Raw genomic sequence first — 104,416 nt, 5'->3', positions numbered from 1 at the left:
GGGTTGAACAAGATAAGGCCATACATTCATGTAGGCTAGACTTTAATTCTCACTGAGACTAACCAGAAAACATGCAAAGATAAGAAACTAAATGACTGAATTGGTGAACGAAACAGTCAAGTTAACCATGCAAAGCAAATTAGCCTATCAGATGGCACTCTTTAACGTTTGTCCTAATAATTCAAAGAGAAGATTAAATGAGCCAAATAATAATATCGATAAATAAGAATTAAATATCACAAATGGAAATTTATAGGAGATCACTCAGTGGCCTTCCTTCCTCGAATGACATCATGTTTCATGAATGAAAACACTTGTTGTGATATCCATGTTTGGTCGATGAAGTGCTTATCAATACGCAGCGGCACGAAGAATTTCACTGATCATTGATTAATCAACAATCACTGATTAATACAAAATCATAAATTCAGTCACTTTGGTTCAAAGGTGACTATCACAGCATAGATACATAATTTGATTTCCTTTATTATAATGACAAAGAAGCAGCTCTCTCAGTTATTTTTAATTCATATTTCAGAGACAGACTCTGCCTGTCAATCAACAAATATGAGTGCTTTGTCTTTGTTATTTTTTGTGTTAGAATTAGTGATGTATATATATTTTTTCTTGTTTTCACCAGAAAGCAAAACTTTTGTTGTTGCCCAGGGAACACTTGTCTGATTATGTTATTGCTTGAAATGACCATATAATGAAATCCAGCAAAACACTTTCCTGATGAGGCTTTTTATAAACACATATTTTAGTGCAGGCGGTCTGTGTGTGAAAGAACAGAAAGTCAGAACTTTATTTCTGTGTAGCAAAAATACAGTTTGGCAGTGCTCATCATGCTGATAGTATTAATCAGACTTTAGATGTACCATCACACATAGAGACCACATAGTCTTAAATATATGTAGCATCAAAGACAACTACTGCATTAAAATTTTTATGAAGACAGTCATGGCTCCCAGAAGACATATCAAAAAGCATTTGGTTCGATTTATTGCCACTCCTAACAGTCCTGTAGACCTGTGTACTGTGCACAGTTTCAGACTAATAGCTCAGGGTATGATTTCACCTATTGATTGTACCAATACAACACTTACTGGATGTAGGTTCTTCTTACTTACTGTTTTTATATGTAGCAAAGTCATTCACAGTAAGGGGGCTGCAATGAAAGCTTGCAATGTGGACTTCTTTACTGTATTACTGAAAAAAGAAATCTATTACTGTGGCTTTTTTAAACATAGTCTGTGTGTTGTCCTTTTTACACCCAAGGCTTCAAATATAGGTTATATTGCATAGGTTGTAATGCCTTAATGTGCACCATAAATCTAGTGTTTGCTGAGTGCCTGGTGCAACACAAAACAGGCCAGCACGTCTGCTTTTGAAAGAATGAGGTCGTTAGAATAACCCTAGTATATTACTGACATCCTAAATACTGACATGTTTTCTATGCTTTAATTTAAAGTCTAAATATTAACTCTTTAAAATGTTCATGTCAAAATCTAATTTTGTGTAGCTTAGTTAAAAGTTGACATGCTACAACTCGAACAACCTCATCTATGGAAAGCCTGTTTACACCAAAATTCTTAATGATGTGGAGATAATGGAGCTAAATCACTCAAATAAATGTTTACTTCTGCTTCGAATCAAAAAGCCGTACTTTTATTTCAGTACCGGTACTGCAGTAAATATAGTGCTAGGACATTTATTGAATAGTATACGTTTGTAGTTCTGAGACATGATTAGTTAAACATACGTTATGATGACAAAGGTATTGGATCACACACCTCTGAATCTGTGAATTGAAGTATTTTTGTCCCAAAATCAAGGACCAAGCCAAGCAGTCTGCTCTGCTATTAACACCAGCACTAAAACTGTGTGCTGGGAGCTTCATGACATGGGGATCCACAGTCGAGAGGGTCCTGTAGGTTTAATATGTAGGTTCACCCAGTACTTTCCCCTGTTTAACCCATCTCAGAACTACAACAGTGAAAACCTGGATAACATATATCAGTGGCAACCATTTCCAGATTTTAGTATTTTTTTTTAGCAGTGTAGTATGTCATAATTATGATAGATGTAAAGAAAACCCTTCCAAGACCAACCATAATGTGGTAGTTCAACTGTTGCCAGGGTGCTGCTGTTCTTAGCTTGATATTTAAAATCGTGCATGCCATAAAGTGGCTTTGGTATGTGATGCCACACATACTAGCCTACTTATTAAGATAATCCACTGTAACTCTACACCTGTCAAGAAAATTAAATAAAAATAAAATCAGCTGCCTATTCTTCTGATCTCTTCCATCAAAACTACAGTGGCAATTGTATATCTTTTTGTCGGTGAGCATTACATCTTTGGACTACACCTCCATAGGGCCCCAGTAGTTTTGCACTTGTAAGTGCCCACTATGAAAGAGGAAGCTGTGAGAGTAGGAGTTCTCCCTATTTAGAAAATATTTTGCTCAGACCTGAACCGCAGCCTACACAAAACGTGCATGTGTCTATCTGATGTGGCTGATGAGTTTAGACTTCTGTTTACACTCTGTTTACATGAGAAACCATATTGATTTTAGGTAATGACAAAACATTTCCCTTTGACACCCTTTGTGTTGGATTTTTTACTGCTTCTAGATAAGGACCTAGAAATAGTAAAACTAAACCGTTTTTCTCACTTCTTGTACATTTTCTTCCCTTTTCGGTGGTTTTTCTTTGCTCAGTGCTGCTTATTATTTGTCAGCTTCTTCAGCATAATACAAGCTACAATCTTTAGTGTAATCAACCTCAAAGAACACCAGCTGTGCACCTGAGGTTAAGCACGAGGATAAAATACACAAGACGTTTTTAATGCTGCGTATTGAAGACAGTCTCAAGGTTTAAAAGGTCACATGTTTGTTTCCTGTCCCTGCGGTTTGTCATGTAAACAATTCTGCTAATAGTGCACCAAGCTCCAACTTGCCTCACCTTGAATATCAGCTGTTTTAATACATGTAAAAAAGTACACTAACCTATGATATTTTAGAACCTAACAACCTTAGGTAAAGTAAGTTAATGAACTGCGTCGTGTTGTGTGAAATGATTGTGTGTTTAGAATCTATGTGTTTTTCAAGAAAGCAGGTCATAAATATTTGAACAAGACATTGCGAGTGTTGTATTGTTTCTACTTGTGGATGCTTTGAGCACCACAGGACAAGTGCATTTTAATTCCATTATATTCAAGAGACAGCAGATAATACTACAGAGGACAAAGGAAAAATAGATACATTTGTCTGCAGGCAAAAAGTACCAAAACCTTGAATTTAAAGACCAACTTAAATCCATGACTTAATCAAAATCAAATTTTGGCTAGGCTACAATATACTTGTTTTTTGGGGTCTTTTTCAGGATTTACCCAATAATCAACTTAAAGCACCAGGTATGACTCACACACATACACACCATCTGTATATATGGAGGTAAAATATAAGGTACAGCAAAGACAAATGTTATGTGAAGCTTTACTGTGCACTTAAATATTAGCATGATATATACATGCCTCATAAAACATGACCTTTTTCACATTGTCGTGTTTGACTATTAAATATCTGCCATTCCTTCTGTTGATGGGCATTGACTCCCACGACTCATCATCAAGTGACGCCACTGACTCGCCATGCAGTTTTTGGACGTCACATTTTAGGATCAATTCAGATCACTTGGAACTCCGGCTGAGTAGGTACTAAACAAGTATCTGGTACCAGGTACTACCACCTAATAGCAGTGTTGGGAAGGTTACTTTTAAAATGTATTCCATTACAGAATACAGAATACATGCCCCAAAATGTATTCTGTAACGTATTCCGTTATGTTACTCAATGAGAGTAACGTATTCTGAATACTTTGGATACCTTAATATATTATCATGCTGTTTACAACTACATGAATGTACTATTGCTGTGATTTATTACTGTTACTGAAGGTCCGCGGCTCCGAACCGTAGTAAAGGGACCTCTGGCTAATACGGTGGGTTCTGTGTCGGGCTCGTAGCCGAAAACTAGCTTTACTTTGTTGTCTGGGTCAGCTTTGCTAGCGAGAGACAGAAAGAGGCATTGAAAGGCTGCTCCAACGGAACTTATTATTTTTGGAGGAAAACACGAACACGGTGTACAGTCGAGTCTTAATAGCTTACTTACAACTGGGCTCGTCAGGCACTCTTCTTGGCTGCAGTGGTTATTATTATATTTACATGCTTCCAGCTCCCGTTTTTGCTCGATGACAGCTCGTACTTTTCCTTTTTCTCCCTCCCTCGCTCACAGACACATAACGGGTATGGCAGTCCATTCTCCCTGCAGCACGGACTACACTGCCTATGATGCTACATTCTTTAGAGCTATACCGGTAGCATTCTGCCTATTAGCTTAGCACAACAACAACAAAAAGGCCTCTCTCACCCAGGAAACACGCAGAGAGAGAGAGCGTCACCCTGTAACCATGGCAACCGTAACGCTGCCACCTGGAACAACAGAACGTAGCTGTCAAACAAAACCCAAACAGGCCTGACCCACCACAATATGAAACAGGGAAGTACCGCTGTGTAATCCATTTATTTCAACAAAGTAACTGTATTCTAAATACCACCTTTTTAAACGGTAACTGTAACGGAATACAGTTACTCATATTTTGTATTTTAAATACGTAACGGCGGTACATGTATTCCGTTACTCCCCAACACTGCCTAATAGAGAACCTAAAAAATGAGTGAAATGGAGCTGAGCCATGTAGGCATGCAGGGAAAAGTGATATTAGTCATCTGACATCTGAAACAGAATGAGCAACTTTATAAAAGTGAAAAACAAGTTAATCCTTGTGTTGCACCAGTTATTTTTTTCATGATGGTGTGACACTGGGCTCTGCCACTGAGCTCTACAGCCAGTATAAAGTGGGTAAAATAAGCTGTAAACAAACATCAATGCACAAGCAAATTCACATCCAATGAGCAATTTGGGCACTTTCTTTTCAACTAACCTGCATTCAGTCCAAGTGGGGGAATCAGTGTTTCAATAACAGAAGAAATTAAAGCGTGTTTACCTACTTGTCTCACTGGCTCCTCATTAAATTAAACAGACCTCTACTTGAACAAGCTGATCACTTTAGCAATTTAGTAATGTGTTTATGTAATTATATAGCCTTTAATACATTTGAATTTAACAAGAAATGCTAATTTTTAGAAATATCAGTTTAATTAGTATCAAATTTAATTTTCTGTATTCAAAGTCTACATTTCTTACAACAATTTTTAATTATGTTGCCTATTTCTTGTCAAGCTCTTTATTACATTTTCTTACACTTTTGTAATAATGTTTGCTTGAATCTTAAATATACATTTAAAGTATGAATGTAATGTTAAGGTTAAGGTAATGCTTAGATTTGTATGCTGGGATTATCATCACATGTACTATAAAGAAAAGGATTATCAACAACAAACAAAATGCTACAAAACATTATTATTTCCACAACTGAGACTGTTATTTTGTTTGTTTGCTTTGCTTTAAATAAACCGTTTCTGTTATAGTTGGTCTTTTTAGTGTGATAAGAAAAAAATAAGTAAGGGGAAAATCAGTATTTAAAAAACTGCAACAAACTGAAAATGTGCCAGAGATGAAAGGGGGAAAAAGTTGAGTCAGGCTGTGTTGTGATGTAAAATCCCTCAGAGGGGTGTATTTCAATAACATTTCAACTGCTTCCTCTACTATTTATCTCTGTTCTTCCAATGGAACAGACAGTACATGTGAGCTTGCTTGGCTGTAGCAAACAATTCATTTTATGAGGCAAAATTATATTAAAAGCTGCTCTGTGGATGATGTGATGATGTCTAATTTAGTAGCAGATACCAGCGATGCAGAAAAACGTCTCCATTCATTTTAATGATGTAAACACTGCTCTCCACTGTGAGATTTTTCTTCCAGGAGGGTCTCCAAGGAGTGTACCTGCAACAGTATTAACCTCACTTACTGTACAGAGGTTGTAAAGTATGTAACAGAGAAAATACTTTAAGCTGTTATCTCAGTAACATCAGGCATTTAACTCAGACAAAACAGGACTTTGTTTTTGGCATGTCAAAGGTGCTGCAGACAAGATGATTTTGCATCTCAGCACCTTCACATTTAAAGAAGAAAAAAGCGTTTGAAATTTTTAAATCTCAGCACTCAGAAATTCTGTGATACTCATGAAGCACTATCATTATCATTATAGGCTGTCTGCTACACTTTAATTAAAAAAAAAAACATTAATTGCATTCAAAAACTTGTAATTTTAACTCAAGCAGATTTGTCTTGCAAAGGCAGAATAACACAAGTCTGGTTTCTCACTGAAAATATCAACAATGGTGAATTAGTGTTTGTTAATAAAAGTAAGAATATTTGACTTTTTAACCAAACTATATTTAACTTTTGGCAAAGTAGGGTCCAGCTCAGGGTATTTCAGAAGCTTTTACCCATGTCCTCATCATCAAATTCAAGTTTTTAGACTTGTCTCCTCACATGCAATGTTAAGATCTTGTCAGTGAAGTTAAAGGTTTTGAACTCAATACATCTGCATGTTCATTCATAGCAACCTGGACTAACATTAAGTGTGAAGTTTTAAAAAGCACATTTATATAAATCATAATTCACAGAATGTCTGACTGCACTGCAAAGTATTCAGTGTATGATTACAGCATTACTGAACCATTGTTTTGTCATATATAGACACAGTGGTGTGGTATAATGAAGGTTTTTCAACGCAGAATGTATGCACTTACATTTAACCAATACTCAAATCTTCTATTGCCCAACTGTGAATGTGTGTACTTTATACACCCACCATCCACCCCACCCATCTCCAGCTCCATTTCATCAAAAAAAGATAAAAAGAAAAGATAAAATAACGGGTGCTCTTGAATATAAACTATTAATCAATTATGTGTGCACCTAAAAATAAATGGTAAAGCAATTGATTTTTTAATTCATTTTAATAAGTCATGTTTGAACAACAGAGTTCAGAGGAAAGTTCAGGATTATAGCACAACTATAGATGGCAGTAATTTGACAAGAAATATGTTGATATTTGTAAATGTAACTTTGATACAATATGTGATTTTAAATGTTCAAAATTTGGTTTGATACATACGGTTTCATTATTAAAAGGAAGGGAAAAACAAACACATTTGTCTAGATAATTGTTTTATTGTTTGTTTAAAAGTAAGTTTAAAAATGTGTTTGCGGTAAACTGTTAATACATAGAAATAGTTTATTCCCCAACACCTCTGCTTGAAATAATAATAAAAATGTAGATGCTATAGTGCACCTGTAACAATAATGGACTCAAACATACTTACACACAGTAACTATAACAGAATCAGCACAGGGAATCTTTCTTTCTTTTTTCTTTTTTTTTTAGCTTTTAAGCCACCTAGGATGAGTAAGTAAAGGGTCAGTGATAATCAGTTATGAAGATTGCGTAGTATGGTTGAAAGTTAAAGAAAAAAAGAGTTTAAGATGGGGTCATAATATTTTGAACAAAGTCAAACTTTAAGTCCCAAATGTCAACATGTGACTATAAATTTGTGATGCGTTTCTTTGAAGTCAGAAGTTCCTGACACACACATACAAAATTAGCGTTTTCACAGCTACAGGGAATGAATGAAAAATAATAAGTTATAAAAGTTTATTGTGTATCATAAAAAGCGTGTTTAGTTGGAGAATAATGGAAGAAGGTAACGGGCTGGTGATGCTAAAAGTCAGCGCACTCTAGGTGAAGCCGGAAACAAAGAGAGGTTCCAAGTCTTCTCAAAAGACACACTCGGATCAGCCTTCTAGCGAAACAGATCCCTAAAAAGGCAAAAGTTAACATCTGATACATCCTGCATCTCACAAACAGCAATTTAAGTCCAGCAACGAAGCTCAACATCCGGGAAACGCAACCCGATCTGCAAAAGACGTGGAATGTCTTATTTCTTTTCTTCCGCCCTTCAAACCCGGTAATGATGGAGGAGTAAAAAGCGACATGATTGGTGGATGCAGCCAGCAGAGGAGAAATGTAAACCCCTTCGTTTTGTTGCATCGGGGGGGTTGAAAACTGAACGCTCCCCTCTTGTTTTTTTCATTCCTTCAATGACAGCAGCAGGAGGCAGCCGGTCGGTGCGGTGGGAAGCTTCTCCCGGTACGAGAAGGATTTCCCGGCAAATCTGCGGTAAGGACAACAACACAACACCACCACCACCTACAAAAAGCAAGAGGCAGTGGGCATGAGGCTCACATCTATGCGAATCAGCAGGAAGGGAGGAAAATACACACAATACACAATGGTGTTGCCTGGGGCTGCCGCGATAGCTCTCAGACAAACCCGGGAGAGAGTGGCTCGTTTTTGCTTGCTTGACAGCTGCGGGGCCAATGGAAATATGCATGGAGCCAGCTGCGCTAGGCTGCAGCCAATGGAAAAATGTGAAACGCTGAGCTGCTACTGGATCAAAGTGGTAAGGTTAGGCTGGCTGCAGCAGCCACACCGCCGCCGCTGCTGCTAAACTTCCACCAAATAAAATGCTGTTTGTGTTTTGGCTGCTGCAGTGGCCATTTTAGGTAAGAAGCGCCCTTTGACTTAGGATGCGGCTTGTCTTTGTGAACGTGCGTGCGCGTGCGCGTGGCTGTGTCTAGACTGGCAGTGCAGAACTCCAGCATCCAGACTGAATGAACTCCGCGGAGCTGGTAGCTTTATGTGGATTAAATAGATATTGCGTGGAGTTCCTCTATTCTCCCTCCCTCCTCCTCCCTCTTCCCTTCTCTCCTCCCTCCTCTCCTCCTCTCTTCCTTACCCTCCCCTCCTCTCCTCCCCCCTCCCCTCCTCATCTCTCTCTCCCTCTCTCTCTCTTCCCTCCCTCCTCTGCCTGCTAATTTTTTATGCATTTTTCTAAACTGTCATGGCGATTTTGTGTCCTTGGAAATAAAAAGCGCCAGTGTTTTTCGGGCTAACCGGGGGGATGTCTCGCCGGTGAGAGCGTGTGTCCGGTGTCCGGAGCAGGTGAGCAGCCCGCTGGGGAGGTTTTTTCGGTGGAGAGATGTCCCCGAGAAGGAGTTTTAGAGGCTCTCCACACGTGTAAGGAGAGGGCTGTTATAATGTATTTACAACAGCGATGCAGTGACATTACAGAGCTAGCGGAGAAAGCTAGCGCGGTAGCTACGGGGGCTAACATGAAATGGGACACAGTGTATCCTTTTCTCTGTCGGTGTGTCCGGTGTGTGTTTTGTGCTTTTCGCCCCAAGTCGGCTTTTTACTCGCCGGGAACTTATTTTTTTCCCCTCCTAGCTAGCCCTCCCAACTTGTGGCAATCCAGTGCCTTGCAACATTCATGCTAGCTGTGCGCTAGCCTATGCGTCTGCTAGCATTCATTATAGCCAAAACCTCAAAGAGCTTTGATAAAAGCTAGTTTGTTAGCCTCATAGCCCCTTATGAAACATTTGTAGCTATAACAGCCAGGTGTGTATTCGGGGACATAATGAGTCATGCAAGCACACTGAGTCATTAAGTGAAAGTGTTGTCCCTAAATCCCTACATTTTCACCTGGCCAGGTGCACAGACAAAGGGTACTAAAAGATAATCCCTATTAATAGTGTTACAAAGAATGTTTATGTGTAGGATAAGTGGAAACTCTTAAATTGTTTTTACCCAATCTGTTCTGACTCTACTGTCCAGTCTGGAAGACTAAGGTTGTGAATGTGGCTTGTGGTGTAGAGTGCTTTGAGTGGTCAGTAAGACTAGAAAAGACTTCTATAAATGCAAGTCCAGCATATGTACAGGATGTTTTCCCTTACCAGTTAGTATGGTGTAAGGCTGGAAGTAGTCCTTTGTATTTGACATAAATAACTGCTCCTATCTGTTGCTAGGAATGCATTTGGTTTAATTCAGTCTGTTTGTAAAAGCTGAAAAGTTGCTTTTTCAATTCTTAGGATTTTCTTTGGTGGTTTGCAGTATGACTCACTTTGGTCACCAGGAGGCATGGTGACCCAGTATTTGCATGTTGGCCTTGTTTTGGTGTGCTACAGCCAAAAGATAAAGGATGCATGTCTTTTGACTGTGGGAGGAAAAAGACATGTAGGCTATTTGAAAACTCTGGCCTGAATGCGCCTGTCTGCGCCTGTCTGCCTACTTGTACACCTATCGTGGACAAGTAGACAGGCTTTTTAATTTTGACTTGCAGAATTGCCGTGTTTCTTTAACTCCATTATTGAGAAAGCAGAGGGAATAAAAAAAAAAACTTTTCTTTTCTCAGTTGTTGAGACAGCTGACAGTTCAAGCAGTGTACATTTGTGTACACTGTAGTACACAAAGCTCAACTTAATTACATAAATTTATATAAATAGTTAAGAATCTTCTGTGCTATTATTCTCATACCGATGCCGGATGTTGACTCCATGGGAATTTTTACAGCTGCTGACATCAGTTGGCACCGAGGTCAGAATAACTGAAAGTTGAATAGTAGTATTGAACATCTTTCCTTCCTGTTAGATCACACTATTACCTTGCTTATGGTTACTTTTAGATTTATTTATTTGTGACAAAAAATTGACAGTCTTTAAACAGATATTGCTTTGTCATAGAAAAAAAATTAACTTAAAAAAATGTTAGTTGAGGCAACAGGCAGACAGTTCTCACAAGGAAAGCTCTAAAAGAGCCACCTGTTGTAGAGAACTGCATGCTCAGTGTTTGAACATATTCTGCAAGAGCTTTTTCTCCATCTAAACCAAATAAAAGTGCGTTCATCTACTTCAGTGATCAGAAAAACCTGAACCATTGTATTATTTAATAATAAATCCAGATACGTACTGATAATCTGTGACCTTTCCATTCCCTCTCCACTTTATTAGGCACACCTACACAGTTTAATGTAATACTGTGCCACACATTCTGTATTCTGAAGATTTCAATGTTCATTTTTTTTGTTCACATTCAGAGTGGTGTCAGTTTAACTATAAATCAACTGTTTAGTAGTGATTTTACATTGGATTGCGTTCCAACATATTGTTTTTAATCTGTTTGACAAATGACACAAACAGCTCAGTGTAACAAGACTAAGAGGTCTCAGAGTTTCCTGCCAAATAAAGCTCCAGAAATTGACATTTTCTTGAAATAATATCTCTGTGACAGTATCAGTTAAAACCTTTGTCTTTATAACATGTAAATAAAAGAGAGATTGCAATGATTTGTAAATTATTTAATATGTGTTTGTGTGAAAATAAACCAAAAGCAGATGATCAAATACTGAAACTGTAAATTCTTATTCGTAATAAATTTGATGCAAATAAGACATTTAATAAAATGTTGGAACAGGGAAAACTATATATTTTTTGGGGGGGGCATTTAAAAAAATAATCTATTTTACATATTATCAGAAAATTCTGAGAAATTTCTGTACACAGGGTCTAATACAGAAAACCAGTATTGAATGCTTGTGATCTACTGGCCTTTGGGCAGCGCAGCATTAAAAACGGAAACTAGTGCATGTGCTCAGGAACATCTCCGAGAACCACAGGATTTTTGCTCAACGTACAAATGCAAGTTTCAACTGTAACATGCAGGAAAACGTATACATAAACAAGATCCAGGACCCCTGTCGCCATGTTTGGGCTCAGTTGGGATGGACTTAAGTAAAGTGGAAACTGGCCTGCTCTCTTACCAGTAAAAATTGCTAATCCTTTTTTGGAAATCATGGAAACGGAATCATTCATTAGCTTGGACCTGTAGTTAAAGGGAAGAAGAAAAAAAGCAAACGGGCGTGCCACAGCAGACTGTCAGCAGCCCAGAGGTGTATGTTTTTTTTTTTTGTTTTTTTTTTTTTTCATTTTTGCATTAACTGGCTTGACAAAAACTAAGACTCCAGGCAGAGATAACCGGTATCGCAACAATGGTTATCGCTCTTCTCTGTTAAGCCAGGCTTTCTGCTTCAGGATCTCGGCACGTTCACATTAAAAAGGGGCATTTCACGCTCTTCCGCACACAAATGATCCCTATGAGTGTCGCCTACTCCAATCAGATGTGATCAGTTCATGATGATAAAATGGTGAATCTAAAAAGTCTAAATCTGTAAACGATAAAGAACACAGTGAACATAACAATAGAATGCAAAACGGTTACAGTTAACAGTACAATTACATTAAGGCTGCTGAAAATCATTAACCTTGGAACATAACATTCAGTACGCTCTTTGTTTATTTCTAACATAAAAGCTGTACTTAAGATATCTGAAACTGTAAACTGGATTCATTTAAAGTTTAATAATTATTATTATTAATATGCTGACTATTAGCTGATTAAAGTAAAATTAATTTTATTGATACAATATGCATTCTTACCATGTTTTCTTTGTTTTGTAGCTCCAATTCTAGCAATATAAAAGTGGCTTGGCAGCAGGTTAGAATCAAATATAAAAATATGTATACATTTTCCATATCAACAAATACATGCACATTCCAAATGACAATATGATAAACAGTTTGAGCTGCTCTAACTTTACAGCTTGGCTATTTTTGTGATTTTAGTAAGTTACAGCTTAAAAAGCTTAGAAAGAAAAGCATCTGGATTTCTTTAGACTACGTAGACTACGATGACCTGGATGACTGAGAATCTTCACAGACATGCAGCTTAAGAACTTCCACATATAAAATGTATTTGCCCTGCAAACAAGCTGAATTGCACTTAAAACATGCTATAAATAAAAGAATCAGTAAAAATGTGGTGCATCTAGTCAATTATTAAACCGAAACTCTGGATATAACCTGCGCCGGTTATTTGTTCAGCATAAGTTACCCTAATCATATAGCAAAGTTAAACTCCTTTGTGACACACAAAACTCAAACTTTAAGTTTGTCATTGCTATCCATTAATCTCGCTTCATAGTACGCTCCTCAGATCTGGCTCACAATAAAAACAGTTAGATTTTTATGAAATGAAAAATATGACAGTGATGGCACAAACTGTTTATCTGCTGAAATCCTGTATCAATCAAGAATGAAATACTCGCTTTTAAAACTATATCATTTTTCAAAGGGAATATGGTTAACAGAGGTGATGTAACACAGTAGCAAAAAACATTTGCTTCTTCTAACTTTTCTGAAGTGTTGCTGACCTCAAATTAGGATGCATTTTCAAAAATGTTTCTCAGTTAGAACATTTGATATGATGTCTTTGAGCTGTTATCTATTAAATATCGGGTTTAAATAATTTATAAATCATTGTATTATGTTTTTTATTTATATTTATTTAAACTTTAAATTTATTTATTTTAAAAGTAAACATTTATTTAAACAGTACTGTTTAACCTGTTTAACTTTTATTTACACAGTATCAAGTTCTGTGAAATAGTTATTATAAGAATAAACTTAGAGTTGGTGCAGATACAGTCATTGGTTACTTCATTAGGCACAAACTCCACCTTGGAACTAATATTGATCTCACCAACACAACTCTCTGTCTAACATATAATTTAATACAATTTATGCAGTTTCTTAATAATTATATTTTGGTAGGAGGTTTTGTGTTCAAGGTCAGCCTGAACAGTAAACAACTAATTATAATATTTTTTTAAAGGTGGTTTGACTTGTAAAGGAAAAAAAACCATACAATTTCAAATGCCCTTCCGTCATACTGTATAGATGTCTGTTGATGTTAGTCAAACTCAAGCTGTAGAAAGCAACTTTCTTCCCTTTCTTTGTATGAAGAGTTACGTTAATGCCAACCCTGGCCTTGGGTATTCATCCTGTGTGCTGTTAAACCATAGATGGTATAAAAGATGGAAATTGCTTTTTAAACCCAGAAGCAAAGACGCGTCTAAAACTTCATTCCTCGAGGGCCAGTGTCTTGGAACTTTTACATGTGTCCCTACTGCAACACATCTGAATAAAATTCAGCCGTTTGATTCATGTTAAAGCAGCTCATAAGTGAATGACCATTGGTGCAATACAAGTACTTTTAGAAGTATATTTTTCCCAACACATTTACTTACATTTATTTAAATTTACTTGAGTAGGTAGGGTAAGGGGTTGCCACCTCAGCATGCAGTCAAGTTCTATAGAGGTCTACTTATGACCTACTAATTTTATTCAGGCGTGTTGCAGTAGGGACATAACGTTACAAGCTAACGTCACGCCAGCTAACATTAGAAACGAGGGTCCTAAAACTTAAACTTAAACTACTTTCCCTCTGATCAACAGTTTGATTACATTCTCATATCACAAGAGTTTATTTGCTAAGTTCGAGTCTCCCCACTTTAGATCTACTTCAAAAAATTTTTTCTGTAACAGAAAAATCAATCAATAGCAGCGAACTGGAGCTTACAGCAGCGCTTAGTGATGAAAATACGGATATCCCCAACCAACATTCAACATGTCAGTGTGTCAACATCAAAATGTAATAAAAATCAGGAAAATACCTGAGCAGTGACTGTGGCCCACTTGATCCAGTGATTACAGTTCCAGGCAAAGTCCAGTGACTTGGGTTTGTTACCCATCTTGCCACAAAATACTGATAAGCATTAAAACTTTTGTAGGCCTTCATATCTCGTCCAATATAATGTGTGTTATTGTTGATAACATAATGATATAAATCTTGTGGTGTGAAGTCAGGAATAATGCCAGGATTACATTCCACAATAGGGCTGTGCGATATGACCAAAATCTCATATCCCGATATAAAACATCTATCGTCCTGATAACGATATAAATCACAAAATTTTAACATTTTCTGTAAATTCTGTGAATCTCGGGCAGCTCGACTTGCGTGAAGCGTTTCCAGCTCGGCGTCGTGTACCTGGAATCGAGTGTTTTAACAGATGCATGAAACAATACATTTTTAGACATAAGTTGTAATGGCCGCCGTTTCCTTTGTGAGTATTTATTACACGGCATGCTGTGGGGAAAAGCCTGTTCTAACGTTTGAGTCTAAGGTTTATTTTTTAGCACCTGACAGCTCTTTTTTGCTTCTCATCCGTAAACTCTCTGCTTACTCTTTCACGTGATTCAGTTTATTTTGAGAAGTCTCAACAGCATCTTGAGCTTTATTGTGAAAGGTTTATGTGGAAAATAAACAAGCGGACACCCGATGGTTTTACCGTCGTTGTTGCTAACGACAACGCATAAAAACAGGCGCTTGTCCGTCCGTAGTGTGGTTATATTAAATATAACAGAATGAGAGAACTTTAAGAAATTAATATAGCCACTACAGTGACCATCAAAACGATGAAAAAATATTGCCATGAACAGTTTATTTTGCGACACCATGAAACAAATGATAGTGTAAAATGAAACGATAGATGTTTTTATATCGTCATCCGATATATATCGTTATATCGAACAGCCCTATTCCACAACATCAGTAAACTCAGTCGGGGGGTATAAGTTAACATCTTCGTCCCTCCCTCATCAAGTTTCTCCACATAACGATTTAGAAGCTTGTGATGAAACATTGATAGAGATCTATTGGAAATCGGCTTTCTGTTCTGAACACTGTGAGCAAAACATGGTCTCAGTCACTCACTTTGGATCCTGTTGAATTTTAAAAAGTCAGCATTATAAATCTGTGTTTCAGAAAGGAGGATTATCTGGGGTATGTTCATTGGCTAAAAACTTGTGATTGTGGTTTGACATTCGGAAGCGCCGCCGTCTTCTCACATCTAGTTTTATAAACCGCTGACATGGACATGGTAAAAATGTTCATCGCTCATTGTTTTCTTTAGTCAAAATGGGTGGCGTCAAAGTAACAAAGTCCATCTTTCTACTGTTTTTGCTTTAAAATATACATACAATGTAATTACTTTTGTACTTAAACATCAAGTGTAACAAACAATTTCTTCCTTACAACTGAAATTGTAGTTCATAGAAAGAAAATTTGGAAGGTCACCTTAATGTCCGGATATGTAAACCTTATACAATGATTCATGTGAAACCTACAATCTCTCTTACTATAAATGATCTTGTTTAATAAACATATACTTTTAAATGCTGGTTTAACAAAAATGTAACCAATGTTGAGTATTTTAATGTACAAGCTCTGTTTAGGAGATTCATTGTCAATTCTCTATACTTAAAAATAACTTTAATGTTGACTAATCTGAGAAAATAATCTTTCAAACAGTACATTTTGCGATATTGTCATGAACACATTTGTCATTAAACTTAAAAAAACAAACAAAAAAACAAAACATACACTGACCTCTTTCTTGACAGGAACATCGTGGCTGCCACACATATAGTTTTCATTATTTTTCTACAGTTCACAATGTGCAGCTGAATTTCAAGCAACTTGTAACATTTTTTACTTCTTTTGCTGAAGATGATCACATGAAAGTAATCCAGTTGTGCTGGAACAAAGGCATTGGACACTTTTATTGTGACATTTGGTCTTTGGCCTTTGGCCTTTGGTTGATCATTTGCATGATCAACCAAAGGTTGCATGTACTATGTTGGCACCTAAAAGGAAAAATGCAAGGATGTCAAGTAATTTAAAACATTTCAATTGTAATACACATTACATGGTTCTATGTTTTGTATCTAATCTCCTTGAAGAAGTGTTTCACACCATTGAGGCATATGGTGCCGTCAGATATCTTTGTTGCACTCTGAGATGTTTACAGTAAACCTGTATTGATGGTTTAGTAAACCATCAATCACTCAGTTGAACCATTTAAATTAAACCAACCATAAAATTGATCAGCTGTCCACAGTTTGTAGTCACTGTTTTAGTCATAACATGTTCCTTATTAAACTCTTATTATTGTTTTAAAGCTTGTGATTATAAATATTATGTTATTATAGTTATGAAGAAATGACAGGCTAAGTTAGATTTCTTCATTATGTTCAGCTTTCTCCTGGTGTGCTTATTTATTGTTGTTTAAGGGGCAGTTTATGTGCTAGTGTTTCAGTTTATCACTTCTGTGGATGGAGACAGAAGAAATTAGATTTAAACTGATCAACTGATTGTACGATATGCATCTCAGTTAGTGTGAGTCAGCACCTCAGAGGAAATGCAACACTGTCTTCTCTCGATTATCCCACTTTGCATTTTGTATTTGGGTGAGAAGGCAGCTATGCATTCACATGAGAGTTTGGTGTAGCATTAAAGGTAGGCGGGATTCACTTGTGACCTTAAATATAGCACACAATGGTGCGCTCTGATGTGTGGCTCATGTCAATGCCACAACACTATATCAGATTAGGTAGGCTGGATACTTGGCACAAGGAAAGATGAAAACTGTGTCATCAGCATCAGCAGCAGGGTTTGAGATTTAGAGGTGATAAGTAATTAACCGAGAAAGATGAATCTAAACAGGGCTCCCTCTGACACCATTGTCCGCTGCTTTGTTTGTTCCCTCATGGAAGCGTCGGAACAGCTGAAGCAGGGATGGAGTGAGGAGGAGCTGTGTTCCATTTTTAAGGCGCGCTCCGCTCTTTGTGCAAGCTAGCACACACACACACACACATTTGGGAAAACGGGGCTGAAATTTGGTTCTGATTTAGCACAGCCGGCTGCTCCTCTTCATCCCTCTAGCGAGTTGTCTCCTGATGATTCTCAGACTCAGCAACAGTATGGCTCTTCTGCTCTTTTGTGCAAGGGCAAGTGACTGAGTGACGGGAATAAGGTCACTGAAGAAAGAACGGGTCTCTCCACTGAGATGGCCTGGTAGGATTTCTGTCTGTTGCTTCAGAATAAGTCTGCCCTAACACCCACTTTTTAAGGTTGTAAAATGAAAATCCTAGAGCCGTTTCTTTATAGAGATAATTTCACAGGTAAAACCGTTACTGGAAAAAGAGTAGTTACTGAGTGGGAGGAGGAAAAAAATCTATTGTCTTTTATTGATTAATTTCTCAGTTAATGTTTGGCTACAATTTCTAAAAGCTAAAGGAGACGTTTTTACAGTGGCCTAAAATGTAAACTTTTTTTTTTTGTCATATTTGTTATATTTGGTTAAAAATGACTTCAAATAAAGTCATTACATTAGAGTTTGGACAAAAATGTTTATATATAATTTTTAATATATAATTTATGTATTTTAATATTTGCATTTTCATAGAGAACACAGGCGCACACACATACAGACAGCCATTGGACTTATACACCCATACACACACACTCACATTCAGCCTGCATCAATACTAAATAGAAACACATTGAGACAATCGCTCATGTCCACGCTACACTCACATGGAACCTAGATTTCCAATTTATTTTAAATTATTTTATGTTTCCTATAAATGAACAGTCTTCACTCTTTGCCTTAACAGTGTAAGTTAGTCTCCCCAGAAGAGTAACAATGGGACTATTATTAGGGACTACTATTCAAACATAGTCCTGTGATCCAGATATTCGAGGAACAGAGTTTGGCAAAGTTTAAATGTCTAGTTGACTTGTTGAGCACATTCCTAATTATTAAGTCTAGTGTTAAGTTGACTATATCAGTGAAAGTCTGGTTGAAATGGGTGAAACCAATATCTGAATATTAATAAGAGATGTCTCAAGCCAGTTCAAAGGATTGGTGTCAGGTATATTGATTCAGGTGTCCTGTAATTGGCTGATAATAGAATCAAAATCAGATCCTCAAATGTGTGTGGCTGATGTCAGTCTATGAATCTTCCTGCACCTACTTTTGAAACAGCTAGGTTGTGCACTGAATTAATTTTACTGTGTAAAAAAAGTGCAAATGTATTTTCATATTGTCAGATATTGGATATCCTGTGCATCTGTTGACCGATAGCATTCTGGCTTTGGTTAACTTGGTGTAACTTCATGACAGGCCAAAATAAAACTTGCTTGTTGTTGAGTTGTTGCATGCTGTCTTATGCTAAAGACCATGGAATCGGCTCACAGATGTTCTTAGTCTGCGCTGCATCAAACTCAAAGGAAATCAAAATGACTTGTGAGAAAATAGACATAAATCAACATCATACTAAGTAATATCGAGGCAAAATGCTGTAGTAAGTCCGTACCAGGTCTTTCTCTTGTCTTTTATTTAGTCGACCCCTCAGTAGGTCTAAGGACAGAAATTTCTTGTAATATAAAAGTTGCGTCACCTAATTTATCTCATTAGCCTACTGTTGACTTTAGCCATTTTACATATATAAAAAAGAAAAATTATAAAGAATAAAAATAAACGCCAGGTCAATGTTATAACTTTTTTTTCTTTTCAGCATTCATCTTGTAAGGCCATTGGATAAAATTTTCATTGAAACCCTTTTAAACATGCTTTGATTTAGTGTCCAGTGTGTGACCCTTTACTTTCTTTATCTGAATCAGTATGACTCAGATAAACATGAAAGAAATGTTGGCAGTCTGGTTTCTGGTGTTTATTCATCATTATTTAGTAATGCTCCTGCACAATCGTTAATTGAACGTGTCTGTGATCCCTACAAACCTTATGTCTTCTATTAAATGTGAGTCTATTGTCTTACTGGTCTTCCAACTTGACTTTCAATGTTTTGATCAAAAATACAGTGTGACAGATTTAAAGGCTGTAACGATTATGCCATTGTGTCTATTACGTGGATAATTAACGTATAAATAAATTATGCCTCTACATAATACACACTTGATACAGATCATACCATTTGAAAGTTTAAAAGCAAAGCCCTACCAGTATGCACAAACTATAACATACTTCCTAAGTTGTTACTGCCAGCTGTAAAAAGGAAAAAACTGTTGATACACAAGCCTGGACTATTAAATTCCTAGGGTGTTTCAACTTGTTCTGATTTTATATTTTTAGTCAACAGACCCTATATAGTAAGTGGCATATTATGACAATATTGTAACAATACAGCTCTGTCTGGGTCAAGACATTTTTGCATGCAAGTGTTTTCTGTGTTTTTTACATTTCAAATGCAGTCTTTGTTGTTCACATACCCCGTGGTGTGCTTGTGAGTGTGTGCACGCATGTGCACTTGTTTGTGTTTGCATATGAGTTCTGTCACATAAGGCTGCAAAATGAGTGAGCAGTAGAGGGTTGTTTGATATTTGGAAACGGCATGCTCTTGCATCAATATTCATGGGTGACAGGTGTGCAGGGATAAAGGAATGTAACACAGAAGTTTTAAAAAAGGAAAAGCCTCCACAAGATGTCTTTTTGACTTCCATTTAGACTTGTTTCATTTTTATTTCTTTTTTGGGCAGCCTTTCAACTATAACAAGAAATTTACACCTCCTTTACATTGCTGTTTCCCATTTTCATGCACTTTTCTGTCATCTATGATTATCTAAGTATGCACATACATTCTTTTCTTAGTTATTTGTAATGTTGAGGAAGTTGTTTCTGTTCTGTCACATGCACTAAGATCTGGATATGTACAATGGCTGCGTAGCTTAACTTTAAATGTATTGAATCTGTCAGAAGGTAAAACGCTTTCACTAAATTGGATGTCGTGCCAGTGCATCTATCATGACATCATCTTTGTCTTTTTACTGAAGTTGTGATTTTTACTCCTTGGCGTGACAGTGTTATAAAACTGACTCTCATCCAAATGAAGTGTTACTGGAGCTGTTTAACTCACTAAAGGATTTGCTTTCTTGAAATGGTTGAAACGTCATCAATGATTCAGTATTTGCATTTTCTCCACATATAAGCACACTGACAATTCTGAGATCAAATATGATTCACAGGTCTCATTTCCAAGTGGTTAACTTGTTCATAATCCTTATTTTCAAATGCTTTGGAAAAAGCAATGACATTAAACTACATGTGGTTTTTAAAATAATACTTTAGTTAATAAAAAAATAGTTTGCTTTATGCTATTTGACTTAAATATGATTATAGCAGGCCCAATGCCGCAACCTTCTAGAGTCTAATTTCCCTTCATAAAATCGGGGACTACAATGCCCAGCAGTAGGGCTGCTCAATTAATCGAATTTTAATCTCGATTACGATCTGGGCTTTCAACGATCATTAAAAATGACTGAGCCGATTATTAGCACCTCCCTCGTGCTTTACTCTCGCGCAGCTCCGTGGAGAAAATTGAGCGCACCTCTCTGCATTTCGAACACGCGTCACAACAATTAAGAGGACCCGAGGAAGCTCGGAAAGCTAAGCAGAAGTTATTTGGAGAGGATAGTGACTGCCGTTGGCTGAAAAGAGAGGTAAAAAAAAAACTTCAGTGGTGTGGAAACATTATGGGTTCGCGGAGTCAGACGTGGATCAAGTAGACATAGTGTGTAAACTTTGCTACGGTGTCGTAGCTGCACCACAGAGCAACACTGCAAAGTTCATTAAACATAGATGTTTACATTTTTCATTTATTTCTTATATTGCAAACATTTGCACTGTTATCAGTATTTGCACACTATTTTATATTATTTTTTAAAGTCATTATTCAATACATTGTTATTATTAACCCTTAAGCTGGTTAGAGCGGCATGCTCCGTTTTGCTAACTATTTTTAAATCCCAGTAGAACCGGAACCGCGTAAGCTAGCTCAATATTTTTTTTTGCATATGAAGCTTGTCCTAGGTCACGGTTTCCTTCCATATAAAGCTTTGGAAAAATTGCATAAAAAGCGCTTGCAGGAACAAAAACATAATATTCCAAAAACACGCTTTGCTGATCTGATCAGCTGTTCCTAACACTTCCCATATTGAAAAAGACATCAACGTGAACTATCGCATGTCCGCCATTTCCTGGCCGAAACCGGAAGTGACGCCATTTTCGCGGAAAATGTAGTTTTTTACTTGTAGGCCTTAAAAGCCTATATTGGTGTTTTTATAAGTCATGTTTGACTTTTCTGAATAGTTTCTGGGATGCTTAGAACTCGAATTGCACTGCTGGAAATAGTTTATTTTGATGCACATGCTGTTTTCTTTGCAAATTTGCATCATAGGATTGTTTTTTGTTTTTCCTGCAATATATAAAAATTGCTGTATCTCCAAAATAAAACTATGAAGACACTTAAAATAAATTTCCTGTTGTTGTAAACTATTTTTTACAACTTTTTTGTATTTAAAGTTTTGAGGGATAAGCCTCTTAAATTTCTACAAGTAGAAATATATATGTAAAAAAAACAAAAACGATTTTTAATTTTTTTGTAGTTTATTGCACTTTTTTGCAATTAATGTAGTTACTATGGACTTAATGCATACACATTATTAAAATATGGGCTATAACAGTTGTATTGATGTATAGCAACTTGAAATGCTCCCACAAATGGCACTACAACGTGTAAAAAAAAATAATATAAGCTCTGGCGGACTTGGTTCTATGGTAGGTCTTAAAGGGTTAAATAAATATCGTCAAATAATCAAGATCTCAATTTCAGTGAAAATAATCGTGATTATCATTTTTGCCATAATCGAGCAGCCCTACCCAGCAGACACATTTGCATATGGTTCATATCAGCACTTAAAGGTGTTAGATGCATATTAATTTACCATTTTGATAGTTGAAGGTATTTGTCCATTGGTGAGACAAATGGGTATACATTCTACATCCCCCCCCCCCCCCCCCTTTTTTTTTTTTTAAGTCATAATCATTAGCACTAATATCATGGAACTAGGATGACCTGGGGACCTCTGGTAAGTTGTAATAATTGCAGAGGTCATTTGTGGTCATTTGTCTTTTGCAACTCTGCCATGTCTGCAGTTTACAAAGTAAAAATTCTACAGCAAATTACCCACCACACTCCACAAGAAACAGATCTCAGGATAAGTCCTGTGTAAATCAGTATTTCAATGGCCTATTTTGCCTTTTAAATAGTTTTTCTTTTTAACCTTTTTTCTTTCTTTTCTCCTAAAGAGTTGTGGAGACTGTGTAGGCAATTATAAAATTAGGAGCGTTACACAGCACTGGGCACAGAAGGAGCACGTTGAAATCTATCAGGAATAACATGAATTACAACATTTGTTAGGGAACAATTTGAAATGTTTCAACAGGATCCACAGTTATTATGTGTCAGCCTAAATATGTCAGTAAATTTGAGGAAAAAATGAAAGCAAAAAGAAAACTAGTCAGTGATAAATCTAAAAAACACAACAGCTTACACACTGAGTGGCTTCAGCTTTTGTGTATTAAATTTAAGAAAAACCCTGACTTTGCATCAAGTCGAGATTAAACTAGATTTAGGCCAACACACTTGCAGTTTTATCAGTATAATGCAGTACTTGTATTTACAGAAAGGATTTTTCGCACCAAAAATAACTGAGTCCCATGTGGCAGAGACGTGTGCTGTCGACACACTTAAGTCATATCTATACTATGGACTGTGTGCAGGAGATAATGTAATCTCACCTGGATCATCAAGCTGCTAAAGTGGAGGAAAATTAAACTCTTGACATTGGTCTTTTAAGTTAACTGCAAATATACAATGCATTTGAGTGCTAGTTTATATTTTTATTATTTTACCGAAACTGCTTATATATGCAAATATTGTCATTTATAGCAATGAGAGAGGAAGTCATGAGGTATGCTGTATTTTCCTGTTTTCATACTGCTTCACTTTCCCTGTGTTCACTCAGTCCATGCCCCCTTGTGACCTGTCTTCCCACGTGACAGACATAACGCATCACACAAGCCCTACATTTCAGGTTTCACTGTCTGCTTACTCCAGTGTTAGTGTCTCAGGCAAGTGCTTTGGGGAACTCTAAGGATTATTGGGATGTTTGAGTCACGTTTATTGATGTGTTTCTTCTGTATTTCAGTCCATCAGCATTGGTGGTAATGTGACAGCTGTAGACTTGCTGTATTTTTTTTATTTTTGTTATCAGCTGACAAAAAAGTAATTGGTTGTCATTTTTCAAGCAAAAATGCTTATAATAAATTAGAAACCTTGAGGTTTCAGGCCTATTTGTCAAACATATCCAGATATTTGGATCCTTGGATGTCCAGTCTTCCAATGTGTGAAGGGCATTTTAAAACACCATAGATATCTTTATTAATAGCTACATGTAGCATATCTGTAAGGGGCATCCAAAACTAACATTTCTTTTACTTTGCATTATATGCTGTACTGATCTTTATGACAGGTGCACTGCAAAAATTAAGTGCCTCAATAATCACAGACTGTCTTCTTCACTTGCAATCTAACCATCTAATTAGCAGAAAATATGATGTGTTGTTTTAAGGATTATGAAAGTGGGAAGTTCAGACTCCCCACTTTTAAAACAGTGGGGAGTCTGAACTTCTTCTGCAGATACTGCAGTTATCCTTAATGGTACAGTGAGGCAGGTGGTGGGAGTACCTGACTGTTTCTGCTGCTGCAGAGTAGTGCACCACAGATGCCATTTTATCATCAGAGTGTTAAGCAGCAAAAGGTGGATTTTGCTGAATGTCATGTACACTGTGTTCAAAATATGAGGAGCACCTGCTCTTTCTGAAAAGCACAGTGGAGCTGGTTCCAGGCAATTGATATCACCTGTACTAAATCTGCTTTTTTCTTTCCAGCAAAAGGCAATAGGATGTTAAAAGAATGAAATCATAATTGAGTAGCTGAGAAAAAGGCATTCACTGCACTGATGATCTTTTAAGTTAGTCCAAACGTCTATTGGCACCTTCAGTCTTTAACTGACCTTTTTTTTCCTTTCTCCTGTTAATCTGGTCCGTCGCCAGAAAAGAAATCTAGGAACAAACATCTTACCTGGATTAAAATGCTATTAATTTAAAATCAGCAATATTCCTCATAACTCAGCTGTTGTAAATCACTACATCAGTTGTTTGTTTTCTGTCCTTCTTGGCCATCATTCTTTCTTTTCTTTAAAAAACAAAACAAACTGATTCAGGTATGTGGAAAAAATGTGTTTAGGAGATATCGTAGAGAAATCAGCATACTCTGCTCTTCCACTGAAAGACTTGAATGGAAGGAACTGTATACTGTAACATGAGGCACAAGGTAATCGTTTTCTTTTCTTTGAGTCATTTCTATTGCACTGGTGCTGTGTACACCTTTTTTGAGTTGGACACCCAAGTGTACTGTGCTCCTGTTTAGTTTTATGGTTATGTTGATGTAGAGGACTGGCAGTTTCCATTTAAACCAGGTTTTACTACTGTGTTTGCATATCGCAAAAATGCATTTATCATTGTTGTGCTCAGAGGTGAATGAACTGAGGAGAATTCTGATGTTATCTATAAATGAAATGAAGTTGCATTAAGGCCATGCTTCACTTTTTTTCACAACGAGCAACTGGGGATCCAGTGCAGATTTCTGTTGTTCCCTAATTTGAAAGCATCAGATCTGTCTTTTGTAGCAGCTGACCAAAACAGAATTAAGATTTGTCCACATGAAATGTGGATTTTCATCTGTCAAAATTCTTCCTCCTCCTCCTCCTCCTCCTCCTTTTCCTATTATTATTATTATTATTATTATTACTATTACTATTAGGGGTATGACTGCTTTGATTGATAGGTGTCCAGACACAGGTACCTGGGGCCTGTGTCTGTTAGGCCTCATTTCACTACTTTGAATCATTAAACTGGATCCCTTTACAGTTTGTGCTGTTGAAAATTATCTATTTAAAACTATGGCTTTCAGCAGGGTGCAGACCATCCAGGTTGTATTAGTCTATGAGTGCTTGGAAAAATATCAATGTAACTTGGAGAATGTAAATCTCAACAGAGTGTGGAAAAAAACAAAACAAAACATGTATCCCACAATAATTTGAGTCCAATTCTGCCTAGTCAGCTGGCTCATTTTTTTTTTTTCATATTTATTTCCTTTTTTTGTGCTATATTAGCATAGTGGTGAAGCCTTAAGTCATATTCAATCTCTAGTATAACTGTAACACTAAACCTTTTAGTTTATTGGGTAATTCTGTTCACTAATTTTTATAATAACTTAAAATTTTTGGCTTTAAGCTAGTAAGGTAAGAGCTTGTCTGACCGATTTGTCATACAACCGGGGACATCCAATTGACTAATTATAATTTAGTGATTTCACTGTGGGCTGTATAATGTAGTTGTGGATTTGTATTGGAAGACTGACAGATTCATAGTTGCCCCACAACTGTTTGCAGTTGTTTGCAGAGTTTGCACCTGTTAAAATGAGGTATATAATCAGTAGATGTTCAGTCTGATTTCCTGAACCCTGAGGGATTTAAAAAGGAAAAAATTGAACTTCTTTTATTTTACGTATGCGTTTAGTTGATCAGTTTTTATTGCCTCTTGCTTTTATTGCCTCTTGCTTTTGACATCTAATGGTTCTGCGTAGAATACAAATTTTAAGCCACTGTGTCCTGGTTGGCTTTAAGGTGTACAGCTCGTTCAGGCTTGCAGATAAACATTTGTGTCTTTAAATGTTAAATAAATCTAAATTGTCATTACTGTTAAGTTGATTGTAGTTATTCTTCCTATCTGTTGCATGCAGCAAGTTTTTTTCCCTCCCCCACATTGGTGGTTATGATGCTGCAGTTGGTTTGATGTTCTAGCATAAGCAATAGAAACTTAGATGATTTAAAATTCTGCCTCGTGATATACATATATTATTATGTATGTGTAATCTGTCCTTTTAAAATGAGGACAGCTTTAAAGTGGACTACAGTACTGATGAGTTATGCTTTCTCTGATGATGAAAAGGGTCTTACGTTCCTGCAATTGCAAAGAGCACATTGGCTCAGGCAGACCTAAGAGTGAGTCACTCAGAATTGGTTTGCCGCAAACAAGCTTGTACTTATGAGGAAAATAGATGTTGAAAGGATGACGATATAGAAACATCCAGATAGAGAATTGGATACCAAAATTATCTGGTAATGTTGACATTGTCCATTCATGTAATGCTAGAACAGCTGGATATTAAAGCTTTTAGGTAGCCTGTTTGCTGTGTCACACATCATGACTGGTGATCATGGATATCCTTGTGTTTGTTGTGACTTAATGTGCAAAGTCAATATCTCAGTTGTATCCGGTTACAAACCTTTACTGCCTATGATGTTATTTGAACTTTAATTATTTTGGTGCCCTCATAATGAAGATACCAGTCAGCATGTTAACCATTTGTTAATAAAATGTTGCAGTCCCAGCACAGTATTTCCTTAGAATCAAGTGTGTTTAATGAAGTGGACAGAGGCTTCTGTTTAACATGCTACACGGACAAACTGCAGATTTTCAACAAAATAAAACTACTCAAAAGATATGCAGGTGTACTCGTGGGGATTTTGAATGAGTTGCAGTGATGCTTTTTCAAAGGCAAGGTGTTGAATAAGTTGTATTATCTTTGGTCCTGTCCACCTCCACTTCTTTGCTATACACAAACCCCCGAGGCAATGCTGCTGCACAGGTTTGTAGAAACGGAGACAGAAGTAGTGCACAGTGGCCTGAAAATGATCTGTTCAAGTTATTCTGAAATGACTTCATACTATCATTTCTGCACTTTGTGAGTGCAGGCTCTGAGTCTCAGTGAAAGCTGGGAGCACACAATGTTACTCTCCAACTTCTGTTCTGCAGCGTTTCTATCATCTTTTGTTCCCTGTGTTGTTGAAAATGTGATTCACAGTCATATAATATTACAGCAGACATATAATGCATCATATAGCCATATATGCTATCTTGACACTCCTGATTATGGGAGTGCAGTCAATAAAGGTCATTCAAAATGTGCCATTTCAAATGTGAATCACAAACGAAACTCTATTCTGGCTAAATATAATAATATTGTATTGTACCATACAATTAATGAACATAAGGCAGATTTAAAACACTTGCCTCTGTGCTCTGCCATGTATGTTAAAAGAATAAAAATACACGAGACAATCATGAGAAAATAATCAAGATTTTATACTTTGTGGTAGGGCGGGGCCATATCATACCGTTCACGGTAATACCGGTATAATGTTGGGCAATGACAAGAAAATGAAATATCGCAATAGAATATGGGTAAAACGCGCATGCGCAGTGCCTTTGTTTTCATACGCACATGGCGAAAAAGGCACGGCAGCGACGGAGAATGACAAGGGCGAAAGCGGATTGTTGAGTGAAATGGATGAACCAGAATTGGTTTGTAAAAATGCTGCAACTTCAGTGGTGTGGAACTGGTTTAGTTTTCGTCCGTCAGATACACAAAAAAGCACTATCTTTGGTAGAGCATGCTAGCGGACCGTCGTTATTACCGTGTTTTTTGGAAAATACACCACACTTAAAATCAATAATTTGATTTTTCTGAAAATCGACAGTGCCCCTTATAATCCCGTGTGCCTTATGTTTGAATTCTGGTTGTGTTTACTGACTTCAAAACGATTTTATGTCGTACACGGCGCTCGAAAATCTGTCAAATGTTTTAATACGACTTTGCTAAGCTACGAACCCGCACCGCTTGATGGATTGTCGGAGCATTACGGCATTAGGCAGGCGCCTCGCGGAGTGATACGTACGGTGCTTCAACATAATATTACCGTATTGCGTGTGTATAACCTCTTTTTAAGTTTTGTGGATATTATACTTGGTTATGCTGAGGATATGTCGGCCAATTTCCACTGGAAATGCCTTTTGGTTAAACTGTCAGCAAGGAATTTGCATTTGTACAGTTACATTTTTATATAACTTTAATGCAAAAACAGCTGCTTGTTTAAGTGAAAATACATTGATGGTTTTTTTTGCACTAATAAAATTGTGGAGTTGTAAAGTATTTTGTCTAGTGTCAATTATTCGCAGTTATATTGTTATCGCAAATTTTCAAATCTATATCGTGATAAATATTTTTGGTCATATCGCCTTGCTCTAATTTGTGGGTGATCTATTGAATTATTAAACACTTCTGTCTTTAACATCTTGTAAGTACAACACGGTACAGAAATGTTGTCAACCTTACTTGACCTTTTAGTAAAATAATTAGGTTTTGTCATCACTAAGACAGGTACAGTGAAACATTTTCATCCCCTGCTTTGCACACTGTTTTAATGTACAGAACAAACCTTTGTCTTGTTGGGGCTTCTCTTACTGTGTGTGTGTGTGAGAGTGTGGGTGGAGTATAACATGAAGTTTATGGAGCTTCTCTGTAAAAATTTCTGCTTAAACTGAGACAATATTAACTTAGTCTCAGATAAAACTGCACTTTATCAAGCAATACCAAAGCAGTCGATACATAAAATTCATACAGTCCATATAGTTTTTAGGTGTAACATTTTTTTTCTTTTCTTTCAACTTAAACTGTAAGGGAAGAGTCAGTTAAAGAACTTATTCTATTTACTGTTGTACTGAAGCAAGTGTCCTTTAGTAAGGCAGTAGTTCAGTGACTGACTCAAGTGTAATTAACTTGGAAGGATGCTGCAAGAAAACATTTGTCTCAGATTTTCTTCTTATAAAGGTGTGCTCACTACTTACTGTGCCTTTTTATATACAGTTGTATAAGAGTTAAATACACATACATGTGTAGTTCTTTGGGAGATTTTAGTGCTTTCTACTTTGATTACAATTATGTAAGATTAAAGCCAATATGCAGTGTTTTCTTTGTGTGTGCTTTTTTGGAAGTAATTTGATTTATGATCTTTTCTGTTAACAGATGCTGTGAAGGGATAGAAGATGAAAATACTCAAGAAGGACAAGCAGCAGGTTTGTGTTATTACCATCCATGTACACAAGAAAAGTAGGCCATTCATAAAAGCCTTTATACACAGCTGCTTTGATACTGGATGAAACATGATTATAAATGTCATTTTGGAAACACTCTTGAGTAGATTCATCATGTAAATCTTTGACATTTATTCACTTAACTCGCTTAACATCTCCCAGGGTAAGTTTGTTACTGTTGACATGCATTGTTGGAGGCTGCCGGTTTACAGAATGCTGACAGGATAAATGCTGTCGTCTCTGAACAATATAAGTACTGAACTCACCCCAACACTTCTCTCTTGCTACAGTTCATCATTGTAGTGAGCAAGATCATTATTTCCAGTGTAAAGAGTGCATTGACGTGTAGCAACAATTTTACACTGCAGGAAAACAAAACAGTTAATTTGTGCATTTCTGATTCACAATTCTCCAATAGATAGATTATTAATTACCAGAGCCTTTGTTAGCTCTGGTTGAGCAGGTAGAGCAGATTGCCCTCAAATCGGAAGATCAATGGCCAGAGGGCTGTGTTTTGAACTTTTCTTTGGCAACCTTAGTCACTGTTCCTCTTCATCCTTTTGACAACTTTTTTTATTTGATTACACTTAAAGGTTCACACCATGGCAAAAAGTACAGTGTATATAGCAGTTAAAATGAAAAGAATCCTACATTGCAACAACTTGTCTTTAATGTCCTGGAAATTATGTGTCAGTAGATCTGATTCACAATGACTGTGTTATTGCTCGCTCTGGAGTCACTTGCAATATGAGGTTATATGATGAGTCTGTTTAATGTGAAACTGATTGATTGTATCGATAAAAAAAGTCTCTGATAGCGCAGGTTTTGAGGTTGAATCCGTATTCTTCAGTACTCTGTGCTCCATCTTCTACATTAAGTCATCTGAAAAACTTGTTTTGCCATTTTGTGTCAAACCCTCTTGTTCATGCGGTTGTAGAAATGTCCTGTATTTTAGTATTACTCTGGTGCTTTTAGATGTTGGCCTGCGCTTTGTAATATTCACGAGTCAAGCTGAGCAGAGTGATGAGTCAGAGTTTTTGTTAGTGAGAGGCGACACAGCAGTCTCTCAGCTGGGCATATGAGGCTACCATACTGCAGTAACAGGGTGCCAGCACTGTCATAACAGCAGAACGTGATCCTTCAGTCATTATGATCATTATTTGCTGCTTTTATCTTCCTCAGTTTTAAGGATTAGGTAAAGTTGGTAATAGGTAAAAACTGGTGGAAAATGATGAGAGTAAAAACTCTGAACAACCTCTGAAGTCTCATATATTGAACTTTCTGTTCAACAAAGGGCACATTTGTACAAATATAGCTGACCTGACAAACTTTGCACTTGTACTGTCAAATTTCCAGCTCTGAGGGTGGCAGTGTGTGAGCATGAAGAGACTTTCCCTAAGTTCAGTGTGGCTGTAATGCATAGAGACTTGGTGACACTGACATCTATGGAGATTCTTCCATATAAGTTTTGGCTTTTTTTTTTTTTTGCAAGAAATTCATTTAATGGAAAATGTTTATTTTTACAGGCATACAGAATGTTAAACATAATGATTACTGAGGAAAAAAATACAAATATTTTTTTTTTCAAAATCATTTTTGTGAAGTAAGGAAAATTCCTCAAGCAGTTTATGCCGAAACTTCAAGGTGACTTTTTTCATTGTTTTTGACTGTGTAAACAATCTTTCATTTTGAATGCACCAGCGTTTCTTGTTTTCTCCTGCCAAAATGAGCTTGCTATTGATGGTAAACTTCGGCCAGCAGCAGTCTTCTTTCACTGGTTGGTGAGTCACTACTGGCTTGGATGTGAAAGTAACACAGTTTTATGATAATGACTCTTAAAAAAACAAACAAAAAAACCAACCTTACTTTTTTCATTAATGTTTATTCATATAATGCTGCACAAATTAGAATATGTGCATATATCTATACATTAATACATAAACACAAAAATTCCACAGTTCTAACATTTCTGTCTTACAAATAACAAAAAATTTCAGATACAATTTTTTTCCAGTTTAGTCCTGCGTGAAAAGAAACAAAAACAACAATAAGAAGAAATCAAAGAGGAAAAAAATACAGAAGATAGCTGAAGACCTGTATTTCTTGTGTCACTTAACTATTTCCTGACAAATCTGTTTTGAGCTGTAGTCTTGCAGGACTTTCTTTTTTCCATATTAAGGTTATCCTTTAGCCAATATCTCCAGTGTATTTTACTAGGAAGTTTTGGTTTCATCCAAGAAGCTATTAAAACAAAAAATAAGAGCAGAGTTCTTAACAGCTATATCAGTTTTCCATCTCTTATATTGAATGTATGCCTAATATATAGAGCAGTTAATCTAAAATCTGTTTAAGCTCTTCTTGAACATCTTTCCAGAAATGCATTTCTGTACAAATAATTCTGATGTATTCATTCTGGTGGAAATTGTTCTACCTGGTATGGTAATCTAGTATAATACCGTGCCAAATTATTTTGTGTTGAGTGAAACTTGTGGAAATAACCATATTTTGTGTTCTAACACTGTGTCCTCAACCTGAGTCCTCTCACACAGGACACAGTACAGCTTTGTTAACTCAGATTTGTCTTGGTTAAGCTAGTTTAAGGTCATCTTATCTGCTAACTCCAGAGATACAGAAGTTTTCTCTTTTTACTCTCTGATTCAGGTGTTGTTGTGGTGCAGTGGCTGTGTTAATTAGTCTGTTTATTTGACTTATGTATAATCATTTGTAGTGGTATGAAAAGGCTGAGGGCCTTTATCAGTATCAGGTAAAGTGAAGTTACAGTATCTGTGCTTGGTCTGTAATATTGTTTGGGAATGTTTGGGTGCAGCCAAATAATTCCTTGTCTACACTGGCACACTAAATCACGGTTAAGATAACAAAACATGTCAGCAGTAGAATTGGTATGAAAGGGAAAGAGCTTCATCCTTAAATAATTTAGTTTCTGTTTTAGGCAGTGTGCAATCTTACTTAAGGCTTACATCAGTTTGCTTACATGAGAAAAGTGATGAGATTTTCACTGTCGCAGTGATGGTGTGTCTGGCATCTTTCAAGTGGCCATCAACTTGTCTGGTTATCTCCCTGCCACATCTTGAAACCACAGTGATAATGTCATCACGGCACGGTGATGTGGAGGAAACTAATGTCTGTGTGGAAATGTTTGTACAAGGCTGCTGCAAGATGTTGGAAAAATGATAACAAAAGTGAGACAATGTTGATTGTTCAAAAAGAGATAGCAGGGAAATCTTTTTGTGTAGTGGGTAGAGATCGCTTGTAGGAGCAGGACAGATGGTAGGAGTCCCGAATTTATGTTTTGAAGTCTTTAAAAACAGATTCGTCCAGCTGGTAACAATTCTCTTAACAACAAAAAATACTCTGTGTGTTTATGTCTCATTTGAGGTGACTGTTTTGCCAGCTACTAAATCCTGTGTAACTACAGTTTGGTCCGTAGATTTTTGGACCATAACCCCGTGTCTTTCATTGTAGATTTTAATAGATAGATTTTAAACAGTCTAGACTGGTTAAAGTGCGCACTTTCAGATTTAATTCAAGGGGTTGACAAAAGTATTGCATAATCTGTTTAGAAATTCCAGCCCTTTTTATACATAGTCTCCCATTTTCAGGGGGCCAAAAGTTGGAAAGATGGGAGAGTTGTTTCATCGGCAAGTGAAGCCTATTCCTTCATTATTCCATAACAAACTAATTGATTCCAAGTGCTGACTTGCTTTTGGTAGCTATTTGTTTAAATTCTCAGCATTAGGTCAAAGAGATGTTGATGTAGTTGGAGGATGCCATCATTAGTCTTGGGACTTGAACTACCGATCAGACAGATTTAAAAAAAACCAAAAAACTTGAGGATTGGCCAAATCAACAATGTTGTACGTACTTAAAAACAAGTCACTCACCATCACAGGAACAACAAATCGGCCTCGTAGACCAATTCAGTTTTTTTTAATATACTGTCAAATCACAACAGCAGTAAGGCACTTTACTGTAAGGTAAGGTAAAGACCCTACAATAATACAAAAAAAACCCCCAGAGAAAACACAAGCAGGCTTTGGCGACAGTGGAAAAGATAAACTCCCTTTTTAACAGGAAGAAACCTCCAGCAGAACCAGGCTCAGGGAGGGGTGGTCATCTGCTGCGACTGGTTGGGGGTAAGTGGATGAAGACAGGACAAAGACAAGGTGTTGAAGAGAGCCAGAGATTAATAATAGCTCATAATTCAATGCAGAGAGGTGTATAAACACAGTGAGTGAAAAAGTTGACTGAAGAAAAAGCACTCACTGCATCATGGGACTCCCCCAGCAGCCTAGACCTAGACCACTGAAGATAACAAAAGTGGATGATCGCACAAATTTTTTCCTTGGTTAAGTAAAACTTCTTTCACAACATCTGCCAAGAACACTCATGACAAGGTAGGCATTTCTTTGACAAGGTCTAAAATCAAGAGGCGCTTTCATGAATGTAAACACAGAGGGTTTACGACAAGCGGCAAATCACTGGTTACACTCAGCAGCAAGAAGACCATATAATCTAAAAACTGCTGTCCAGTTCTGGAAATAACTCTGAACAAAGATTAAGATGAACTTGCATCAGAATGATGGGAAAAGTATGGAGAATACTATTGTATTGTAACCAGAATTCTCATGTGACTGCTGATAGAGGTAGCAGTATGAATTTTGAAGTTTACAAGGTTCAAGGTAACTTTATTTATACCCATAGGCAAGGTAAATTTGCTTTACAGAAAAAATGATAGAATTTGCATCCCTTCGAAAAACACACATACCTAATAAAGATATAAACCTCCCTGTAGCACATATATAGTAATTTAAAAAACTATACACTCTGCTCAGATTCAGCCAAATGCTGCCAAACTGATTGAACAGTGCTTCACAGAGCAAATGGGTAATGACCCAAAGCATACTGAAAAAGCCAAACCATTTTAGATTTTAGGAAATCGCTGACTGCAAGATATTTTCATCTAAGTATTAAAAATGGAGGACTGTGTGTGGCTGTAATTCTAAAGCACTTAATGTAATATTATTGTGAAACAACTGGCATTAAAGCTGAAAGTCTACACCTCAGTCACACATTGATAGTTTGCTTTAAAATAACTGTGGTAGTGTAAAGCTACAATAAATGTTTCATTGTCCAAAATCCTATGGCGCTAACTGTACTTAATTTGTCATTTTCTGGGTATTTGCAACAGTTAGGGGTTTAATTGACATGACAGATAGTTCTATGGTGATGGTGTAATGCTGGATAGTTTGGGAAATCTTCCCTGTTTAAAATAATGCTGGACGTTGTTTATCCAGAATAATGTTTGATTTATATTCATCTTTTGTAGCTATTTTCATTTTTAGTTATCACATTTTAGGAAAATTACTTTTTTTTTTTTTTAGCTTTTAGAATTTGCAGAGAGCTCAAATGCTAGATTTAATGAAGAAAATCTGCCCCCAGCTGAAGTAATTAAAAAGCAGTACAAAACAGCATGAAGCATGTTTAACTTCCTTTAACTGGTTACTTTCAGTATGAATCAATCTATGCATTGCTATAAATGGACAGAAAATTTGTATTTGTGATGGCACCATTCCAGCTTTAGTTCCTCTGTATCTGACAAGTGTATTTAAAGAGAACTATTCTGTATGCTGAAGCTTTTGAAGATTTTTCTTTTTTCTTTTTCTTTCTTTCACCATCACAATCCATGAATCAGCAAGTGTATGAAACCGTGATATCTGCACTTCAAGGTAAAGCAAAGAAAGGACTGAATTCTTTTCTGTCTGTGAGGCCTAGATTCAGTCACTTTGATCATTTTTCTACTTTCCCAAGCAGCTGAAAGATCCATCTGCAGCCCTCCATCCTCCTGCCATCTTTATTTATTTATTTAGTTTTATAGGGAGTAACAAGAATGTGGCTGTCCTTTAAGCTGGAGTTCCCTTCCTTTAGCTTTTTGGTGGAGTCTCCTTTCTTTATTCTTTTTCTAAGTTTCTTCATTTGCTGAAAGCACATTTTTCTACTCTCACAGAAACTGTACACATGACAGTTTTTCATGGTTCAGATCAGACCTTTGGGGTCTAACTAAACACATAAACATTATTGCGTTCGATATAGTAAAGGCATCAAACCTGTATTACTTTAGCTGATAGAAGTTATTTACATGGATGTTATTTAGAATTTCTCCCTATTTAGAAGTGTAAAGATAAAATACATTTATGTGCTAAAGCATAAAGTTTTCTATGTAGAAAAAAAATCTGCGTGGGTAGAGTTTATATAATCAAGTGCCTTAAAACTCCATTAGGGTGTGTAAGGAAGACCAAAATGCTACTGAACCTAAAACGGGATGTGTAGTTACACACTCTGGCATCACCAGACTACAAAGTTAAATTAGTCAAAAATCTTTTAGTATAGTTTTAAGTTCAAGGGCATGCGAACAGTGGACAGAAGCCATATTCATCTTAATGCAGCTGGATACACCTGTAACCAGTTCTTCAAACCAATTACATGTCCACGTTTTAGTAAAAATAATTGTATTTCGATCGAGTATCTTCATTGTTAGAATCTTTAGCATTATATATCGATCAGTGTTATTGATTATATCGCTTTTTGAAATATAGTATCAGTGCTGTGCTGATAGTCTAAATTCATGTTTTCCCACAGATTTTTGTGATAGTGCAGTGAGGTTTGTACATGAAACCATACTGACTTAAACAACACTATATGTTTTTTGAAAATGAATGGCAAAGTAATAGTCAACTCCCCCTCTACTGGGTCTCATATCTAAGATGGACTTTAATTCCACAGCTGTGTATCCTTGATTAGCTCTGCAGAAGCACATGAACAGGTTTTCACCTGCTGTAGGTTCAGGTCAGAGTGGCCCAGCAGCTTGCACCGGCATTACTGTCACCAGCTGCAATCTGCGACAGTGGACTTGAAGTGTCTCTGGGGATGAGAGGCAAGTTAACGGTATTCAGCATTGCTGCAACTGCGACCTGGTCATCCAGCTGGTGGGGAAACAAGATAGGAATGGGTGGGGCTAGCGGTTTAGCATGGACTGAGCTGGAGAACGATTGAAATAATTTTTGAACTACTATTGAACAATACTGTGCGAACATTTTAGATGCAGTCAATGCTTAGAATAGTTGCTATGTTTAACCTGCATCATGACGTCAACAAGGAGTTGACGGAACCCTGATCTCCACGTTGTTTTTAAAGGCATCTTTAATTTTACTGCCAAAACTTTTTCCACATTGTTCATACAGTGGGGCAAAAAAGTATTTAGTCAGCCACCGATTGTGCAAGTTCCCCCACTTAAAATGATGACAGAGGTCAGTAATTTGCACCAGAGGTACACTTCAACTGTGAGAGACAGAATGTGAAAAAAAAATCCATGAATTCACATGGTAGGATTTGTAAAGAATTTATTCGTAAATCAGGGTGGAAAATAAGTATTTGGTCAATAACAAAAATACAACTCAATACTTTGTAACATAACCTTTGTTGGCAATAACAGAGGTCAAACGTTTACTATAGGTCTTTACCAGGTTTGCACACACAGTAGCTGGTATTTTGGCCCATTCCTCCATGCAGATCTTCTCAAGAGCAGTGATGTTTTGGGGCTGTCGCCGAGCAACACAGACTTTCAACTCCCGCCACAGATTTTCTATGGGGTTGAGGTCTGGAGACTGGCTAGGCCACTCCAGGACTTTCAAATGCTTCTTACGGAGCCACTCCTTTGTTGCCCGGGCGGTGTGTTTTGGATCATTGTCATGTTGGAAGACCCAGCCTCGTTTCATCTTCAAAGTTCTCACTGATGGAAGGAGGTTTTGGCTCAAAATCTCACGATACTTGGCCCCATTCATTCTGTCCTTAACACGGATCAGTCGTCCTGTCCCCTTGGCAGAAAAACAGCCCCATAGCATGATGTTTCCACCCCCATGCTTCACAGTAGGTATGGTGTTCTTGGGATGCAACTCAGTATTCTTCTTCCTCCAAACACGACGAGTTGAGTTTATACCAAAAAGTTCTACTTTGGTTTCATCTGACCACATGACATTCTCCCAATCCTCTGCTGTATCATCCATGTGCTCTCTGGCAAACTTCAGACGGGCCTGGACATGCACTGGCTTCAGCAGCAGAACACGTCTGGCACTGCGGGATTTGATTCCCTGCCGTTGTAGTGTGTTACTGATGGTGACCTTTGTTACTTTGGTCCCAGCTCTCTGCAGGTCATTCACCAGGTCCCCCCGTGTGGTTCTGGGATCTTTGCTCACCGTTCTCATGATCATTTTGACCCCACGGGATGAGATCTTGCGTGGAGCCCCAGATCGAGGGAGATTATCAGTGGTCTTGTATGTCTTCCATTTTCTGATGATTGCTCCCACAGTTGATTTTTTCACACCAAGCTGCTTGCCTATTGTAGATTCACTCTTCCCAGTCTGGTGCAGGTCTACAATTCTTTTCCTGGTGTCCTTTGAAAGCTCTTTGGTCTTGGCCATGGCGGAGTTTGGAGTCTGACTGGTTGAGGCTGTGGACAGGTGTCTTTTATACAGATGATGAGGTCAAACAGGTGCCATTCATACAGGTAACGAGTGGGGGACAGAAAAGCTTCTTACAGAAGACGTTACAGGTCTGTGAGAGCCAGGGATTTTCCTTGTTTGAGGTGACCAAATACTTATTTTCCACCCTGATTTACGAATAAATTCTTTACAAATCCTACCATGTGAATTCATGGATTTTTTTTTCACATTCTGTCTCTCACAGTTGAAGTGTACATCTGGTGCAAATTACTGACCTCTGTCATCATTTTAAGTGGGGGAACTTGCACAATCGGTGGCTGACTAAATACTTTTTTGCCCCACTGTATGTCGAACCTTTCACGAAGATGAGCAGTGGTGAAAGAGCGCTTAGCCTAGCCTGAGTGTTTGTCACATTTACCAGTTTTGCCTACTGTTCCATCTTTGAAAGGAAGCAGGAGCATTGATGAGACTGCAGTACCCGTGGTCTATATTCGTGACAGAGAGATAGATGTGCGCGTGTGTGTGTGTGTGTGTGTGTGTGTGTTTTGCTTGTTTGCGGGGCAGTATTATTGATTCATAGGCCGTGTGATTGCAGCCTCCCTCAGTTGTGTTTGGTTGGTTTTACTGGACAGGCAGAGGCTGCTACACTGCAGCACGTCACTGGAGGCTGTGTGTGTGTTTGTGTGAGGACAGTGGGAGACGGTGTGTACAGAGAAAAAACTTGCATTTTTTACGCATGTAGTCATCCTTGTAAGCACATTGAACCGTGAAGATGCGTGTGTGTGTGTGTGTGTGTGTGTGTGTGTGTGTGTGTGTGTGTGCACGCACGTGTGCGAATGAGTGTGTGGTGGTGTGTGTCTAAAACGGGCTGTTGTAAGTCATGTATGTCCATGTAGTCAGTCATGTAAGTACATTGAGCCATGGAGTGCCAGTGTGGGAGTGAGTAAGACAGTTAATGTCTGCGTGCACGCCTGTGTAGTCAGTCATGTAAGCACATTCAACCATGACACGATGCCATGATGCTGTGTGCGTGTGTGTACCCGTGTGCGTCGGGGGGAGGGCTACTGTTGCTATGTTGTTGTGAAGATGGATGGCAGCAGCTCAGGTCATTAATGATCCTGGGTTAGCTTAGCAGCTAATTTTAGCTTCTAGGTTACCCATAACTGTGTCTGAGCTTTTTTTCTATATGAAGAGGCACAGGGAATGAACATGGAGCGAGCTGAGCGTGGAAGTATTTTCAGTGATTACATGCCTCAGATCATCTGAGGTTAGAGGTGTGAGTGACATGTAAACAAAGCTCCTGATTCTTCTGAGCCTCAAACCTGATGAGAAAGTGTTACAGGTCTAATCCTCACATGATGCTTTGCGTTTCCCTGCATCTATTTATTCAGTTTTGATCTAACAAGGGATTTTATTAAACAAATGAATAATGAAGTACACAGAAGACAAAAGAAGTTGGATCTTAACTTGAATCTTGGATCTTGTGTTTTAATTCAACTGATTATAAAAAATCTTTCCTCTTTTACCCCAGTCTTTATTAAACTGAGAACTCTCACTTGTGTAACTAACAGTTTGCCTGTTATAACAATTTGATTTAAAACAAAGTTTTGCCCAAGTGTAAGAACAGTTTTTAACAGCTTTAAACAGTTATTTTTTATATGATTATAAGGTTTTTGCTTAGTGGCAGGTTGACTTTCCTGTCATCGAATGTAATTCATACACATTGTTTCAGAGAAACTTGGGTAATTGAGCTCAGCTTTCATGCAGGCCATGAATTTGCGTTAACCTACCTGCAGTTGCTGCACATCTCTTAGCTGCTTTGCAAATCACTCCACCGAACCTTGTTTCCTATGCTGCACTTACAGATTTGCAAATTTGTGTGTTTGCAGCACAACACTATTATGGTTAATCTGATAAAGGTTTAATGCTTTCTGTTCTTACGCACATTCACACAGTGTATGAGGTGTATGAGGAGTGAAATACTATATAGATACTAATGTGCATCTGTAAACACTATGTGGTCTGTATTTGTGGAAGGAGCTATTTGAAAATAACATTTGCTGCAGAGTGATCACTTAAGATGGCTATCACTGATTTGTAGGATTTTTAGGTCATTATAATTTCAAGGCAGACACATTAGCTTTAAATTTAATGACTTTTCAAAATAATGCAACTGTCTTCCTTGTGTACATGTAGTTTCAGTGAAGTAACGAGTATGCTCTGCACAGGAAACTTGTGATCTACTGATCATTGTTTATTGGGTGTAGTTTAGTTAATAGAGATGTGCTTGCTTTGTGATATGGTCGTTGTTTCAGGTGAAGTTTGTGGCAACATGCAAATGTGGCCTACTTGATGAGTGGTAATTCCTTTGTGTTGCTCATTCTGCAGTGAGGGGCCTAGTTCTGCCCGCGTCCTTCATCTTTTCACACATTGCGCACAGATTTGAAAAACTTTATTATTTCTTCCACGTGTAAATTGAAAAAAGCTGATTCTGAGATGTGGAAATAAACACGTTATGTTCCTGTCAGACCTTAAAAATGAATAACTGCTGTTTTTAATTATTACCCCCAAGAAATACCAGACCAGATGAGCCCCACACTAAACTTCCAGGTTTTTTTCAAACTAGGATAAAATATTATCTCAGTTTAAGCATTTTGTCTAGCTTAGTGGCTGCTCAATCCCGCACCTTTGACTCTGTGTTTGTTGTTGGGTTTCTACTCCGCAAAGCACTCCCTTTAAGTTGGTACCATTTTTTTTCTTCTTTTTTTTTTTTTTACATTTTGCATCCCAGATTCAATCAATCTGTGGAATAAAACCCACTGGGCGCAGGATAAAAATCCACTGCTCTTGTGGAGACACAAATAAGTAATAACTCTTCACTTGTGCCGGTCAGCCCTGTAAAGCTTGTTAAGGTCCAATCAAGCCAAGCAGAATCCAGACTGATGTTTTTAGAGCTTCTTATCTCTAGACTGAAATCTATTTAAAGTTGTCAAAAGAGTTTTTTAGATAGATTCCCCCCCCCGGATTCAAATAAAAAGTTAAAATAAATTAAATTAAAATAAATATTAGAGGAGGGCGATATGAGCAAAAAGTACCATAAATATTAAACACAGTACGTATCACTCCGCGAGGCTCCTGCCTACGATAGCCGTAATGCTCCGACAATCCATCAAGCGGTGTGGTAACACGGTAATAACGACAGTCCGCTAGCATGCTTTACCAAAGATAGTGCTTTGTTGTGTATCTGACGGACGAAAGCTAAACCAGCTCCACACCACTGAAGTTGCAACATTTTTACAAACCAATTCTGGTTCATCTGTTTCATTCAGCGATCCGCTTTCGCCCTTCTCATTCTCCGTCGCCGCCATGCTTTTTCCGCCGTGTGCGTATGGAAACAAAGGCACTGCGCATGTGCGTTTTACCCATATTCTATCGCCATATTTCATTTTCTTATCGTTGCCCAACATTATACCGGTATTACCGTGAACATATGATATGGCCCAGCCCTAATAAATATTATAAATATTATCATTTGAAATTATGTTGTTTCTTCTTTCTGGTAATTTGTTTTCCAGTATACTTTCATATACTGAAATGCATAAGCCATCCATTAACCAAAAGACCTGGTAATATCGTGTTTGTGTAACCAGTCCTCATCACAGCAGACCTGTTGAGGTCGCTAAAGCAGAACAGCTGGAGGAAGTAGTTCTACTGCAGGGCGTTACTTTTAGGACATAATTTTTTTTTCACCAATTAAAATAAGTTGGAGACATCCTGTGGCTGTGCTCTGAAAGACAGACTTGCATACATGGCTATCCATTCTCCAAATGTGGGTTTGTGTACACCGATCGGTTCCACACACTACAAAATACAATTTAATAGAAAAAAAAAAGGAAAAGCTGTCCATCTTATTCAGTGGAAATCATGAAAAGACAGAAATGTATGTGAAACTGCTTAACACGTGTGGGACTCAATACAAACGACATGCTGTAGTGCACAAAACTGTCATCCAGTTTACTGGCACATGAGTGGTAGGTAGTCTTTTTGCGTCGACAGCTCCCAAAGACATGAGCGGTGACAGTGCCACACAGATCATTGCAGCAACACAGAAACCATCAGTTTAGTCATATTCTTTTGTTCATATTACAGGAATTTCTGTTTTTATTGTTAATTATTTTAACAATAAAACCTACACTAATATTTATCAATATGCAGGCTGATAGTTGGCTTGTGATACTGATAGTATTACATGCCTGCATTGGAAAATACTCATGCAGACAATTTACGTTGTGGAAAAAGTTAAAATTCTCCAGTTTCCTCTCTTGCTTGTTGAAGCTTTTGATGTTAACACCCGTTTGCACTTTTAAGCAAAAATGGCTATCAGTTGACCTTAGCCGAGGGTTACTTCATATTTTTCACTCCAGGGTATCTCACCCTGGGACTTAGATATATTACTTTGCCACTCATGTCATGTAGGGAAGCCTACTCTTGTTTCTTTGCCTCTTGACCTTTGCTGATCACACCTACAGTTTTCTTCTCTCTGCAGCGGTGGAAAAGTTGACTTTACTGTGTGGTTTTTTGTTAGGCGTGGTCTGTTCTTTAAGACGAGAACCACAGCCTGTAGGCAAAACTCTCACAAACGGATGGTGTAATGCACCAGAGTTTGGTATTTTACCTTTGTGTTGACAGTGGAACACAAACTGAAATTTAATTTCATCTAACCCAGTTTGTCTTTGCTGTTTCTTCTCTGGTGGCCTTACCTGTCAGAGCTGCAGAAAACTCTAACCAGCTGATGTCTTCCATTCATCACTAGACACTAAATAAGGAACTGATTAGCCAACCTAGCTGGTAATTTTAATAAAAATAGGTAATAAAAGAAGTCTTTATCTACTGATGCATAACACCTTTCCTGACAACATGAAAGGATTTGAAAATAAAACATTTCATATCAATGAAATAGTTATTTAAACAGTTGCTTTGCTGAATCATCAATTGAATTAACTCAATTTCCAGCTAACAACAATTTGCTTTACAGCTTTATTAGTTCTACTTTTAATTAACTACTTTTTACAGTGCTAGTGAGACATGCACACATGACAAATACTTTTTCTTAAAACATGAACAATTGATGAATCAAGAAAACTATCAAATAAATAATTGTTATTTTCAGCTTTGCTGCCTAAACTATTGCCTCACTTTATATAAACAACTCAAGACTTGCTCTGATTTCTGTGAAACATTGAGTAGAAACTCAGCTCAGCATATAAAATTGTGCAACCTGGATAATAAAAATAAAAAATATGTGACACAAATCTATCCTATTAAATCTTCGAAAAACAATAGCTTTCTTGGAATTCCCTGCTCTCTAAGCAGTTACACATGCAGATATATCGGCTGACAAAGTAAGAATGAAATTAAAATGGCTAAAGACTGAATGACCAAAAGAAAGAGAAAAAGCTTCTGATGTATGAGCTGACGTCAGATTCAGAGAGGCAGTCAGTCTGTACAGACATACAGACAGCAACGAAAGAGTTACCATGGTGACCACGTGTTTACGTTCACCTCCCCTCTCCCAGCAGCTTTGGCAAAGAGAGCCAGTTTCCATGGCAACGGCCCTGATACCCCCTCCTCAAACCCACTGGCGACTAGGCCGCTCAGCTCGTGTGTGTGTGTGTGTGTGTGTGTGTGTGTGATTCATTGGGATGATTCCTCATACCTGTGTGAGAAGCAGCAAGCACATCTGCATTGACATCACGAAACAAGGCTAGTCAAACTCAATCCTCACTGCATAAAAACTGCAGTTATGAAAACAAACGCACCTGCTTTGTGTATTGCATACACCATGCATTTTTTTTTTCAGGCAGAAATATCCGTTCAACGAGGATTTGGATGCAGACGCAAACATGTGCGAATGTCACTCGGTCATTCCACATTCACATGACCGGGCGAGGTTATTTCTCTGCAGACCATGTGCCCATTTTCTCCACTTTCTAAATACAGTCAAGAGCGTCAGAAAGGGCTACAGCCAGTTTTAAACCCTTTACCGCTCCCTCTGCTTTGCTGTCATAGGAACCACACCATCTTTCCTCTGACAAGCCTCCATCAAATGTGTACGTAGGTGTGTTGGGGGAATCAATGCTTTGAAAAGTCTGTCTTGTTGCTATTAGCCCCCTGAAGTATGTCAGGCTACATTTTCATCAGCTGCATTCAGAACGGCACCTTTCTGATTCAAAATTTAACATAATCACAATAATGAGCCTGCGCTGGCTCATTTTCAGAACACAATCGTTTCCTTTGCCAAGTGCAAAAATGTGGTACAGCTTGTGTTAGTGACATTGGTGCAGAAACATATGGGCAATCTACAGTCTTTCCAATTACTTACATATGGACAGAGCACACAAACAGCAGTGCCACATATGGCAGGGCATGCTGTCCATAGGACTTTATGTGTAGTGAACACTTGAACACAGCTGGTGGATATAGCACACAAGCAAGGCGAGATTGAATTTTGGCTTTTATTATATGGGAAGTTTATATTCAAGTAAAAACACATGATTCCTAATTATTGATTTTAATTGCAGTAAATAATTAAAACTGCAGAACTGTAGCAACTGTTGTTCTGTAGCAAACATTTGATTTGTTATCACCACACCAAAGATTTCCTCTTAAGCTGCTTCTTTTTCAAAGATAGTGAGGCCTTCTTTTGTCTTACTTTTTGTGTTTGGATTTTAAACTAGTGCTTTGATGATTGTTCAGCGTCATCATTTAGTCAGTACTAATCTCATTGGCTTGTTTGTACTGATCTCCTTCTGTAGGTAAGTTATAGTTCTTCTGATAGCTGGTCTTTACTTTTCCCTACCACTGACAGATAGCCTCTATGTACACATACTTAAAAGGTTATCTTAGCTGCAGAGCCTGGTGTAATCCTTAATAGCGGGTAGTAGTTGCTGTCAGACTGGAAAGTGTTTGTAACACTTGGGTAAGTAATATAGAGCACTTGTGTTCAACATTATATCTGTTTAATTATTGAAATGTGTATAGAAACAAAAACACTGTGGCTGGCAGGGCATCAAAAAACCAAGAGAAGAGAAAATGACGCTGTCAAGTGTGCCAATAAATTTAAAGTAACAATATTTTTGTTAACCCTGGTGTTTCAATGCTAGAGTGCCACTGCACGTTTGACCATTGCCAGGGGTTAACTCAATAGATTATACCCACTGTAGTTAAATATTTATAGTGACTAAAAACATTGTAACTCTGATTGTAAATTTGTAGTATTACTGATCATTTTCTGTAATTAATTTTACACTCATTACTTAGAAAAGTCCAGGACTGCATTCTGTCTTCACTTCACCCCTGCTGAGTGGAATTGATGTCATTTGATTTCTCCAATCTTTCCATGGTTCGGTGTTTAAAATAATTGTTTTGTTTTTTCTTACTTTTACCTTTTGAATCTTAATACAATCTTTATGTTTAATATTTATGGCAAAAATATTTATTATACATTATACATACGCAACTTAGAAACAACTTTTGAATTATTGCTAGTTTATGTATAACCTTGTTTATTTTGTGCTTTTTCAAGCCTGGTAGATCAGCGGTCCCCAACCTTTTTTGCGCCACGGACCGGTTTATGCCCGACAATATTTTCACGGACCGGCCTTTAAGGTGTCGCGGATAAATACAACAAAATAAAAGTAGTACCGGTACCAAAAAAAGAAGATTTATTCATAACACACGTGAAAAGACCCAGGAAAACAGAGTTAACAATAAAAACGTTAACAAAATAACGCTGAAAACCGATTAAAAAACCCTGAAAACCATACATTTCACACCTGAGCCTCAACTCTTGCGGCCCGGTACCAAACGACTCACGGACCGGTACCGGTTCGAGGCCCGGGTGTTGGGGACCGCTGTGGTAGATGATGTTCTTCTATGCTTGAATAATAATGTCTTTATTTATTTGGACCAAAAAAAAAACCCACTAGTCTGTTACCAGTATACATGCCAGTGTAACAAATGTGATGTTGTTATTCATTAGAAAAATGTGTTTTTTGTTATTTTGCTCCCTTGAATGGTTTGCTTTCTGTCACAGCACACTTTGTTTACAGAATAGATTAGGCTGTATTGTCCTATCAAGCGAGCGTAATGGGACTGTTTCATCTTCAGCCATATGTAAATCCTGACTACAAATGCTTTGGGTGCATTTTCAGGTCTAATCCTCTTATGACTCAAATGTTGAACTTCTAAACCAAAGGCTCTGACTTGTTAAATTTAGTTGTTCCTCCCCAGGGAGTCCCGGTTAATTGATTAAAACTAGCACTTATGAAAAGCAGTGAAGATGCAGCAGGGCATCTGTCTTGGGGATTATGTTTCTGTAATAAAAACTGTTTGATATCTAAAGTAAATAGGGGCGTAATGGTGCACTAAATCCATGGTTTGCTATGCACACTAGTAATAGAGTCATACTTTGATATCATTTTCTGTACCGCAGAAAAAGCAAAGGAAATACCTAAATTGGCGTTTGGTGTTATGTTTAAAAAAAGGGAAACATTTAAAAAGCATCTATCTTGTCATGATTATTTCTTTAACGTTTGAGGTGCTTAAATGCTTTTAGTAAGCAAGACTGACATCTAAGTCAAGTGCAGTATATTCAGTATATTGCTGTATATGTGCTTCTTTCTGTGAAGAACGAGGACACCCATGTTATCTAAAGGAACTTCTTGGTATTGTTAGTGAACAAACTAACCAAATGCCTTGTGTTTACATGCATTGTTAACTCACTGAACATGGAGCCATGGTGATTAATCTGTAAAATGTGATTAATTAGATCTTGTAATGTGAGCTAACATATTGTATGCGTTTTGTGAATAACTCACACTGCAGAAAGCTAATAGACAACAGCTACTGCTCTGTGAAAATGTAACTTCTGGGAGTGCAGGTACAGACATAAATAGACTTGTGACAATAGCTGTTTGTATCAGCTGAAACCAAACATCCTTGCATCATAAACCTAAGTGTTTGCAGTCTTTTTCAGCAATTTATAAATAAGTACACCTTCCACTCATTATGATGATGTGGATGCAAAATTGTTACATTAACGTGCAAAAAAACCAAACAGCCAAGCCCCCCCCTTCCCAAAAAATAAAAATATTAATACAAAGTCCTCTATCTTGTGTGCAATAGTTTGTACCAGTGGGAAGTCTTTTAAAGGCAAGTTTCCATCAACGATGTAAATCAGTCAAACTCTGCTCTCAGATACGCATGCACGCACACACGGACACACACACACACACACACACACACACACACACACACACACACACACACACACACACACACACACACACAGCATATTGACTCTCATGCCCTTGTTGAAACCTTCAGATGGAAGATAAAAGCACATTGAACTCGCTGTGCATTCAGAATTGATCAGTTTAAAATATTGATAGTTCGGCTGATCTTTTTTTTTTTTTTTTTTTTTTGCGCCCATACATTTATTTATTATTATTATTTATCTATCTGTTTTTGTTGTTGTTGTTTTTTGTTTTTATTTTTTTTAAGCTAGTGACTCTGGCCTGCTTATGCATGAAGTAGATGCATTAACTTGCACAATGTAATGCTGTATTTTTATTAACAATTACAGATATTATTCTAATAATAGACACAGGTTTTTATATGTGTTTTTATAACAGGGTCGTCAGTTTACTGTGGTTGTCACATATACTTGACCAGCAGTGGGATTGAGAACAATGCCAGAAAAGCATATTTTGCTGTGGATTCTTGGGGTGTTTTTGGTAGTTTGGGGGTTATTTCAACATTCCGATTAAATTTCAAGCTTTTGTCTGGGAAAACATCTGCCTAGCTGTGGTTCTCTTGAGCAAGACTCGTTATGCCAGTTGTAGGATGAGTTTTAATAGCCGACCCTTTGCACTGACCTGCCTGTGGTGCAGCAAAGCAGGGAGAATTCCAGTTTCCAATCAGGCAGCACATTATTATTAATTATGAAGGATACATTCATTATTGACAGACTAAATACCAGTGAAGAAGAATGTGAGGAGAATGCACTCCTTGCAAAAACAAACTCTATAATGGAATTTTGTCTCGTGTTCTTTGTATGAAGGATTTAGTTGATTCACATGAATTCACTCAAACAGAGCTGGATGTAAGTTACAGTAACTACATAAATCACTGGAATGAATAATGTTCAGTCTTTATGGTGTAGATTAATAAACAATTCAGTGAAATAAATAAGTAAATAAATACATTTAGTTTTTCCATGCCTTAATGTTTCAGTGTAACTCACTGCAACGACTCTACCATGAGTACATTTCAGTTGCAGATGATCTCAGCTATTGCTTCTGCCTTTGCTTATTCACGTTCCTCTTCTTTTGCGTTTCATTCATTCTCATTGGCTACAACTATCTCTTGTTTGTCGTCTCCGGTTATTTAGCTGTGACTACAGCAATGCTGGATGCCTGCAAATTAATTGCACAGATGATGACAATGGTGGAGCGTTTCCCTGTGTGTTTTTGGAAGTTTAATTTGCTACTACCTGTCCAGATTTTAATCCCTAACCCAGCTTTTGCCTCCTCCTGAACAACAATACTGACCAGCTATTTTTCAATATTCTTCTGGATTAAAGCAGTGCACATGAAGTGTCACATTTAAAGAATTTACATCATTATTTACACAACCTCAGCTACGCAGAGCCGCTGTGTCTACCCACATGTATTTTGTTATACATGTACAATGAGTATAAAGGGCTTTTCTATTCTATTGTTCCATCTTAGCCATCTACCCAATCATTGCCTCTGATACTGGCAGCATTTCTTTGTAGTTAAAAAGAGAGTCATTATAAGGCAGTGAGTGGTGTTATTTTAATAGCACTGATGTTTGGTGAACAGCTCCCTGGTTGCCATATATACTCTATAACATACCTGGATATCCTGGCAGGTAAAGTTTGTGCATGATATGTCAGCAATCCCTTCAGGGTTTTTCTTTAATTAATCACAAACCTGCATTCGGACTCAGAGATAATTGGTGAGTAAAGGGCACCATAGCTTCACAAAACACATTTTTGCCATACTTTATACACCAGCACAAACTATTTTGTATAAATGTCCCAAAGTAGGAATTGATGCTACGATGGAACGTTACATCACGATGGTCAGATGTTCTGATTTTCTGTGCCATGTTAATGCTCTGCAAAGTATTCAGCTTCACGCCGGAGCAGAAGGTAGGAACTATAACATAATAATTCTAGATTATTTTATAACTTATCACCTCTGCAGGCATTACATAATTTTTTTTTACAGCCTTTGTGAAAACATTGTGGCTCATTTTTCTGCAAATATTGGGTTTAGTTGCCACTTCAAGGTTACTATTTGAGATGTAAAGTACTACAAATTTATTAGACCAACAGTCATAAAAACAAGAAAACCTAAATGTTTTAGAAATCGGTCAAAAACCTATTTAAAATTATATGGTTTTTTTTATTATAATCATCTCTGTGAAGTCAAAGATTAAACTAGCGTAACATTCAGTTACTAACACTAATTTTTTCTGTTAAGTAATCTGAGTAAATAACAGTAATTTGATATTAATAAAGACATAATAATGTGCTTTAATTTTTGTCTTTTTTTCTTTTCTTTTTTTTTTAAAGATTTGTGGATAATTTTTTCTCATTTGTTTCTTAGCTGAATACCACCTTGAATATCTAATGGTTCACAGCAGTTGTTAGGTTTAGTTATGACTCTGCAGGGGGCACTGGATTCGGCTGCAGAGTCACAGAGTGAGTAACATCTTGTTAAAGCTGTTGAACTGGCTGTGATAATACAATAGAGAAATTGGCTTTGTGCTAAATATGAGCAATATGCCATCATATTCCTGTAGACTGGAGTTCATCACTGGATGCAACACCTTAGAAATGCCTCAATCAAGCACTGCAGACTTTAGTACAAGCTGTGTTTAACCCCATGAAATTGCAATCTCTTTGTATTTGATATAAAGTAACCAACGGATTTTGGAACATCTTATCTGCATTTTTGACTTTAGCAGATAGGTACAATTTGCCCACATGTTATGCTGACCTTGAGGTCCACCTACTAGTCATGAATATTTATGGTTGCCAATATTTATGCAGTCACAAGAGACTTATTAGCATACTTGAGCTTCGCTTCCTACCTAATTTCAATGAGATGACAACCTGATGTCATAATCAGAGGTGGACAATGAAGCTACCGTACTTCATCTATTCTCCATTAATGTTAGAGATATAGCCATGATGGAAATGACCCTTTTGACATTTACAGCACTGCTTAAAGATGATGCAATAATTCACGTTTGGATCTGTTAGGTTAGAGTGGAAGAGTGCTGTGCTGATTGAGCAGTTGGGAGCAGTGTTGTTGAATGGACTTTGCATTTTTGACTGTTTCAAAATGAGGATTTAGGAATATGTGGTGTCACAATGTCCTCGCAACATCGCATGGTTTGATATATTCCAAAATTAGGGACATTGCTGAATGTATCACTATCCACTACTTACAACTTTACTCATTTTCCGATTTAACATACAAATAAAAAAACACATGTTTAAAAGTAGCCACTTTTTGTGTGTGTGTGTGTGTGTGTGTGTGTGTGTGTGGCCTTTTTCAGCTTTATTTGATAAATGCAGTAAAGAGAGGACAGGAAAGTAGGGGATTGTCTGTCCATTTTAACTAAAAACGAATGAACAATTAATAAGATGTTAAGTTTAGTTTTAGTTTGCTGTGACACACCTGGTGAATCAAAGCCAAAGGAAGAGAAGACCGCGAAGTCGACCAGAGTTTAATAGGTGGAAGGCATCGTATATGAAGGTTGGCTTCCTCAGGTTTCATGTCAACGTAGACACCTGCTGAAGGGCCTTCACTAGACGATTGTGTGTGAGACATTGGGTGTGCAAAATTCAGTGGGCTTTCTGAAATGTATGCTGATCGTGCAGAGAGGCCATGATTTTGAAGCAAGTACTCGGTGTTCCGGAGGCATTTTGGATCGAGAGAGAATTAAACCAGGAACTGGAACAGGAAATAAGAATTTTCTTATTAGGGTTGTTGCAAATGGCAGATATTTCTTCGATATTAATCAACTACCATTATTGGAAGCTTTGTCTAATTTTCTCCTCAGTTCATCTCCACCGACTCTGAAGAATACTTCCCATACTATTTGGCTTCAGTATGTTTATTTGAATAGAGAAAACAAACAGCCGTGTTTTATTTTTATTTTGTTTATTTATTTATTTATTTTTGCTATGTGTTGAAAGTGAACCAAAAGAGTTGAGCTGTATGCTGTTAAGAGCAAAACAGCGAACTGAAAAATGCAAAGTTTCACAGCACTGAAGGGAACTGGCGAGTTGGGTGTTAGTTCTCTGCACGTCTGATGCTACTGACATTTTTTTTTAATGTCACATGTCTTCATGAGGTTGATAATTATTTTTACATACTCAACACTCTGCTGTTTTGGAGGACTTTTGCTTTGAGACGTCTGCTCAGGAGGTATTCATGAGAAGAATTTAAACCAAGCAGTAAAGTAGAGATGAGTAGAATTTATTAGTTAAAAAGGAACAGTATAACGATCAACTGTATTTATGACACGCTCTTCTTTTTCAGATGTTCACTGGCCTCTTGAAGCACACACCACCTCAGGCCTCCGCTGCAGCAGCCTCCTCCTCTTCCTCGGACCAAAACAGCAACGCACAAACTACAGCTCCCACAATCCCACGGGGACACCTGGTTGTGGGCACCAAGGACCAGCTCCGCCTCCTCACCCCTGTGGGCAGCACGGTGACATCCAATCACTGCACCACTTCCGGGGTCCACGCTGCTAAGCACTCCGGAGGAGCCCCACGGCCTCCCTCCTCTATGAGCGAGGAGGATGATGGAGGTGGCGGAGGCAGGGTGAAGAAGAAACGAAAGAAAAAGGACAAGAGGGAATGGGAGAAAGCAGGAGTGGAGTGTGAGGAAAAGGAGAGCAGCAAACCAAAGAAACGAAGGGAGGAGAGGGAGCCGATAGTGGTCTCCCTGAGAAAGAGCAAGGAACCCAAGGAGGCTAAGGAGGGAAAGGAGCGTAAGGAGCGCAGGACCAAGGGAAAGGAGGGCAGGACAGAGAGTGAGACGGTGCTGAAAAATGTGTCGGGGGTTAAAACGTCAGGTGCCGCTGTTTCCCCGGGATCGGCTCAGATGCCTGTCAAGGTCCCTGGCAAAAGAGGAAGAAAACCCAAGGTCAAAGTCCTACCTCCTGTACCCTCCAATCAAGGTTTGAAGAGTGTCAAGTGTTTTTGTTTGTGTGGCAGTGGCAGCAAGAAGTTTTGGATTGTGTTTTTAATAGTGTAGTTTGCTTTACCTACAGTAGGGATGTGCATGATTAGTTTACTAGGCAATTAAATATTATTGCCCTTGTTAATTGGTACCAGAAATACTTTTAGGTTAAGCTACTTCTTCATATCTTATTAATTTATTCCATCTGCAAAAAGTGTTTATTCTGATGTGCCACATGCCGTTTTTCAAGGCTGTGTCCGTTGACAGCTTCTTAATGTCTAATGATGGTACCAGTAGTAACTTTAATTAAAAAAAATGCACCCAGGCTGCTTTACTTATGTGATGGTGGCAGTGTTTGCTGTCTGCTAACCTCTGCTGCTTTGAAGTCTGTGTGAATGAGTGTCTCGTTCTGTGTTTTGTCAACAACCAAAGAACAAAACCTTAAAAATGTGATGACAACAGGCGTTTGAGCTCGAACAGTTCGGGACTAATTGGCAGGCAAGGATGATGCCTGTCCTGTTCGTAAATGTCCTTAAATCATGATCAGACATGTCAGCATAAATAGAGGTTATTATAATGCGATTGTTGGATTTAATTAAGACCGAGTACGCATGGTTATGTGTTTGCACGTGTGTGGGTGGGTGTATTAGCATTCTTTCAATAGCTGAAGAACAGAAAAAGATTTTCTGCAAGAATTATATCAGTGCATGTTTGATGATGCCAAACCCAGCAATAGACTTAGATGACACTGAAAGTAGGATAATAGAATTTATATGTATTATTGAAACAACTACAAGCTGCATTTTGCGTTCTTTGTCAGTGCTGCTGACAGTCCACTGTTGGGGACAGTGTGTACTCTCAATGCTGTTGTTGTTTGCGACCAAACAACAACAACAAAACAAACAACACAAGAAAAACCCCCACATGTTTCCCCGTGGGTGAATATTCACGGTGATGTTGACATTCTTGGTTAATAAGAACATTCTGCCTAGGTCAAGATTATTTACATCAGCATGCAGACTCTTCCTTTTGGATCATGTTTGTGGGGTTTGGTGTTAAGTCCTGAAAATTATTGAGTTGGTATAAAATTTAGCCAAGATATTAATATTTTCATGCTCTGCCTATGATGAATTAAAAGAACGTACTGACCCCTTAATCACTTAGCTGCACCATCAGGTCAAAATGTCAATATTCCTGGTACTTCTGTTTAGTGATATTTAGTAAATGTAAGCCTGCTTACCAGCCAAGTACAGTGTTCAAGAATGCAGGGCGTTGCCATACCACGGCCCTAGCAAACTAATATTAATACATGTGCATCAAAAGAGCTGTGGGAAAAAAGAAAAAGAAAAATCAGCTTCAGTTTAAGAATGACTAAAGTTATCATGGAAGTGTGACCACCGCCGCTTGTCCTGTACAAGAGCTTGCATTAACTCACAAATTTCCAAATCCTCTTCAGCTCGTCCTACCCAAGGAGTCCACACAAAAGTCCCAGGGGGGGCACATGGCACCCAGGCCGCCCACAGCCATGGTAAGAACCACGGTCAGGCGAACAGCAAGACGCCAGTCCCGTCAGCGCCAAAACAGAGGGGTCGAAAACCCAGGTAAGACTTCCTGACGGGCTAACAATTCATGGGTGGAGAGAAGAATTTACAAGGAGAATATTGCTATAGGGAAAGAAGGTAGAGAAAAGAGGCCGCACTAGAAAACCCCTTGAAGTGCACAATAATGGGGTAAAGCGAGGAAGTCGGCAGCAAACCTGTCGTGTGCAACAAATAATGCAGTTCATTGGTTACAAATATTTCACTTTGAGGCTACATTAAGGAGAAATACTAAAGAGAGACCCAAGACATCATGAATGCATAGTAAGATTTTGACCTTCGCAAAATAAACCACTCAAGTCAAGCTGGTGATTTCTGGAATTTGTGAATTTTTGAAAACTAATTAACTTTGGAAATGTGTTTGAATCTTAATTTTATTGTGAAGAACATGTGTGTGTGTGTATGTGTTAGTCCCCATAGGGAAATTGCTCCTCTGCATTTAACCCATTCACCCAGTGAAGCAGTGGGCAGCCACAACAGCGCCCGGGGAGCAGTGTGTAGGGACGGTACCTTGCTCAGGGGTACCTCGGGGTAACCGTTCAGTGGAGTCGAACCCCCGACCTTCTGATCATGGGGCCACCACTTTACCTACTGAGCTATCCCTGCCAAACAAACACGTCCATGCAAGCTGATAAAATGTTTCTCTTTATCAGCCACGCCATCACTTCAGAGATGCTATTCACATCTCATCTCACAAACCTCTTATAAGCACAGGAGGATGTGTAAATATGATACAGATGCATATACCTTAATAACAGACTGTTTAATTGAAGTTGACAACCTTAGCTGTTCTTCCTTTACTGTCATTGCTATTCCCCCTTCTATTAATCAGCTCACTTTTGAAAAGCTGAGCAATTGGAGGGTAGATGGAGGGAGCACTGACACATCTGTCACAAATGCTGCTACTGTCATATTTTATATCCTCAAATAGTATTCAGGCTTTTTTTTATTTAACTCACCTGCAGAACACACCTGTATTAAAGTTGGGCTTTTGTTTCTGAATTCTGTTTGATCAGCTTAATTTCTCATCTCTTAATACAGAAACTCACTTTGATGAGTAACTGAAGTGTGATCACAAGATGCACCCGTGCGACATTTTAAATAACATTAATAACTGCACTCTAACCTTAACCAGACCTTCCTGTAACTCTTTCGTATATTAACAGCCTTACTGTTTAAGTGGATGGAACCATTTAATCTCTTAATGGAACTTTTATTGTAAAACATTAGCATGCGTACGATACCCAACAGCAGCTGTACCAGATTGTATTTTCTCAGCTTGTGTCTGCGGCCAGGCTTTTATTTGTTCTTGTCATCTATGCACTTTGCCATTTTCAGACCCAGCTTTCAGGTGGCTACTACTGGTTATTTTAAGAAAGAATGGCAGACTTTAGACAGGATTTCTTTGTGAATTACATTTGTGCTAGGATGATCTCAGATGTGTCACAGCAGCATGCAGTAAGTATTGGGTTGTGGATAAAGAGAAAGACTGGAGCTCAAGAGATTGGTGTAGACTGGACTGCATATTTGTGACAAGTTGAGTCAGGGTTATGATGCTGTAATGCGAATGAGAGAAAGGAGATGGTGTCAGAGAAAGAGCAGGTTTCTCAGACAAAAGCAGTACATGTGCAAGCAGAAATTTGTGATTAAAATAGTTTGGAAGAAATGGACTGTGAATGAATGAGGGAGGACAGAAATGGTAACAGATGTGAAGTTAAGAAAGGAAGCAGCCGAGTTATGAAAGACAAAGAAGGAAAAGAGAAGAGAAGAAGCTGCCAATGAAAGTTATGAAGAGAATGGAGGGAAGAGATGATGATCAGTGCCATGAAAGGGGCGGGGGTGGGGGAGTTGGGTAGTAAGGATGAGAAGCTACATGGATAATGATGTAAAGGAAGAGTGCAGATAAGAGAGGAGAAAACTAGATAAAATGTTAGAGAGAGAAGATCCACTGTAGTAATGAAAAGAAGACCTTGTGAACTCTTCTGGCTTGGGGTCATTTCCAGGTTATGCTCTGGTATCCGTCATGTGTTGTTCGAATAAAACCATCCACAGAAAGATTTGAAAAGCCTCATGTGGTGCAGCTGTAAATCCATCTTAATCTGCTGCTTTTGTCTTTTCTTACTGCTCACTTTGCCACAGTTTTTGTGCAAGAGAGAGAAAATGTCTTTAACCGGGGCAGGAGATGAATCTGTTTTGCGCCTCGGACTCTGCCTGCCAGTATTATCCTAAATCATTAGTCACCATAAGCAGGTCATGTGCCAGCTGCATTTTTGACTTATTAACATTTGATTGTTATACTGTAAAGTCAGCGGCAGAAGAAAGTGTGAAATATTGAGTAATTTTTCCAAAAGGTGACTTATACTGCATGTCAACATTTTGTTTAAAGTTTTATTTTGTATTTTTATTTTTTTTTTATTTGTGTCAACGATGCTTGATTGCTCATTCGACAGGCAATAAATATCTGCTCGAGAATGTCAAAATATTTATGTTGCTTCCCTTGTTAGTTTAAAATGAATAGCTTTATGGCAGTATTCTATACATTAATAAAAGGAGTCAGAAAAAATTCAGGGATCCCCAAAGGGAAATTGTTTTATTGCAGTTGTTGTGAAAAAATGTTGCGAAATCTACAGAAGTAGAAATGAGACAAAATTACATTTCTGATGGATAATATTTTTTAAAAAGGGGAACAACGGATTTCCATCATACTACAGTTTGATTTGACAAAGTGAAAACAAAAGGAAATGATTTGTTCGTTGTAGTTTTAGTAAGTGCTTGAAGCTGTGGATCTATCATTTCAAGTAATTGAACATTACACTTTGCTCTTTTGCGTTAACTCCTTTATTAAAATGTTGCAAACAACACATTTACTGTCATTTCTCAGGCTGTGATTTTGCTGTCAGGTAGCAGTTGGGCAGTTTCGTTGTAATCTGTGATCAATCAGTGGTTGTCTTTTGTGATTAGGAAATGACAGTACTTCAGCATATTAGCATCAAGAGTAAGAGCTGAAAGAACTTCCTCAACCAGTCCGCCACAAATCCTCAGGGAGCAGCAGAGTTTCCAGCCGCTGAGTGAGAAAATGCTGCTGCAGGCTACTAGAGTGGCGAATTACTCATCAGAATTCCTGCCCTTACAGAGATCCTGGCGCAGCGCCGGTGGAGAAGAAGAAGAAAGGGAAGAGGAGAAACCAGGAGCTGGCTGTCCAGGAGGGGGTGGAGAGTGATGACACTACCTCAATGTCAGCCATTAACATGGGTGGAGAGGACAGCCAAGACCCCCTGGATAATGCAGTGAGTGCACAGCAAAACTGGATAGAAGCTGAACACAAAAGGCTGTCATCACAGTATTTACAAAGAAAAACCTACACAAAGGATAAAGGGTCGATTTGATGATCTTCTGAACAGCAGCAACATTCTTAATGGCAGGAATCTTAGCAGTTTTTGTCGTCTTTAGTTATATACCACTTTTAAAACAGCCAGAGCTGAACAGAGTGCACATTAAAAAACAGGGAATGTCAAAAATAGGTGCACAGACCACCAAAATGAAAAACAGGATTAAATGTCTAAGGCCATTAAATAAACAAGAGCCACTAAAAGTTAAAAGCATGCATGTGTTGAGATTTGCGTCATTAAGGAAGGAACATTTGTCTATTCAATGCAGTCCGCAATTAGAAGCAGTTCTTCTAGGATCTACAAGGCTTAGGGGTAGGGTGGAGGCAGATGAGCGCTTAAGTCAATTCAGTATTTGACAGGTCTACAGAACGTCAATGCTAGTGCTGCTGTAATGCTTCTCTATTTTGCTGGTACTAATTTGGAGTCTTCCAGCAGCACTCTTTAGCAGCTGGAGAGAGTCTGAGCTAGCCAATACACCGGTGTGTTTCAAATATCCAGGAGAGCAATGTGTTGATAAAAGTTTTCGTGTCACTGAGAAATAGGATGGGCTTCAGGAGGCCGGTGGAGTTTTACAGATTGCTTCTCTTTTTGACTGGAAAGACATTTTTGAAGGCATAACATAAAATGGACAAGCTTTCCACATCAGAGAGTGTCAACCTGACTTAATTAGCTTAGCATTCTTTCCTACATTCACTGCAGTATCTGCATTGTGTAAGAGTAACACTGATACACAGTCGCTGAGCATAAACATTTAATCATTTCTTTTTTATTTAGTTTACATGTAGATATACTTCCTCATGCCTTCTTTTTAATTCTTCTGTCCTTTTTTCTCCTCGTATTCTCTCATTTTTTTGCCACTTCTTCTGCAGAAGCGACGTTCGGGACGACAAGTCAAAAGAAGGAAGTACAACGAAGATTTGGACTTTAAGGTGGTAGATGATGACGGAGAGACCATTGCAGTTCTTGGAGCCGGTCGCATCGCGGCACTCAATGCCACTGCTCTGGCATGGCAGGCTGAGGTAAGCACATAGATGGTCATCTGGTTCTTTCTTACTTTTTCCTCTCAGTTTTGTTATATCTATGTTATTATTAAGGTTTTATAATATTTAATATCTTAATAATTATAGCTTTAAAAATGAAATGCATCAGAATTTTTTTTTAAATACATTTTTGGTGTTTATCTGATTGCAAAGGTTTGTTGCTTTGGAGTCTTAGTGTTAGGCCTGTTTGAATAAAACCTTTGCATTGCATTGCAGCCTTAAGCTTCAGTAGTTAATCTTCTGATTCTGTCTCTCAGGAACCACCTGAGGATGAGGCCAACATCATTGAGAAAATTCTGGCTGTAAGAACAGTGAAGAAAGAGGTGAAGGACAGAGAATGAACACACACACTCGGCTTATGTAGTTTTTTTTTTCTTTCTCGCTGCTCGCTTATTTCTCGTTTATTAGTTTTGTCTCTTTCTGTATCTCCATAGACGTCATCATCAGAGGACCAAACGGAGGAGATTGAGGAGTTTTATGTCAAATATAGAAATTTGTGAGTACCTCTTTGACATTGGTTATTCATGCAGTTACATACACTGGAAATTGATATTTTTAGCTGTCACGGATGAGACCACTTTCACTGTTGTATGTTTTCCTGCACAACAGTGAAAACATTCCTTTGCCTCTTGTGTGATCATTGTTGGAGGAGGCACAGGTAGAGATGTTGTGCTGCATTGCAGGTTTGATGTCAGGTTAGATCAACTGTTAGCAAAATCTTGTGTTATAGACTAGAATAGAGTAGCCCTTTATTGTATATGTACAACGAAATTGTGGCTGCTCTGCAACGACTGTGTGGATTTAAATAAAAAACAGACAGGAATAAATAGCAAACAGGAGAAATATATACAATCAAGAGGGCTGTATACACAAATAACAGAAAGACACACATTAGAGTACAAATAGTGGTATTCACAGTTAGAACCGCCACTCTGTCGAATATAGTCTAAAACTGCACTTCCAGTAGCACTCGCACCTGTGAGCCAGCCGGCAGATTATAATTGCTTATGTGGTCAAACAGTCTTAGGTCTGCACTGCTTTCATAATAAACCATCACTTAATTTTCTTCCATACTTCAGAGCATGAAAGTGCGTACATGACCGTGTAAACTGGGCATGGCTCTTGTACATTTAGGCAGTCGTCACCATTGTTGATAAAATGATAACTTTGACTGCACGACAGCTGCTAGCATTGACAAAAAGGTCAGCAATGCCAATAATTAGGTCGTTTGACAAGTTAATTACTGGTTGGAGGGATGTCAGTTACTCGTCATCTTTCGGCTTACAACCTCACATTCATTACATGAAAGGAATGTTGTGCCTTTGTTGAAGTTGTAAATAGTTTTTATGACATTTATTTGAAGTAATTCGAAGTTTATACACGTTGTTCTCTAACAGTTGCTTGTAGCTTTGCATCCGTGGTCTCACAAGCACTCGGTTAATTTTATCCCCGAGGCTCAGGTTCTCCAGCCAGTCTGGGGATCTCTTGAGACTTTTTTCTCTCTCTCTCTCTGGGACCTTTTATTATAAAGAAAAGACCTAGAGAAATATACATTAGTAATTAAGATTGTAATTTACTCTCTGAGGTGATGAATAAAACATGATCAGATCGCTTGAGCAGCAAAACTGAGTCAGTATGAATGTTTAACTTTTCTGTTTCTTTATTTAGAGTAATGTATTCAGAAATTAGAAATATGTAGTAATAGTGTAATATTTATAAAAAAATCACCATTATGCATAATGCAATTGCAAATATATAAGCATTTGCATAGTAACTACATGGTATGCCTTAAACATGTCAGATACATTTCTAGTATTTGTCCATTTATGGGTTGCGGTTTATAGATTAAATCCCGTATGTTAAACTGCAGCCACAGGAGCAGTAGTAGAATTTGTTTTGCCATCTTTCCTTTCCCTTTAATTAGGGAACACTTTCTCAGTATTGCTGATTAATTCCAATTAAGGTAACTACTTCTAGCTGAAAATGCATATTTTAATCACTTGCAGTGCAGAAAACACTGGTTATGTTGAATGAGGTGAAGGCTGTTCTCTTTATGGATTGCTTTTCAATTGTTCATACAGTTCAAACAGGCAAACACCCGATTGTTTTGGGAATCCACCCATAAAAATAGAAAACTGTACGAGTATTTAAATCATCTTCTCGTGTGCCTCTGAACCACTTTCAGTGTTCAGGTTTTAGATCATCCTTTTGACATCCTGTTCTGAGCTGTTCTCACATGAGCTGAAAGGCTAAGTAGCTGGCTATGTTTTTTGTCATGTCATTTCAGTTCCTACCTACACTGCAAATGGGCCACTCTGGAAGAACTAGAGAAAGATCCCAGAATCCACCAGAAAATCAAGCGCTTCAGGACCAAACAAGCCCAGATGAAACACCTGTTCGCCGAGGTAAGGTTAACCATCATACCCTCATATGATGTTCAGGACTGGATAAAGGGTTAATATTCTCCTTTTAAATGACAAGACAAGTTCATGTGCTATTATCCAGCTAACCATTTCCAAAGCTGTGTTGCCCATAACAAAATAATTATGAACATATTTATATGATTAGTTTATGTATGTAATGAATGGGCCACGCTGCCTGATAGTTCACAGCACATCCATCCTGTGTTACTGCAAAGTGTTCAGGGTGCTTCAGTGGTTAACAGGTTAACTCCATCAGGATGTGATGGGGTAACACCCTGACACAGAAGCATCATTTGTTCTTAAGTGCACAATTTCATCTTCATGGGAGTCGACCTTGTCACACTTCATGGGAGAGAAATCGTTGTTGTTGCACAACTGTTAGTAGAGTTGTTTGACAAATGGGTTCAAATATTGCAACGTGTCAAGGCAAGTCATTTTTGTGCATTTTTTTTAAGTCACTGTTGTTCCCTGGGAGCGTTTTAAGTACTGCAACAGAGGGTATCGTGTTGTTATGGATGGGGAGAACTATGTATAGGCACCGTACAAGATGAGAAGAAGAATTATCAGTGGAAGAGTTACAAAAATGAGAAATGGCACTATGCATCTCTGGGTTTTTGTCATGGCCATGCAGCCCCGTTTGTGACACAATGCTAATGATTAAAGTCAAATTACATTGCAGGTGTTCTTATGTGAGACTATTTTTTAGAATCAAACTGTTTTTTTTCTTGTTTGTTTTTTTCCCTTCATCCCTCTATGTCTGTGTTTTTTTTTTTTTTTGTTTTGTTTTTTTTTTTTGTAGCCCGATGAGGACCTATTTAACCCAGACTATGTAGAAGTTGACAGAGTGCTGGAGGTAGCTGTTACCACAGATACAGAGACCGGAGAGGTAGGTAACACATAAACACAGACACCCTCCCACAGAGGTGTTTTTCTGGTTTGAAAGTAGCTATTACCGAAGATCCTCAGTGTGATGGTGCTCTCAGAATCCTGTGGCACAAATACAACATGTTTTTTTTTCCTTGTATGTGGTTGTAGGAGGTGACCCATTACCTCGTTAAGTGGTGCAGTCTTTCATATGAGGAGGCAACGTGGGAGCTGCAAGAGGACTTGGACCCAGAGAAGATCAAAGAGTTTGAGGAGATCCAGAAACTGCCTGCAGACCTCAGACACATTGTGAGTAGACACGTAATCGAAGATGAGTACCATAAGAAAACGTGATGCAGCGCTTTAAAATTAAGGAGAAAATTTTTCCTCATTGTAACAAACCTCAGTTCAAGAACAGACAGGCAAGGTTGAGTTCAGTTGAGGAAAAAGCGCAACACACTGTTGCACTTCAGAACTGCTGTTTTTGAAAAAATGCTATATTATACCACTATGTAGCAGATGCTGCCTGATAATGGTCATGATTTACTATGTTGTTTTATACTGTTATGTTCTGGTCACTGTCCATTGGGAAGCAGTTTAATCCTTTTAATCCCTTTGCACTAAGATGATCATTAGTTCCTTTTCAGTAGCAACATAAGCTGTGGTAGTGTGCTTGGATTAGTTAGAGTAATAATATGTAGATTAAACAAATGTGCTCCATTTAGGACTCATTTCTGTGAATAATATTGAATTTGTGTAACTGTGTATTTGCTACAGTGGTTGCCATTTTTCAGACTATTTTTCCTGCTCTGGTACAGGAAGATAATGTCCCTTTTCTCTCAGCACAGTCCACAATGCTCCGATTGGCTTATTTATTTATTTATTATTTTCACAGCTGAGACTCATTTGAATTTCTGAATAGATATGGAGATGTGGGCGGCAATTCAGACGTTTTGAGCCATCTTAGATACGTAGTGAGAGAAAACATTTACATTATAAAGTTAGGCTGGTGGGAGGATAATAGAAAAAGGGAAACTGCGCTAGTGTACAACATTATGACTTTATGTTTTATCTCTAGCCGTTTCTGCAGAACAGACAACCTTGTCTGCCCACATCTCTACAACTACTGATCCTCAATTTTGCCTTTTTGGTGTTGCTTCTTTTTTCCCCAGTGCTAACGAGTGCAAACATGATCGGCTTTGTGTGATTTTTCTTTTTTCTTTAAATTCTTTTAATCCCTCACAGTCTGATTCACCTCAGATATGTTCCGCTCTTTAACTATAGATCTGTTCTTAGCTGTTTAGTGTTAGTATAACTGCTTTGTAAGCAGAAGCAAGAGATGGCAGCGGTGTGACATGATAGGTTGTCATTATCCCAACCTCTCAAACAGCACATTTACTTTCCAAGGTTGAATACATAATTGTTACTTCAATAGCAGCAATTTTTTTGAGGGTCTTTCAATTTTCGGACATTCGGGAGCAAAGACTGAGCAAGTTATTGTAGCTCCTTTGCTATTATTAATTTAAAATCTAGTATAATCACCTTATTTACCCATTCAACCTCTATAATAGCTTCATTTTACACTTATAAACTGGCACAACTCACTTATCTTATTTCTGACTGATGAGAGGAACCAAATAATTTCATCATCTGATTATATCCCAGTTTTCTTGGATAGAGTTTTGTAATGATTCAACTCAAAAAATACAGCACATAACATGTAATAATGGCTGGTAATAACTGTATATTTGTTGTTGCATTTTGTTTAGTAATTACTGAAAAGGTGCTGAAAGGGCAATTTATCATTGTATGTGTGTTTGCATCAAAGGAGCGTCCTTCTCCAGAAAAGTGGCAGAAGCTGGAGCGCTCTAGAGATTACCGAAATGGAAACCAGCTCAGAGAATACCAGTTAGAGGGAATGAACTGGCTACTGTTCAACTGGTACAACAGGTGAATATACGTACACACTGGAACCATTCCAGTCACATTCACTCACTGAGGTTTAATCAATCCAGGGTAAATTTAGGGCTAAATAAAAGAAATAAAGCAAACTCTCATGATCAGTTAGTTGATTAATTAAAATAAGTCATAAACAATGACAGTTTTACAGTCAGTTAAGGTCCGATTATGCACTGAGGACTACGACTCACCTGGATGGCTCCTATAGGACATACATACATACATACATACTGGTTGTATACATTGTTACTTCTCTAGCAGGCGTGCTCTGTGTGTGGGTGTGTCCTGCCGCTCTCTCCCTGATTCAGGTGCCACCTCTTTCTCCTGTGGAGCCAGTGCGCAGCTGACTCCACTCAGCAATCAATCAACACTGCACTATAAAAGCTGCGGAGAAGCGCTGCCCAGTCTCTCAGTGGGCAAGCTCTGGCAGGGTTGGAAATGTGTCCTCGTGGTGGAGTGTGTCGCAGTTGCCAGCTTCACTGGCATGTTGTACTTCAATTATGTGTTGAGCTACTAGTGAGTAGTTGTCACCTCCTGCTAGCAGAGAAGTGGGTTTCTTCCTTAATTTTTTTCCCTTTATTTAAAGCAGCATTTATGGTCTGCTGATGTGTTGTTTTTGTTTTTTGTTTGTTTGTTTTCTTTGATAGACAACAAAAGAAAAACAGGCAATTTAATTATTATTTTTTTAAACCCAGTTATTTTATTATTAGTCTTAATCCCCTAGTCCTTTTTGGGGGACATTGCCTGCATACATAAACTAAAACATCACGCAAACACACTAAAAATCATGGTGAGCACTTCCTGATTGCAATAAGCAGAGGCCCAAAATAAAACATGAGTGCGACTCCTAACCTAAATGAGACGATAGATGTATCTAATCTGCAAACCAAGGGTCAGTATGCCTCCTCCACACACACAGTTGTATGTTGCTCTGCATGTGGATGTGATCGAGAGGGATCATTTGGGACATGTAGACACTGAAACCATGATTTGACTTTGAAGCACTGACGCTGTGACATGCAGTGCTTGGTTACACAGAAGCTAAATTAATTTGCAGGTGCTACATGTGTGGGGTTAAATAGAGATGTCTGACCCCAGAGTTGACATTTCCAAAGAAACATTAAGCCATCAATCAATTACACACCTACTAGAGCTTTGACATATTTTATGGCTTCATTCTAAATGCATTTCAAACTAAAGTCAGCCCCACTGCTGGCCTGAAACAAATTAGTTCCACGAAAAGTGACCAGTCATTGAGAGAGTGTTTTTGAAGTGAGACTTCCTTTCACTTCAAAAACACAAAAGCACTTTCACATGAGAAACAGTCTTCCAATCTGTGTACCATAAAAGTCAAAGAAAATTCCTGCAAATGCATGTTGGGATGTAAAACAAGTCTGGCTCTACTGTCATTACAGAAGCAAAACTTTTAAATTAGTTTTTAACTTATGAGATTAGAAGTCATCATTTAGATGAGGAGCATTTGTATGTTTGACTGATTCATGTTACGAGATGCAGAGTTCACGTTATTATCGCAAATGTGTTGAGACAATTATGTTTACACAAACTGTAATCTATTACATGAAGAAGTTATTGTATAATTTGCACAAATGGATGCCTCTGTTTTTCATCCTAGAAAAAACTGTATACTAGCAGATGAGATGGGTTTGGGAAAGACAATTCAGTCCATCACCTTTCTCTACGAGATCTTCAGCATGGGGATTCGCGGGCCCTTCCTCATCATCGCACCTCTGTCCACCATCACCAACTGGGAGAGGGAGTTTCGCACATGGACGCACATGAACGTTATTGTGTACCACGGCTCGCAGATCAGCCGGCAGATGATCCTGCAGTATGAGATGTTTCACAGAGACCCACAGGTAATGTTGGACTGCAGTCATCTCCTCTCATTGATAAGCCAGGAACTGAATCAGCTGTGTTATGTTTCTCTAGTAGCTTTGAAATGTAAGGTGTGTTCAAATATTTGGTGTTTGATTCCTCTTGAAATTCCAGAGAGGTTGGGGTTTTGGGGCCTTCTACAGTGATATAAAATGTCTTTATTTGCTCTGGAATCACTAAATTGATAGGAAAAAATTGAAATGCTACAGGGTCCAGCTTATCCTTTGGAAAAAGGAGTTTGTTCTGTATTTGCGCTTGAAGCTTAGTCTATAAGAAACTGAGATTGTGTCATTTTTCAGTATTTTATTTGACAAAACACCTAAAGGCATAAACACCTAAATAATAAATAGACCAACTGAAGTAAAAATACAGATAAAGCCAATGTTAAAGTTGGGAGACTGTGCAGAGTCTTTGGATTGATAACTTCTCGTGGTCGGTCAATCGCATTTGTAGAGTAAATTTTTATTGCTCATAAATAACTGCAATGTTGTTAAACATTTGCCTCAGTATTTATTTATCTGACTCTGTTAAACAGCAGATGTTTTTGTTTATGATTTTCAGCTTGTGTTTAAATCAATAAAAATTGGAAAACTTATACATTCAGTTACTAAACACCCGTTCACTTTCACTCGGCTTGTACACATAACAGTGTTGCATCAGGGTTCTTATTGCTTCTTATTTATGTATAACAGAGAATTATCATTACTATAGTGTATGCATTTATTATGCAAGCTTTAATTTTTATCTCCGCAGATATCCGAGGGGCTTGAATACTAAGTTTAGTCATGTGAGCCTAATGCAGCTGTGTAGCAGTTTCTGTTGTTTGAGGCATTCTTTATTCTATTTCTTAGTCAGCAAAAGTTCTATAATATCCACCCCTGAAATACCAAATATGCTTTTTCTTTTTTTATAACAAGGGCAGAGAGAGAAGTGTATCAGAGGCAGCAAAGAAAACTGGGATCAAAACTGAACCACAGATGTGATATTGACCTGAACCTTTTGATTATCTTGACCCTGAAATATGAAGTTTATATTCTCACCCTTCCCTCTCTGACAGGGTAACACTATCCCAGGTGTGCTTAAGTTTCATGGGCTGATCACCACTTTCGAGATGATCATGGCTGATTGTCCGGAGCTGAAAAAGCTGCACTGGCGCTGTGTGGTGATCGATGAAGCCCACCGGCTAAAAAACAGGAACTGCAAACTGCTTGAGGGTCTCAAACTCATGAACCTGGTTAGTCTGTGTGTGCTTAAAAAAAAAAAAAGGCTGTTGTTTTAGTGCTGAAATGTAGTCTTATTTATCCCATTGTTTTTTTTAGATGAACATAGCAGATTATGTGTGTATTTTGTTGTTGTTATTTTATTTCTTCAGTATATTGTACATATTCCAACAGGAACACAAGGTCCTGCTGACAGGAACCCCTCTGCAAAACTCAGTGGAGGAGTTGTTTAGTCTGCTGAACTTCCTGGAGCCACTACAGTTCCCTTCAGAAAGCACCTTTCTCGAAGAGTTTGGAGACCTCAAGACTGACGAACAGGTATGCACAGTTTACGGTTTTCATCCATTCTAGATTTTAACCAAGAAAAATAAAAAATTTTTGATGTTGTGGGCTAACATTGCTATTCTCTCCGGCCCATTTTGCCTTTCGCTCGGTTTATTTTTTCCCCTTACTGAGCATCACATTCACACTTTGTCTAATTTCTCCAAAAGGTGAAGAAGCTTCAGGCCATTCTGAAACCCATGATGCTAAGAAGACTGAAAGATGACGTGGAGAAAAATCTCGCACCTAAAGAAGAGACGATTATAGAGGTAGGGCTGTGTTTTCGTGTGTGCTTGATATAGAAATGTAAGATGGGAGTAATGCTCCTATTTTTACAGTTCTCTGAGCTCTTTGCTGGGAAATATTTTTATCTTGCTGCATTCTGTTATGGCTGAATGAAACGCCAAACATTACTGATGAAAGCTTCATTCACTTGGCAACAATATTGAATCCAGCAATTAGACTTATTTTTTATCAGTATTATTAGTCTCTATTTGTCTCTTAAAACACAACTAAATCAAAATGAAATTAAAATGAAGTTGTCAGTTAATTAAAATGAATATTCATCTGTGATGAGTGTCTGGTCTCGTTTCCTCTCGGTGCTCCAGTTTCCTTTCATATTCCAAACACATACAGATACAGCCACTTAAAATGGCCACCGCTGACAGGACCATGATGGATGTCTGTTGGAATTCTTGACTGATTGTCGACTGATAGATAACCGTAATGACATTCCCTGCCTGTAACATAGACGATGCAAACACGACTTGTAACCCCCATAAGCAGTATTTAGGAAAACCAGTGGTAATTTCTTGAGTATCCACCAGGGGGAGCAGCATGGAGGCACATTCATTTACACAGCCGCTACACACGTTTTCAAACATTTTGGCTGTGAAAGAGAAAGTCCAACTTCAACAACAGGTGTGAGTCCCGCAAAAAAGCGTTCAACCCGCAGTCTTTATTTAGTTAGTTATAAGTGCAAAAACTCCATGTGCTGATAGATAGGCGAGAATTTACAGTCATTAACGTTCAACCTGATGTGCAACTATACAAATGGCGCTCTCAGCCCCAACAGATTTTTTTTAAATATGCAATTTAGATTATTAGCAGCTGATACACATTTTATATATTTTGTATAATTACAAATAATTTGTTAATTTTATTTTTTTTCTGAACTTTATGGCAAAGTTAAAATGAGGGATTTTTGCTCTCCTCATTTTAGTGCTTGTTGTTCAGCTGCTGAGATTCATTTGCATATTGCCACCTCTTAATGATGAGAAATAAGAGCCCCCCCCCCCAGCTCTGCCTGTCTGTAAAACCTTCTTAGTCAATGCCATTGATGTGTTTTGTCCTTTTATAAAGTTAATCACAAAAGTTTTATCAAATTTCTTTTAGATTACTGTTAAAATCTGTTTTCCACAGTAGCCATATTAAAACTGCTGTTGATACATCTGCAAACCTTGTGACATCATGTTAAATTAATAACAGTGAAACTTAAAAAGTAATTTCTACTTTATAGGATGATCTGTCAAGCCAGAACATGCTTGTTTAAATTCGTTGAGGTCCGTTCAGTCAGAGAAAACAGTTTTCAGTGCAAGTCCGTGTTTGTGAAAACAACGACATCAGAATTTTTTTATCTTGGGGTAACTGAGTGCATGGACTTGCCTCCTTGAAGCAAGCAACAAAAACTGAATATCAAGTAGGAAAACATCTAAATGTATGGAATTCACATAGTAGTATAGCCTGCATTTATTTGCTAGTCTTCTAATATCCTGTTTTCACAAAGGCACCATGGGGTTGCTTCTGTTTGCTTAGTCCTGTCCCACATTTCCAATGACATCATCCCAGCCCCCAGCCCAAACAACTGATAAGTAACACACACGCGTATCAATCAAAGTAACACTGGTCTAATACTCTTTAATTTGTATGATTTCAAGGTTAAAAAAGCGCCTGAAAAAAACCCTCTGAGGTACGTGGACAGAACTGAAAATTGTTTAAAAAGCTGCCAATGTCCACAGAACAACTTTGAAATTCCGCCATAAAGTTAAGTTCCAGTTTTTATATTTTAATGGGTGAAGAGGTTTACAACGAAAGCTATATTATAAGGTAAAGACCCTACAGTACTACTGAGAAAATCATCTATAGCTAAAGTTAAAGTTGTGTTTTTAAGAAACCGCTATCTCTTCTTGACACTCTGCAATTAAGTAAAAGGGGCGTGTTTGTAGTGGAAAGGAGGGGGGGAATCCCAACAGACAGCCGGCTGACCTCGGGCTGAAAGTGACAATTTTGAGTGGCTGTGTCCGGGTATTCGGGTTTTGGGAATTAAAAAATGACCTGTTTGCATGTCTCTATTGTCTCTACTGTTACAACAAGATGTATGACAAGGAGGAAAATAAGAGAAAGCATCAATAGGTCCCCTTGAAGATTTCTTCTCCATAACACTGACACACAGCACACTGTATCGGCTTGTGTCATTACTTAACAGCTGCTTAAAAAAAAGAAACACAATTTTAAATATTCTGGATGCTTTTTTCTTTCCCATCTTCTTTTCAGGTTGAGCTGACCAACATTCAAAAGAAATACTACCGAGCCATCTTGGAGAAGAACTTCTCTTTCCTGTCCAAAGGAGCAAACCAGCACAACATGCCCAACCTCATTAACACCATGATGGAGCTTCGCAAGTGCTGCAACCACCCTTACCTTATCACAGGTGAGAGCAAACATGCAAGCACTCGGCACTCAGTGCAAGCACAGATTGTTATTCATTATTCATAGTCAAACAGTTGTTCACCCACTCCATCACTCTCCACTCCCACACTCATTGACCTTGTGTGCATGAATCTACCTCCTTTGTTTTATGTACACATCTTTGATAACAGAATTATTTATTGAATTTATTACTTATTAATGTCTTAGCACAATATGTTTACAATACCATGTTGTCAGCTAACAGCGAGTCAAAACAGTTTAGAAAGAAACCACCCACCCAGATTCTGGGTGTTTTTCCTTTCAGGCGTAGAATGCTTGAATAAAATAAATGTACCGTGGTTTGCCTTGACTTGCTTTACCTTCGCCTTCTTTTGTTTTTCTAGGAGCTGAAGAGAAGATTCTGGAAAGTTTCAAGAAGAGCCACAGTCCAGAAGCACCAGACTTCCAGCTGCAGGCCATGATCCAGGCAGCCGGTAAACTGGTGCTGATCGATAAGCTGCTGCCAAAACTGCTAGCCGGAGGACATAAAGTCCTAGTCTTCTCCCAGATGGTCCGCTGTCTGGATATCCTCGAGGACTACCTCATACAGAGGCGGTAAGCGGAAATTACAGCAGGCTAGAAAAGAGCGAGGTAATATTCTGAGTAAAGGAAATGTCAGTCAGGTAATTTGGGAAAGAGAGAAGAAAATTTGAAAAGGGAAAAAAATGCAACATATTTCAAAAAGGAGAAAGGGGAAAAGTCGATTTACCCTCAGATCTATGTTGGTGTGTTATCTCCAGCTACACCTATGAACGCATTGACGGTCGTGTGCGTGGGAACCTGCGGCAGGCAGCCATCGACCGCTTCTGTAAGCCAGATTCAGACCGCTTCGTGTTCCTTCTCTGCACCAGAGCTGGAGGGCTGGGAATCAACCTGACAGCTGCTGACACCTGCATCATCTTTGACTCAGACTGGAACCCCCAGAATGACCTGCAGGTGGGCACAGAGCTGCGTAAAGCATCCAAAGAAGCCGTCACAAATTTGCACATCCTGTATGTAACTGATGAGACCAGAATGCCTACTGATATACAAATGAATTTGTGTTGTCAGGGCATCATAAAAAAGATGGAGATCTATCTTAATCATGCTCTCGTTTGACTGTGCTAACTTGCTGCTTGTCTCATTCATGTAATATGTAGTGACATTTGTGATGAATAGTGGGACTGCAGTGGTTGACAAAATGCACGCTTGAAAGGATGACTTGAATAATGAAGTGAGCATGCAGTGTTACTTGACTCGGAAGGTATAAGTCTTCTCCCGGCTCTGATGCAATGCCTGTTTTTGTATCTTGTATCAAGCTTTCTTTACAGTTACGAAGATTTTTCATTAACGTGTCTCGATTTTGATTTTGTCAAGTCCCTGTTTTTGTCTTTCTTGCTGATCTGTTAAATGTTGAACAAATTTGAAGCCTAATGATTATAATTTGTCACTCTAATAAAACTACAGGTTAATGTGCTCATGCACAGTTGGTTAAAAAAAACAAAAAAATAGAAACCCCTAAATAGACATGGTTGAATCCTCATGCTAAAAAACAATTTCTCTTAACTTATAAACTCATTTATCTTTACACTTAATTATGGAAAGTAATTAAAGCTAAATATCGATCCTTCCATTTTCTATCCCTTATCCTGGTCGGGATTACAGGGGCAGATGTACAGCAGACCTACTTCTTCCTAACCACTACCTCTAATGTGTATAAAAATGTAGAATAATTATGTTACAGTTATGCTGAATTTGGCAAACATTAGTCACAAGCACTGATGCAAGCAATATGCAAATCTTACAGATTTAAATTTACTTTGATCTTTACCTTTTCTTTAATGATGTATAAATAGTCTCAGGCCCTCATAAAGTATTTTCAAACCTAGCTGAGAGGAAGTCTCTGTAAAATGTAATGCTTTACACTTCCATGCTTCCTACTGTTATAGGCCCAGGCACGCTGCCACCGGATTGGCCAAAGCAAAGCGGTGAAAGTCTACAGGCTGATCACCAGAAACTCATATGAGAGGGAAATGTTTGACAAAGCCAGTCTCAAGCTGGGACTGGACAAAGCCGTCCTTCAAGACATCAACCGTAAAGGAAGCCTCAATGGAGTAAGAGATTAGTTTTGCGATATTCTTATATTGTATACGATTGTTTAATCTGTATTCATTTTGGTGTGAGATGGTCTGCTGTGTATGTATGAGGGAGAGAAACCCACAAATCCTAGCTTGTGTCTGTTTTGCGACAGGTGCAGCAGCTTTCAAAGCTGGAAGTGGAGGATTTGTTGAAAAAAGGAGCATATGGAGCCTTAATGGATGAAGAAGACGAGGGCTCCAAATTTTGTGAAGAAGACATTGATCAGATACTTCAGAGGAGAACTCAGACAATCACCATCCAGTCTGAAGGGAAAGGCTCCACGTTCGCTAAGGTGGAAATTCTTAAACAACATTAAACTCCTTAAAGCCTAAAACGTAAAAAAGGCTGCATACTGGAGGGATTTCTAGGGTCTCAAATGGTGTTTTAATTCAGCCCCATAGTCTAGGGGGTGTTCACAAGCTCTGAAAGCGGAATACTTTAAATAGTTTGGCGTGAAGATCAAATGTCTTAGTACAAAATATTTGTGCTAAACCTGAGAAATTGGCAGCTTAAGACCAAACATTTGATCGTAAGCCAGCTTGTGTCAAAACCAAGTAAACATCATTTTGGGTCTTAATATTTTTCCCCCCGCCTTCTGCTTCTCGTTCCTCAGGCCAGTTTCATCTCATCAGGTAACAGAACAGACATTTCTCTGGATGACCCCAACTTCTGGCAGAAATGGGCCAAGATCGCTGAAGTAGAGATAGACTCCAAATCAGAGAAGGTAAGGAGGCTGACAGAAAATGAAAACAAGACGGGATGAATGAAAGAAAAGGAATAAGGATGTGAATAGTCAAAAACATCAGACTTGAAAGTGTGAATAATAGAAGGATGAAAAAAACTTTTTTACAGTTTTACTGAAGTAGAATGCACACCTAAAACTGGAGATGTCTTTAAACTGTGTGTGTGGGGGTGGTATTTTGTTCTCCGAACGCCTAAAAACTGAAACCCCCAGTGACATGAGGATGTTTGTGATCTTCATCCTTTCCCTTTTTCCTCAGGGTTCTTTCCTTTTTGAACGCCACCAGAGGATAAAACTTTGTTAGAACCTTCTTTAATATACTTCATCCTGTTATTAGAAAGACTCATGCTATTCTTGATCACAGGCTGTCTACATTTATCTTCTATCCAGGAGTCACTGGTAATTGACACACCCCGTGTAAGGAAGCAGACCCGTCATTACAACTCCTTTGAGGATGATGAGCTGATGGAGTTTTCAGAGCTGGACAGCGACTCAGAAGAGCGGCCTTGTCGAACTCGTCGCCTGGGTGAACGTAGCCGCCGCTACCTCCGTGCCGAATGTTTCCGGGTTGAAAAGAATCTTCTAATATTCGGGTAGGACCGGAGAGTGTGTTAAAGAAAACTGCATATGCCATATTAGACCATCAAGACTCTTAAACTCAGTTCGAAAGACAAAATGGAGACCATTCTTTTTCCAAGCTGCTGCAGAATATCTCCTTAGCGGTGGAATAATTTTATGTTTTAGGAACGCATATACATGCTTAACAGGTGACATCTAACAGCTGGCAGTTCATGGCCATTAGACAGCGTGGCATAATTAATAATGACTTAACCTTTATCTCATATGTTTTTTAATTTGGGAGCTGAAGTGTGAACGTAAATGAGCTGAAATACAACATTAAAGTTTTCAGTGTGATTTGTTGTGGAAAATTTCCAATAAAGTTGTGATCACACACAGTTTGTTTCAAAGAACAGATCACTGATAGAAATCTGGTGCATTTTCCTTTACTCATTTGTTTCCTGTGTGCATTTCTGTCCACCCTCTCTGTTCTTTCTAGGTGGGGTCGGTGGAAGGATATCCTAAACCATGGTCGGTTTAAATGGCACCTCACAGAGAGAGACATGGAGGTGATCTGTAGGTAAGAGTAAGAGGAATCATCATTATCAGCTGTTTGTTAGCAGTAGCCAGAGTCCGACACATCACGTTTCCTTTTTGTTGTGTAGGGCTCTTCTGGTTTACTGCCTGAGACACTACAAAGGCGATGACAAGATAAAGAGCTTCATCTGGGATCTGATCACACCCACCAAGGAAGGCCAAGATCAGGCACTCGTAAATCACTCTGGTTAGCATTTTACTCTGCACATGTGCTACAATATACAGTATAAAGTCAGCTTATGACCTAAAGATTGCACTACGTATTGGTATGTATAGACCAGGATTAACTACTGGTGTAAATACAAAGTTAAATTGGTAGCATTAACTCTGTGGAGTATCTTTCTTTTCCTCCTTGTCTGCATTGCAGGTTTATCAGCTCCCGTTCCTCGGGGTAGGAAGGGGAAGAAGCTGAAGAATCAGCTGAATGTTACTGAGGTGAAGAATGCTGACTGGCTGGTCCATTGTAACCCAGAGGTGGTGCTGCAGGATGAGAGCTACAAGAAACACCTCAAACAACACTGCAACAAGTCAGTGCATTAACAGAGCTTTTTGCTTATCACTACTTGCCTGAAGGACTTTATTTTACACTAGAGTGTGTTTGGTGGTGTTTATTTACAACATACTGAGTTTACGACATGGATTATGACACCGCTTCTCCTTTCTCACTCCACAGGGTGCTACTGAGGGTGCGGATGTTGTACTACCTAAAGGTGGAGGTTCTAGGGGAAGCTGCCACTCAAGGTTTAGAGGGGGTACCTGCCAGGTATGATGCAGACAACGTATCATTCACATAGTGTCAGATCAGTTGGCACTGCTGACCAGATCCGGCAAGAAATGAAAACCTTAAAATGTGCTGATTTGTTCAGCATTTTGGTCTTCCCACTTTTTTAAGCTCACAGTTTATCTTTTACTGTTAACGTTGGAGGGAAATATGATTGACTGGCTTGTGTTTTTAGTGCACTGACTTGACGCTGACAGCACTGACTGATGGACTGTTTGTGTGTGTTGACAGTAAACTTGAGGTGCCGCTACCTGACATCGACTACATAGAGATTCCTGTGTCATGGTGGGATGCAGAAGCTGACAAGTCTCTCCTCATCGGGGTTCACAAACATGGTGAATACAGATGTCACATTTGGCACAATATTTTGCCATGCAGCATGTACTTTTTTTTTTTTTTTTTTTTGCTGTGTGCTTTAAAAAATATTCAGTTGTTAATTGTTTACAAAACGGCTTTACCAAGCTCGACTTGAATTTGATTAGCAAAAAAGATTTTGGAGCTATTTGAACAGACTTTAAGGAACAAACATAGATGCCATCTGTTATTTGTGTGTGCAATGCGTAGTACCCTCAGCTCTGTGTTTACACAATTTTTATTTATTTATTTATTTTTTTGCTGAAGACGAGAAACTGCTTTAGAATATCACTGGACACCTACCAACATTCATTGGAAAGGAATATATGTGTCAGTGTTTCCCAGATATTGACTTTTCTTGGGTGGGATGGTTAAGCATATCAACCCTTGTGTGCATATAGCTTTAGATTTATTTATTAGTTTGGGTGAAAGAAGTAATTAAGTGGACAATCCCGTTGTTTTTATATTAGGTGTCAGTCATACAGACCTTGAGACTGGTCTGCAGTCCCCTGTAAATGTGTATCCCCCAACAGGTTGGTGAGTGGTTGCTCGCTGTTGCCAGGTGCAATCAGTCGCAAAGAGGGTGCTGCACCAAAAACCTAACCGTGCGTGCTTTGCTCACTAGCAGATTGCTGTGGTTGACCCTAATTTGCATGGAAGAAGCCAACTTTCTGCAAGTACTTGCCATTTACTCTTCCAGCTATAGTGAAACTGGAAAAAGTGTGATGCAAAGCAGAAACGGGGAAGATTCAGATTCAAGTGAAGGTTGTGTTGCACTTTTCATTTACCTCCGAACAGTAGTTTGCAACTGTTTTGTAGGGAAGTTGGGACTATCTGTGCAACCTACTGATGACCATGACAACCTGTTAGCAACTAAAAGCAAGGAGGTTTTTCAGTGCAGCACCTCTTTGCGACTAAATTCTAGCATCTGCAATCTGCAACCTCCAGTAAGCACATGCCAACCTGTCCCGGAAAACACACTTTTCCTTAGTGACTTGTGGTTACAGTGGGGGACATTGACTGCTCTCTAGGACTAAGTGAATAGGTTCTAAGTAACTGATTTCACATCAACTACCAATAATGTCAAGCATCTACTCACAACAGTTGATATTAGATACGTTTGCCTTTTGACTGATGCTTGTTAGATGGTAACTGACTATGGCATTATTTTTGTGCCACTATTCTGAGTGCATGTAAAAAAATAAATAAATAAAAAAAAAATTGAGCGCACGAAAAAAAAATTTGCAGGTGCAAGTGTTGCATTTTGAGGAGAAATTTTTTTGAACGAAGAAAACCTAATTTGAGTGAACAAAACTCATTGCTGCGTGCAAAAAATGTATTTCAGTGTTTGCTATTATCCCCACACACACACACACAGAGTTTTTGCATTTGCGCTTGCTCACAATGTCTTGCTTGCGCTCTCAACATTTCTGCCCATGCGCGCTCAACTCTTTCTATACACAGTTATATTTGTGTGTTACGTTCCCCCCGAAGGGGTCTAGGCATGCGAGTGAGGGGACCAGTAACAAATGAGTCCGGAAACAGAATGAAAAGGAAAACAGACAGAGTTGTTCTGTATTAATATAGTTTTATTACAAATGATATAGGTTTATTACAAACGACATTAACTTAAAGAGCCGGCAATGCTGTTTTACCAATAATGCCAAAGAAACAAAGGAAACACTCGCAGCAACAAAAGACAAGAAGACTACTAAACAAAAAAGGGAGGCACTTCCCACCCTACTCCTCACCACGGGGAGACACTCTCAGGGCCCACAAGCCCGTCTACTCACTAGTCTGTCCAAAACCTAGCACCAAACCGTGTAGAGCCACAGAGGGAAAAAACCACCTTGCTCACAGCTCATCAGTTTAAATAGCCTCCCCAGTTTAAATAGCCTCAGAGGTGATTGCTGACTGGAGTCAGGTGGCAAACGAGGCTAATCAAAAGCAGCTGTGTCCTGGGGAGAGAGGAGAGTGAGAGAGACAGAGGGGGTAGGAGTGGCAAGAGAGGAGGAGGCGGGGAGAGCGGGCAAACACCCCACTCACACACTCCCACAGCCTCACAGGATGTAACATTGTGCCACAAAACCAGCCAATCACAGACTTGAAATGCAATATCCCAGAATCCATTTCGTCCAAAACTCAAACGAGGCAGTGGCGGAGGAATGCAGAGTGGCAGAGTTTGAAATATTACTCTTTCTGGGGCACAAAACTTCTCAGATATTTTCATGCGAGAATGGTGCTGTGTAAACTTCTAATATCTGCTTGATTTATCAAAACATCACATATTTGCAAAAGTGCCCTGACGTTTTCGGAGATGCCGACACCACTCAGACTTCACTGTTATATTAGTTCTTGCTGCACTATAACATGCTATGCTGAGCTTACTAAGGCTGCAGAGCAAAACATGATAATGGAGTTTTAATCTGTCTTCGAGAAAAAAACAGCTGATTATTGCTCCATTACTGAAAAGTGGGGATATAATGTATTGTTTATTAATTTATTAAGTGTTTGTTTTTCCATGCATACACAATGTGCAAACGTCCTGCTGCCTCAAAAACTTGTTCACACTAGTAAAAGTGTTTTTCCTCTGACAGGATATGAGCGGTACAATGCAATGCGTGCTGATCCAGACTTGTGTTTTCTGGAAAGAGTGGGGATGCCTGACGTGACAGCTCTGTCCTCAGAGCAAGGAGGAGGAGAGGTGGCTTCTGATGTCGCTGACAGGTAAGGTACACGGAGACAAACACCAACACAGCAGACCACCGCGATTGTGTTCATAGATTGCTGAAAAGGTTTTTAGGGTATTTCTTTTTTTTTTTTAAATAGTGAAAATTCGAAACATTATTTTCTTCTGTCTGTTGTAATTTTTGTCTTTCTTTTTGCTGTGTGTGTAACAATGACATGTTTATAGGGCTGCGTCGTACTAGATTTGGTATGTGCCACGTGAAACGATGATTAAACACACTGATCGTTTTGGCACAGGGACCCTTTTCAGCACGTTACAAAAAGGCCTCAAAAACTTACCGTGGCAGCTCACACCGTGTTTTGGTCGTGCATATTAAAAACAAATTCTTTGTTGATATTACCTCAGTTTCTATCAGCTGACCCTCTGTAACCTCTTTGTTTAGCACAGGGCCATTAATTAGCTTCCCTGCAGATCTTCAGCAGTTCTTTGTACTTCTTCCAGTCATCGCCTTTTATTTATATATTTATTTGTACTGCTGGTAGTAGTGTTCACAGCAGGTTGCCAACACATCCTGTCTCCTCTTGTTCCCTGTTTGTATTTGTTTACACTGTCACCTCCCCGCTCACACACCTGCTTTACATACTGAGTGTGAAGATTGAAAGCACGTAGACATACAATTTTAAATGCACAGGGTGGAATTAAGGTTCTTGTTATGGTGATAACAACCAGATAATATTTTTCATATAGCTTACAGACTAACACGCTCACAGCTATTGTGAGGACATTATCATAAAGTATTCAATTTTAGGCTCACCATACCCATGAACAGTTTATAAGAACTGTTAAAATCAGCTTCAGTAGTAATGTTTTCTGGTAGTTTCACTGTACTTTCAAGTCTTGCAAGAAGAAGCAATGCTGCCAGGAGCTGCAAAGGAATAACTGTCAGAGAGGGAGTGAGCCAGAGAAATAGACGACCGAGAAAAGTGTGGGAAATTTATTTTCTGGGTGCTGCTGCTGCCTCGGCTAATGGTAGCGCTGTGAAGATTAGACGCATACATTTGAACAGGAAGCTTTGATCCACTTCCTGAAGGTAATTGAAGTTGTCGTTCGCTTTGTTACCTGTTCAACCTGAAGCTGCGCCCAGCTGAGCACAGCGACTGTGTAGCAGGAAGATCTTCTAGTCTCAAAATGTTAACTCTCCAGGGTTCCCACAGAGCTTTGAGAACAGGATAGGAGAAAATAAATGAATGCAGGGAGACGTTGTTACAAGGATGAAATTGTGCATGCAGAAGCAGTAGTACAGGAAATGTGGCCATGCAGAACCTGCACAGGTGTGAAAGTGTTTTGTGTGCTAATACTTCTCTTTATTGCTGCCCGAGGAGTTCTTGCTTTATGTTGAATCTACAACACACACAGCACAGGTGTGATATTTTTGGATGTTAAAAGTTTTTGAAATGCTGGTAGGAAGCCTTCCAAAAGAAACAGCAATTATACATAGAAGGATTTTTCAGGACTTTTGCAGAAACCTAAAAATACAGTGAGGAAATAAAAATCCATGAGCGATCATGAACAATGCTTATTTAATTCATTAACAGTTTATACAAGTGATCATAAATAATGTAAAATCGAAACATGAATTCTCATTTCTGTCTTTACTAAAAAATAGAAGAAAATTTGGTACTACAGGAAAGTTCCTTCCAAGATGAATAGAAGTTCTTTATTCACAGCTAATAAACCCTTTTATCTTTTAATTTTTTTTTTCCTTTAAGAAGTGCCCTTAATTAACCCATGTGCTGAATTCATTTCAGTGAATTCATTAATTAATTTTCCCCAGTAAAATTGGAATCGCATTGGTGCAGAATTTTAAATAAATGATTAAATAATTTGATTTAGAACACAGTCATTTGCAAACCCCTGCGACAGACTCACAGTCTGACTCGCAGAGTGTATCCTGCTGCTATACAGCAGTTTGAATCTCACTCTGGAGAGGCAGCTGAATGGCCAGTGTGATGGTTAGTAACAGGTGAATTTTTGAAATAAGAAAAAGGGTGATTTTCTAAAGATAAATTTCACATCGTCTTGCCCGTTTGACAAATAAGGGGGAAAAATAAAATGCTTAACTATGTCATCATAGCGCCTACCCAACCAAAATCTGCATGAGAGAAAAACTGTATTAACTTCCTCCCTGTGAAGATGCACAATGAAAATACCAACCCACATTCAAAAACATGAACATATGCCACAAACATCAAATCTCTGCAGAGATCCATCTGTCTTTTTTCATTAGCAAATTTTGAAATATGCTTTGCACCAAAACATTTAGCTGATTACTGCGTTTTTATATTTTTGCAGTTCAATAGTACCTTAAAACTAATATCAGACATTAGAATAACCACTCTGCTCTTTACTGGGTTTTTGAGAAATTTGTGAAGAACTAAAAAGAGGAAATAAATAAAAAAACAAACAATTTAAAAAAGACCAGCATAAGGAAACTAAAGCAGTTCTGTGTGATGTGATTCCCCAGTCAGGCTTTGTTTTATTTTTCATAATCACATTTGTTTTTCTTCACTGCGTTAATAAATTGCCACCAACAAAATGTAAGAAGATGTGAATTCATGTTCAGCTGTTTTGTTATTACAGTACCCATCACCACACACACACACACACACACACACACACACACACACACACACACACACACACACACACACACACACACACACACACACACACACACACACACACACACACACACACACGTGCCATACAAAATGTTTTCTTTACATCTTATCACATTGTCACAGCTCATAATCTGGCAGGCTGTTTGTTGTTGTCCTTCGTTAACAGCTTTTTCTTCTTCTGTCATCGTGTTTTCCTGCCTGTATTTAGATTTTCTTTTTTAATCTGTTGTCCTAGACTGCACATTTACTCTAACTCATCCCCCGAATTCTGTCCTTACATGTGTTGCCCAGTCGTATAAGGAAGAAGCTCACTAGGATATTGTTATTAACACTTTTCTCCTCTACGTTGTTGTTTCTCTTGTCAGTGCATGCAAAACTGAGGAGACGAAGGATGATCCTGAAAACAAACCAGATGGAGGAGAGGATAGAGACGAGAGCAGCAAGGTGGAGTAAAAGCTCTCCTGAGACTATATTAGTGATGTGTTTTTTGTTGTCTTCTCTTCCTCTCTCACTCTGCACCATGCCACAGACAACTTCTTTGAATACTTTCTTCCAATGTGTTATAAAAAAGAAAAAGGAAAAGTAATTTGCATGGGGTTAGGGGGATTAAAATTGCCTCAGGGAAGAATTTCTTTACGTTTTGGACATTTGCAAGCTGAATACTTGCATGGCTACTAGGTACTATTAAAATAAAATGGTTGAGGTTATGGTGCATTTTAAACGCTTTAATACATTTGACAGCAGAACAGATAATGTTTTCCAAATGCAAAAATCTCATCTCTAGGTTTTTATTGCTTACTGAGTCAGGTTTCATTTGACAAGTCCAGCGTGACTAACATAAACTCCAAACTGAAAGTTTAACCTCTGAATATAAAAGCTGTCGACCATCTCAAAACATGAATTCCAAAAAATTTTTTTGGCTTAAGATCAGTTTTTGTCAATCTATATTGACAAAACCTAAAGTAGAAACCTGGCATTCACAGGGAATGCGTCTTTATGATATGATCATATAGTCCATTTCAATAGTTTAATAGTGTGTGGTATTGCATTCATTACCTTTTTTTTTTTTTTACTCCTCAGCCAAAAAGGCTGACGGGATACTGCCGTTGTTGCAGCCAGGACATCCATGATTGTAAATGCTATAACTCGAGAAGCAGGGCGACATAAAAGTTTCAAATTGATAACATAGGTGCATCTACTAAAAATCTCAGATGAATTTGAATCTTTGACTTAGAGGTTGAGGTCACAGAGGTCAAGTTTTCTAAAATCTTGTGAATGTGATCGCTTCAGAACAAAACAGCAAGGGTTTTTCAAATTCATACCCCGGGTGCATCTGTTAGGAGACTGAGGGGTACTACTGGCAGCTGCCACTGTTCTATAATTTAAATATTCTTTCTGTATCATGATTTTAATTATAATTATATTGGTCAGTCTGAAGAATCCTTCTAAATGATTTATTGTATAGAAGAATTCTTGTTACTCTTACACCCTGATCTAGGGGTAAGGGGAGCAGAGCATATGAATCATGTGAGACCAGGTGATGCAAAAGGACAATGATACCAGACACACCAGCAAATCTAATGGGGAATGGCTGAAAAGAAGGAGAATCCTTGCGTTGCAGTGGCCCGCAAAGTACATACTGCAACCCAACAGACATGCAGTGGTGAAACCACTCTATGACATGAATCTATGCCATAGAGCAAGGGTGTCCAAATCCAGTCCTCAAGAGCTACTGTCCTGCAGCTTTAAGGCTACGTTCACACTGCAGGTCTTAATGCTCAATTCCAATTTTTTGATCATATCCAATTTTTGTGTCTGCTTGTTCACACTACAAATAAAATGCGACAGCAAACGCGCTCTAGTGTGAACGCTCAAAGCGGCCCGCATGCGCAAAAGAAGATGTCACTCACAACACGCTCTGTTTATACCCAGACCAAACAATATTGTTTGACTGATGGCCCTTAATATAAAGACTTCGGACTTGACGTTTCCCAATTTTTGCTTTAAGTTATTTTGTAGGATAATTATTAGGTTATTTACATAATAATGTAAATAACCTAATAATTATCCTTATTGCTGTTAGAGAGGAGCAGTGCTTCAAAGGATAGTTGCAGATTTCCGTCAGAATCTGCAGATTATACAGTACAAATAAAATGTTCACGTTTCTCCAACGTTGTCTTCCCAACAGTTTCACTAACATCTACACTGGATGGCCAGGAAGCGTTCACGATGTCTTCTCGGGCGCTTCTCCGGCACTGATAATTGGCGTCTGTCTTGTGTCAGTGACGTAAAAGACGGATTTAATGCGACATGACCGTTCAAACAGCAGTCGCTTTCTAAAACATCGGATATGTATCAGATTCAGTACCACATACGAAAGTGACCCAGATCGGATTTGAAAATATTGGATTTGTGCCGTTCACACTGTCATGCCATGATTGGATATGGGTCGCATAGGGTCAAAAAAATCAGATTTGATGCGCTTTTGCCTGCAGTGTGAACGTAGCCTTAGATGCATCTTTGTTCCGACACAGCTGAATCAAATGAATGGCTTGTTACTGGGCCTTTGCCAAACTTGATTGCATTCTGAAGAGTTAATCCAACCCTTTGGTTCAACTGTGTTGGAGTAGGGATGCATCTAAAAGTCCAACTCAAAGACTGGAGTTGGACACCCCTGCCATAGAGTATTAAGAAAGCAGTGCATCCCTACAAACTGTGCTGAAATTCCTCCACACTGATGTGAAAGACTTATAAAGTCATACAGAAAACTTTAAATCGTTGCTTCTAAAATTGTTTTTTACAAGCTATTGAATCATGGGACACTCTAGAGTCCTTTTCACAGAACTGTGCCCATTCTGACTGAGACCTCGGTCAGGATTGAGATGCTGCTGCTGTCGTGAGAGTACTGTGCTGACAGGCTTTTTAAATGGCAAGATGCTGTGTTGGATATTAACCAGCACAGTTATCAACACGCAAGCCCACAAGGCCAGCCATTCAGGAAGACACCTTCTGAGGGACACTCCAGAGACCCTCAGAAGCAAAGAGTTTGCACAGTCGTAGAAAAACTGTGGATAATAGCATAGACAAGGAATAATCAGGGTCAGATAGAGGCTGTAACAATTACTAATTATTGGTCAAAAGAAACAAGCAAACGAAAAACAGAAAATGATAAAGGACATGATATAGTAATATTCACAAATACAGGCAAAATACACAATAAACCAAAAAATATTAAATTAAGGTAAAGAAAAGATGGAGTTAAAACAACAGAAGAAAATGTGATACAAAAAAATAATATTCAGCACAACGATAAAAGTAACAGCTAATAACAGTAACAGATAATAAAGAAATAAAAAGGTATATATTTTTAGCCAGGCGACAGAAAAGATGATTTTTGTGTTTTGTGTTATTCACAGGGAGAGGAAACCTGCTCCAGCACCGATACATCAGACAAGCCAGACAGTACTGGTCCAGGTGAGACAGTTACAAGTGTTAAATACTAATATGAAGACCAGATGAAGAGCTCCACTACTCTTTGCATTCAAGGACCAACCATACACATAATTCAAATTTTAATAGATAGCTTTATAATTTCTTGGCATTCGTGGGTTGTTAAAGGCCAACCTAACTTTTCAAATTGTACTTTTTCTTTTCTTACTCTGACGTTCTTTCAAATGGTTTGAAATACAGTAATTTCCCTCCACTCGATTGCATTTCACTCCTCTGTTCTGACGTGAGGTGTTTTAACACGACATTTCCCATCAAAACTTATTTCACTTTTCCACTGAAGTCTTGATTTCCTTAGAGCTCTACTAAGGACTTGGATAATTGTTATAATGAGGCTTGCTTCTTCAAATCTTTGTTGTAGTATTATAAGTGCAGTGACACATAAGGTGGATTGTTAAGGGAAAGCTGCGATTCTCTTTTTAACAAGATTCAGTGTTGATTTCTATTTGAATCAAATATTTGATCATATGTTTCCTTTAAAGTTGGCATGGAAACATCATTTTACAGTTTTAATTTCAATTCTGAAATTGAGGTATTTATTTATTATCAACCAAAAGCAGTATTAGTAGCTACAGATATAATATTCAGAAGTTGTTGATTACTCTTTTTAAACACAACATTTTATTATTTAAAGACATACAGAGAAAGAAAGAAAAAGAGGTGGTTCAGTGAACGAGAGTGAAGCTTGTTGAGAGGTGATGCCGGTGCCAATAACCAAGCTGTGAATCAGAGATATGAAAATGTATTTTCTTATTCTTTTGCAGTAGTTTTTTAATATTTCAATGACTAAACACAGTCACGTCTGTACAATCCTGTGAGAGGCATGCTTCATCTTGCCTGCAGTGGCTTTTTTGCTTTCATGCGTGCTCTTCATATGTCTGTGACACAGAAATGACGAAGAGAAGAAACACATTGACAGCAATATACTCTGGTCACTGTGTTTTTATAGGATCACACTCTCACGTTCCCTCTGAGCTGAACAAAATAAGAGAATACATAAATAATGCAGGCTTTATCCATGTAGACACACATTTGTACTGAATGATAAGTGGTTATTTAGATGCTTCTTTTTTTTGTATACCTTCAAACACATCCAGTGTGTGAAAAATCTAACGTGCTGACTCTGACTGGCTTTTCTCCAGACTCTCAGATGTCAGGTGACCTGTGCACCCAAGATGGAACTTTGGTCACCACAACGACAACAGGAACTGGGACCGGGGTGGCAGCTCTCCATGTTGTCCAAGCCCGGCCCCTCTGGCCCACAGGCCCCGCCTTGACGGCCCGATTACGTCGCCTCATCACTGCCTACCAGCGCTTCACACTACGACGCGAGCCACTGCTCAGGCATGACTTTATGCTTCACGATGGCCTCGTTGGCATGGGAATCGGAGGAGCCGGAGCTGCTCATAGTCATCACGCTGGTGGGCCACTGGCTTGGCAGCTGGGTGAAGATTTGAGACGGTGTTCTGTGGTCGCTACAGAACCTGACCCTCTGTTTCTGGAGTGGCAGAGAAGGTAGAAATGTTTGACATAAGACAGAGATACCAAGCTTTTGTCGTATACTTTAATCTTACCTTTGTGGCTCTGCTGCTCGGCATCTTTATTCAGACAAGAACACATCTGCTTTCACATGCATTTATATGCAGTTTCTCAGTATATGTATTTATTCAGTCATTTGTATTTTTCTGTGACTTTTTAGATGGACTCGTCGAGAACAAGCAGATTTTTACCGCACGGTATCATCATTTGGGGTGGTGTATGACCCGGAGAGGAAGGCATTTGACTGGTCCCAGTTCAGAGCTCTTGCCAGACTGGAGAGGAAGACTGATGAGAGTCTGGAAAGATACTTCAATTCCTTTGTGAACATGTGCAGGACAGCATGCAAGCTTCCACCCAGGAAGGAAGAAGGTACTGTTTATGATAAATGCCGTTTGGGGTTGTTACTGACATCTATGATGGACTTAGTTTATCAACAGGGTAACCCTTGCTAATTTGTATTAATTGCTCAGCTTCATGTTCCAGTTAATGTTTTCTGGAACAAGAAGCTGAGCACTGCAGGTTTTTGGTTTTCAGCCACACTTCTTAAGCCTACAGTTAAACAATACATCATTTAGACTTTGTCATAAGAGTGTCAACTTGCAGATCATTTTTGAGGACCTCGTCATCGGGAACATCACTGACCCCTGCTAGTAAATTAGCCTCCATAGATGTAGTTTTTATAACTCGGTTAACTACAAATTGCATGTTAACATATAATTAATACATAACTTACTCTCCTGTATATGTGCAGGATAAAACACAAAATCATTTAAAGACAGGAGTGACTCTTGAACATACTAATACTCTCCATCCCTTTTACTCTGGTCTGCATTTTTCCTGCCTTCTCCACTGTCTCTATGCCAACATTGACTGTCACTGTTTCCGTTTCTCATCCTTTTATTCTTTCTCTGCTTCCCCTCCCTTTCTCTTGCGTCTCCCAGGACTGGTGGATCCCGCTGTGATTGTGGAGCCTCTGACAGAAGAAAGAGCAGCTAGGACGCTATACCGCATCGAGCTGCTGCGCAAGATCAGAGAGCAGGTGGGCTCTTTGAAGAAACAAAGCTTAATAACAAATAGCGTACTTTTCATCGATGGAACTCTGTTAGACATTGACTTCAAGGTTTATCTTGCTTGTACTGTTCTGAGTTTGTGTTGATGGTTTAGAGGGGTTCAAATTAACCTCATTTGTCCCTCTTTAGCTCCCTTCTTTTCAGTGTCATCAAAAAAAAGGCTAAAGATTAATCATCGGTGAACCTGTATACAAGTCATTAAAAAAAGACACTCCCTACAAATGACGTCATATCTAACCTCAGAATAGACATTTAGACATTTTCTACATGGTCAAAAGTGTGAACTGTTTATAAGTCAGACTGTTTATCATGCCTCAGGTTACACAGCTAAAAACTGGGGCTGAGGTAATGCCCAAAGCTAACTCGCTAGTTGTGTTGGATAGTCTAGTGCCAAGGGTCAAAACATATTTGTCCAGAAAGCATAAAACAAAAGAACGACACTTCTGTCTACTAAACCTGACCATCTCTCTGACTATGTGAATATAAAAATGGATAAAATGTAGACATTTTCATTCGGTTAAGAAAGTAGCTTGGTCTCTGAACTGCATCCCTCTCTCAGGTTCTCCGCCATCCGTTACTCTCAGCCCGTCTTCAGCTGTGCCGGCCCTCGCTCTACCTCCCTGTATGGTGGGAGTCTGGCAAACACGACCGCGACCTCCTTATTGGGGCAGCGCGCCACGGTTTGAGCCGCACCGACTTCTACATCCTCAACGACCCTCAGCTGAGCTTTCTGGAGGCTCACAGGAACTACGTCAGGGGACACCCTGCTCACCTTCACCCTCAAAGCCACCATCACCCTCATCACACTGGCTTGGCGACTCATCCTGGCATCTCATCCTCCTCCTCATCTCATCCCCAGCTTCCTCATCCTCACTGCTGTCTGTACGATTCGGGACTCGGTCGCCACTCTCCTCAGCCTCCTGAATATCCCCACCAATCCTCTCATCACCACCACCATCATCATCACTCGCAACACCCTATACCTCCATCTGCTCCCTCTCCTTCCTCTTCCTCTTCTTCTTCTTCTCACCCTCACCTTCACCCTCCACCATTGGATGCTCATGATTCAGCTTCACCAAGTCTGGGAATAGTTCCTGGACCTCGAGGAGATTTCCTTGACTGTCCACCTTTGGATGAAACTCTGGAGCTGGGCACGCTACAGCATGACACCATGTCTGCAGATTCTTTACATGGAGGAAAGGTTTCCAAAGATGCCCTCAACGGTTTCCCCTTTAACTCAGCTGCAGGAGGTCAAAGCATGCTCAACTCATACGGTGTGGGTGGGACAGACCTGGATTCAAAACTAAGGAGTGATGTGCTCGTTGGTGAGCAGGGCTCGTCTGAGGAAACTGGGCTGATGGCACCATCAGTGGAGCTAGATCAGTTACAGGTATGCAGTGTTATTCGAGATAACTACTCTGATATTTAAATAAGACTTATATAAGAAACTATGTCTGTGATTGAAATGTCAACTGTATGGACTGCATGAGATGCTTTGTTTCTGCCCTAAGCAAAAAATTTAATTTATAGGAAATTTATATTTTATATGTTTTAAGCATTTTTATTGTCTGATATAGCAAATATCTGACATTATGACACCTACTCGGTTAATAAAAATATAATAAAAATGTTTTTGGTCATCAAGTAACCATTTGAAATTTAACAGTTCAAGTTATTCGCATAGGTTTTCTTATTTCTGTGCTTTGACATCCTACACTTCTGTATTGCAGGCTCCCTGGGACAGTACAGACCACACTAGTCCTGCTCACCATATGTTCAATGAATCCGATCCGATCCTGGGTCCTTCTACCTTAGAGACGGGCTTCCTGGAGGAGGAGGATGAGGAGGCACAGGGGGGAGACAGAGGAGGGGAGGAAGGTGGAACTCTGGAGGAGTGTTTGGGCCTTCCACCCTCATCCCCTCCTTCCCATCCATCAGCAGGCGATTCTGTTGAGCCACTGTCCTCAAGTTACATGCTCTTTAAGGTTGGTTTCACCAGCCTGTGCCCTCTGGATAACAGTGCCATCTTACAAAATAAATATGAAATTAATTTTAAAATCATCTTAAATGTCTTTGTAATCACAGCCCTCAAGATAACAATAATCTGAAACCCTTTTCATATTATCGGCTTAATGCTCAAATAATGTAATGCAATGTGTCCAGTGGGGCAGACGGTAGATAAACATGGCAAAATTGCTCTAACAAAAGAGGAAAAAGTAAAGGGGAAAATCTGTTGTAGGGAATATTGAAAACACAAAAGTGCTCAGCTGCATTGTTACATGCTGACATTATGCCTCTTCTTTCGGTTAGTATATTCAATGAACGGGTTGTGTTTCAGCAAAGCTCAAATGGATGCTGATCTTTGATGTTTGTCAGGGTCATATTGCTCCAAGTAAAACTATTCATTGGATTTTGCATATTTTACATTTTAAGATCTGTAAAACACATTTGCCAAACACTAAGGGCTGCAGTTATCAAGTATTTGCTAAATTATTTTCTAAAATGGCATATTTTTAAATTATATTAGATTAGATGAAAGTTTATTAATCCCTCAGCTGGGTTCCTCCGGGAATTCAGTTTCCAGTAGCACAGCACCGACAGAAGTTGCGTGTTACAGATACAATAGAGGGGAATAAGAGTAAAGATATAAGCATAAATATACCATATATACACATATATAAATACAGATTATATAATATGGATAAATAGGAATACCAGTGGATTGCACATTTGAGTGAGTCTATTGCACAGTCGAATAGAAGAAAAAATATTGCAAATTTTTCAGAAAAAAAAATTGTAATAATTGAGAGAAAATTCTGAAAGACTTCTCAAAGATGGCCATTATAACTGCAGTTTAACATCAAGGTCATCATGTTAATTTTTATGACATTGGAAATGTTCATTATAGATTCTGTTCACATCGTGCGATTTACATCTTTCCTTTTTTACCCCTCAGCCGTAAAAGGCTGATGGCATGTTGTTGTCACCCTGCAGGCGGCATGGACACGCGAGTTTGTGAATGTAATACCTTAGAGTAAGGTGACATAGGAGTTTCAAATTCATTTCACAAATGTTTTGATTAAAAATCTGGGATGAATTTGAGTCTCAGTGACCTCGACCTCAAGGTCAGAGGTCAAGTTTTCTGAAAATCTCGTGAATGTGATAACTTGAAAACAAGGTGATGTAGAATTTTAAAATTGATACCATAGGTTGTCTACTAGGAGCTTCAGGGGTAGCACTGGTGTCGCCAGTATTTTTTTGAATTGCAGCGATGAATAGCGTCCTGTTTGTGTTTTTTTTTTTTGGTTTTTTTTGTTTTTTTTTGTTTTTGTTTTTTTAAATCAATTTAAATGTTGGAAAGCTGCGACTTGATCACACCATCATTATACAAGTAAACTAAAGTTAATAATCAGTAGTATTATATTGTTGCCAAAATGAGCATGCCATTTAGGCTTCAATAAATCTAACACTTATATTTTGTGTCCAGGACATTGGTGTGAATGAAGAACCGAGTGCAGATCACACAGACCTGTCAGCAAGTCCTCCGCTGCCGTACGTACCCCCTCCTCCACTTTCTCTGTCTGACATCACTGCCCACGAGCCACAGGATGGACTGGGGCACTCTGATGTCTCTGAGAGCCTGACTAATCCTGTGGAGGATGGAGATGATCGGGAGGAAAGTACCGGCTTTGAGTTTGATGATAAGGAGGAGGAAGAAGTTGAAGACTTGTCAAGGGAGACCTTGGAACAGAATGTGGAAAAACAAAGAGGCAAACATCTGGAAGGAGAGGAATGTAATCCAAACCAAGGTATGTCAAAGGGAAAATATTGAGCATAGTATTTAACCTACTTATTTTTTTCAGGAATGATCACGAATATTCAGTTTGTAAAGATGTAGTTGCTGTCCCACATTACCTCATCCCATTGGTTGTATAATATTGTGATACATGTTAATATATCATAAATTATATCAGTTGCTAATGAAATGTCCTGATGTTTTAAGATTTCTTTAGGCCGTATACACTATGGCAAAGCCTCTTAATAACTTTAAACCGTCTAATGTTTTACGCCCCAATCTGAGGATTAAAAAAATGAAGAGATAACACCACTGCTATGTCCCCTACATTACATCTCAATGTTTTTTGCTTGCAGGTGCAGACCAAAGTTTGGGAGTTTTGAATCCACCCATGGAAGTGCCAGAGTTAGAAGGGATAGAATCAGAGTCGGCCCTTGGAGAACAGGGCGAGAGGAAGGAAGTCTTTATCCAAATGTCTGAAGACCTCGAGGGGCGCTTTGACCAAGCAGAGCATAAAAAGGACTCACCCCAAGACGTGCACTCTTATCTTGGAAAGCTCGAACAGGAGGGCAGCCTATCTATTGAAGAGCCTACGGAGGAGGTGGAGGGGTTGATTTTGTACCAAACGGTGGAGGAACGGTCTATTGAAAATTCTCTTGACACTGAAGCATTGATGTGCAACACAACTGAAGAGTTTGTGCAAATGAAAGGAATTCCAAAAAAGTCTAGACAGGGCAGCTTGATGGGTCGCACAGATCTAGCAGATCAGGTAGATGAGATTTCCGAAGGGCAAGACGATAATGTTTCTCCGTTTGATGTTCCGGTTGTACAACCCTGTGATGAGGAGGAAGAAAAGGGTTTGAAACAACTAGATGTCAAAACCAATGAGATGGAGTTGGGTAGTATTTACTCGCAATTTGGACAGCTCTCCTGTCCTTCTGTTTCTGTGTCATCCCCTACACAACCATCAAACTCTACTGAAACCACCAGAGAGAGCAACAGCATGGAGGAAGCCAAAAACGAAGCCTCCATGGCACACTGCAAGGGTTCAGACGAAGACCTGAACTTGCCCGATGGCAGCAGAGACTGTAAGAATAACGCACTAAAATTCTCCCTTGATCAGGACAGCAAAGATAACCTGCTCGATCAAAATGAAATCAAAATGGGCTCAACTCTGCCTGTGAACAACATCGACACGAAGCCATCTGACCTTAAATTTTCTCATTTACCCGATGGCGACGGTGAGGAGAAACCAGAGCAATTGTTGCTACCAGTCAAGATTGAAGATACCAAGACAGAGACTATTGAGGATGTTTGCCCTGATAGCTCTGAAGTCAAACACACCAGTTTCTTTTCCTACCCCATAAAGTCAGAAGGATTGGTGACCAAAGCAGAGCAGTTAGAATATCCGATTAAACCTGAAACACTGGAGACTAAACCTGAAGATCTGAGCTTTCGTATGAAGCCTGAGCATTTAGACACTAAACCTGAATTTTTGCAGTTTGTAGCCTATGCAGGTGGCAGCGAAGTCAAATCAGAGGTCAAACCATTAGCTCTGGGGTTTAGTGCTTATCCAGAGAGTCCTAAGCTTAAGACTGAGGCAAAGCCTGAAGATCTGAGGTTAGCAGCTTTTCCTGAGACATCTGCCATCAAGCCCGAAGCCAAGACTGAGGGTCTGGGGTTCACAAGCTACCCAGAAAGTTCTGAGATAAAACCTGAGGCCAAGCCAGAGGTCCTTGGGTTTACAGCGTTATCTGAGGTCAAAACTGAGACAAAACATGAGATGTTGGAGGCAGATAGCACAGTCCTGACCCCGAAGCTTGAGCAGAATGATGGCCTAGTAGAAACCTCAGAAAGTGCAGAGTTGAAAGGCCAAGTAAAGGAGGAGAGACCCAGTACACCCGGTGAGGATGCTGAGACTTTCATGAAGTTAATTCACCTTTCACACTTAAATTCATTTGTTTGTACTTAAACCCATTTCCATTTTGCACAGTGCCTGTGGTCGAAGGGTTTTCTGCTAGCCCCAGGTTTGCAGCTCCCATTTCAGTGTGTGAGATTCCTGACAGCCTTCATGAAACCAGAGAGCCAACCATCGCTCAGCTGTTACAGGAAAAAGCACTGTACTCATTTTCTGAGTGGCCAAAGGTAAAATATATGTTTAACTATTACTGTAACATTCTCAGTGATGTGTTTACAAAATATTTAACAGTAGATGTTGATTCTCCCATGGTTAAAACATTTTTAACAGTAAAGTTAGAATAATTATTTTTATAAATTCCGTTCTTCCTCTTTAGCAGGAAAATGTTTTCGTTTTTGCCGATTAGAAGCAAAAATACCCTGTTTTGAGTTCTCACCAGCAATTTCACTGCTTTCATTTAGAGGACAGTGCTGGCGCTGCTTAGAAAGTCTGAAAAGATAAAATGAGTTATACATTTTAGCTAAATTTTGTGGCAGTTGGTACACTTCTTGTAAATTAAGTTATTTGTGTTTATTGATTAATTTCCCCCCCTATTTTTATGGCCCCTGTAGGATAGAGTAATCATCAACCGCCTGGACAGCATCTGCCACGCCATCCTTAAGGGGAAGTGGCCTTCATCTAGCGAGCAGTATGACTCACCAGCCGCCCTGGCTGCCAACTCCTGCTTGGCCAACAGTTTAGCCCAGCACCACCAACACCGAGCAGGTTTTCTCTCCACCACGGCCTCAGGCTCTGTCCCAACCCAGGCCAGGGTCCAGCAGGCGAATCCTGCACTGGGATTTTCCATTCCTCCCCCTCTCACAAGACTACCTAAGGTGAGACTCGAAGAGTGAATGAATAAATTAACTCCCTTTGTTGCACATATCGGTGTATCTGTCATCTGTCAGCATTTATCTCTCCCATGCCATGGCTCATACAAGTTGTGCCCAGTTTGCTTAAAGTGCTAACAAGGCTGACTTTAGACTGACTATAATCAACTAACTGACCAGGTCTTTGCAAAATGAGTCTGACCGAGTTTTTCATTTTCTGCTAAAGATTTTATTGTTTGTTTGTATGTGTCTCCTTAACTCTTCATTGTTATGTTCTATATAAAATATAACTGCAATAGTTATAAATAAAACTATTAGCACTGGGCACCTCTAATCCACACCATTGCTTTGTTGCTTATTGTGAAGTTTCCTGTCTCAGTAATGTGTACTGTTGATAATATAAATGTGGAGATTAGACTTGGGCAAGTTGTCATATATCTATAAAGACACATTTCATATATGCGAGAGTGAGAATAATGACCAGATTTGTGTCTCTGCTCTGAGTTTTATATTCTGGCTGCTTAGCCTTCAGCGTTTTTAAACCAAGAGGATTGTTTACAAAATGTTTGACACCATAGGCCAGCGAACAGATGGATTATGAGCTGTTTGTTCCGTGTCTCATACTTTCAGATGTAAACAAGTCAACTTGTCAGGTGCCTGAAGCAACATCCAAAGATGACACACTCACTCTCAGGAAAAAAACAAACAAAAACATTTTACATATCTAACAGTTTTACCCAGGTCTAGTTGACAGCCACCACTGTGTTGTGTCTCAGTCCATATGTATGTTTAATTAAGCCATCATCTCTCTCCCATTCTTGTCTACCCCTCACCCACCCTGTCCACCCTGACAGTACATGCCGCGGGGCGGCGCATGCGGGCGCGGAGCTTGGCGCCTTACCTCCTTGCCTCTGTTACAGGAGAGGCTTGTGGCTCCTGCCTTCCTCCCTGAGCTCAAACGAGCAGGAGGTCGGAGGTCTTTCGACTATGAAGCCGCTGCTGCGGCAGCTGCCAAGGTTTTAGCTGGAAAATCTGCATCGTCATGCCACACTGCTGTTACCACAAGCTCCAGTAGTGATAAAGCACCCGTGGTTGCTCCGCCCTCTCACCGTACAGGAGCCATATTGATAAATGGCTGGCAAGAAGCAGCCATAGATCTGACCAAGTCTTCAGGAGAAATAAGCACCACGAGTAACATTGGGACAAATGAAGCTGTGGTTGCACCAGGAATCAGCCACCTCAATGCTGGTGCGGGCAGCAGTCATAAGATACCACCGCCACCTCCCATCACGGCCCCGCTGCCAGGCCCCGTGGGAATCGACATGGCCGGAATTCTGCAGGCGGGGCTCATCCATCCGGTAACAGGACAAATAGTTAACGGGAGCCTGAGGGGAGATGATTCAATGAGGAGGAGGAGAGGGAGGAGGAGAAATGTGGAAGCTCTGTACTCTGAGTTCACCAAGAGCCGAGGACTGCACCTCCCTGAATCACAGGTGGGTAGAGGGAGGAGGGCCTTTTCAGAGTAAGGGCATTTAGAATAGTTGCACTTCAGAGTGAAAGAGAAGCCCCACCGAGAACATTTTGGGGACAAAAAAAAAGATAAAGTTGATTAAAAGAGAAAGAAGAAAGTAAATCTTGTGTTATCTATTATGTGTCTGTCTCTCCATGTACAGGGCCGGGTTGAGGTGATCAGCCACTCTTCTGTTTCCTCCTCCACCTCCTCGCCATCCCCCTCTCCCTCAGAGCGACCTGCAGGTCCTCCCACACCGTCCTCCTCTTCTACTCCCACCCCAACCCAGACACCTCCTCAGCCAGAGATTGTGGCCATTGACAGAGAGGCAGCCGGCAAAGGTCTAATTGAGTGGCTGAGACAGAATCCAGGCTACACCATGGATCTGCCGGCATTTGCTCATGTAAGTCCGAGGATTTCTAGGATTGTAATGCTCTAAATCCTGCTGTGTTGTATTCTTTATATTTTGCTTTTTCTGTATTGGAATGTCCTCTGCTGAGGCTACAGTTGAGCACTTATTCTTTTATGCTCAGATTAATTGGCACTTACAACCTTTTTCCCCATCTACCCTCCCTGGCTACTGTGCAGTCTGGTGCAGGTCTGTTGCATGGTTTTGTAGAGCGTCCCAAACAGAGGAGGCATCGCTGTAAAGATCCCACCAAGCTGGATATAAACTCTTTGACGGGGGAGGAGAGGGTCCCCGTTGTGCACCGCGGCACTGGACGCAGGGTAGAAAACACACACAGACACGCCTATAAAATACATGAAACACAAAAGTCAAATAAAAGTGTTCATTTTAAAACATAAAACTGAACCAATGAAAGTTCAGCCATGGGAAGTAGAAGGATTGCTGTGTTATTGCTTCCTTTGCTGCAGTTTGGTGGCGCTTTGCTGTCCACCAATAATACAGGCTGCCTTTGAGTAGGGGAAGCTAGAAAAAGCTTACATACAATTTGATATCATTGCAACTACACTGTGCTGGTTTTCCTACTTTGCAGCTTGGTGGTGCTATGGCTCCGGCCATAAAGGAGCTCTCTAGATGGTTGGATGCCAACTCGGAATACTATGTGGCTCCAGACTGGGCTGATGTGGTCAAACACTCTGTGAGTATGATACTGTGTAGCATTGGATGTCAACAGGGTGTGTTTTGCCCCTCTCTGACATCAGTTGTAAAAGACAACGAGCCCCAAGTGTAACATTTCTTTAGAAATGCCATGCACATCAAGCCTGTGTAGCAGGATATCACAGACTGCAGAAAGCTGACATAAGAAGCTACAGATCTTTTTCTGATGTAGAGAATCAGGCATAAGTTGTAATTACTGCCACTTTTTAGGATGTTTTTGTGAAAGCCCTGTAAATTATGAAAATCTGTTGCGCTGAAACTTATTTCACTCTCATTCAGTTAGTTGTATAGTTTTCATGCTAAAACAACCAATTGGTGCCATACTAAAAATGCAAGTATGCAAGCAAGTAGATTTGGAAAGAGATGTAGTGTCATCTCTACTCTCACAGGAGTGTCAGACCAGTGAAAGACTAAAAAAAATGATGCTTTTAATTGTCCTTTTGAATTTTCCTATGGCTGTTCTTCTACCTGCGATACTTTGTCAGTTCCAGTTGTTCTTATGCACTAATGTGTTGTCTCATGGCCTCCTCTTGCAGGGTTTCCTTCCTGAAGGGAAGTTCTCTCGGATCCTCACAGAACCTGTCAACAAGGACCCAAGCTCCCGCCGCCGTGGACGTCGACCTCGCAGCGAAATGCCTAAGCCTCTCCTGTCCGTCTCGGACTCTTCCTCACCGGGTCTCGGTCCTCCTCTCTTCATGAATGGTGGTTTGATTGGCAGCATGGACTCCATGGTGGCCATGCAAAATCTCCGCAGTGGTATCCCTGGAATTCCCATCTCTGGGATTATGGCAGCTGGATTCCCGCATGGTTTCCCTGCAGCTGTCTCAGCGGGAGGAGCTGGGGGGTCTGCCGAAGATGCCAAGAATGGTCTGAGTATGTTACCCATGATGCTGCATGGAATCCCGCACCCCCATGGGGCTGCAATCCCACAGCATGCTTTGTTCAGCGTTGGCACCATGATGGCACACACGCCACCGCCACCTTCTCCTCATCCCAGCTCCTCCTCCTCCTCGACTTCCTCCTCTTCTTCAGCGTCTGCTGTGAAGGTCACCACGACAACCGCACCGTCTGCAACTGAGGCGGCCAGCCCTTCTTCGACAACGCCTGCAGAAAGAGAGGGCAGCGCCCCTGCTGCTGGTGGCGAAAAGGACAGGACGCGGGAGGAGAAAGGAGCTGCAGAGGCTAACAAACGACCAGTAGTGGCAGAAGCAGCAGCCATCATTACCTCCACCACCAGGGCCCACCTCAGCTCTGCACATCTTGGAGCTGGCACTGGCAGCCATCTTACCTTCAACCCTTTCCTAATCCCGGGCATGTCCCACGGTTTGCTTTACCCACACATGTTCTTGCCACATGGTGGCATCATGGCACTTCCAGCCATGCCCCCTGGTGCAGTTGATAGCTCTCCAGGCAGCCCCAAGAGGAGAAAGAAGAGAGGAAGAGAAGAAGTCGAGCGAGAAGAGGAGAGGGAGAAGGCAGCAACTGGAGATGGAGAGGAGAGAGAAAGTACAGATAAGGCTGGTGGTACCTCCCACCCAGGCACCTCTTCATCTCCCTCCATCCCCTCTACCTCAGCTTCAGACCCAGACCCAACTCCAACTGACGAGCTCCAGACTGGGCAGGGGAATGCAGAGGGTGGGTCTTCAGAGCCCCAGGAACCGGACTCCAATGACCACACTGAGGGAGCAACAGAAGACAATGAGAAAAGATCGGAGGAGACAGGAGAGGAGGCAAAGGAGGAGGAGGAGAAGCAGGACACTGAGGAGCAGAGACAAGTGGAACAAGAGGATGCATAGAGGAGAGGAACTGCAGAGGCCTGAAGGACAGCCCACTTCCTGCTCTCTCCTCCTGTCTCCTTTGTTGCTCTCCTTTCTCAGCTGAGCAACAGTGTAAAATTTGTGCCGTGTCTGTCAGTCAATGTCCATGTAAAGACTTTTATTATGATGATGACTAATAATGATGACGATTATATTCAGCTCGGTCATGTTTATATACCAAGACCCCACCCACCCTCTCCACTCATTCATTGTATACAAAGAAAACTAGTGTAAAAAATGATCCTCTCTGTAGTGTTCTCCTTCATTCTCCATTGAGACTGAGTCGGGAGGGATACTTCTCAACAGGAACACACCCAACACACCGAATGCAACCTGGCCTGACCAAGAGCAACTCTGACCGTAGTATTGATACCGTTTTAGGCTCAAGGTGAGCCAAGGTGGACAGGCAGCTTTGGTTTTTGCCTGGTTTGTATGGACACAAGGATGACTGGGAAGGTGGGGCACAGTTGCCAGAAGTGGTTTTTCCGAAGTTATTTTTCTCACCACAGTTTGGAAATTCTGAAAAGCTCATGCGGGGGAGCGATTAAATTTTATGTTTTGACACACTCCACTAAATCTAGGGAAATTCGTGCAATGTTCAATGTTCATGCCGGCTAGATTAATCTAAAAGGAGAACAGTCATTCAGATATGACACTAAAACACCTTTTCCTAGTTGATAGTAACAACCTAAGTATCTAAATATGCAAGAGCCAGTGTCTGCTGCAGAAACACAACAGACCCACAAAGATTTTAGAGAGTAGCCCTTTTGAAATGTATCTAAATCACGTTGATATGATTGTGGGCGTCATTGAATAAAAGTATGTTTAGTGCATTTAAAAAGGCTGCCAAATTAGAAGAAATTAATTTGTCTCTACTAGTTTTATACCTAATAAAGTTAACAAAATTGTGAGAATAATGTTAACTAGAAGATCACAAAATACGAGCCAGGTTAGTCCATCCCAGTCACGAATGTTAAATCCTAACTTTAAGATATTCTGCAAGTTCTCCATGCTTTAGATGCATATTTTATTTTCATTCTAATGTTATTATGATTCTTAATATTGTGTTACTGCTGCAGTAACTCCTCCATAAAGTAGATCACAAAGATAAATCTAACGTGAACACTAGATGATGAATCCAGATTCCCACAACAGGAGTACAGCAGAAATTCCGAACAACTATCAAGAGAGGCTTAGGCGTATGCTTTCTCATTTGCTTTTCTTTATAAAGGCAAGGAACAATCATGAGATTCATTTGTTTTATTACTTTTATTAGCTCATGTAATTTTATTTTTTAACTCAGCCACAAAGTCACTTTGGGAGACCCCCACCTCCCTCCCTTCCCCTCAAGTGGTTAGCTCTAATCAGAAGACATGAAAGGACAGGAACGTCAACCCTAAGCTCATCCTGGCCACCAGGGGGCAGTAGGAGGCAGATGTGATATCCTGTCTTGCAAACACAGGAGTGTGGAGGAGGGCTGTGGGAGAGTAGAGGAAAAGAAAGTGCTCTTTTTTTTTTCTTTTTTTTTGTCCCTTGGGGTTCATCAAGTCCTAAATTGCATTTACTTACAACAAATCAGGTAACCAGCATCTCATCAGGAACAGTGCAAAATGATGCTGCATAATGATTACAATCATGACCTGTAGCATCAGTCGGTCATCCCCCCCACTGTCCTTTTCCTGTTTTTCTCCTTAGTGTGTTCAGAAAGAGATTACCTGTGCTGTGTCGATCATCTGTCCAGGGAAAGGGAACAGTCTGGTTTTTGTTTTTTTGGGGGGTTTTTGTTAGTTTTTTTTTTTTTAAAGAATGAAGAACAGATAAAATAGGGAGAGGAGGGATATGGTAGTAGTATGAATCACTCTGGCTTTCCCCCCTCACATTAATTTTAATAGCAGTTCATACTAAGAGTTTCTAAATATGTAAATCTATCGCTGTATATTGCTGTTTTTTTTTTTTTTTTAAGCACACCATTGATTTCTTCATTGTCTTTACTTTGTTCCTCCATTAGGGGGAAAAATACTTGACATATGCGCAGAGGATTTTTGCATAGAGCTTAGTCCCAGTTTTTTTTTTCTGTATCAAACAGACTGTACTGTACATTAAAAGGATGCAAGTTGCTGGTTTTATTCAGTCTTTTCACGACAGGGTGTGTATTTTGGGGGTAAATGTCAGATGTTTCTGATGTAACGTATAACTTCACTTCTTTTTGTTTTCATATATGAAAACATTATTTTTGCACAATGTCTTTTTGTGAATGTTAACCTGTTTCCGTGTGGTCTTTTACTTTCCATTGTGTGTGCGTGCGTGCGTGAGTGTGAGCGTGCGTGCGTGTGTGTGTATGCGAGAGTGTGCTGTAATGGGAGAAAGTGTGTATGTGTGCATGCATGTGCACACGTTTTGTGGTGGAGCAGTTTCTACTCTGTTTCGTCCTTACAGGTCACATTTCTTGTTGGGGAAAAAAAAACAAACATAGTTGTTGCCTTGTCACAAGTTTGTGGCTACATATAATTTATTATACTTTTCTTTTGCTTTGCCAAACTTTCACCAAATATGACATTCTTTTTCTGTTAGTTTCATTATGTATTATTCAAAGTAAAATGCCTTATTTAGCGAGTATTTTTTTTGTATAGATGTTCAATTACATCTTATTAGGTCATGTTATTGTTTGTCTTTCCTTTTTGTTTTTATGCGTACACGGCGTTGGTGATGTGCATTATCTTCAGAAGCCAATAGTAACGGAAGGTACCACTGCTCAAATCACTACATTTATCCCTAAAGGTCAATCAATCATCCCTCAAAGCACAAATGGAGAGTTAACAAAAAGTGACTGTTTGCTTACCAGTGCCTCTAAAATTGCTTTCATTTCTCTTTTTGTGAGCCTCACTTGCACGCTATCTTGACTTCACGTTTCCAGTGTGGCGATTATCTTTTGGAAAGTGGTTAACATTTGAAAATCTAAGTGTTGGATTTTATCATTAGATGATGCCATGCTGTTCTTTAAAGGGAAATTCTGGGATTACTCAGTCTGGATCTAAATTTCAGACTCTTATTGAAGAGTTAGGGTCTGCAACTTTCAGAATCCCAAAGTTCAACTTGTAGGGTAAATACCGTGCCCACTTTTATTGACTGAAGCTGTAAAGTTAATGGAGATGAGCGCTGCACCCTAGCTGCTCTGCAGTTCACTGCTGCAGTCATTTTTAAAGCTCTTTTCTTTGCACTCAGAGCTGTAATTATTCATGCTTCGTACCCTGACCTGTTACATTCTTAGCAGTGTTTAGCTTCTCAAATCTCCACAAGGAATCTGCTGATAATTAGAGGAATAAGACACAAGCTGGGAAATATCAGAATTTCCCTTTGAGGAATGCTACTTAATCTTTTAGAATTCTCTTCCTTCACGGGGCCTTGTGTCTGGTATCCAGCACATCTAGGATGATAATGCGCACACAGTATGTATGCAGCCTAAGTATTTGATTGTTGTCGTGTGTTGTTCGAGATTCCCGAAAGAGCAAATCAGAAGGAGAAGCCAGTCGCTTTGCACCACAGATGATTTATCTCAAAGGAACGGGCAAGCGTTGCGTTCCAGAGGGCATGTGTGCACATCATTTGCTGTTAATGGCTTATTCTTGTGCAAAAACTTGAAACAAACTTGCAGGTGCAGTATGTAACCACAGCTCGGGGGCAGGGGGGGTTAATCAAGTCGACTGGCGATGGCTCTGTATTGTCTCTTCGTGTCACACCATGCCTTCTTTAACAGTGTTTTTCTTTTCATTGAAGTTCTCGTTGGTTAACTTAAATGTTCTTCAAAACAGTCACCTCAAAAATGTAAACGTTTATCTCTTATCATAAAAAAAATGTATTTATTGTACAGTTCTCGTCTTTACGTTGTTGTCTCATGACTGACCAGTGGCTGGTTTTGTTAAGTTCTCTCAAAAACAAAAGCATTTTGGTTCACGTGGAATTTAAAGTATCTAGTAATGTCACATGCTCTGTTTTTTAATTTTTCTTCTTCTTCTTTTTTTTTTTTTTTTTTTTTTAAGATGTAATTACATCAAAATTAAATGGTTAAGAGTTCTTAGAATACTTCCTCTTTATTTTATTTTCATAGTCCCCACGGTAATCCAGCGTGAGCCACCCTTTGGTACAGTCTGCAGATGCAGGATCCTTTCTAAAGCTGCAGTACAGTAGCATACTCAAAAACCTGTTTTTATTTTTTCCTCTAAAACGAGAAGATGACTGAAAACTAGCAGGTTTTGAAGCTGACATTTTAGGGAATCTGCAGTTCAAACAAGTCAAGTACCTGAAGAGTCTGTCAGATTCATGACGTGTTAATCATGCATTTAAAGTTCAAACTGCAAAGTTAGAACTCTGATTGAAAATATCTACAACATCATGCAAATATATCGCACTAAATCCGGTTAAGGATGTTATATATTTGTTTCTTTCTCCATCCTGATAGGCTCAAACTAACAGGTTATAAAGCCTTTGTGTTATTTGACAGTGTTCAAGGTTACATTAGGGAATGATGAATATTCATTTCCATAGTTCAGGCCTCCTATGTGGCTTATTAGAAGAGCACCCCTGATACGCAGCCTCAGAAGTTAAAGAACCCCTGAAAACAATCCATAAAAATAAAAACATTAGAACTTATTTTATTTGTCAAGCCAGTCATTACAAAAGCTGAAAAATATCAGTCTCCATATGTGTTTTTTCCAGTTCATTGCAATCGAATTTCACAGACACTAAAATGTTTTCTTGGCAGAAGACAAAACGTGAATTATTGCCCCAGCAATTATTTTCTTCTCCTTTGTCAACTTCAGACATTAATGTGGTGGAAAAGCTGTTACCTTTTGATATACGCTCGTACTACTAGAAGTCATCAACACGGGTTTATGTCAAAAGTGACAGGAACATCTGATCGTAATTTATCTTTGAATTAACAGCTATGTTTTTCTTGAATTTGCTTTTAGCTCGTTGCACCGTCTTACCGAAGGGAAAGTGTCATTTAAAGTTTGAAGCGACCATGAGATTTAAAAATAGCATAACTGCAGCTTAGGTATAATGATGACAAATGGTGAAAGGCAACTGTAAAATAAATCTTTAGACTGGATCTAAAAACTTCACCACCTTTGTCCAGTTTATGTCTGTGAACCTGTCCTCCAGAACCCGGGGCAAGTTGAATATTTGACTGTTCGCAGGCCCTCTCCAAGCACTGCTGAACCAAGAGCAACGTAATTCACCAGGCTGTGATTCACTGGCTGATCCTGAAGTCAGAAACCCGGTCATTAATAAATAAGTTATGTGGTGGGGTTTTATCTTTTTTTTTCTTCTTTTTTTTTCTTTGTCAGTATAACTCTGTATTCCCATGTGGACCAATCTCATGAGTCAAAACATGGTATGTGTGATCTTTTATTGTGCAATAAAAGATGACTTTCAACTTTCTGTTGTCCGTGGAGAGTAATTAACCAAACATGGATATTTTAGCTGATATCCTTATGTAATTCTGATGTTTTTGCTTTTCTTTTTTAGTTTATAGGTACACAATGTGCAGCTTTCTGCACATTGTGTACTCGGAAAGATGCATTGGCCTTGTAATGCTGTTTTATTGGTTAGCAGCAATGTGAAAATATGTTTTCTGCTGGTGTTGTGTAAGGGAAGACCTTCCACTTCTTTAAAATTAGGTCGTATCTAAAGGATTCAATAGTGAGAAGTACTTAGACTGATATAGAAACAAATATGCAATCAGGAAAACAACATTTTGACATTGTGACTTTGGGTATTAGTAAAAACCCTTAAAAATATTTACAGCAGATGAACACTATCTGGAAGTCATATTCTGGAAAAATGACCTGACACAGGACCTGAAAGATTTATCTGGCCCTTCATGGTCTAAGTGGAAAATTGGCTGCTGAGAAGCAACACTTAAGGAAAAAGCAGGAAGAAAAGGCTGAGGTTACACTAGAACTGGACTGAAAATCAGTGGCAACAGGTCTTATGGAGAGTGAGGAGTCCAAAGTGGAAACTTTTAGTTCAACATTTATGTAGGACATCAGGAGAGAGTTATAAAAGTGAGTGCCATCTTTAAAACACGGTGGAGGCTCTGTCACGGTTTGGGTTGCATGGCAGCCAGGAGTGTTTGGGATCTTGTCACAGAGAAGTACTGTCTGATCCAATATGCAGTACCATCTGGAAGGCAACAGTTTCTTATTTCAGTCTCAATCACACAGCAGAACAGATAATGGAACACCATCAGTCATGGATTGGCCTCCCCAAAGCCTGGACCTTAACATTATTTAAGCACTTTTTGATCATCTCAACAGAGAATGGAAGGAAAAAGGTGGCCAACATCCAGAGAAGAGCTCTGAATGTCCTTCAAGAAGCCTGGAGAACTGTTCCTGTAGACAAAAAGACTTCAGTCTGTGTTAAAGGTGAACAATAACATGATGATTTCTATTAGATACTTTCAGTGGACAAAAGATCTCACTCAAACAGATCAACTCCATTTAAAACTGCACAATGGATGCCGCATCAAAATGAACATTTATTGAAATGTACGCTCGTGCTGTGGATAAAAAAAAATACCACTTTGTCCTTGAAATATTGATAAATACTTGCAAGCAAGCTGTTAAAAGACAAAGCCATTTATCAGCTCTGGGGAAAAAAAGAAGAAAAAAAAGAAGAAATACCCACATATTCAATCTTGCTACACCAACTATGCATACCAAGGTATACTTGTGCATATCAGACAAGTTGGGGGAAAATAAAAGAAAGAAGCTGGCATATAACTAAATAAAATTCTTAACTCATAACTTCCATCACTGTGATTTAAATACATAGTGTGAAGTTAAACTCTGTAGTAACAAGCTTGAATATGTGGGACTTCTAAAGCTTTTTTTTTATTTTATAGAGATAGTTTGGTTTTCATGTTCAGGCTCCTGTGACAGTAATTTCC

General features: G+C 39.1%; 1 protein-coding gene across 4 annotated transcripts; it reads left to right on the top strand.

Moving 5' to 3' along the window:
* The first annotated feature begins 8,066 nt into the window (after window positions 1-8,066).
* On the top strand, window positions 8,067-102,866 carry chd6 (chromodomain helicase DNA binding protein 6). 4 transcript variants are annotated; one of them, XM_006782990.3, is made up of 45 exons: window positions 8,067-8,211; window positions 29,463-29,512; window positions 51,693-52,338; window positions 53,797-53,941; window positions 57,072-57,225; window positions 58,197-58,346; window positions 58,625-58,690; window positions 58,802-58,863; window positions 60,655-60,772; window positions 61,590-61,676; window positions 61,826-61,963; window positions 63,483-63,604; window positions 65,247-65,490; window positions 66,567-66,743; window positions 66,904-67,047; window positions 67,221-67,319; window positions 69,604-69,760; window positions 70,143-70,353; window positions 70,539-70,734; window positions 71,727-71,891; window positions 72,029-72,208; window positions 72,530-72,640; window positions 73,049-73,251; window positions 73,716-73,796; window positions 73,882-74,000; window positions 74,181-74,340; window positions 74,487-74,576; window positions 74,826-74,929; window positions 77,546-77,675; window positions 80,684-80,762; window positions 83,735-83,792; window positions 84,968-85,340; window positions 85,525-85,733; window positions 86,306-86,403; window positions 86,994-87,824; window positions 88,165-88,419; window positions 89,922-90,243; window positions 90,587-92,134; window positions 92,224-92,375; window positions 92,760-93,023; window positions 93,872-94,510; window positions 94,691-94,930; window positions 95,116-95,256; window positions 95,526-95,630; window positions 96,187-102,866. In XM_006782990.3, the coding sequence occupies exons 2-45, from the start codon at window positions 29,483-29,485 to the stop codon at window positions 97,444-97,446; spliced, it is 10,863 nt and encodes a 3,620-aa protein (XP_006783053.2). In that variant the 5' UTR covers window positions 8,067-8,211; window positions 29,463-29,482; the 3' UTR covers window positions 97,447-102,866. The 4 variants fall into 4 exon arrangements, with proteins under 4 accessions (XP_006783053.2, XP_006783054.2, XP_006783052.2 ...); XM_006782991.3 differs by lacking the exon at window positions 8,067-8,211 and adding an exon at window positions 8,907-9,036 and having other exon boundaries at window positions 93,938-94,510; XM_006782989.3 differs by lacking the exon at window positions 8,067-8,211 and adding an exon at window positions 8,907-9,036.
* The last annotated feature ends 1,550 nt before the right edge of the window (window positions 102,867-104,416 follow it).

The sequence above is a fragment of the Neolamprologus brichardi genome, chromosome 5, assembly GCF_056152115.1.
Source record: "Neolamprologus brichardi isolate AB-2024 chromosome 5, ASM5615211v1, whole genome shotgun sequence".
Classification (NCBI taxonomy): domain Eukaryota; kingdom Metazoa; phylum Chordata; class Actinopteri; order Cichliformes; family Cichlidae; genus Neolamprologus; species Neolamprologus brichardi.
Note: the sequence above shows the minus strand (reverse complement) of the source record. Positions and strands in the feature narration are given on the sequence as shown.

Bases quoted from the DNA above. Each gene is read 5' to 3' on its own strand.
- chd6 (XM_006782990.3), top strand. From the start codon at position 29,483: ATGAAAATACTCAAGAAGGACAAGCAGCAG. The intron at 65,491-66,566 runs GTAATGTTGGAC...CCTCTCTGACAG, and splicing joins TGTTTCACAGAGACCCACAG to GGTAACACTATCCCAGGTGT. The intron at 66,744-66,903 runs GTTAGTCTGTGT...ATATTCCAACAG, and splicing joins GTCTCAAACTCATGAACCTG to GAACACAAGGTCCTGCTGAC.